This window comes from Acinonyx jubatus, chromosome A2 (assembly GCF_027475565.1).
Source record: "Acinonyx jubatus isolate Ajub_Pintada_27869175 chromosome A2, VMU_Ajub_asm_v1.0, whole genome shotgun sequence".
Taxonomy (NCBI): Eukaryota; Metazoa; Chordata; class Mammalia; order Carnivora; family Felidae; genus Acinonyx; species Acinonyx jubatus.
The window spans coordinates 27,027,261-27,154,598 of NC_069383.1; the positions used below are offsets into that span (position 1 = coordinate 27,027,261).

Consider the following 127,338-nt stretch of genomic DNA (forward strand, 5'->3'; position numbering starts at 1 on the left):
TCTGTCTCTTTCTATCTCTCAAGAGTAAATAAACTTAAAAAAAAAAAAATTAACTAATACTATTTTTGAAAGGGTTCTTAAAATTAAAGTAATTGGTAAAATAGATTTCTGAGCATAAACACACAAAAAAGAATTTTGCAATACTGCCAAAGGTTTTATGAGTAATAAAAATGAATAATAATTCATCTATCATGTAATAAAACTGCAATGTTACTATAGAATAATACATTGGCATAGAACAGGAATTTAGCTTGATTTTAAAGTGATGAGTCTGGAGTGAGATTTTCTGGTTTGAGATCTTGGCTCTAATATTTACTATCCAAGACTTTTTTTGGGTAAATTATATAACCACTTTGCACCTCAATTTAGTCATCTGTAAATGGAATGATAACGGTACTACCTCATTGAGCTGTGATAAAGGTTAACTGGGCTCATATTTCTATTTGGAACAGTGCCTGGCATATATAAATATTATATATGAGTTCAAGATGTGCTTGATCTAATAATTTATTATTATATTATGCGTTGAATAACATACATTTCCAAGTCTGTGTTTTCTATCATCTTTCTGGATATTGGATTATTCTAGAGAATAACTAATCCTAGTCAATCTCTTATTTAGAAAAAAAATAAAAGATAAACTTATCAAATCTGTTACTAACCCAGAACTGAAATCACAGCTCACACTTTGGAGAACACACTGACATTCAGAAAGAACTGCTAGGAAAAAAACGAGCTGATTATAACCAGCTAAAATTGAATCAAAAAAAAAAATGTGGTTCTGTGTTCAGGTTTTTAAAAGAAAATGCCAAGTCTAGAATGGAAGAATTTTGTTTACCAAGAAAGAGAACTTGACAGCACTATTTGTCACCATACATAGTTCATTCTAAATTCACCTGGTAATTGATGTGACCATCTGTGTTAGTTAACTGGCTGTATCCAAAGGAAAAACAAACTTCTTATATATTTATGATAGGAGGTAGTCTTGCAACTTGGAGGGAGGCAGCCACCTAAGTGAAGCTACAGAAATGGGGAGAAATAAGGGTGCTATATCCCTTGATAATTATATTTCAGACATGGCTCTCAGGTGCTTGAGAGAGACAAGTTGTGCCATAAAGCTGATAGGGGGTCTATTTTTCATCTAAAAGATGCATAAACATTTCAAAGAGACAGAGAAAGGACTTACAAGTTTTCTCAGTAAGTTCTCTAAGAAAAGGGTGAGGCAGTCTCTTATTTTCAACATGGAGAATTAAATCTGTTATTTTTAATTTATATTTGCCCTTGCAGTAGAAGAGAGAAATTGGAAATGAAAAGGAAAAGCAAAGACAGAGTCCCTGCCATATATTATCAGACTTAAGATGCAGAAAATACAATTGGCTAAAGAGAGAAATCAAGAGTATTTATTTTTAACTGCTTATAAATGAGTGATATCAAGGCAGATGGCTTTCATTAAGAAAGGAAATGTGTACCATAATGTAATTTAACATTATTTGAAATATATACCATTTATATCTAAGGTAAGTTCAGCCCAATAAAATTATGCTTACAAATGTGGTGGTGGGGGGGGGGGGGGGTGGGGACGGGGAGAAAACTTTCTTTATTTGTGTCCAGGCTCCATTATTTATTTTCCCAGGAAGGTAACTGACATGCTAAAAAGAATTGCATTGGGAAGATTTGTACGTATTACCACAAACCCACATCTGAAACACATTTTCAGAAATGTACTCTGGGAAAAGAAGAATGCATAGAAATAGAAGAGAGTAAGTAGGAGAAACACTTCTTTTACCTTCCTGTGTTGAAGGTTCACAAGGCATATTTCCATATTAAAAGCTTCTACGAAGCTTTTAAGAAGTCCTTTTAAATTTTGTAGAAATAAGATAGGCTTATTTTTTTCAGAGCTAGCTATACTAAGGGAGTCAGCCACTATCATTTGTCTGCTGCCTTTACAGATAAACAAGAATCTAGAATAATACAAAATATTTAGTCACACTTCCTCTACTTGAGGATTTTCGAGAATTGTTTTACTTTGCTCTCACGCTGAAAAATGCTGTAGAGAAGGTTGAAACCAATCTTATGAGTGCCTCAAGGTGAGTTGATCTTTTATTTTACTTAGTTTTGGTTTCTTGTGTGCCATAGAAATCTTTCTTTAGTTTTAAGTCCAGGAAATTTATGTGAAAATGTCACAGTGTTAATAAGTCTGAGTCAATTTTAATTAGTCCACCTTCAATTTATTGAGTCAAGTGTCTTTTTAATTTCAGGAATTTTTTCTTGATTTATATTTTCAAGTCTACTTTCTGTCCTAATTGTTTTCTTTTTTATGTGGACCCTGGGTGTGTGTATAATGGATCTATTTTGGTCAAGTTTTCACATCTTTTTCTTCCTGATTATTTAAATGCTTTTTTTTTTCTATTACATAATTTAAGGTACTAAAATTTGTCCTTCATTTAGGTAGATATTTATTTTCAATGGTGTGGATGCTTCAACTGTTGCATCACTTATATCATTTTATCTTTGTTCCCACTTTTTTTGTTGTATTATTATTTCTTCTCTGAGTTCCTGTATTTTCTGTCTTGACATCTTCATGCATGGGGAACTCTTTTTTTTTTTTAACAAAGCTATTTGATTCCATAGGAAAATACTTCACCAAGGTTTTTATTTACTGTGTTAAAATATTTTGTTGGCCATCTTTGTTTATGGCTTTTCATGGTTTTTTTCTTAATGACTTTTTGCCTTGTATGTTCCTTTTATAATGCTGCACACCTGTGAACGTGAGACATTCTTTCTGGCCCCAGTTATTTACAGAATTTGAAGTGGGAAGAGACCATATGAGTACTTTGGACTAACATGAAGAAGAGCGTGGTAAACAGCTTTGTTGCAAAAATGGAACATACGTAGGTTTTTTTCCCTTCGGCTCTAACTCCCTTGCCGCTCCATGAGAACAAAGGATTGGGAAAGCTTCTTCAGCCCACACATTTGAGCCTGATTTCTAACACGAGAGTTAATTTCCCACTGGCTGGCACCAACCACTTTGGAAACCTGCTGCTCTAACAGGTTTGCTCGAGATCTGAAGTGGTCTGTGATCTCTCAGCCTTCTATCTCAAAATGGTCCCTTGTTCAATGCACATCGTATCCTTTATTAAAATTTTTTAAAGTTTGGGATTATCTGTGCTAAATGTCATCTAACATAAAATCTCTACTTCCTATTTGTCATTTTCTTTGTTAGAAGTTGGCAGAGATTTTGTTTCTCCTCCAGCTTAAAAGTGAAATGTCTTCATTGTGTATTTTTTAAGAGTAGTTCTTTTATTCTCTTTTCCATTTTATTTATAATGGCTCATTAATTCAGTTTCTTTCACTCTAGAGCCCATTTAAGCAATTTATATTTCCCCCCAAATTTATCCATTTAAGTTAGCCTTTAAATTTTATTGGTGTAAATATTAACACCAATTAATGTTGTTTCTTTGAGCTTTTAATTTTTAATTTTTATTATTTTTTTTAAACGTTTATTTATTTTCGAGAGAGACAGAGAGAGCACGAGTGGGGGAGTCCAGGCTCCGAGCTGTCAGCACAGAGCCCCATGCAGGGCTCAAACTCACAAACCACAAGATCATTACTTGAGCCAAAGCTGGACACTTAACCGACTCATCCACTCAGGTGCCCCTGAACTTTTTTCTCAATACACGCATTATAGCATAAATTTCACTCTAACACCTGCTTTGGCTGCATTCCATAGGTTTTGGAATATTGTGACTTTTTCTTTTGTTTTGAGACGTACCTTTTTTTTTTGAGACATATTTTGATTTGCCATTTGATTTCTTATTTGGTCCATTGCTTGTGTAGCAACGTGTTGTTTAATATTTACATATTAGATATTTCATATTTATAAGTAATTTTTACACCAAGTGTTTTATACTCATTTAATATTCTACATCTATAATAGGTCCCTTTTTTTCTGATATTTTTATAACATCTAGACTTACTTTGAAGATGTTAATTACATTCCTTTTAAAGTCTACTGTTTGTTCTCTAAAATCTTGAGATTAATTTCTTGTCAAATTGGGTTTGGTGACTTATGTTAAAACATGTTTTCCTCAAAATGTTGGTGTTTTTTTTTTTCACTGGCTCCTCATATTTTTGTTTGATGATTTGTTTTTGCCTGGCTGTGGATGTACATTCTGACATAAGAGCTGGCCTCAGGAGATTGTGGGAGCAAAGTGCTGGTAGACTACGCCAGAAATCTCTGTCTGATTATGTCTGGCTTCAATGATGCAGGCGCTCACCCTTGACACTTTGCTCCAAGGGCAAATGTAGCTGATGCCCAGGGAAGGAGAAGACTCTGTCCAGCTATTCCACATTCATTCACCCAAATAATCCTTCTCTGGGGGCCTCCACAACTGTTTGAATGTGTTGCTCTGGGCTTGAAGCAAACTTTGGTACCATTTCACATCTGCTGCTCAATCCCCTTCTGTAAGCCTTTTGGGCTGTGGTTTACATGAGCCTCTTTTCTCTGTTTTCTCTATTTAATGGATTCCTCAAATGACAAGACTAATTGATAAAAGATATTCTAGTTTTCCATCACCATTTTAGATTTATTATTTAGTAATATCTTTGGGCACTTAAAGGTGATTTGGGGGCATCTGGGTGGCTCAGTAGGTTAAGCATCCTACTCTTGGTTTTGATTCAGGTCATGATCTCACAGTTTTGTGAGTTCAAGGCCCACATCTAGCTCTGTACTGGCATCACAGAGCCTGCTTGGGATTGTCTGTCTCTCCTCTCTCTGCCTCTACCCCACTCATACTATCTCTGTTTCTCTCAAAATAAATAAATAAACTTAAAAAAAATTAAGGTGATTTGGTTTGGAGAGAGTTCTTAGGTTTTGTCAGCCATCTTCATCCAATGTCCTTGTTCAGCACTTGTGTGACTACTGATTTGAACCTGTTTTATTTTTCTGTGGCCTGGATTAAACGTTTCTAAGAAGGTAATGTAGTGTCTGTATAGATTTATCTTTTCTAGGAATCTGGAGGTTTGTTTTAGTGGCATTTTTTTGTAAGGGAATTTGTCACTGGCAGAATGTTTTTCCATGTCTGTTTAAGGACAAGGCAGCTTATAAAGGCCATAATGGTAGAAGACTGACCTGATTTTACCTTATGTATAATTCATGGTGCAAAGATCTGAAAAATGTTGTTAGATATTTTATTATCTAACAGTCCTAATTGAAAGGGCCTTTTGTAAATTTTTAAAAAATTATTTATTTTTTAAAACTTAATTTTTTTTTAATTTTTAAAGTTTATTTATTTATTTTTGAGGTTGGGGGGGGAGCTCAAGCAGGAGAGAGACAGAGAGTGAGAGGGAGACACAGCATCGAAAGTAGGCTCCAGGCTCTGAGCTATCAGCACAGAACCCGACACGGGGCTTGAACCCACAAACAGCAAGATCATGACCTGAGCTGAAGTCATATGCTTAACCGACTGAGCCACCCAGGGACCCTGAAAGGAACCTTTTTAAACTTTTGATTTAGGTTACTTGGGGGCTTTTACATATTTAGTGGTGCCCATGTTTTTCATCTCTGTAGTAGTCATCACCACAGAATGCAAATATTAGGATGCAGACATAGTACAGAAGATGCTATGAAAAATGTGGCTGTTTGCACTCCAACTTAAATGGCTGTTGTTTTTGTTTGTGTTGAGAAGGAAAAACTTCCTTCTACCATTGAAGATTCTTTTGTGTAATCTAAGAATCAAATTGACAAGAGACAGATTAACAGGAGAAAATAAAATTTAATTGTACATATACAGGGAATCCACATAAACATGAGAGACTCTAAAGACAGCAAGGCAAAGTGAAGTGTGTGTATATATATATATATATATATATATATATATATATTTTTTTTTTTTTTTTTTTTTTTTCCCTAAACTAAGGACAAGGGGGTAAGGAGTCCGGGACTTCAAAGGGAAGGAAAGCAATTCACAGGAAAATAAACAAGAATGATCAAATGTTTGCGGATTTGGTAATCAAATTGTTGCTGGGCCATTCTGAAACAAATGACATACAGAGAAATTTTAATAGATTTTGCTGAATGCCTTTCTATCATACTCAGCTCATATTATACTGTAGTTATTTATGGTAATAGCTCACTTTCTGGAATATGTCCTCTATCTGAATTCTTTTAGACAGTTGGGGAGAAGGTGAAAAGTTCATCCTGAGCCTTCTGTTTCTTAAAAATAATCAGCCTAAAATAATCCACACACCAAAGAGACATATTTTGGGGTGGCAAATTTTGCTCCCACACATTTTCTTGCATTAAAAAATGGGGGATATGCCAAAGATGACTTGGAAAATCATATTAAATCTTGGAGCTATCTGAATATAATCAAACTATGCAATTATAATTAGAATATACTTAAACCATCAATCTACAAATGTGACTCTAGCTGTACTGTGTATTTTACTATTTGGTTCTGAAGAAAGCTAGACAATTGTAAAGTTTATATAGGCTTATAGAAATTATCCCATGTAAAATTTCTGGGAAGTCTTAGAATTTTAATATTTCATCCTTACATTAAATTTTAAACAGGCTTTCCAGGATTTATAATTGTACTAAAATACTATGATAAATAATTGTATTTACTAAAGAGTCCTATGAAACTGGAATTAGATTAACAACTCATCACAAATCCCAGTTATGTCCTGAAAAGTGTCTTTGTTCCTGTTTTCTCCCAGATTGCTTATTTACCCTCAAAAACAACCAGTTTGAATTAGGTTTGCTTTGCCTTGAGGTACTCACTGTCTGGACTTGTTCTTTTTTATTCAGTAATCCCTAAAGGGTAAATACTTTACCTCCTAATTCATATCCTGAAATAGTTTTAAAGTAGTCTTCAAAAAGTGGAAGAAAGATTCCTCGAAAGACATGCCATATATTCTCCCTGTGTCTTTCCACACCTTCTTGCCATTCTGTTTTGACCTGCTGCCCGGTTCCTGAGAAGGCTGACAGGTACAGACCACATTACGGCTATCCCATATCCTCTGGCTTCTGGATGGCTTCAGCCAATGGTAGCCCTGGTCGTAGATCTTAGGGACTATGGATCTGTGGGGTGGCCTGAAGTCAGCTGCCTTACTACATTGAAGTCCTATCTGTGCTCTAGGCAGCCTCCATTTAGCAGAGAGATTGAGGGGGTTATTTGAATACAAAGGTGAAGAGGTGGTGGGAGGCTAGATTCTTTCTTCTGGGTTGATAAATTAAAAAAAAATATATTGCATAGAGGAGTGTCATTTTCTAATTATATTATAATTTATTTATTTAATGTTTATTTATCTTGAGAGAGAGAGAGAGAGAGAGAGCGCACGCACAAGTGGGGTAGGGGCAGGGAGAGAGAGGCCCTTCACTGTCAGCGCAGAGTGCAATAAGGGCTGGATCCCACCAACTATGAGATCATGACCTGAGCCAAAATCAAGAGTCTGATGCTAAACTGACTGAGCCACCCAGGTACCCCTAATTACTTTTTAAAAGACTCACTCTGGGTCTTATGTAGAGCATCAAATGTAAGAGAATAAGAATAGAAGTTTGGAAAGCATCCTGGATCCAGGATGGATATGTTCTGAAGATAGAGACAACTGGACTTGCTTACAGATTGCTTATGGGCTTTTATAAGAATTAAGTGTATCTTCAAGGCGGCTTGGACTAAAGTGATTAGTTGCATGAAGGTGGTGTAGTTTGTTGAGTTAGGGAAGCACAGTATTAAAGAGGAGCAATTTATTTATTTATAAAATAAAATCGAGTGTTCTTTTTTAGGCTTGGTATGGTTTGAAAGTTGGAAATATCTTCTAGACATCTGAGTGGAGATCTCTAGTATGCAGCTGAAAATATAAGTCTGGAATTCATAGCAAATATGAATTTTGGAAATATGTCTAGCATAGAGGACATATATTGGGAAGTCATGAGCATGTAACTGCTTTGAGAGTGGAAAGGGAGGGATTCCAGAATAGAATGTCAAGGTGTTGTAGGATGGTGGATGGACAAGAAGTTAAAATCAGAATTCTTAGAGGCTATTTTTTTTATTCTCTCATTTAGTATTGGATTTTGCTAAGGGAAGATTTCTAGTGATGTTAGATGTCTCGTATCTACGAATTCAGGTGCTCACCTGATTTGACAGCCAACAACAAAAACCTGAAAACTCAAAATGATTTAAACAGTAAGGAAATTTCCTAGCTCATAGACCTAGGAATTCAGAGAAATGTCAGGTTTCAGAGTTAGTTGATTCAAAGGCTTAATACTATCATCAAGTTCGCATAATTAAAAAACAAAATCCAACATTCTGCAGAGTCACCATAGACTGGCTTCATCTTAAATTTGGTTCCCTTTTAGTCATGGAATGGGTGTTAGGGGTCACTGGTCTATGGGTTTCCTCACTTAGTACCAGGAAGAAGGGAGGTTGATATGTCATGTTATCTCTACAGAGAGACCAAAAAAAAGCCTCAGCCAGTAGTCTCCAGCAAGTATCTCTTCATCTCTTCTTGGATTGCATTGGGTCACATGCTCCTTCCTGAATCTGTAACTGTAGCAAAGAAGATAGGATTTTTTAAATGGAGGAACAGGTAATTTAATATAAAGAAAATCATGCAGAAATGGGAGGTGGGGAAGAGGCACTTCTAATATAAGGGAAAATTAGGGAGGAGGTTGATCAAGCTTAGTATCATTAGCACTTGGAAGTATAAAAAGAATAGAATTAGCAGATTACTTGGAGTACATAAAAAACTTAATGGTCAGATATAAATGACGAAACAAAAAAGAATATATTTCGTTTTTATCTTTTTTTTAAAACTCTAATACACTTACGAGACTGTTAAACAAACATGCCTGTAGACCTTGGACCTGTTTACACCATCTTAATATGAAAATAAGTAGGAATGGCAGAGTATTTGTTTTTATCCATCTGTTCTATTTCTTTGGCTGTGCCAGACTCTGACACTGCACTCTGGGTTGAATGTATCCTAATTAAACAGAAGTTTTTCAAATGTGATTATATAGTAATCATTTCTATTCTGCTCTAATTATAGGAAAGATGTCTTGAACTAATTTTTTACTATTGAGAACTAGATAAAAGTAGGGCCAACACAAATGATATTTTATCCTCTAATTAATACAGTAGCTACAACTTTATCATCCTAACAACATATAATCTTTGATGGGCAAGTTGTGGGAAGAAAAGACACCCTGTCACTTAGCCATAAAAAAGTCTCACTGTTATTGTACACAAGTGAAAAATGAATAAAATACCCTCAATGCTCATCAAGGGAACTCTGTGATGTTAACTTTTCCATTTCCTGAAAAAAGGTGTGAATATAATGAATAAATGCAGATTCTATTTAAACTAATAGAAGATCTGACAGAGTTACAAAATGTCTTTCTGTGTTAAAAATGCATTTTGAACCTAAAGCAAATGGTTCTCAATTATTCCAAATAACTGTGATGAGTTTAAAAAATATGCAACTTCCTAATCAATTTTCCATTACTTACAACCTTTCGTTATAAAGGGTTTTAAAAGTGCCTATTTTGGGTCACCCAAAAAAGAAGGGAAAAAAGAGAAAAATATCAGGCTAACAAATAGCTACCTCCTATGGTGCTCTTCAACTTCTAGACCATTGACTTTCCAAAACAAACATCAATGCAATTATTTATCCTAAGATTGCCTAGAAATGCCAAAGATTGCCTCACATTCTAAATGTGAGTGTTATTGTATGATTTTTCAGGACACACCCTCATGGTATAAAATATAGGGCATGTAGAAAAGAGGTACTCCAGACGCTAGACATAAACCTTTACTTTTACAGTGTTAAGAAGTTGAAAGATCCTCTAATCTATCCTACATGTCTGTTAATTTCCAGCAGGTCTTTTCCTCTTACTTTTCTTCATCTGCCTTTTGTGTATGCTGCCTCAATTATAACTGGATCAATTGGAACATAAACCAAGTTCTTCACTTCCTTACTATGAGCTGAATAACTTCAGTAAAGATTATTTTTTCTTTTCAGAATGGGTGAATGGAGGACAAGACAAGCATCAGAGGGTATACACCTTCTAGTTTTCTTATGGTTCCTCCTCAATTTCTCTCTTCCCCACCTCCACAGAGAAACCTGAAGAATCAACCATATTCTTAGGCAACATGGTTCTTCTCACACAGACACCTGTGAGTCTCATTTTTTTCTATAAGCCAGCTTGTCAGAGAATCTTTTTCTGAATTAATACTCATGTTAATGTTTGTGAATGCAGGTTTTTTTTCATCTCAACATGTATCATTGGTGTAACTCAACAGAAGGCTATCTTTGTTGAATCAGCCTACCTCAAACTTCTTATGCACTGTGAGCCACTAAGTGCCACATGGCATGGTCCAAAACAGGAGAATGACCCCTTCCTCTTCATGTGAAAATTTTGGCCCTTCTTGCTCGGTCTGGGCCTTGATTTACACACTCGGATTCCATATTATGCTACCTTGGTGTTTAGTCATTTATTTTCTGTTTTCACTGATTCACTTTTCCCTTAGTATATGGCTTGTCCCTTAGCATTACCTCTCAGACAGGGCTTTTTGCCAAATTTGATTTGAAGGTAAATGGAAGTTGTGCATGTAAAATTTCAAAACTTTGGCGCCAAAATACATAAGTTTTGGGGTGATCTCTTCAACAGACACTGATGTTTTTCTCAGTTTATGATACTCAATATGATTTTAAAAAATCTTTATCTTCTTAATACACCCTGATTACAGACTTCATTTAATTATAAATTAAACTTATAACTTACACCTAAATTTGCTATAAATTTGTTTGAATTATCTTGTTTCAAACATAGAACAATATAAAAAGCTGATACTTCAAATAGGATTTTATACATTGATCTAAATGTTCAATAGGATTGGACAAAAACACCATTAGGTCACCAGGAAATGAACTCCAACTGATGTAGACTAGCTAGGAAATCTTCTTGGAAATCTCAGAAAACAGTAGCAAATGATATTGTCATGTTGTAGGGATGCAACATGACAACAATGGCTTGCAGAGAGATAGTAAATCACAATGGGAATAGGTTAATGATGCAGCAATTATTGCAAAGAAAATAAATATAAAGTGTTGGGTGATTAGAACATGTAATTCCAAGTCTCAGGTTACAAAGTAAATAGTAAAGAGCATTTTGAAAATGCTAAAGAGGGAAGAAGTATATCAGGGAGACACTTAGCATGTCTGACTCCAAACCGCTTCTATTTCTTTTGCTGCTGTGACCTATGGCTTAGAAACTTCTGCTTAACTCTGCACATAGGCATGTTACAGCTAAGATCTGTAAAAACTGCTTTTTACCCAAAATCTACCTCATCCAAGGAGATAAGGAAATACATACAGAAGTGATTATGCTATGTTTAAGATTTACAGAAATGGCATGACCAGATTTCTGTATGCAAAGATCAACTGACCAAGGACAAAGAAGTTACACAACCTTTACTTGGATGTCTACAGATGTCAGTCACCTTTTGACTTGAACTTCCTCCTACTTTCCTCTTTTGCTAACATCAAAGATGCTGGAATTTCATGCCAGGGGAGATTATAGTTTGGGACTATACTCCACCATCTCCTCAGTTTGCTGGCTTTCCAAATAAAGTTGCTTTCCTTACCCCAACATCTTGCCTCTTGACTTATTGGCTTATTGTGTGGTGAAAGAAGGAGCTTGGACTCAGTTACAGAAGTACCAGATATTTTCAGATTAATTCCTTTCATCTCTGCTCAATTACTTATAAACAGCACCATATCTTTATATTTATGCTTTTATTAATAAAAATACCCACCCACTTTTAATGCTTATTATTTATTCGTGAGAATCTCATTTTAACTTTTTAAAAATTAAACATTTCACATTGTAGTTTGAAAACTTGACGTGACCGCAGCCATTTTGAAATAGAGCTTGCGTGGCCACAGCAGAGAAAGTGCTTATGCTGTCTTTGTTTGAACTGGGCCATAACTTTTGCACTGAACAAAACAGAAATTGTTCTAAGCAATTGCTTGAGAACAGACATCCTGATTACCAACTGATTGTTTGAACTTTCTGAAGATACAATTAGTAGCCAATGTAAAACCTAGAATTACTTGTTAATACCCACTGATAACTTTTTTTCCCTCTTCAACTCATGTAATTGGCTCCCTTTCTTTCCCTCATAAAAACTCTTATCCACAAAACTAAAAGTCAACTGACAGAATGGGAGAAGATATTTGCAAATGACATATGGGATAAAGGGTTAGTATAAAAAATCTATAAAGAACTTATCAAACTCAACACCCAAAAAACAAATAATGCAGTGAGGAAATAGGCAAAAGACAAGAACAGATATTTTGCCAAAGAAGACATCCAGATGATTAACAGGCACATGAAAAGCTGCTCAACATCACTCATCATCAGGGACATACAAATCAAAACCACAATGAGATACCACCTCACACGTGGCAGAATGGCTAACATGAACAACTCAGGCAACAACAGATGTTGGTGAGGATACGGAGAGAGGGGAACCATTCTGCACTGTTGGTGGGGATACAAACTGGTGCAGCCACTCTGGAAAACAGTATGGAGGTTTTCAAAAAATTAAAAATAGAACTACCCTATGACTCAGCAATTACACTTCTAAGTATTTATCCAAAGAATACAGGAGTGCTGATTCGAAGGGGCACATGAACCCCAATGTTTATAGCAGCACTATTGACAATAGCCAAAGTATGGAAAGAGCCCAAATGTCCATCAACTGATGAATGGATAAAGAAGATGTGGTGTGTATGTATGTATATATATATATATATATATATATATATATACACATATGTATGCATATATATGTATATACATACATACACACACACACACACACATATATATATATATATATACACACACACACACAAGGGAATATTACTCAGAATAAAATTCCACATATGAGTAAAATCACATGATATTTGTCTCTCTGACTGACCTATTTTGCTTAGCATAATGGATTGCTTTAACATTTGATCTCAGTGCCTTATCTAGTTGGTCCACTCTTGTGTTTCTCTCATTATCTTAAGTTGTATTGTATATCCATATTTAATGTTCAATTTTCTTCACTTGTAGAACAAACTAATTGCTAATGTGAGGGAAAGCCGTATAGGCTCTGGAGTCATATGTACCCCGGCTCTACCACTAACTGGGAGACAGTAAAGAAGAAACAAGACTGGAAGTTACTTGGATGTGTATGAAGTGTTTAGGTCCTAGAGAAAGAGAGAGCAATCACAACCAAAAAACCAGTTATAGATATCGTCATCAGGGCAGAATATGAACATTTATAGGCTAACTGGAGGAAGAGAGAAAAACTTTAAAAGATTCAGTTGATATAGGATGAGGTAAACTAAACATGTCAACAAAATGAAAATGTTTAGAAAGATAAGAAAGACTAAAGCATGTAAAGAGTGCCCTTTGGCTTAGCAACAAGAGGTCTTCAGTGAACTTGGCAAAGGCAGATTCAGTGTAATGGGTGTGGAGGTAGGGCCAAGATGGAGAGGAGGAAGCCAGAGGTGAGGAAAGAGAACACTTTTTTCTGAGCATTTGTTCATTCAACAAATATTCAGCCCCTACAGTGTGCGAAATACTGAATAGGCTCTAAGCATATAATAGTAAACAATTCTCCCTGCCGGTAAAAAGCTTAGGCCGTGGAAGAGTATGTTTAAATGCCAATGGGAAAGAATAAGACGTTGAAAATATGTTGAGAGAAGATACATAACTGATGGTAGGAGGTGAAACAAAAGCGGCCAGAATCCAGAGCCAAGGTGGAGGCCTTCACTTAGGGAGAAAAAACAGTATTTCTAAGCTGGGTAAGGCTAGGGTACGAACAAGGAGAGGATCTAAGCCTCACTTAGTCTAGTTTTCTACAAATGGACAGCTCAGCTTGCGAGTTCAGACTCCTATCACCGCGGGTTTATGCATGATATGTGAATACATGGGGGTGAGGGGAAGGTGCGCTAAAGGAATGCTTCCTCCAAGAAAATAGTTACTTTAAGCAGCTATTTCCTCCTGCAAATAAGTATCTGCAGCAGATATTTTAGTCCAAATTAGCCTTGGAAATATTTATGTAATTATTACATCAGGTCTTTGCACTGAGGTGGTTTCACTTTCATCAAATGATCGGGAAATACAAATCAGAAATTCGCAAAGAAATCACATTTAATAATACGTCTTAGTAATTATACTCCCAAACCATAGCCCTATAGATCAATGAAGAAGTTAATCCGATCTATCTAAAAATAGCATTACTCACTGATGGAATTATTTCTTTGCAAAACCTGCCTTTGGTTAATTGCTTCTGAGGTAGAAAACCTGCAGTTAAAGGAAGTGCCCTGCCCACAGGAGCTTCTAATTTCAAATCCCGCCCGGGTTTGGGGAAGACTTTTTATTGGTTGCGGGATTTATGAATCGCGCTGCGGACCGCCCCCGCTTCCCTGGCCGGCGCCTACAGCCCGACCCCAGGCGGAGCTAAAAGGGAACCGGACAATTCCGAAAAGATACTGTGCCAGCCCCCCACGCCACCCCGGGCGCGGCGCCGTCTACTTATCCCGTGAAACTTCCAGGACACTTTATGCCTGGGAACCATCATGCAGTTTGTCCTCCGCGGGCGTAGGAGCAGTAAGCGTGGCCCTGCAGACCGTGTACGCATGCGTGAGACCTGGGCCGTCGGCGTGCGTGTGGCGTCACGCGCGCGCCCTTCTAAACTTCCTTGTTTTTCTCTAGAGTGGGTGAGTGAAATTCTAAGTCGGTTTGCAGCTCGTTGTCTGAGTGCAGGGTGGTTCGGGTTGTGAACGGGTATCCCAAAGAGGCTGATTTAGTTTAGATCAAAAGGTGGTGTAGTTATTGCAGAAAGACCCTTCATACTTATCTATAGCGTGAGCCTGCTGTGGTTAGTAGCTTGCTTGGCATTTTGTGAGCAGCTGACTTGAGTTCATCCAAGTCCCCGCCCTCACGGAACTCAACTGGCTTGGGGAAGGTTGGCGCGCACACATTAAAATTAATATTGACACTGGTGGATGTCCCAGTCAAGAGGTATGACAAGATTGAACCTAGGAAGCACGATTTAATATCAGTTCAGTACTTTCGATTATGTATAGGGGCTGGAGAGAGGAGGCAACCGGTATGTTTTGGAGTAATAAGCTTTTGGTGCCCAGTTTGCCTACACAATATTACCATGGCCAAGGGGATTAAAAAACAAAAATTCAATTCCCCTCCCTTTCCCAAAAGTTTGTACATTTTAAAGCACAATTTTGGTAAGAGACATTGTTAGTGTGGTTTTCGCAGATCCTAAAACTGGCTTTTAGAGGTAAGTCTTTAAATAGAAAACTAAATAGAAAAGGCTGGAGTCTCAGTGTCCTAGGGGAATGGGTGTATTGATCTTTGTAATAAAATTATAGACTAATCCACCCCACCGCCAACAGTGATTACTAACTTAGAGGAAAGGAAAAGCAAAACTAAGTCAAAGAAGCTTAAAGCAATTTTTGACTGCTTTTTGGGTAAAACGTTGGTCTTTGTTTTCAGCCGCAAGCTGTCAAATTCCCTAGTTGAATTTGCTCTGGACAGCATTTTGAAGCAGATCTGATATGCCCCTTGAATTAATAAAAGAAGTGAATGGAGTGCCCGAAGTTGAGCTGCTAAGTGAATTAAACAAAGTAGATTTCAGATCTCTACAGCCAGGTTGTGATTATAGCAAGAAATACATCCAGGTAAGAATTTTCATAACTCAGAATGCTTTTTGTCTTCAAAAAGGGAATGCTAATTTTTATGTTGAGCTTATAATAGTTGTTTTAGAAATGGTTTTGTGTGTGTCATAACGTGACTATTTTGATGCTGTTATTCTTACTTAGCAAACATTTATTGAATTGTTTTGTGATACACTGGAATAAATTTTGAGGGTACAGAGATGAGTGAATATGGTCCTTGAACTAAAGGGGACTGAATTTTTGTGGGTTTGGACAGGTAACCTAATCTCTAATTATAATAAGTTGGTATTAGAACTATGGTATGTGAACATTTAGGAGGGAACTTTTGGTTCTGACAAGTTAGGTCTGGAAACTAGAGCTGGAACTTAAAGGGTGACTCAGACTATACCTTTTATTTTGGGTGTAATAGTCCTAATGTGCATTTTGAAGAATTTAGATGTTACCCTAAAAACTATGGGAGACCCTTAATAGATTTTAAGCAGGACAGGGACATGATTCATGTTGAGTTTAATTTACTCTGCCTTCTGGGTGAAGAATATATCAGAGAGGGCAAGATTAGAGGAAGGATAATTAGTTAAGAGGTAGTTGCCATAATCTAGCTTAGAGTTGATGCTGGTCTGAAACAGGAACAGAGGAGATGATAGGAAGGAGACAGACAATATCATAATAAAATTATAATAACAAAAATTAACATTGAGCTCTTTCTAGGAGTTAGGTGGTATTTTAAGTGTTTTGCATATATCAATTCATTTAATCATCACAAAACCCTGTGAGTTAGGTCCTATTATTCTTCACCTGTAAGTGAGGATACTGCATTTCCAAAAGGTTAAGGTTAATGATTGGCCTGAGGTACAGCTCGTAAGTAGTAGAGTTGGAGTTACAATCTAGACCTTCTGCTTTGGAACTGACAGAATAAAGAGGTAGAATCAACAGATCTTGGAGAGCAATTAGATGAGAGAGGTCAAGAGTTCAGGAAATTTCCATGTATTTAAGCCCTGTCAGCCTTGGGAAGATAATAGGAGTCACACGTTTAGGAAGAAAGAGGAGTTAGTTCAGTTTTGGATGTCTTCATAGGTTTTTGGAGGTATCCAAGTGGTGATGTCCTATAGGCAAATGGATTTGGGATTCTGGAGCTTAAAGGGTTTCCTTCTCTGGGAGATTTGGTCCAAAGAATAGAATGAGGAGTGTTGAAGGATTTCAGTGAAAGAAGGTAGCATGAATAAGAGTCTGAGTTGATCCAGAGGTGTAGGAGAAAAACTAGGAAAGAATGGTGTCTTGGATATTTAGTAAGTTTCAAGGAATGAGTAATATTAGTAACTTTTACATAAATTGCCATATTGTAAGCACTCTTCTAAGTGCTTTACATGTATTCCCACTTTTAATCCTTGAAAGAATCCTATAAATAGATATTATTATTCCCATTTTATAGTTGGGAAAATGGATACAGTTTAAGTAATTCATTCAAGGTTAGATCCAAGGTTAGATAGTAAGTGGCTGAGTGTGATTTGAATTTTCATTGTCTTTGCTAGTAACCAAAACATTATATTGCTGCTAGATACTCAGTCTAGTCTGAAAAGAATGTTTGATTTAACAACCAGAAAGTATAGATCATTTGGAAAGACTAGTGTTGCTGGGTTGGCTTTTTAGTGGTTTGAGAATTGAATGTGGGGTGAGAAAGTGACAGCAGGAAATGTCTTTTGAGGAATATGTACTGGTATTTTGATATTTTAATTATGGTAAATCATAGTCCTGAAATGGGAGTGGAAGACTTTAATTTTAGCCAAGTCAGTCTTGCAGTTGGTTAACAGTGACTGGCTTTTGCGCCACCTAAAATCAACTTCATAACTAACTAATGCACTAAAGTGAAATAAATTCAATTTTTAAAAATTTATCCTCATTTCCTTTTCTCTTCTGTTCTCCCCTCGTCCCATCCCTCTTCCACCAACACATTTCCAAACTCAAACTCACAGGCCCTGGTCACAAACTTACTCCTATAATAGTTTAGTATTCTAAAAAGGAGTGGAGGTCCTGAAGATATGCTGACTGGATTTAAGCACAGATCCACCATTTACTAGCTATGTAATTGGAAGTGATTTTACCTGTTGATACCTTATTTTTTTCATTTGTAAACTAGGAATTATAATAGAACCTACTTCATAGAAATGCAATGAAGATTAAATGTAACTTGCTTACTTAGTAAATTCAAAGCATTTGGTAAATGCTGGTAAAGATAATGATATCATCAACAACATGCCTTCGGGCAAGGAATTTACCTGGTATCGGTTTTCAGTGAAAATGATGTACCATAATCCCATTGACCAGTGACAAAATTATTTTGCAGTTAGTAAAGTTGAAGCTTCAAAGACTCTACTTGAACAAGCCCTTCTAAGCCCATGTTAGGGGTCTTAGAAATGAATTTACATTTCACATATTTGTAAAATTTACACAAATGGGATGTTTTAACCTAGAGGGGTTAAGATTGGTGTCTCTTTCCATTTTGACTTCCCCTCCATCACATTTTCTGTCTTATCGAGTGGCCATTGGAGTGGCTGAGAACATTTTTGGAAGGTAGTTAAGGGGAAGTTGACTTATGGAATAATTTTAGTGAGATATATTTGTGTGGTTTGCAGTTACTTCTGCTTATAGGTAGCATATGCCAGCTCTTCTGGTGTAGGAATGTTTTCCAGGAACATTCCAACTCACTGGGTAGTGTAGGAGAAAAGTATGGGGACGAAGTTGTACCAGGGTATGGATATATACTGTCACACCTAGCATCGGGTGTGTGTAGTTGGTGGACAAAAATAAGTACTGAAACTATGGAATCTGAAGCTACTTTGAGGACAATTGTTACAAATCTTACAGCTTATATAGGAAAGAAACTCAATAGAATTTTTTTTCAAACTTGACAACAGTCCTAAAAATTTACACGAGGTTACTAATAATGAGTGGTGAAATTAAATACAATTGTTGTAAACTGTCAATAACAAAAATAAAATTTTAATCAACTATGCTATAGGAAAAACGGAATTTCTTTATATTTTATGTAGAAACCATACAGGGCTTAATCCCATGAACTGTGAGATCATGACCTGAACTGAAATCAAAAGTCAGATGCTCAACTGACTGAGCCACCCAGAGGCCCCCTATTTTTCAGTGTTAGCCCTTTATTACAATAATTCCTTTTAGACATAAGTGAACATGTTAGTATTCAGTAGGGTTAAACCAAGGAAACACCTTTTACTCATTTCTCATGATTATCACATTTTCATGACAATGCTCATTTTTAAACGTTAAGTCAAAGTATATAATCTCTTCTTTCATCTATCAGAATGAATCTCTTATTTTTCATATCTCAGTTTGAATCCTTAACCCTTTCTTAAATTTAAAAATACTTTATAAAAAAGTTTATTCTTGAGAGAGAGAGAGCGCACTCCTGCGAGCATGGGGGAGGGACAGAGAGAGAGGGAAAGAGAGACTACCAAGCAGGCTCTATGTCAGCACAGAGCCCGACACGGGACTCCATCCCATGACTGAGATTATGAGCTGAGCCAAAATCAAGAGTCCGATGTTAAACCGACTGAGCCACCCAGGCGTCTCACATAACCTTTTTTAGCCTGCAAATATCTCTTACTTATGTTTCGTGAATTTTATTAAATGCATTTTACCGCTAAATTCACTTTTCAGTATACAGTTCTGCAAGTTTTGACAGATGTATAAAAACATATAACCACAAACATAATTAAGCTGCATAACAGTCCATCACCCCCAAAATTTTATAGTCAGGTGCTACTCCCGATTCCAACCCCTGGCAACCACTTTTTACCAATTTTCTGACAGTATACTTTTACCTTTCAAGAATGCCATGTAGATGGAATCCTGCACTAAGTAGCCTTTTGAGGCTGGCTTCTTTCACTTAGCATGATGCATTCAAGATTCTTTCAGGTTGCTGTTTATTAGTACTTTTCCTTTTTATTGGTGACTAGAATTCCATCACAGTCAATTTCTTCGTTCCTCAGTGTAGCAGTATTTGGATTCTTTCCAGTTTTTTATAATGATGAATGAAGCAGCTATAAATGCTCATACAAATTTTTACATAAACGTAGGTATTCATTTCATTTGGGGTAAATGTCAAGTGGTCAAATAGTTCTTAAGCAACAGTGTATAATCCACCTTTCGAGTTGGTGTGCAGATTTGGTTGGTCAGGAGACAGGGAGCCAAATAGATCAGGTTCCTACTGTGCACAAAAGCATTTGTATCCCTTTTGAGAGGCACTGACCTTAGGAAAACCCCACTCTTATAATGATGGGATGATACACTTTTAATATCTAATACTAATTGACTTTTATCCTGGGAGCTAGCAGATTTCTGGAGTATAAGCCAGCTATTATTTTTACTCTCAGCAGTGACTGCATCAATTTTCTATCCCCACCTTCCTCATTCAAGACAGTACAGTGAGGATCAAAAGTCTTCCTGTGTGTACAAAGGGGATTTCTTGTGCTGTAGAAAAGGAACCTTGAAATTATGAATCTGGGAGTTTATATAGGATAGCTATCCAGCTTTACCTTCCCCTCCTGAGAGACAGAGAGAAACCTAATCTCCCTAATGTACATACATCGTTTGCAACGTAGAGAAATGTCTCTAGGTTTCAACCACCCCTTATTGAAATGAAATGTAAACAACTGGGGACATAAATCCCCCCTGCAAGTCTCTCATTATACAGTCATCCTTAAACTTCAAAGCTTAATCTTTAGTTCAGCCTCCATTTTTCTCTGCTCACTTCAGCTGAAGACAGGAACAAATTTTGTATTATCATTCTAATGGAATAACTCTTACTGTGAATAAAACTGCCTACTTTATATATAACTGAGGGCCACATAATCAACTGAGGGTGTTTTCTTAAACTTTTGAATATTTTTTATAACTATCCCCAGGAGCAAATCATACTGTTTGTTTTTAGTTAATTTCTGCTTTTCACACAGGAAGCACGATACTAAGGGCATACATGCTACCCTTGGAAACAAAGAGTTTACAGTTGTTAGGGGTCCTCAAGAAAGGATGTGGATCAATCAGGCAACATAAGTTAACAGGTCCTCTGTGTGGTCTGACAGCTGGGAAGCCCTAAGGCCCCCAGTTTATTCCTAGTACTTCAGTTTAGTCCTTGTGTTCAGAGAGACTGCTTGAGGGCAGTCACTTAAATCTGGCCCACTTGTCCAGTTCATTTGCCCTGTAAGTTGTGGAATCATTTGAAAGTATCTTCTATTGAAGGTACAGGAGCTGGGCCATGCCCCTCAGGTGCGGATGCAGTTAGTTTTCAGAGTTTCCTATAGTTTGTGAGAGCAGCTCCAGGACCTTTCCTTTGTGGTGAGGGGACGGCTTCTGGAATAGTTATGAAAGACAAAGATTAAAATTCCTTCTTTCCCCTTTACCTCCTGATGTTTAAGGAGTTCCTTTTCCAAGTTTGGGGGGGGGCTTCTCCCCAGGTGCTGGACATCTCTCCCTAGTTGCTTGAATTCTTTGCTCTCCATTATTATAGACCTGTGTATCCCATTCCAGAAAGCATAACATCACATTTTTATCAGTCATTCTGGACTCTCATTTAGAGCGTACATCCAGTGGGATCAGGTGCAAGAGTAACAAAAGCATCTGTTTTGAGTTCGGTTTGATTAATTTAACCTGATTGAGGTTCTCTTGATTGCTTTGTGTCTTGACAGTGTTCTTTCCTGTTTTTTTTGTTTTTGTTTTTTTTTTTTTTTTTTTTAATGTATGCCTCTGTAATTTGTTGTTGTAAACTCTGGCTCTTGTGAAGAGCAGTGGAAACCATATTCAGTAGTTTTTATTCCTGGAAAAGTGCAGGCCTTTCTGCTCAGCCTTTTGTGTGGTGTTGAGTTAATCCAGTTAGAAGTTGAGCGAAGTTTGGGATTTGTGGTTGTTCTGGTTACTTCGGTGCACTACAAGCTTTTAATTCCTTTAGAGTTACTTTGTATGTAGGATGGGGTCTGGTTGGCCAGAGGGGTTTTCTCATTGTCTAGTTTTAGGTCTTTTCTTTATGCTTAGTCTCAGCTAAAGTTTCTCTCCCAGCTCTTTGCTTCTGTCTCAAGAGTGGGTCATGTTGATTTTTACTGGACACTTGTTAGTCTTGCGATGAGTGGATGTTCTCTGTTCCGGTTTAGCCTCAGTCTTGTTGGGCAGTGCCACCTGAGGCTTGTGGGTGAGGTCTTCTTAGTGATTCTGGCCTGTGCTTAGTTGTAGGTCTGGCCCTCAACACCTGTACACCTTTTCCTGCTTATCGCTTGAAGGGGTAGAGAGTGGTTTTTTTTCCTACAGCAGGTTTTCACTGAGGCTCTAGTAAGATACCTAAGTTTGTTGCTCTTCTCCCAGTAGTTCAAGGACTTTGTTCTGAGAAAGATGGGGAACATCCAGGCAGGGTTTCCTACTGTAACTCCTACCATCCTTGTATCCCCACCCCCTCTTGGCCTCAACTTTGTCAGGTTTGTGGAGAACAGCTTATAAGCGGGTGAGTTCCCCTTGTGTTTGCAGCTCCCAGAAGCTTCATGTCCTGTCACTACCCACACTTGGCCTTTAGCAACGTATTAAAAATGTTAGACGGGGCACCTGGGTGGCTGACTTGGGCCCAGTCATAATCCCATCGTTTGTGAGTTTGAGCCCCCGTATTGGGCTCTCTGCTGTCAGCGCAGAGCCCACTTTGGATCTTCTCTCTCTCTCTCTCTCTCTCTCTTTCCCTCTTTCCCTCTCTCTCTGTCTGTCCCTTCCTCCTTCGCGCTCTCCCTAGTTCAAAAATTAATAAACGTTAAAAAAAAATATATTAGATGAATTTTCTGACACATGTCAGGCAGCTTTACCTCAGGTGAGCAAGTGGTTACCGCCCATCTCTCCCTGAAGATTTTCCCCTTACATTTCTGATAAGTTGGTTGCCTTGTGACCTCAACTCCCTGTGGCCCCTGTCTTATTGGAAGTTTTTCTCTTTTCCTAGATTTCTGATTAGTTGGTTGTCTTTTGACTTCAGTTCTCTGGTGGGTCAAGAAAGATGTTGAAATTTGTACATTGTCCACCTTTTTGTTGTTTTTTCCAGCTTTCTGCCTCCTAAGTGGAACTATTTACTTTTACTTTTGACCAAATCCCGCACAACTGATAGCCTTATTTTAATTTTTTTCGAATTCCTATCTTATAAGTAAAATTGGTCTACACACATAGTTTTTTGTTGTTGGTGGTTACATCAAAGTCTAGAATATTAGCATGGGAGATATGTTTTACGTGATCCATTTTAAAAGTCTTTTAAACTTTTATTTCTATATGGAAGTTTTCAAAGAAACCTATAATGTATTTATTGATAGAATCATTACATTTTAGAGCCAGAAGAAAATACAGAAACTACCAGGTTAAATACTTCATTTTGTCTGAGGAACTCTGATCAAGTAACTTTTTTAAGCAGATAGCTGGTTCATTACAGAAAACCGAGGACTAAACTTGATGTGTGCCTTCGTCCTTTGCGTCGTCCACACAGACCTTACTTACGAGATGACCATTCTGCACTTTTTAACCCTTCTTTATTTATTTAAAAAAATTTTTTTGATGTTTGTTTATTTATTTTGAGAGAGAGAGAGAAAGAGCACCAACAGGGGAGGGGCAGAGACAGACCTGTCTCTGTCGTGTAAGTACTTGTACATATATATATATATATATATACACACACACATATATATATGTGTATATATATATATATATATACACACACACACATATATATATATATATATATAAAAGGACATTATATAAAGTAGGACAAGTACAAAGAGAACTCAGAGAGACAGAGACTGTTGATCTCCTGAACTGTGAGATGATGACCTGAGCCGAGATCAAAAGTTGGACACTTAACTGAGCCACCCAGGTGCCCCTTCTTCAAATTAGTGTTTCTTTCTTTCCAGGAGCAAAATTTTTGTTTTTCTTTAGTAGAGTATAACTTTTTAGGTTAAAATGGAACTGAAGGTGAGCCTCTTCACTTTATCTGTAAAATGAGGTATTGGATAATATTTGACTAACAAGATTGTTTAACAGTTAAATTGTGAACCTAAATAATTAGGTCTTTGGACATTGCTCTAGTAAAATCACTTTCATGTCTTAAATATGGTGACATGAACACAGTACCTTGTTTTTTTGGTTTTTTTTCCCCCTTTTTTCCTTATTTCTTGCTGTTATAATAAGCTCTTTTGGCTCTTCTGTATAACTATTTTTTTCTCATTTTAGGGAAAACTCTCAATTATCTCTTCTTTAACTTCTGGTGGAAATAGAACAGCTGTTTTGAAGATTGCATTACAAGGTATGTAATATAATACGACCATTTCTGCTTAACCTTTTGCTTGTAATCTGCAAATGGATAACTTCATATATGTACATACTCACATAGGCACAGTAGTGTAAGAAACTTTAGGGTGAAATAATTTTTTTCCATTAAATTTTCCCCCACTATCTATCCTCTCTCCCCTCTCCCATTGCTTCTGTTTCATTTCAGATTTCTTTAATCTCATATCTAGACTGTTAAATAGCTAACTGATGCCTCTACCTTCTAGTTTCACTAGTGTGACCTAAACAGCCTAGCAAACTTAACTTTCTTAAAATACTACTTTCAGCATGTTATTTGTTACCTACATATAGTTAGGAGATTATTCCTTCTTCCTAGTAACCTTCAAATAATCCTAGTAAGCTAGGAAGAGCTACCATGGAGTATTTGAGGACCAAAATAGATCTCATCTAAAGCCTGAAATTGGTTTGAAGAAGGGTCTGCAGCAGCGAATGGGAAACAGACTTTGAACTACAACATTCTGTAACTACTGAAAACCAGTTACATATGAGATACTGTTTTAGATATGGGAGATACAGCAGTGAGTGACCAAAACAAAGCCCCTGCTTTCATGATGTTTACATTGTAGGGGAATAAATAATTACAAAAGTAGTTAGTATTAAGTAGAAATGTCTGAAGAAAAATAAAGCATGATCAAGTGGTAGGCCTGATGTATCATCCTTTTGATATATTGTTTGATTTACTAATATTTGGTTAAACAGTTTATGAAGGATGTTGTTCCAACTCTGTCTTTTCTGTGGTGATTTTGACTGTGGTATCAGAGTAATGCTGTCCTCCTGAAAGGAGTGTTAAGTGCCTCCTCTTATTTTCTGGATGAGTTTATCTGCTTTTATTTCTTCCTTAAGTATTTGTAGAATTCATCAGTGAAGCCAGCTGTGCCTGGAAATCTCTATGGGAAACTTTTAAACCCTACGTTCAATGTCTTCATTTTTTATGGGGCTTTTTGGGTTATCTTTTTTCCTTAAGTAATGTTGATAGTTTGTTTCTAAAGGAATTTTTCTGTTTCATCTTAGTTGTCAAGTATATTGGCATAAAGTTATTCCTAATATATTTTTGATATACTTTTAATGTTGGTATGATATACTTTTAATGTAGTGATGTTCTGTTTCATTGATTCTCTCTTTCTATCATTTTTTTTCCCCTGATCATTCTGGCTAGAGATTTGTTTTGTTGATCTTTAAAATCAACTTTTCATTGATTCTTCTGTTTTTCAGTTTTCTGTAACAGTTTATTCATTTTAATCTGTTAACTCCACTCGGTATACTATTAACCTCTTTTTTTTTTTAATGTTTTAAAATTTTTTAATTTTAAAAATCATTTTTTTATGTTTGTTTATTTTTGAGGCAGAGCGAGAGATAGAGTGCAAGCCAGGGAGGGGCAGACAGAGGGAGACACAGAATCTGAAGAGGACTCCAGGCTTCGAGCTGTCAGCACAGAGCTCGACGCAGGGCTCGAGCTCACAAACTGTGAGATCATGACCTGAGCTGAAGTCTGATGCCCAACCAACTGAGCCACTCAGGCACCCCAATTCTTTTTTTTTTTTTAATGTTTGTTTATTTTTGAGAGAGAGAGAAAGAGTGTGAGTGGAGGAGGGGCAGAGAAAGAGGGAGACACAGAATCCGAAGCAGGCTCCAGGCTCTGAGCTGTCAGCACAGAGCCCAGTGTGGGACTCAAACCCATGATCCGCAAGATCATGACCTGAGCCAAAGTTGGTCATTAACCGACTGAGCCACACAGGTGCCCCATATTAACTTCTAATGTTATATTTTTCTACTCTGAAAGCTCATTTTGAGATTTTTTTTGCATCTTCCATTTTCTCTTCATGTTCATGGCTGATAATTTTTTTTATTGGATGCTGGATGCTTAGAATTTTATATTGTTTAATGTTGGGTTTATTTGCTATCCTTTAAATACTATTTGTCTTGATTTTAGGATATATTTAATTTTCTTAGAATCAGTTTGATTAGCTTTGTTGGGGTGTGTATAGAACAGCCTTTATCTTCAGGCTAATTTGGCCTTATCACTAAGAAAATACCCTTCCGACAACTCTATTCTAGGCTTTGCATATGAGGATACCATTCTGTCTGGTTGGAACTAGAACAGCTCCTAGCTCTATGTGAGTGTCAGAACTGTTCTGCCTACCTCTTTCAAGTGGTTCTTCCGCTTCTTGACCTTCTTGCCTTCATGCCATTGGAGATCAATATTCCACGGAATATCTGTAGGCACCCATCTTCGTATCACTAGGGCACTCTCTGTCTGTGCTGCTGTCTTCCATTTGACACTCTTCTCTGCAAATTCTAGCCACCTTAGTATCCTTGTATCTGAGCTCTTCTGAATTCACTGAGGCTGCTGAGCTTTGTTTGAATTTGAGCTCCACTTTCTGCTGCCTGGAAACTCTCCAGGAATTAAGCTAGGGGTATTGCCTTATTTTCCTCCTCAAAGAGATTGCTCTCTGGGGTACTTGGGGCACTTGGGGCACATGTTCAGTCCCACTTGGGCTCAGGTCATGATCTCACAGTTCGTGGGTTCAAATCCCAAGTCAGGCTCTGTGCTGACAGCTGCTTCAGATTCTGTGTCTCCCTCTCTCTTTACCCCTCCCCCGCTCATGCTCTGTCTGTCTGTCTGTCTCTCTCTCTTTTAGAAATATTAAAAAAAGAAAGATCGCTTTCCTACACTTACTGTTGTCTGATACCTGAAAACTGTTGTTTCATATTTTTTTTTCTTAGTTTCCTAGTTGTTTTAAGATGAGAATAAATCCAGTCCTTATTAGTTCATGATGGCCAGAAACAGACCTCTGATAGGTCGTTTCAAATATTAACCAAGTGTGCTATATTTTGATTAGAAGCCACTATGTGTTTGAGAAACATTAGTGTTTCAATTTATGTATATACTTGCTTTGAGGAGTTGAAGAGGTAAGTGAAGGGAGGTAATGTGCAGCCATGTGTTAGTTATTTGACTGCTCAGTGCCACCAGATCTGACAGAGTAGCAGACTCAACAGTTCTGACTCACACAGAGGACTGTCAGTTTGGCAAAGGTCTTTCATGCACTGCATAGATTCAAAAATTCTGAAATGATGGCAGTTTCTTGGAGTAGTTGAGTACTTGAAAGCTGATATGAATGAGACTTTCCTCAGATGGTATAACTGAGTCTTAGCATTTGGCCCTACTGCACTGGTTACAGGAGGTGACCTCTGGAGAATGTGGATTGTGCAGATTCTTTTCCAAAGCCTAGAAGATCCAAATGAGGTTACTTGTAGAATATTCATTCCTTATTTCCCAAGTAAATTTCATTTTCAGAGTCACAGATAGTTTGGTCTTTACACACACTCTATTCTTTTCTATTTGTGAGTGTGGGAGGAGAAAATCACTTCTCTAGAATAAAACTTAATGTACTGACACTGTGGATTACTAGAAGTTCAGTAAAAGTGAACTACTTTGGGGATGATATGTTATACAGTATAAAAATTGAGTAATTGTTGTATTTCATTTCCTTTTATTACAAACATGGAATATAAATAGAAAGTTATTGTGTGCTGTTAATGTGATATTTATAGAAATTTATAAAATATATTCTAGTTGAAACTTGTTAAAATTTTGATTTTGGTACCTAATAGCATTCTGTGCATTATTTTTGCAATACTTAAGGTTAACCTAAAAGTGAATGATAAAATTTTTAATTCTTCATAATTGCATTTTGAATTAACTATTGTTTTTAGAATATAGCTGTCATCAATTTTCTTGTGTGTGTAAAACTGCTGTATCTAATTAAGTGTTTTTTTTTTTTTTTTTTGTATGTGTGTTTCTCTTTATAGAACAAGAAAACTCAGATTCAGACATCAACACCATCAATGTATTATTTTTTGGAAAATTAGCAAAGGACTGTGCAAAAGTTTTCTATGAAGGGGTAAACCATTTTCATATTACTTTATTGTTCTAGAAGTAGATTGAAAATTATTGATACTATATTCATCCTATAGATCTTTTTTTTAATAGATTCATTATATATTTGTAGTTATGTAAAAAAATGATATTAAGCAACATCTTTAAAATTGCAACATTCTTAAGAGATTGTAAAATTTATCATTGACATAAAAAGTGACAAATTTTCCTCTCACTTCATCTTAATGTTTAATATTCAATATAGTCAGTATTCAATGTATATGTACATAATTCAAAATAATTCTTAATAACTAAAAAATAATATAAGCTATAACACTCTGTATTTTTGAGTTATTTTCTAATAATTGTTTCAAAATACGTGCCTCCTAAATCCAACAAGATACTACCAACGGCATATTAAAAGGAATTGACAATATGACCAAGTGGGATTTATCCTAAGAGTGCAATTTGATTCATCATACAGCAATCAATCCTTATAATACATCACATTAATAGAACAAAGGGAAAAAACAAATAGTTGTCTTAATTGATACATAAAAGGCATTTGGTAAAATCCTAAACCCTTTTATTATCAAAACACTCAGGAAACACCACAGCATAGAAGGGAAATCCTCAACACAATACAGGGTAATTATGACAAACCCACAGCTAACATCAAACTCTGTGGTAAAGGAATCAAAGCTTCCCCCTAAGATTAGGAACAAAACAAGGTTGCTCATTTTACCACTGCTCTTCCATGTTCTACTGAAAGTTCTACCCCAAAACAAAAGGACAACTATTGTGTGTTTCCATTCATATGAATATGTGGAATAGGCAAATTCAGAGTCAGAAAGTAGATTAACAGTTATCAGGGTCTGGGGATGGGAGGAGGGGATGGGGAGTTATTGCTTAATGGTTAAAGAATTTCTGTTTGGGATGATGAAAAGGTTTTGGAAATAATGATGATGGTTGCATGCATCGTGATTGTAATTAATGCCACTGAGTTACACACTTAAAAATAGTTAAAATGGCAGAGCTCCTGAGTGGCTCAGTTGGTTAAGCGTCCGACTTTGACTCATGTCATGATTTCATGGCTTGTAGGTTCAAGCCCCACATCGTGCTCTGTGCTGACAGCTCAGAGCCTGGAGACTCCTTTGGATTCTGTGTCTCCCTCTCTCTGCCCCTCTCCCGCTCTCTGTCTCTCTGTCAAAACTGAACAAATATTTTTTTAAAAAAGAGTGTTTTAGACTAGGAAATTGCAAGTACAAACACTCTGAAGTATGAGTGCATGTTCCAGATGCAGTAGGGGGTCACAGTGTCTAAATCCTAGCAGGTGTGACTGGGGCAAAACACTTAATTCCATTCAGCCTTTTTTATTTTAATCTTTAAAGATTAAAAAAATTCTTAAAAATTTTTTTATTAAAAAAAATCTCAAGTTAAACAATAAAAATTAATTTAAAAAAATCTTTAAACAAATCGTAAGATAGGGATAATAATACCTACCTTTCTGGATTGTTGTTTGGATTAGAGATAATGTGCCTACTGCTGGGAATAGGTGGGAACTCAGTACTGGCAGCTGTTGTTACGACTCTTTTTATCTTCTCTTACTGAAATTAGGTGCAGCCCCAATGAGGAAGAGCAGGGTGGAGAAAGGGCAACTGAGTCTGAGCCCCAGAGTGTGGCTTCCAGTTAATTACTGGATTTTGAGTAACCATTGATAATCTCCAGATATACATTTAATCAAATATGAAATGAGAATGTTGGATTAGCTGTGAATTCTGAATCAGTCCGACATACAGTAGTTTCAGAAACTGGTGATGTATAAATAGTTCTGTGGACTTGAGAAATGGTGCTATTTTGTAAAATCTGTCTTTGGAGTCTAGAATAAAGATCTATGTCAAGGAAACTGTAAGAAAATCTGCCTTTTTTTTGTTTTTTTTCTACAAGCATTTTGAGAATAGATTGCCAAACTCAAGTTTTGTCTTTTTTGCTAAAGCTTCTGTGAAGAGGTGGTAAATCAGTTAATTTCTTCGTAATTTATAATGTGAAAGAAGGGAAGGAGAATCAGCATAGTGGTTTTTCCCTCCTGTGAAAAGTTGTTATTACATCACTGGTATATTTTAAAATCTTACTTTTAGAATTTAAGGAAATAAGGTATTTGCTGTGTAATTTATGTACTGAAACTCCTAGTACATTTTATCAGACTTTCTCTCAGAATGATAGCTAGAGTAATTTGGGGTACAGTTTTAAAAATTTGAGATGTATAGTTCTAATCTAGTTGATGTGGTACAGCAGAGTTCCAGAAGCAAATGTACTTAAAAGTGAAGTGTTACCTGACCGTCTGCTTCAGGCCACTTAGGTAGGGTAGTAAGCAGTTGCCCTATATGGCTGTTTTGATAGAGCACTTTTGTGGGTGCCTCCAGTAAAGGCATGTTCTTCTTCTTCTTGCCCTTGAAGAGATGACTTTATTTCGGCTTAGGTAAAATAATTAATATTCAGGATGGCAGTTCTAAAAAATTCAGTGCTTAAGATCTGAAATCATGCCATTTTTTAAGGGAGATATTCTTCAGAAATGATGAGGTGAAGGAGAAAGGAGAATATGGATGAAAGTGAGAATATTAAGTAGGTGTTTAACAAGGGAAGTTTCACTTATTTGGGGGGAAAAAAACCCTTACATATCCTTTTTCCTCTGAACTAGAAAATGGTATGTTACAGTACTTTGTTAGATAGGGAAAAATGAAACAATACCAGTTTGGTGACTAATTTGCATGTGAAACTAGCTTTAACAGATAATTTCTCTGGCTCTTCATCCTTGCAAAAACAAAACAAAACCAAACAAATGCTGTTAATGCTTCCTCATTTTTTATGCTACTAGGTATGCATAGGCAAGTTTTGCTCTAATACATTGAATTAATAATATTTAGTGTTCGTGGATTACAGGGGATATGAAATACATATGAAATGTAGTTTTATGCTCTTAATTCAGATGAACTCTTTCCATCTGCAAAGAGGTATACTTTTAACAGAGAGATTTTGGAGATTTCACACACCAGGGCCAGGAAATTATAGTCAGCTTCCTTTCAACTTGCTCAGATCATTAAAGTTGCCTTTGCTTTCTTCTCTCCGGATATTTTTTAATAAGTAAGACATTAAATTATCTGCTTTAAATTCCAGCTGCAGAGAAAAGACAATTTTAATGCATGATCAGGAGGGAGGCTCTATTATCTTTTTTAAAGAGTCAACTAGCTATTAAATTAAAGCCTACTTAATTTTTGTGAAAGGACCATTAGTTTGTAGATGAAGATGAGTATTCTAGGATGCAGAGATTTCCAGTGAGCCCCCAGCAGTGTATAGATCATCAGAAGATGCTTTTGAATCAACTAAATGTGTATGTAAATGTACATGTGCCCCCCCCCCTCCCCAGAAGGCCATTTATAACTCATTCTGAGAGATCCATGAACCCACAGCCATTAAGAACTGCTTTTTAAGGGCAGAATTTCATATGATTCTATTATGGTATATAGTTGTGTTAATACTGAATTCTAATAGTAGTCAGTTATGTGACCACATTATACAGAAATGATAATGATTTGATATTAGAAATGAGTATCTTGTAAAAATCCTGTATTATTTTTAGAAGAATTTGTGAAAGTTAAGTGCTAATATGAATACAGTGTTTTACATTCTTAAATTCTTGGGGCGCCTGGGTGGCTCAGTCGGTTGAGCGTCCAACTTCGGCTCAGGTCATGATCTCGTGGTCCGTGAGTTCGAGCCCTGCGTCCGGCTCTGTGCTGACAGCTCAGAGCCTGGAGCCTGCTTCAGATTCTGTGTCTCCCTCTCTCTGACCCTCCCCCATTCATACTCTGTCTCTCTCTGTCTCAAAAATAAATAAACATTTAAAAAAAATTCTTAGAAACATTTTTAAAAAACAATACAAAAGTGTATCTTTGAGGGAAATGTTCTAGGTAGAGTTTGTATGAGAAAAGTGTGTGTTATATTTTTTATGTATACATGTAAAAAATTATTATACTTAAGTGTATGGATCTCTATCTTATACTTCCTCTTTACTCCAAGGGTGTTTCTGTGACTGTGTGCACATGCATGTGTGTGTTTATGTTTTTGTAAAGGGGTGGTTTAGAACTTTTAAAGAGGTTTTCTGGCTAGCATAGTTGGTTGCCTTGAAGTACAATGATATAAAGAAATTGTAAATATTGATTTCTAGTGATTTAAGGAAAATGAACTTCGGTGTCATCTGTTTTTTATTTTACATAGTTCAATAGCCAATGATAATGGCTATACTTAGGAGACTGTTAGCTAGATTTTGCTTAAGTACGTAATAGAAAACATTTTTTCTTTTTCAGACATTTGTGATAGCCAGCTTCTACAGTTTAACTAGTGTTTTTTTTTTTTCCTAATCCTTTTATTTAGGATATTAAATTTGTATGGAATTTTATGGATTACAAAGTGCTTCTATATATGTTTATCATTTGAACTTTTAATAACCCTCTGTGGTAAGGGTCATCATAGTTTTAAGAAGGTAACCACTGTGAAGCTAAGATTTGTTACAGGACTTGTAGTAGTAAGTGGAGACATGACTCTATCTCCACGACTGTATTCTTTTCTTGCCTCAGGAAGATCATGTGGACTTGGGTTAAATCTTGTAAATATTTGGTTTAGAAGATTGTATTTTTCTTGTCTGGTCATGGTTTTATTTATTTATTTACTTATTTTAACGTTTATTTATTTTTGAGACAGAGAGAGACAGAGCATGAACAGGGGAGGGGCAGAGAGAGAGGGAGACACAGAATCTGAAACGGGCTCCAGGCTCTGAGCTGTCAGCACAGAGCCCGATGCGGGGCTCGAACTCACGGACCGTGAGATCATGACCTGAGCCGAAGTCGGACGCTTAACCGACTGCCACCCAGGTGCCCCATGGTCATGGGTTTAAAAAACATTCAAGTGCTATGGAAGGGTATAACCAGGAAAGCCAAAGCTGCCCCTTTCCCAGTGCCTAGTCCCTTTGTTAGATAAAACCACCACTGTGCTGCTTCTCCTTTCATCTTTCCAGCTGTCCTGTATGTGTATAGTTATGTGTATACTTCTGTATGTGTGTATCTTTGTGTGCACACAGATGAGCTCATATATGCACATTTTTCGTCAAATGACAATATTATTCATGTTTTGTGAGTTGCTTTATTTTACAACATATCTTAGACATCTTTAGAGAAGAAGCGTTTTAAAAATAAATACATGGTATTAAATATTAGAGGTCTAGATTTTATATTTTATTTTATTCTATTTTCTATTCTATTCTATTCTATTATTTTATTTTATTTTCATTTAACTTTGAGAGAGAGTGAGAGCATGAGCAGGAGAGCGGCAGAGAGAGAGAGAGAGAGAGAGAGGGAGAAGAGAATCCCAAGCAGGCTCTATGCTGTCACCACGGAGCCCGACACTGCCCAATCCCACCAACCGTAAGATCATGCATGACCTAAGCTGAAATCAAGAGTTGGTCGCTCAACCGATTGAGCCACCCAGATGCCTGGATCTGTTTATATTTTAAAGACATTTTCATCTTTCTTCTTTAAGTTTTTTAAATTAAATTCCTATTTGGAAACAAAAGAGTTCTAATATAATGGATTAGCAGAACATGGGCAGTGCATCTACAAAACATGCACAATGTATGAGATATTAGTATTTTACCTAACAGGCATATGAAAGGTGTTTTCTGCAGTTGAAATATATTTTAAACAGGTATTCATTAAAATAGAATAGAACTACACTAGCTAATTAGTACTTGTCAGATAACAGAGGATGTTAATGATAAGTCAGAGTTTCTCCTTTTTAAAGTACAATGGTGAGAAGTCTGAGGTCACAGTTTACTTTAAAATCTTTCTGGGTTTAAATTCATGAATGCTGATCATTTGGGAGGTCTAATTAGGCTATTTATTTTAGAGTTTGTAGTATTAAGGTTAAAAATTGTTGAAAATCAAAAGTAAAACTTTTTGCATAAAATAATGGATTTTCTAATTCAATTCTTAAGCCTTTCTCATTTGTCATTTGCTTATTCCCTTAAGGTTAGCTCCATATTTGATTACAACAAAAATCCTAAAACATTAAAATGAATTTTAACAAAACTATAATCCTTGCTTTGCTAAACTAATGATACATTTTGTAGGAATGCACATACAGTAACTGAAGCTCTCTCCATTTGAGGCATTTTTTTTGAGTTTAAGCTTTCCTTTAAAGTGAGATTTAACATTTAATAGATGCATATAAAATATGAGGAAAGACTTTCAAAGTATTTTGAAAGTTAAAAAAAATTTTGTCACAAAACCATCAGAATTATAGATGTTTATCAGTACATTGTTTATCCATCCCTGTGAGATTTAGTTCTGAAAGATGTAGAATAGTGAGGAGATCGGGATTCTTGTCTTAATCTACAACTCATTAGCTGGATGTGACCTTAGACTTATCCTCTCTGGTCCTTATTTTCTTATCTGAAAAATGAACATGTTTGAGTATATGATCTCTAAAGTCCTGTTTTCAGTTGTGAGATGCTAAGATTCTATGCAGTAAGTTTTGTAGTACTTGCACAGTTTATTTAATGAGGGTTTTATATATATATCTCCCTCCCCCACCACGTATTTGATTATTCATTTAGTTGTCCAAACACTTGAGTGTTTTTGGTCTTCTGTACCGGATGTCAGAAACATCTTAACTGAATAAGAGGGTTATGGACCTTGCATCGTGGGAAAGTGCTCAGTGGAGTAGAGGGACTTAAACAACTGTTATGTGATTATTTTATCCAGATATGATACATAACTAAGAAGATTGAGTAGTAGAATGAGAAAAGTAACAGAAAGAAGGAAGGTGGGTACCAAGAGAGTGGGTTAGTCAGAAAGAACAGCCTATACAAAGGCCCTGAGTGAGGATCTTGGAATATTCAAGTATCATGAGAAGGCAGAATTCCAGAGTGGGTCACAACAATATATGGCTGGTGAGATGGTGGGCATCCGATCATATAGTGGTTTCTAAACCATTTAAAGATTTTGGGTTTTATGCCAATCTGACATATATTACTTCCAATTAAGTTCTTGGCATTATGTGACCAAATAGATGTTAATGCTCATGAAATATGTGTTTTATATTAGAAAAACATTTTCTGTCAGTCACTACCCTACCAATGATGTCAGATTCCTGGCTTCTCCCTGTACTTTTTCCTTCTTTAATGGTGTTTTGAGGTATGATAACAAGATTTGCAAGGTCACTATAGTAAAAATTACTTAATGCCTATTAAATAAGTGTTTTTCTTTTTGGACTATCAATTTTTTCATATTTTCTCTGTCCATTTTCTACTCAGTAAGTATAACAGCTTGAGAATTTTGGATATACCATCTATTAAAACTTAACAAATTAATTCACTAGTCTTGTAGTTTACATTTTTGTTAGTCACATATTAATTTCTTATTCCACCACTGATTATAAGATATTGGCATATAAAAATCACATTTGTTAATATGCAAATAAGTTGCCTGATTTTTTTTTTCTTTTTAGGTTTACTGTTGATTATTAAAAAACACTTCTTGATGTTAAAAAACTCCTGTGCTGATTTCATTGATTTTTCTGTGAAAACTGGTTTGCAGTAGATGTATTCTTATTGGCTAAACCCAAAAGGAAATTGTTTAATAACAAAGGCTCACTCCTTTTAAGGCACTGTGAGAGAGTAGGTCACACACAAAAGGGAAATGACCCACTTGTTGATATCTGAGTATCCTGAGTAGGTTAAAAGATTTCAGGTATACCAAATGTGTTTTTATTTTTAGCGTGTTCATGCACAGATACTGATAAAGCCTTACCACTTTAAGTCATACGGTATTCTTCTCAGGCTGGCTGCCTCCTAATACTTTTTTCGGCAGATGGAGATAAATACCTGCTTTGTATATCAGTATACACTCTTAGCACTGAACTGTGTAATTCCTATTCTTGTTTGAATGGCTTCAGTATGCTCTTTTCAGAAGCTTAGAAATTAGAACAATGCATATTAAATCTCATTTTCAGCTCAATCTAATGAATGTTTATACAAACTAATACTGCCTATTATATGTTTATCTTTCTTATCCTCTGTGCATTTGAATTAATTTAAAAGCTATTATGATTTGTAATTCATGGGAACTGGATTCTAAGAACTGTTCATTTTTTCCCCTCTTTTCTTTAGATTTGTACTTTAATTTTACCAGTATTAATTAATTTATTTAACATACACTCTTTTGAGCACTCGCTATGAACAGAAGCCCCTTCAGTCGCTTGTATGGGATATGTAGGTAGATAAGACATTCTTAGTCCCAGGGATCTTACAGACTTCTAAGAGCATTACAAACATTAAGAAATCTTTGTAAATAACACACAAGTGAAAAAAAATTAAAATGCTGCATAAGTTGAGTTCAGAAGAAGGGTGAATTTTTTTTTCTCAGACAATCTAGGATAGACCACATAAGAAAAGAAGCATTTACAGTCCAGGCTTTAAAAGATAGATAGGATCAGCCATATGCAAAAGAGAACAATGCTATTTACTATTAGTGGGGGCTCAGGATAAGCAAAGAATGTATGTGAAAAAGCAGTAGGCATATAAGAGAATCTGATTTGTGTAGTATTGTATAGACGTATCTGGAAATAAAACAGGCCATGTTGGTGGGGATGAGATCTCTGAGGGCCTTTAGCAGTTTGTGTGTGTGTATATACATATAGTCAAATATAAGTTCATCTTTATAAATATAGTAAATAAACACATTGTTTTTCTTTCCTTAAAGAATTTTGGTTGTTATTCTATGTTGATTTTGTCCTAGAAGAAAAGTTTTCTTATAACCTTTTACTGAATTGTATTGCTAATGTTAAAGTAGAATTACTTTTGAAAAATTTTTTCTTACTAATGCTAATGTCCTGCTTTTAATGATGTATTCTATTTAAAATGTTTTCGTTATTAAATATTCATTGTTCTTAAGTTTATACATAAAAATAGAAAAATATTCATCCGTAGCACTAACACTTGTATTTAGTAGATTTCTTTTCATATATTATTTAAGATATTTTCAAGTAAAATAGCAAAGGACATGAGATAGGTTAGTTTTTGTGCTTTCAAGAGAATTTAGAACTGATAAATCAATGATTCCCTACTTCTGTGTATCTTCCTGTGTTAGTTTGATTAAACAACTTTAAATCTTAGACTAAAGTCGTAAGTTTTCATTTAAATCAGAATATATTGGTCTGAAGTTGAAAGCATTGCATATTTTTCAGTTTATAAAAGTAATTTATTCCAGAAGCAATCTTACTGCTTATTTTATTTCCCATTAAAACTGCCTAAAAACATGGTAAAAACATAAAGAATATTCAGTGAGGATAATTTTCTCCCATTTAACTATGAAGAGTTGTGTTTATTTAGCATTATCAACACAGACAATTATGTTTGCAGTCTCATGTAAAGAATGGAAAAAATGCAGAAATTTTCAGACTTAAAATATCTGAATAGAGCTAGAGATCTTAGAAAGGCAGTGTAAGGTCTATACTTTGATTCAATTTGTTCATGGAGGGCCTACTTTGGGCCAAGCTCTATAAATACAGAGCAGAATAACACATGACCCCTGTCTTCAAGGTGTTCACAGTCTTGTTTAATAGGTCTAAGTAGAGAATCCTTGGATTGACACGGGACCCTTTCTTGTATGTACAAAGCAAAAGTCAGTAATGCAGAAGGCTTCCATTTGGTGGAAATTAAGATTATTGAAGGAAGCTGCCTGAAGCCCAGGAGTTTTTATGTATCTTCAGATTTTGGTGTTAAAATTAGAAGAGTAGAATAATATATATAATGCATAAATATAAAACATGTTGAATGTATATGTTCCAGTATTTAGAAAATAAGGCGGTTTAACTAAAGAATGAGAGAGGCAGGAATAAATGGGAATTGGCTTCTTATTACCATTATAAACCTAAGTAGAAAGAAAATATTTTTTTCATATTAGTATATAAATGGAAATTTCTTATTTATTTTCATATTCTGGATTTATATGTACATACGTTAGCTTTGTGACAGTGTGGAGTTTTTACACTAATGAAATGTCTTTCTCAATGTAGTCTCTCAACTCTGATATTTAGTTTCATTTAAATTTCATTCTTATTACTCTTGGTTCATCTCTTGTCTCTTCATTATTTGTGCAAACTTATACAAATTGAGGTAAGCATTGATTTTTGAACTCTCACTAAATAGCAATTTTCAAGTGATTTAGTTGGTGTTTTCCTGGTCCATGAATTAGGACATTGCACTAGTCTATGGCTACATTTTTGATGCCCTTTCAGAGGAAATGATAGTCTCAATCTTATATTCAGAAAACATTAAACATGTGTAGGCTAACCTATAAAAAGTTTTCCATTTTATAGAAATCATTCCTGTTTTTAAATAATAATAAAAATAAAAATTTATATGACATTCAGAATTACAGATACTTTGATGATTTAAAACCATTTTTTTTCTATGTAGGACACCATTGCAGTGGCTGGATTTTCTGTCTTGTCAGCGTCTTCATCTACAGGCAGAGACGGTAAACATTGCTTATTTTTGAAAGCATTTGAGGACTTCAGATCAACTGTTTATGTAAGTGTGTAATTTTTAGTCTAATCATATCATGAGTTCAGGTGATAGAATAGGAGTAGTATTTCTATAAATCTGTAGATAAACAATTTAGTCTGAATTTTGTTAATTAAATATTTTAAGTTTAAAAAATAGAAATTCTTTTATTGGCTTTATGTTTAGAATCACTCCAGGTAGAAAAGAAAGATCCTTTAAAGTTAATTATTTATTAATGGAATTTTTAAAACTTCATAGGTACTCTAGACCTGATATTATTCTTTGCAGTTATACCATCAGACTCTTGATGGTGTACTTGATTTTGCTTTAAATTTATCAAGTGCTCCTTTTTAGGTAAAACTGATTTCCATTTATCTTACTCTTTATGAAGATGCCCATTCTCTCCCTCCTGCTTCACCCCTCCCCCCACAGCCTCTATTGTGTGTGCACACACACAGAGACTACCTGTTTGGTCAAGGCTGTCAGAGAAGTAGAGTTGGGCCAAGCCATGTGCCTGCAGGCCACTGTCTGCCTGTTTTCTCTGGTGTCCGGAAAGGCCTTGTATAGGCTAGGGGTGGTCCTGTGATATTTCAAATTGATAAATTAGACTTAAGCTAAGCTTAGACAACTTTACATGTGTCAGTCTTAATTTGTAAGACATAATTTTATGCTATTCTAGTGAATTTGAATATTATACAGTTAAGTGTGTAGCTTTATTGCAATTAAAGGTCTGCAATCACATTGGAGGTTATTTGTATACAAGTAAATCCTCTTTCTGTTTTCAGGTTTATGTTAAATCCGTAAGAGATTTTTCTACAGAATCAATGTCTTTGGTAAGATGACATGCAGTTTAATATAGAGTATGCACACATCTCCCACTCACACACACATAAAAATGCACACATGTATATGCATACATATATGTATTTTTTTGATCCATTTTATAGTCTGATTTTAAAATACTATCAATACAGTGGGAAAACATAATCTCTACATTTTTGATATCTAATAATGTTAAATTTGAGTTATGTATTTACCTGGTAATTAATACCTGGTTGTTCTATTGTCTGGAATATCTACTGATATTTTGTATAAGCGACATATACAAGAAAATTAAAATGGAAAAGAAGTTTTATTGTGTGAAGATAATGGGATAAATACTCCCCCCCCCTCCCACACCCTGAGAGAGATTGAGAGAGAGAGAGAGAATTTATCTTAGCACAGAGCCCAATGTGGGGCTTGATCCCATGACCTGAGCAAACTGAGTTGGACGCTCAACTTATTGGGCCACCCAGGTGCCCCCATCCATCCATCCATTTATTTATTTATTTATTTATTTATTGTATATTTTTTATTAGATTAGTACTACTTTCAAACCTCAGGCAAATTCTTTTGTTTCATCATCAGCTATATTTATAAGCAGATTATCAGGTGCCAAGTTGCGATTTGACAAATAATTTAATTTAAATTTTTTTTATTTAAAAAGTTTTTTCTTTAACGTTTATTTATTTTTGAGAGAGAGAGGTAGAGCACAAGCAGGGGAGGGGCAGAGAGAGGAGGAGACACAGAATCCAAAGCAGGCTCCAGGCTCTGAGCTTTCAGCACAGAGCCTGACACGGAGCTCAGACCCACAAACCATGAGATCCTGACCTAAGCTGAAGTCAGACACTTAACTGACTGAGCCACCCAGGGGCCCCTAATTTTAAGGATTTTATTATACTTGTGATACATTTTTTATTTTTATTTTTTTAGTATTTTATAAAATGTTGTTATAGCTGTAGGAAAGTTCCCATTTTTATATGTAAGGTACATGTAGCTGAGTGAGACTGGATAAAAGGTAATATATTGATGAAGTTTAATGTAAAGTTTACCTTCTACCTGTGTTCTTAAACCTTTTGTTTCTAATGGACAGAGTTCAGGGACTTTGTTTTAGTTAACAATGATTATGGGGTATAGATTTTATATTCTGAATAATACTATATGGTAGAATAATTTAAATTTGTTATTTAGGGAAACGGTAACCAATTAAAGGGTCGATATACTTTTTTAAAAGCATGAATTAGCCCCAGGTATTAGTATTTGTGAAAATTGTTTTAGATTGCTTAGCTTCAAATATTTGATACATCCATGAGCCTGTATATAAGGAAGAAGTAAACAAAAGAGCCTCTGAAATTGGCAAAAATGCTTTTTCAGAGAGCCCAGGTATTCTGAACTCTTCGAATATAACTTAGATGCTGTACACAATATACTGGCTTCTTTACATGGAAAGTCAAATTATAATCAAGAAGTTGTTTGTTGTCCATGAATTAACAAGCACATTACAGGGATGGCCGGAATGGTTGATGTCATTGAGCTGTGCTGGCCTACCCCATTCATCTATACGTTAGGGAGATAACTTTTGAAGATAATATCTTGGGTCTAGTTATTTTGTCAGCTGAGCACATATCTTCTCTTTTCTGTCCCGTATGCTGATCGTTATTTTTCTTTCATCATTGATGGGCTACACCTTTTTCTCTATCAAGGTTTGATGAGATTTCTAAGCGCTGCCTTTTCTTGTGTTGAACTGAGATATCAGTTTCCTTGAAAAAGTCAATTAACTTGTTTTGATTTGATTTTTAAAAGTTTAACTCAGTAGTGTGGTAGATAACCTTATTTCCAGTTGTGGATAGGATGGATGGGTGATGGGACTAGATGTCTGACTGCTTTTAAGGATTATTTTACTAATACGCAGACATGTCCTTATAAATCAGTTTCCCTTTTCTTTCTAAACTTCTGTGCAATTATTAAAGAAAATTTTTGTTTCTATTATTACCATTAAAAAATTTTTTTATTTATTTTGAGAGAGACAGAGACAGTGTGAGTGGAGGAGGGGCAGAGAGATAGGGAGAGAAGGAATCCCTGGCAGGCTCCATGCTGCCGGCACAGAGCCGGATGGGCTTGAACTCACAAAACGGTGAGATCATGACCTGAGCCCAAACCGAGGGTCGTAGGCTTAACTGACTGAGCCACCCAGGTGCCCCTCTGTTATTACCATTTTTAATGTCTTTATACCATTTATAATGAAAACCTGGCTTTATTTAGGCCTAAGTAAAATCTTTATAGTGTATAGGAAAAGGAAAAAGAAATATATATCACAAGTTTTGTTATTACTTAAGATTAAAATCCAGAACCCAAATCTCTTAAACTGCATTTCTTAGAATTGTATACAAATTGCATTATTTATAATCAAAGTTCTTTCTAAGAAAAACTGGGTGGTTTATATAGTAACCTTTATAAACTGTGTATATCCTTTTTTTCAGGCTATAGCCTCTTTTTAGACACTTAAAAGGAAAAAAAATGCAATTAGATGGATTTGTTAATTTAAAATTTTAATCAAAACATCATTCTAAACACTCTATATATTTACTGTCTTCTCTTTCTTAGGTTCCAACAACACATTATATATATACACCCCTGAATCAACTTAAGGGTGGTACAATCGTCAATGTCTATGGTGTTGTCAAGTTCTTTAAGCCTCCATATCTAAGCAAAGGAACTGGTAGGTATTAAAATTAGCGAAGATTTTAATGGACTGGAACTACTTTATTGGTTTCAGAAACATAGCTCCTTCAGTACCCTAAGTCTTAGAAGCTCAGTTCTGATTTATAATTGCCACACAACATGGATGCATATGTTTTGGCTTGGCTGTTTTATAAAATAAGTATGGTCTTAAGATTCCGAAGACTAAGTTAAGAAAAGGATGCTAAGGGGCGTCTGACTGGCTCAGTTAGAAGAGCATGTGGCTCTTGATCTTGGGGTTGTGAGTTTGAGCCCCACGTGGGGTATGGAAGATTACTTAAATAAATAAAACTTAAAAAAAAAAAAAAGATGCTAACCTGCAACATGACAGCATATGAAAGTATAAAATAGGCTAGGAAAGGTAACTATATAAACAAATGTAGAATATTTTAATATGTACCCCTGGTATATAAATCACTTCTAATTCTGGTTATAGAATTTAAAAAAGACAAAAGTATAAAAAAATAACTGCCTGTAAACACTTTAATGAATACACAATATAAAAAGATACAAATTACAGCATAAAGTGTATGTGAGAAGGAGTAGAAGTATAGTTTTTGTATGTGGTATTATCAGCTTAAGATAGGTTGTTGTAACTGTAAGATGTCTTATGTAAACTCCATGGTCATCACAAAGAAAATACCTGCAAAAGGAAATGAGAAAGGAATCAGAGTATATCACTACACACAAAAAAATCAATGAAATACAAAGGAGGACAAAAGTGCTACAAGACAGAGAACAGTTACCAAAATGGCAGTAATAAGACCTTTCCGATCAATAATTACTTTAAATGTAAAAAAAAAAATTAAACACCCCAAAGACATAGTACTTTGGTGGTTTTTGAAGATAATTAAGGTTAAAAAAAAAAAGATAATTGAGGAATAAGCTAATTAATTCTGTATAGTAATACAAACTTTTAAACAGAATTACATAGAAAAGAATAAAAAAACATGGATTTCAGTTTTCTGAGAGTTAATATGGTGAACACACCATTACACCTTTACCTTGGTTTAATTCAATTTGACTAAATTTAACAGTCATTAATCCATTTAATCTGAAACAACATTTGTAAAAGGCATCATTATTTATGTATCATTCAGAAAGCTCTGCTAGTTGAGTTATGCTTCACTGTCCACTGTAAGATGTAGTCGTATTTTAGAGATGTTAGAAATGCAAAATGGTGTTGTTGATGAAATCCTGTCTTTATCTGCTGCATGCCCGCCCCTGTGGCTCATGCTTAGAGACACAAAGATGTTCTCGTTGAGTTCATATTTACAAACTATTTTATTAAATACACATATGTACATTTTATTATTGTGGAGTGAACTTGAAGTGTACTCTTTCGTGGGGAGATGGGAGAAACATCTTATTTTCATGTGGTCAGAGTATTTTGTTAATGTAGACTGTGAAGACTTTGTGTGGAAACGACTGCGTGAAGACTGTTAAATCTAGAGAAGTTTGAAATCAGTGGTACGTAAGTCTGAAGAGGGATGTTTTATTGGAAACTGATGATGGGGCACCTGGGTGGCTCAGTCGGTTAAGCGTCCGACTTCACCTCAGGCCGTGATCTCATGGTTCATGGGTTCGAGCCCCACATCAGGCTCTGTGCTGACAGCTCAGGGCCTGGAGCCTGCTTTGGATTCTGTGTCTCTCTGCCCCTCCCCTGCTCGTGTTCGTTCTTTCTCTCTCTCTCTCTCTCTCAAAAATAAATAAACATTAAAAAAAAAAAGAAAACTGATGATTTCTGTTTTAGCAGAAAGGGAAATATTAAACATTAAGGTTGGAGCGAGAAGTTATTAAGTATTTATTTCTTAAATATTTTCATTTGACTTTACTTTCTCCCAAAGTCTGTGTTCCCGCGCCATCATACTGTTCAACATAGACTTGCATACTTCCACCTTGGTGATTTTTTTCTCATCTTCGGGTTTTGTTCCCCCCTGAATCTTAATATATGCCCATTCTGGGAATTCGCTTATAAAGGTGCGATGACTATGATCCTCTTCCAATTGCGGGTGTTTTCTGGTGGCCTCTAATTAGCCTGCTGAATTCAGGAATAAGCTATATTACTGCAAATAAAGGTCCACCTGACTTGATAGAAGGTATAATTTTAAAACTTTTTGCACTTGATAATGTTGCTAATTCTTGTCACTGAAAGTTTTTGCTAATCAGCAAATATATTCTAAAATAGCAAATGATAATGTAGAACAAAATGATAGCTGTTTTTATAACATTGATGACTATTAATTTTAAGTTATTAGACAGCATAATCATGTTTTTTTCTGACAGTGTTGTTAAGTCATATGTATATAATGAAAGCCTTGGGGAGCTATATTTATTATATATTCATATGTATTTTATATCTCTATCAGATATGTTTAGTTGGATCCAGTCCCTAAATAAAAAAGTCATGAGTAGTAATAAACCATTTGTTATTACAATGATAATATGTTTCTCTGTTTCTTCTGAGATACTAAATTAAAATGAATTCATCAATTTTATCACAACATATTGAAACTAAAGTATATTTTAAAGTATATTGATAATGTCTTTACTACTAGCAAGATGGTAAAGTTTTAAATGACCTATCTTATATAACTTTAGTTACACTTTTTATTTCTGTTGATAGAACTCATCCTTCAACATACTGCAAGAAAGGGAGTCAGACGAAATAGCACTTTTTGTGTTGAGGAAAAGATCAACTTCATTAGTATTACCACTGAGATGTCCCTGAACAATCCACAGCTGCACCTTTTTTATATTATGTAGAGCAACTTTATTTTGCAAATATGGGGCTGCAATCTTAAATACTACATCCAGATGTACATAACTAGTTCTGTGGAGGAAAATTACCTTTATGTAACTCAAATTTAGGTAAATGGAAAGAAGTTTATTCTGTTATATATCGTTTGCTAGAGTTTTCATTAAAATTTCTTTTAAAAATGTTAAATTTAGTGCCATACAGGCCATTTGATGCACTCTAGCGTTTGTACTTCTTGACTTAAAACTTCCTCTCCATAGTAATAATGATTACATACGACCTGTAGCACGCAGCTGTCTTCTTTTTGGTAGCAAACACTTCATTTCCCAAGCTTTATATTCAGTCTTGAACAAGTTGTAGCTTTTTATTCTTGCTGAAGTCTGTCAGTCCTGTTGCTAAAAGGACAATAGATACTTACATTCTTCTTCAATTATGATCACATTCATCATGAAAACTGAGAATTTCTGAAAGATTATGGAAACAATATCTATATTAAAAGATCTTTGTATCATCGGAATTGATTTTACTAATGACTCATCAGAGGTATGTAATATGTCCTCGTTTGTGTAGGCAGACAAGGTCATTGCTGCCTTCTTAGGAATTTGAAATTTTATAGCAGTTATCTTTGAAAGCCTCACATTTCCTTTTGCTTTAGAGAGCTGGCTAGACAGGTATGTACGTTTTTTTGCCTTAAACAGATAACATTGATTATATTTTTTTAGGTAACACTGATGAAGAAGTTTAATTTTAGCTTTGTCTCAGATTTTAAGAAATAGCGTACAGCTGTTTTTAAACGTGAGACACATTTACTCTGTTCTCATTGTCTGTTCTTGCTAAATATTATAAATGTATGCAGGCCATAAAACACTTGGAGGCTTAATAGTATGGGACTCATGCTTGCTTGTTATTGATAACATAATGTCTGCTTGCTCTGTGAGCAAATGGGAGAAGTAAAGGGAACCCTGTTTGTGCTTACTTTTCTAGTATTTGAGTCCAGAGGAAGGGAGAGGATAACCAAAATACTTATATCATGTTTTTGCTGTCCACCTCTCCTTTTTTGTCTTTTTCTTTTTCAAATTTTGGGACCCTGCAGCTCTCCGCCTTTTTGTGCCACATAATGTGGCACATTGCCTGTGGCTCCCTAGCCTATTACTTCAAGAATGCTTTATGTCCCTAACTTACTTGTTTTTCATACCCTGCCTCCCATCAAAATCCTCCATTTTTGGAAAGCAGTTTGATTAACCTCAATGTTACAGTGTTTCCAGAAGCAGACCTTTCATTTGCTGTTCATTATCTTATGAAAGGATACCTGTTTTAGCCAATAACTGAGTATAGAATCCGATTTCTTAGAGGAGTATCCAAAACATTGCACTTCTGAGAGCCCCTAATCTATTTTGCTTCTTTTAGTTCTTGTGATAGAGTGCTAGGACATAGGGCCCTGGGAGTTTCTCTTTTCCTGTAAAACATCCCAGCTAATGCTAGAATGCTAGTCGTGGCTGGGTAAAAATATTTTCACTTATAGGAATGAATGACTCGCCACGTATACAGTTATATCAAGTAGCATTATCGTTTGAATGTTTTTGTTTCGTGGGAGTGATAATTGTTGCAGTTAAATGATTACGTAGTTAGTGTCTTTTAATTTTTTTAAAGCGTTAAACTCCTTCATATTTTACATTAAAATGGTTAAAAAATAATTTAATTATTGAATAATAACTCATTGGTGTTACATAATATCCAGAACACTGCTGATTCATCAAAGAGAGATTAAAGCATGTAGTACAATTTAAAATTACATGTATGTTGAATTATATTTTTTATTTTATTTTTTTACTGTTTTTAATGTTTGTTTATTTTGAGAGAGAGAGAGAGAGGGCACGTGCAAGCAGGGGAGGGGGAGAGAGTGAGGGAGAAAGAGAATCTCAAGCAGGCTCTGCGCGGGGCTCAAACTCATGAACTGTGAGATCATGATCTGAGCCGAAATCAAGAGTTGGATGCTCAACTGATTGAGCCACCCAGGCACCCCTCCCCTTTTGTTTTTAAATTTATAATGCATCTTTGGGAGTTTTAACCCTTTTGCTGTCCTGCACCCTTGTGCAAACGAAGACCGCTATAGAGCTTGTCCTACAAAAATGCACATGCATGCCTAAAGACTTAAACATGCCATGTGGAAGTTCACGCCCCCGTTCTTTGAACCCCAGATTGCAAGCTCCTTATCTGTGTTACGTTCATATGTTATTTGAATATTCAGCTGATATCAAGACCACAGCGTACGTTTTTGGTTTAATGTATGGCTTTTAAAATAAATAGCTTTTTGGTTCACTCATCTGTTCCCTTATTCAGTAAACTTTAAGTACTTTCTATATGCTGTGTATCATATTAGACATGGAAAATTCAAACATATGTAAGTCATTGATTCTACCCTTGAGGAATGTTTAAGACAGATAATAATTACAGTACAATGATTATAATTATTTATGATTTCACTTTGTTTTTAGTCTTTCCTTAATTTATGAAATTCCACTTTTATTCATCTACTTTATTGTTGGAGGTGTAAGATAGAATCTTCATTGTAAAACACACCATGCTTTTGAGTTTATATGTTAAAGTTGAATAATGGATTTACCTATTATAAAGGCTGGAGGTTGTGGATTGGGCAGGCGTGGGGTTTTACATTTCCTAAGAACTAAAAAATAACATCAAGTTGAGTGAGGTAAGACTCTTCTCAAGTGTTTGGCTATCCTACTTTCGGGATCAGGAAGGCATCTAGGGCATGGTTAGTCATCACTTAACCTCTTTAACAATTTGGAAAGTTGAGCTACACCTCTCTTCAAAACTATTTCCAGCTGTTTTGTCCATGCCAGTAAGAAGTAGGTTTCCACTCAGACAGTGAAGGTGGAGAAAGAGGTCACTGAACCTTTGTATTGCCTGCTTGCTTATATTCAGGAATGACTATGATGAAGCTTGAGGCCTCTATCTAGCTTTCTATATATATCCTAGAACTGACTCTATCTTTTATGACCTTTTCCTCAAACAAATTATTAGCCTGCTTATTTAGAGAATTATCCTTATGTTTCATTAGTTTATGATTTGAATTGCTTTAATTGATCATAAAAATCAGTACTGTTTCTTCATTCTTTCTTAAAACTTAAGTTACATTCTTTTATTCATTCAACTAAAAAATTTCTTTGCCAGCCCTGTGTAGCCTTGTACTGGAGTTGGTTGTTGTCCATAGTGGTAAAATGATAGAGTCTCAGAGAGTTTTTCCTGAGGGAGATGAGGAAGACCTGAATTGAATCAATTCGCTAAGGCACAGTTGTATGCTGTAACTAAAGAAACAAACAAAATGCTTTGGGAGCAAGAATGGAGAGATTAATGCCAACAGGGGAAAGGCTACTAAGAGATACGGCATTTAAGCTGAACTTTTGAGGATAAATTGGATTTTGATGGATGAGGAAGAAGAGGCCAGCATTGCAGGTGTTGGAATAGCAATAAAAGTTGTCAGACTTTTATAATGAAAATGTGAACTTTCAATTTCAAAATCTAACTGCTGAAGAAGTTAAATAAATAATAATTTTAAGAGCTGGAACATCTGCAGTATGTTGATGCATAATTTTATGCTCTTGTAGCAGTCTTTTTCAGGGATCATTATTAAAGACTTATAATACTTCTGTTTTATACACTTTGTTTATATTCTAGATCAAAATTTAAAAAGTATTTTTTTGTATTTAACTTTCTGTATGTGGTAAAACTGATTGTTTTATGTATGTAATGAGCAACTTTATTTTTATGATAAAACTATAATACAGTTGGCAGTAGGTTTTTGAAAGATTATGTATTCAGAATTATTACAAATAAAATGTTTTAAGTGGCCATCAGTGGAATGCTTTGCTACATTACTTATCAGGTCAAGTGGATTCTAGTAATATTTAAGTCACAGATATTACTTTCAAGTTATAAATTGCTTTGATTTCTATCTGCATTTTCAAGATCTTTTTCAGTGTACTACTTTTCTTCCACTTTACCCTCATTGATTAACATAATCAAAATATATTTTCGTTTTCAGTTTGGTTGTCTTTTGTCAGCAATTTCTGGAAGCTTCTCATATATTAGTGGTATTAATCTCTTTTTTGTCCTAAGTGTTAGATGCTTTTTCCAGCTTTTTAGTTCTGGTGCTGATAGTTTTCAAAACACAAATGTTTTAACATACTTCTGGAGTCATGATTTTGTTTGGAAAGGCTTATTCATTGTAAGATTCGAAAAATATTAGTCTGTATTTTCTTAAAATTCTTTAGTTTTTTTTATTAAAGTTTACTTAGAGAGAGCATGTGCACAAGCAGGAGAGGGAGGGAGGGAGGGAGAGAGAGAGAGAGAGAGAGAGAGAGAGAGAGAGAGAGAGAGAGAATGAATCCCAGGCAGGCTCTGCGCTGAGAGCATGGAGCCCAACATGGGGCTTGATTCCCTGAACAGTGACCTGAGCTAAAATCAAGATTCGTGGACGCTCAACCGACTGAGCCACCCAGCCCCTTAAAATTCTTTAATATTTTTAAAAACAGATATATTGCATATATTACCCGGAATTTTGTTTTGTATGTGGTGTGTAATGGTCTGACTTTTTCCTGGTAACTTTCATGTTGTTTCAAAATCATGTATTAAATAATGTGATGTGTGAGTCACATATAATATGTGTACTTGTATATAGAGGTCTGAGGAGCAACGCCTAACAGAACTCCAGGTAAATTTTCTTCTCCCAATATGTGACTCTGTGATGGTTCTCCTTAATTAAGAGGAGGCCTGTTCGGCTGTCCAATTTTTAATCATTAGGCAGAGTATTTGCTACAATCTCCACGTGAACTTTTTGGAGATGTTTGGGTTGGTAAGATTCTTTATCTCCATTCTAAGTTTTCATATAATAATACAGTCTTCTTGTTAATCTTAGTTTTTGGTTTCTTCATTTATCATTTTAGTATTTTTTAAGACTTGCAGGAGTATGTTGCTTACCTCTACAATATTCATACTAATATGCTTTCTTTCTCTGTACTACCTTTCTGGACACTTCATATACATAGACTCATATAACATGTGGTCTTTGCTTCTGGCTTCTTTCACTTAACATAATGATTTTGAGGTTCATTCATGCTGTAGCATGTATCAAAATGTGTAGTCAGTCGTAGCATGTATTTTTATTGCTGAATATTAATACACTTTGATAGTTATTTTAAAAATTATTGTTGTGCCTTTCTTATTTTAAATACAAATGCTGTGAAGATAGAGGCCATTGCTAGTCTTAGTATAAATCCTTACACCTAGGTATACCATTTACTGTGGTTTCTCAATATGTGGGGTAAAATGTAAAACTCCTCCAGATGTAATTCCAGAATGACACTTAGGAACTCACAGACTATCAGCTTACATACCTACCTACCTAATTCGTATTTAATCTGTATGTGTACTCATACAAGCATGTGTATCTCTAACATAATGTTTATGCTTTCTCTCCTGTCTTTCCTTATCTTTACCAATATGATTAAAACATGAGGGAAAATTAATGTAACTTCACACCAGCATAATTAAGGGAGTGCTATTATATTTTGTATAGTAAAACAGATAAACTTGTAAAACAAGTAAGATTGTAGCATATAATATTGTGTTGATTTAGCGATTTGCCTTTTATAATTTTTAGTTGGGTTTTCAGTAATAAACTTTTATAGAAATAGAAACTTACTGAAATATTGGTTTATAAATAGTACTGTAATTGGTAAAAGGAGATGAAATAACTTTCATGGAGGAATTTTTTTTGTGGATTGTGTAATTTATGCATGTATGCTTCTTTGATTAGATAAACTACCAGCTTCCTCTTATTATAAAACTTCAAGGCAGTTTACACTTAATCATATTGATGAAATTAGGTGAGTTACTCAAGATTGCAGAATATAGGACCTAGTTTATCATTTGTTATCTTCTCCAGATTTATATCAGGTTACGTGAAGTTAGAGTTAAAGTAAATACTTAGTCAACAGTTTACATATGAAGTCTTGCTAAAGCATTAAAGTCAAGACTTTCTCAAAAGTTTAAATATATATTTTATTATTTTAAAACATTTTAAGGAATTTGTATTTATTTTTATATTAGCACCTAAATGTACTATGTAGGTAAGGTAAGAATACTGATTTATTAAAGTTCTTTCTACTCTTCCTATCTTTCCTGCTGGTGTTAGCTATCAAGAAAACAATTATCTTTTGGCTTTGTAGCTTTATTATTAAAATATGAAGTTGTAAGTTGTAATTTCACAAGTTATTTTTCCTTCATTTGAGAATGAGCCAAAAATGAGGCATGGGGAAAATAAGTACTTTTATTATACAATCATTTTTGATGGATTATTTGGTAAGACACTTTGAAGCAGGAAAATAAAACATTTAGCAGTTTGCCTCGTTAGTATTTGTTAAAATGGGTAGCTTGGTTTCTAGTCATGTCATAAATCAAGTGCTATTTGAAAGAACCTTTTGAAAGCTATTTAATATTTCATTTAGATTGTTGTTTTTATTGCAATTGAGAGAAAATTATTGGACAGATTTTTTTAAAAATGTCTTTTGTTTTCTTGAATGTGAATTTTTGTTTTCTTTCTTTGTTAATAACATTTTATTAAAGGGGTGTGCTTGGGTGGCTCGGTTGGTTAAGTGTCCAGATCTGGATTTCAGCTCAGGTCATTGTCTCAAGGTCCTGGGATTGAGCCCCGCATTGTGGTCCGTGTAGGGTGTGGAGCCTGTTTAAGATTTTCTCTCCCTCTCCCCTTGCCCCTCCCCTGCACGTGCATGGGTGTGTATGCTCTCTCTCAAAAAGTAAGAAAAAATAAAATATGAACACATGGTGGGTCTGTTTGGCTTAAACTTGCTAAAAGTCACAGATGATACTTTAAAAAGAAAATATATAAGCCAAGAGAAAGAGTAAGGGGGACACCTGGGTGGCTCAGTCGATTAAGTGTCCGACTTTTGATCTCACCATTCGTGAGCTTCTTTGAGATTGAGCCCCGCATCCGGCTCAGCACTGGCAACACGGAGCCTGCTTGGGATTCTCTCCATGTCTCTCTCTCTCTTTCTCTCTCTCTCTCTCTCTCTCTCTCTCTCTCTCTCTCTCTCTCAAAATAAACAAACTTGAAAAAGAGAAGAGTAAGGAACAGGCACTTAGCATATGATAGCTCAGATATGTGGTGCACAGTGTGCTCCGTTTGAGGAGATGCCACTTTCATCCACATGGAACCACTTACATGAAAACATGCGGGTGTGGAGATTTCAGGCCCCCCAGTCAAGTCCTGATGCAGCTGGGGAGCACTCTTCTGCATAAATCTGTACCAGCATGTGGCCCCATTTCATTTATGGACTCAGAACTCTGAGCAACACCTACACACCTGGCAGACACACACCTGTTGCGATGCTCTTTGGGCATCCCCTGAGGTTTTCTCTCTCTCGGCCTCCATTCCCACTCCAGCTCTAAACCTGACACCCTAACCTCCCTCACTCTGAACCTGATTTCTAGGGAGCCTGGGAGGAAAGGCCTGGAGAAGGAATGTGTACATTGCAAGTGGCATATCTGTTCCTCTTCGGGTTTATGTGAAAAGACTGGAATGCAGATGCACGTGTAGGTGCAGTGAAGACTGCTTCTCTCATGGGCTCAGTAAAATTCCTCTGGAAAGCTCTTCAGGTTGTGTAGTATTTCTTTTTGAGAAAGGGGGAGGCTTTTTTCTAATTTGCAGGAAGGCACTGCAAAAGCTAGACCCTATAGACGATGCGCCTATGCAGTGTTTCTCAGGACTCAGAGTGGAGTCCTTTGTAGCCCACCAAGTCATTTTTTAGAAAGCTGACATTTTCTTAGGAAAAGTAAAACAATGAGACAGGTTCCAATATTTTGAGGTTTAGATTAAGGCTTTTTGAAATTAATATTTTGTTTTTTTCATTTATCCCTCAATATTGTGTATGTGCTGCAAGGCTGGTACTATGTCAGTTCATCTTAGCTAACGTTTAAATTCAGCTATTATTACTTACGCCTGCTAAATGTGCAGTTTTGTTTTTGCTTTGTAGCCCCAGTTTACATGTGGCTCGTTTTGAAGCATTAAAGCAAGAAGAATGTTGTAGGATTACTACAACTTACAATCACATTATGAATATAAGTAGTAAATAGTTCTCCAATACAAATATGATGTGTGAGATTGCTCATTCTATTAATAGATTCATGATTCTATTACATATGAATCTGCCATGTGTGATTTTGCAGAAGCTGTCAAGAAAAAATGGGAAAAAAAAAAAAAAGTCAAGTTTGATGGTGCATACCTGAGTCGGATTTTGATGGACTTGTAATTTCTTTGCCCTATGTTTTGTCTGTCATGGAATTTTATGAAATTTAAAACCTTCAGAGCATTTGTGTTTTATTCTAAGTACATTCATTGTTACCAGTGAGATCTAAAGTGCTCCTGTCTTTGCGTTTAGCTTTTGATTCATCTAATCATGGTGAAGGGACTGGCTCTGTCAATTTCCTTCCCGGTGACTATTGGCAAAAATTTCTCAGTAAGTGGGGGAGGGTCAGAGAGAGAGGGAGACACTGAGTCTGAAATAGGCTCCAGGCTCTGAGCTGTCAGCACAGAGCCCCATGTGGGGCTCAAACTCACAGTGAGATCAGACCTGAAAAGAGGTCGGACACTTAACTGTTCAGTTCTTAATTCTTTTTTAAATTTTTTTTTTTTAACATTTATTTATTTTTGAGACAGAGAGAGACAGAGCATGAACTGGGGAGCGTCAGAGAGAGGGAGACACAGAATCTGAAACAGGCTCCAGGCTCTGAGCTGTCAGCACAGAGCCCGACGCAGGGCTCGAACCCACGGACCGTGAGATCATGACCTGAGCCGAAGTCGGCCGCTTAACCGACTGAGCCACCCAGGTGCCCCTCAGTTCTTAATTCTTAACAGCATTTATATAAAGAAGAAGAAACTCCAGATGGTGTCTCTGAACTTTGTCTCCTTGAAAAGTGTTACAATACTTGAGCAGTGCAATGCATTGGGGATGCTTCATTTCACTCTTGTGTCTGTCTTCTAAGCAGGGCCCTCATTTTTCCATTTAAAAAATCAATTTAATATTTTATAGCATAGGTAGGAATAATGAACTAATTACTAGAGTAATGAAATAGCAAAATATTTCAACATATAGAAATATAGCTAAGGTCTCCTAATACATCTTAGATTTATAAAAGGGTACAATAGGGCCATATGATAATTGCAAACAAGAATGTTTATATTCTATTAAAAATAAGTAAAATTGGTCTTTGATTTTTTTTGTAAGACTGCTAAGAAAAAAAAAAAAAACAAACGGTGAAACAACACTCCTCATGAGTAGAGGTACTAAGAAAGGAAATTCTGAATATAAGTTTGGGCCCAGTGGATCCTGCTGGTGTATCAAGAAATGAAGACGTAATAATTTTTGCTCTTTGAAGATGCTTATCAAGGTTTTGATTTTATTTATTTTTAAAATGTTTATTTTGAGAGAGAGAGAGAGTATGAACAGTGGAGGGGCAGAGAGAGAGAGAGAGGGCGGAGAGAGAGTCCCAAGCAGCCTCTGAGCTGTGAGGCCCAGAGCCCAGAGCCCAAGGCCAGGCTGCATCTCAGGAACTGTGAGGCCATAATCTGAGCCAAAATCAAGAGTGGGACACTTAACAACCAGCCAGCACTCCTGATTTTAAGTTTTCTTTTTTTTTAATGTTCTCTGAATTATTTCCCCCTCTTCACAGAATCAGGTTTCTTTTTCTCCCTCCTTCCTTAACTCTCTCTTCCTCCTCTCCTCCTTTTCCCCTCCCATTTCTATTCCCTGCCCCTCCCTTCTTTCTCTCCCTCTGCCTCCCTTGGCCCATTAGTCTGTCTTCCCTCCTTCCTGCCTGCCTTCCTACCTTCCTTCTTTCCTTCCTTCCTTCCTTCCTTCCCTCCTTTTTATTTTTGCCAGATATTTATTTTACCATAATTGTTTCCTGGCTTTACATTTTAAAATGTAGGTATGGCTTGTTTTAGGTTATAAACATTCATCTTGTTTGCTTTGTGTATAAGTACTTTGTTTTTCCATACAGTTTTGATTACTACAGCTTTGTAGTCTATCTTGAAATCTGAGATTATGATGCAGTCTTAGATTGTTCTTTTTCAAGATTGCTTTTCCAGTTGATCTCCTCCTTGAATGGGAAATCTGATAGAGACGAATAGTACTTGCATAGGGCATGTTGATTGACAGTGTCATTCTAGGGTGGGTGAAAAGAGGGCTGCCCATCAGGCTGTAGGCCCCCTAAAGTGATAACATGGAAGGATTTATTCTGGGTGATAACACCCAGGTTGGAAGACTTAGCACCCTCTGGTTAATCAGTGAAAAATGTCCTTGGAAAGCAGCCTGTGTTCCTGGAAGTGCTAGGTTTAAATACAGTGCCTCCCTACCTGAAATCATTTTCCTGGGCTATAGAGGTCAGGACAAGTGGTTACTGAAACAGTTCTGTATGTAAACTTTTAATTAACCTTGATTTGGCTCTACTTTTCACTCCCACCCTTAATCCCGGTGGCTTCTATCTTTATTCCAGCCACTTTATACTGTCTTCTGGATTTCAGCCTCCCTGTTTATTTTATCCCTAACCATTTGTTTTCCCATCTTCCTGTAACATGTTGCTACCTTCTCCCCTGCTCTGTCACTCCTTCTCTCTTCTCTTCCTTCACGTTCTGGGTTTATTCTTTTCTATCCCAGTACTGTAATTACTAGGGTACTGGGAAGGGCTAAAGTCAACACATTTCCTCAGTGTGCAACTTTCTGAAACATGCATATCTCAGAGTAGCATCTGTTACAGTTTTTACTACCACCAGTATTTGAAGTTTTCATTTTCATAGCAACCCAAGTATTATTAGTGGTTTCTTTGGTTTTTTTTTTTTTTGCCAGTTTCTTGTTCTAACGTGTAATCTTCTGTAAGGAACTGGCAAATCCTCATTTTTTTCTTTTGAGTTTGTTTTTGTTACTATAATTTTCTAGGAGTTGTTTGTTCACTTGAATTACATAGTCACTGTGAAATTCTGGGTTTTATAATCAGTTTTCATAGGATTTCCATGGAGAATATTGATTTTCCATCACATTTACTTCAAATACCTTCTAGTCTTTTGTTTTCACCCTAACTTTTATTATTTTATAAGTTATGTTATTTGAATGTTTCATGATTTCTAAACTTTGAAATAATATAAAAGTCATACCCCTCCAGAGAATTTATATTAATTAGGATTTTTATTTTTGTTTTACTAAATTTTCTAAAATTTTTGTGGAATACTGTTGCAAAATAATTTGGCAGTGCATTTTGAGAGCCAAGAAAATGTCCCTATGTTTTGATCCTGTTCTCAGAAGGCTTAATTAAAAGGAGGGATAAAAATTTGTTTGGTGTTTTGAATTCACCCATATTCTTATTTTGTCAAATTCTTTGAAATACCAAAAGGTAAAATATTTTTATGTTTTCCAGATTATTGCTCAGTTGTAACAATTGTGGACCAGACAAATGTAAAGTTAACTTGCCTGCTCTTCAGTGGAAGTTACGAAGCCCTACCAATAATTTATAAAAATGGAGATATTGTTCGCTTTCACAGGCTGAAGGTAAAATTCATACTGTCCAAACTCATATGTATTTGAAGAGGGCTCTGTATTTTTCATTAGTACTAGTTAGCACTAATTATGTGGTTGCTGTGGTGGAACATGGCATCAGCCATTTCAAGAGGTAAGAAGAAATGTAAATAATACTAGACTTCAAATAATGAATATTAAGAAATCTCATTTGGACAAACTGTGTGCCTTCCTTCCACAGAAATGTGTTAGTTGCCATGATTAAGACTAGTTGCATTTCCTCTTCTCAGTTCTAAAGATAGATTGATGGTTTAAAGGTTTTCCAGGTAGAGTTGGGTTTAAAAAAAAAAAGCCCTAGGCCGCTGGGGTTTTGTTTTGTTTTACTTTTTTATTAAAAACTTACACAAAGATTGGGAGATTGTGTTAATTCAAGTACAGTGAAAGCATTGAGATGTGAGTATAAAATTAAAGTAAGTTGATCTTTATGAAAAATGTATTAAAACATGAACATATTTCAGTTCTTACAAAATTATGCTAAGCAGTTAAACAAGTAAAGGTAAAAAAACCCCACCTTTATTGTGAAAGTACAGCTATTAAATACTATCTGATTTTTTAAAAAATTCAGTACTGTAATATTTTCAGTCCGTAGGTTTTAAGTAGTTTTGTCCTTTCATCTTTTCCTCTTGTTACATGAAGATTTCCATGCAACTCTTTCATTATCTTGATTGTCTTTTTTCTTCTCATGCTTCAGTTATTCTGTGTCCCTCATGGTCAGTGAGATGCTCATGAAGTGAGCACAATATTCTGGGTGTGTTCTATTCTTAGTTTCAGTAAGAATTAGCTATCTTGATCTCTTAAGGCCCTTTTCCTGAGAATAGAAGAGTAGTAGAGAATATTTTTGTAATGTTAAAAGAGAAGTAGAAATATTATCATCGTAGTGTTACCATTTCTCACATACTGTTGTTTCCTATAGTATTTGTATTCCGAGAGTGCACTCTTCCCTCCTAATGTTTTTAGTTATTATTCTTGCTGTTGTTTAACTGAAGTAGACTGTACATCTCTCAGTTCACAATATAAGTATAGTCTGTAACTAGCACTCGGAAACTTCCTTCATACCCCATCCAGGAATAAATACTCTCATAACTTCAAACAACATACATTAGTTTCATCTCTGTTTGCTCTTTATATAAAGAGAATAGACTTTAGGTTTTGTTTTGTTTTTAATGTCTGGCTTATGCCTGTGTGATTCAACCATGTTACTGCATATAATTTTACTTTGTTCACTTTCATCGGTAAGTGGTATTCCGTCGTGTGAATGCATCAGAATGTAGATGGAAAACATTGACTTACAGATGTTAGAAACTTGGTGCACTCCATGCTGGCACCTCAGAGAAAAAGCACATCTAAACAAGTCACTGTGAAATCATTGAAAAAGATTTAAAAAATCTTGAAATGAGCTGGCAGAGAAATAACACATTCCACATAAGAAACAATACCAGCCATCTTTGATTTCTTATCTGAAATGATGGCGCCCGAAGAACAAAGCAATGATAAAAGTGGTGTTAGAAAATGTGTTCCCCTGGAATTTTGTATCCAAAGAAAATATTTTTCAAAAATGTGAGAATCCCCAGCCAGTGTATCTTCAGTACAAGTAAACGCTAAAGGATGGTTATTCAGGACAGAAAAGCATGCTACCAGCCAGAAACTTTTGATGGTTAGGAAATGACCAAAACTAAAAAAAGAAAATGGTGAAAGATAATGTTTTGTATTTCTTCCCAAAATTTCACTAAAAGATAAATGGCTATTTAAAAAATAATAATAATATTGGAAGATGGAGTTTATAAAATAGTAGAAAAATACGAATGATAGCACAAAGGATACTTAAAAGTAATTATACCACTGAAAAGTTATTATCTTCAGATAATACTTTCAATAATACTTTCAGTAGAAAGTGTAAAACAGGATATGGGCAAGTGGAAATGTGACCTGGAAACTAGTCATTATGAAGTAGAACAATACTGATTCCAAATAGACTTTGCGGTAAAGATTCATTCATAACTCAGAGGAAGTAAACAGAACACTAATAAGGTCAAAATAAGATGGGAAAAGAACAGTAGAAGAACAAAATTTTTAAAGAGCAAAAAGGGGGGGATACAAAAGGAAAACAAGACAGTAGACTTAAATATAACCGTATCAGTAATTTTATGTAAATGGACTAAACATTCCTTTTGCAAGGAAAAAAAAAAATAGACCAAATAAAAAAGCAAGAACAAACACCACTCCCTACACAAAATGAAGACACAGGCAAGTTGCAAAACTGTAGAAAAGATAAACCAAGCAAACAGTAAGCAAAAGGAAAATGAAATCACTATATTAATATCAGAATATTACAGATTAAAAGGGGGGGGCATTTCATAAAGACAAAACGATTGCTTCATGAAGAAGATGTAAGCATCATAAATGCATATGCATGTAATAGCAGAGCCTCAGAACGTGAAAGCCAAAGTCTTTGTCACTGTCTTGCCTCTCAGTCAGACTGATGAAACCTTAGCCTCTTGCGTTTTGTTCACTTTGAAGTCCTGTATTTTAAGTGTTCTAGTTTTCCTCGTAACATTCATAAGTAATTGTCACTACCCTTTTTCCTTTTGTAAATTATACCTTAATAAGAAAAGTAACAATTGTGAAAGTGCAAGCTTGATAGGATCAAGGAGTTGACCACCTAGACCTTTAAAAAATAGAAATAAATGTTACACAGTGGATCTTGATATAGCCTGGTTGATTTTATAATTTCATATGCTAACTAAATGAAATATATTAATTGCTTATATTCTTTATTAACTGTGCTGGCAAGATTTTATAATCCCTCAAGTATCTTACTTTTCGGGTTCTGCATCAGTAAGCTATTCTGTTTTCTACTTTGCCCGACTTTCTTAGATCCAAGTATATAAAAAGGAGACTCAGGGTATCACCAGCTCTGGCTTTGCCTCTTTGACATTTGAGGGAACTTTGGGAGCTCCTATCATACCTCGTACTTCAAGCAAGTATTTTAACTTCACCGCAGAGGACCACAGAATGGTAGAAGCTTTACGTGTTTGGGCATCTACTCATATTTCACCTTCTTCAACATTAGTAAAATTGTGTGATGTTCAACCCCTGCAGTATTTTGACCTGACTTGTCAGCTCTTGGGCAAAGCCGAAGTGGATGGAGCATCATTTCTTCTAAAGGTAGGTATTTTAAATACTTGAAATTATAAGTTAGCACCACCTACATATTTATAAAGAGCTTATAGCTCAGCATTCTGAAGGAATAAGTATGCCCACTATTGTATTATATTAAGAACTTTAAATCTAACTTACCATTTTTGATGAGCATAGATATTCATGCAGCTCTACTCTTGAACTTCTCTTTTTTTATGCATCCAGAGAAAAATAGTATTGTCAATAGTTTAAATATAGTTGATGGTTTATTTATATATTTCTTATTTTAATATTAATAAAATATGGAGTTGTTTTCTACTGTTATATTTCAGTTACAATTTTACGTATGCATATTTCTGCTTCCCTGTCAAGGTAGCCTTGCTTCTCATTTATTTTCTTGGCTCATTGATGTTGGCTTCTCTTCCCATGTCATTTCACTGCGTGCCTCATGGGTAGATCACAGATGGTTTTGAGGTGTTTATTTTTGTTCTTGTTATGTTTTGTTTTTAAATCAGAAGGATTTTTAAAAGTAAAGTAAGACCTATCTAATCTTTCTTTACACCTGCCCCAATTTACTCATGAATAGCTTCTGAAAAAGACAGTTGTCCAATATTAACCTCACCTACCCACCCTAGTCAGAATGCATTTAAACAAACACTGCTTCAGCTCCGCGCCTATGGTTATTTCTTTAGCTTCTGACTCTGAAACAACAGGACAAGAAACTGTACCGTGGCACTTGGACAAGTATTGGGTTTTAGCATTATTATCATTTATACCTTGCCCTTATTGAGGAGTTGGTGAAGATAAAAGTTATTGAATGAAATATGAAGTTTTTAAAGTTGAAAATAGCACACATATATACATGTGAAATACTTTGAGAAAAGTAATTACATGCTGTAAAAAAGGTAGGTAAGTCAAGTATGACATCTGAAGTTAAAGCAAAGTAAAATCATCCAAAGTTAGAAGAAATCATAGGTCAGCCAGTCATACTGATCACACTTTGGATGCCCAAAGTGACATCCTTAACAGTTGAACATTTGACAGGCACTGAATACTTCCAATGGCATATAATATGCTGTGCAGAATATACTCCATCTTTTCACTGCTGTGTAGAAAATTCTTAAATTCTGAGATAAAATCTGCCACCTTTTAGCTGACATGGCAGAATGTACGTTCATTCTAAAGCAACAAAACATATGCCTGCATTCCATTTTTATAGATAGCCTTTTCAGATAAGTGAAAACAGCTTTTATGTAGATGTTATTTTAAAACACAGCATTCGGAAGTGAATGTACGACTTTCTTGAAGACACTTTAAATCTCAGAAGTCTGTGTATATTCTTTGACTCAACAATTTTATTTTTGTAAATTTATTTTTGTAAATTTTCTAAATTTACTTCGTAAATGTGGAAAAATGAATTTAAGAGTATTCTTATATTGCACTAACAAAAATTAGAAAACTCATACTAACAATAGAGAATTAATTGTGTGAAGTGTTTCCGTATTATGGAATACTCTGTTACAATAAAATGACATTGTAGATGTATAGCTACTAAGATAGATATTTATAATATTCTATTTAGAGATTAATGCAGTTTTATGTACTAAAATGTATTATATGCATGGTAAAAATATATTAGGAAGAATATATAGCAATATTTTACTCATTACCTCTGGAAAATTGAATTTTGAGTGATTTGTTTTTCTGAGATTGATTTTCCTATCACACAGCAGAAATAACTTTTTAAATTATGTTTTAAGCACAAAAGGAGCCAGACATTATTCCAAGTGAGTTGTGGAAAGCATGGAATGCAACAACATAATTATTTCCAGTGTTTGGGCATCTGGTCTCATATCCAGCCTGAACATGGATATGATACCAATATTGATTCCTTTATTAGTAACTATGATACTAGTTCATTTTAATCATACCAGTAGACATGTTACACCAATAATGTATTCAAACAGTAATACACTGCAATCCATGGTTTATTTTAGAAATCAGAAATTTAAGGAATTAATTTTAGGATAACTTAAGGAAAATTACATTCCTCTTGGTGAATGTTCAATACATTTGTGAAAATGTATAACAAATTATGTCAAATGTTTAGAATTAGAAGTATGCCTCCTTAACTTGATAAAAAACTTCTCTTGTAATCAAACAAAATGTTTAGTGTTCAAATTTTGGAGTCAGTAATGCCAGGAACAAGACAAAAATACCCACTATTTTCTGTTACCTAATGTTTTTCAGGAAATCTTAAGAAATTCACTAAGAGAAAAAATGAGAGCTATAACTCTTTAAAATTTTTTTTTATGTTTATTTATTTTTGACAGAGAGAGAGAGAGAGAGACACAGAGCATGAGCGGGGGAGGGGCAGAGAGAGAGGGAGACACAGAATCTGAAACAGGCTCCAGGTTCTGAGCTGTCAGCACAGAGCCCGACGCGGGGCTCGAACTCACGGACCGTGAGATCATGACCTGAGCCGAAGTCGGACGCTCAACCTACTGAGCCACCCAGGCGCCCCAGAGCTATAACTCTTTTAAAAGAAAGAAAAAGAGAAGGTCATTAGTCACAAGATGTAAAACCCAAACAATGAACTGAAAGGCTATTTGGATTAATAAAATTATTCAGTGAGATAACTGGTTTAAATATTAGTAAAATGTAGCTTTGGTACCTATCAGTAATAAATAGAACATATACGTGAACAAAAGTTCTTTCAAAGTCACAACAGCTGTGAAACAAGCCAATTCATGGAAGAAATCCCTGATATTCTGTGAAGAAAACTACAAAACTTCATTGAGCATATTCAAATATTTTTTTATTCTTTCTTAAAGAATAAAATGCTATTTTAATTAAAACCAAATTTTCTAAATTGACTAATTCTAAAATTTATTAGAAACATTAAATGGTCAAGAATAAAACAAGAAAAACTCAGATATCTGATATTAAAGCATATTATGAAATTATAGTAATTGATATTATTGTGAGACTAGTTAATCAAAAGATTAGGAACCTCTTACACTGTACATACAAGACATACATGATAATAACATAACATTTCAAATTGATGAAGACAGATTGCTAAATGGTGATTGTTATCTATTTAGAAAAGAATCAGATCTGTACATAAGATACAAATTCCTAACAGATTAAGTTTTGATACAAAATTACAAAAGTTCCGGAAAACATTAAAAAAAAAAAGACTTCTAGGTGATTAGAACTGAAGCATAAAAACAATGTAGCTACACTCTACTCTCTCAGCCCCTCCCCCAAAAGGCTGGGAGATTCATCTGTAAAGCTATTTTAAAGTCACAAAAACAGTATGAAAGAACACATTCCAGGTGGAGAAAAAAGTTCATGACATACACTGTATCTGCTCCCAGAGTGTGTATCCTGGTTCTTTGAATAATTTAGGGAACGGTGAGTGACCCAAACTCAGTGATTGTTTATTGGAAACTTGGAATAGTCACCAACGTTATTCAGTACTTCCTCTGTAAGCTCACGCTGGCAGACAGCTGAAATGAGTGTATTCTGTTCAGAGAGCCTGTTTCTCTTGTCCAGCCAAATTTCTCACATGCAAGGGCATTCTTATCTCGTGCCAGATGTCTTTTGTCATACCCTTTTATAACAGAGCACAGCCATCTCTTCAAAGCCTAGCACAGCACAGGCTAGCTCACACCCTAAGGATAGGGTAGCACATACTCCTCCTGTGCCCATGTTCCCATCCTCGTCTTAATGTAGCATACGTAGCAATCCAAGATGTCTTTTCCTTTTCCAGCACCCGCGATTTTCATTCGTGTTCATAACCTCTAACTTGAACAGAACGTTCCTATCTGTACTTTTAAAAGCCTCTTCCAAATGAAAACAAAGTGAAAAAATAAGCAAAGGTTAGAATACCTTCCTGAAAGTTAGGGATTTATACTTAAGAAAATGAGCAGATGTAGTCATAAAGGTGTATTTTAAATTATTTAAAATAGCAAATCACCAGTACAGGGATCAGTTTAATAAATTTTTGTATATCCACAGCATAAAATGAAAGAAGCAATTGATGATCATATTTTAGAAAAATATTTATATTAGCTGATAAATTGCTCAACAGTAAACTAAGAAATGCAAAGCAGAATATAATGCCAGTTAAAAGCAGAAAAAGACACATATTATAAATACACAGAAGAAAAAAAGATAAAGAAATTCAACAATGTGTTAGCACTTTTTTCCAGGTAGTGTGAATTTTTTTCTTTATAGTTTCTACATGACCTATATCTATGTAGTCCTTTTACAACCAGAATATACACCATTTTTAAAGTTTAGCAGATATTTGGGGGAATACATTTAATACTTGTAAGTTATATTACCGGAAAATAATGTTCTTTTTAAAGTCTCCACTGTTGCTCAGAAAGATCATTAAAGTTTGCTTTACCCTGTTATGGCAGGTATGGGATGGCACCAGGACCCCATTCCCATCTTGGAGAGTCTTGATACAAGACCTTGCACTTGAAGGAGATTTAAGTCACATCCATCAGCTACAGAATCTAACAATAGACATTTTAGTCTATGATAATCATGTTCAAGTGGCAAAATTTCTGAAGGTGATGTTGAGTAGCAAATGTTTTCTCTTTTGTGTTTTTATAAATGTGGGGGTAAATCACATTTATAGATGATATTTGAGGTCTAGAAATTAACTCCAAATTTATTTTTCTTTAATTTTTATTTGTAAAATGTATTTAAAATAAATTATTAGAAAAAGGAAAATATTAGAAGATTTCATTAAATTATAATGGCTTGAATAACTTTTAAAAATTAAAGAACATTTCCTGGATATTTTAAGACTGTATACAACTTTACCATAAAAGTAGTAAGGAAAAATGTTCTGGTATATGGTTGTATAAAATATTTGTAAAGTTAAACATTTAAGCTTTATAAATTGCGTTTTGAAAATTTAGCCTACAACTTTCTACTCATTAGTTTAAGAAATTGTTGATCCACCTCTAATATATGTCATAAATTGTGTGTGTTTATACTGTATAGTTTCTTAGAATTTGCTCACTGCTTTTGAGTTACTGGTTTTTTTTAGGTAAAAGCTCACTGTTGAGATGTGGCACTTGATTATTAATATTTTAGGAAATATTTTTCTTCATTATATTGTGTCTTTTATTTGGAAGTATCTTTTCTAGCAACATATGGCATCATTATAACAACAGTGATAATAGCAACATTTGTTAAACACTTCAGATGTATTTAGCACTATCCTGTGTAGTCAGTATTGCCACCATTCCCGTTTTACATATGAGAAAACTGAGGAGTCAGCTGTTAAGCCCAAGATTTCACGGCTACTTGTATGTATATCTATAGTGTTTGGTTTCCAGAGCCAGTCCTTTTAAGCAGTATAAAGAAATGATTTTCTTTATTGCAAATAGCTTCGATCCTACCTTTAGGGAGTTATACAGCCTGCTTATAGAAAGTTATATGGCCTACTTATAGGAAGAAAACAGTAAAAGTGAATTGCAGCTGTTTTTGATCTGAATTTTATGCCCAGTCTCCCTTTGTAAATAAATGTTCTTGGAGAAGGAAATAGTTCCTCTAACACTGCGTTACAAATAAGCCCCCCCAACTTATCGATAAATGAGGCTAAAGTCTGGGTCCAGGAGGGGTGATAACTGAACTGGCTTGTCCTTTATATGTGTGTGTGTGTGTGTGTGTGTGTGTGTGTGTACGTGTACACGTTTTCATACCTAACAGATCAGAGAAAATTGACTGTTGAAAATATATTTTTGATGCTTCTCCCTGATTTTGTCTACACTGATTATTTCAAAAATACACATAATGATAGAGTCAATTCAAAGTCTTATTTTTTTTTTAATTTTTTTTTTTTTTTTTTTTTTTTTTAGCGTTTATTGATTTTTGAGACAGAGAGAGACAGAGCATGAACAGGGGAGGGTCAGAGAGAGAGAGGGAGACACAGAATCTGAAACAGGCTCCAGGCTCTGAGCAGTCAGCACAGAGCCCGATGTGGGGCTCGAACCCACGAATCTTGAGATCATGACCTGAGCCGAAGTCAGACGCCCAACCGACTGAGCCACCCAGGCGCCCCTCAAAGTCTTTTTAAAAGACAGATAGAGTTCTTTTTTGAATGAAAAAGATTTACATTTTTTTTTTTAGATTCCGCTTTCACAATTTAATTCCCTCTCTTTCCTTATGCTGCATTTATAAGTTTTCCTATTCCTTCTCACCTGTCCAAGACTTGAATAACACCTAGCACAGTGCTTTTCTTACAGTAAAGATGAAGTAAATAGTATCTGCTGGTGAGTGAATAAATCAATGAGAGCTGTGAATTTTTTTCAGGTCCCTTTTTGTTTACCTTATCTTACCCACTAGAGGGTGCTCTGAGCGCACATTGCTAAGAAAATATAGGGCACTTAATCTTTTTCTAAAGATATATTACATTATTTATCTGCACTGTAATAGAAAAATGGAAGGGATTTTCTCTGTATAAGTAAGGCGACTGTAAGCTTTTAGTTAATGTATATTGTCATCACATTTTATTTATACTAAGGAAACCTGTATACCATTTCATATTAACTTAAGAAATTCCCAGTCAGATGACATTAATACAAATGAATTCTTACCAATGCTTGAAGACAACTGTTTGAAATTGCATTTTTATACTGAAATACATGGAACACATGTATTTTTGTTGCATAGGAACAGGAAAAAAATATGTTTTTAATAAAGAGAAGACAGTGAAGGCAATCTAAGTATAATATAATTGGCTTTTATATGCAGTACATTTTACAGTTGAAATCGCCCTTAACATTCTTCCTAAATTTTGCTTTTTGAGTGTTACACATTCACACATTCACAAACCCACCTATATGTGGGCACACACACATGTGCACAAGCACACACACATCGCAAACTTTTTGTCTAGAAATTAAAGCAGTGTATTTCTAATCCCCAGTCTTATCCTGACACAATTTAAACATAATTATAAAAAATATATAATCATAATTATGTTTTGGCCTTCAGTGACCCAAGAGCTATATAGTTTGGTTATTTTCAGACATATACAGGTAATTAAAACTATTAAAGGGAACTTCTCAATAGTTTATAGGGAAGATTTAAATTATTTCTAAAGGGATAGTGATTTCTTAATAGCTACATTTGCTTTGCTTTTTTATTTTGCTAGCGGGGAGGGACAGAGGGATAGGAGAAAGTCTTCAGCAGACCCCTTGCTCAGCATGGAGCCCAACACAGGGTTTGATCTCACGACCAACCATGAATGAGATCATGACCTGAGCTGAAATCAGGAGTTGTAGGCTTAACTGACTGAGCCACCCAGGCACCCCTGCTTTACTTCCTTTTTGATATTCACTGAAAGGGATATTTATCACAATTTGTGAAAGTATATTTTTATAATTTTTGGTTATGACTCCCTCACTTGTAATTTTAGAATCTTATCACATTACTGACAAGACTAAGCAATGTGTGTCTATTATAGTAGAGCATCTGGCACATTTCATGGTATATTTAGCCAGCTTAAAAAAAATACAATGCTGCCTCCAGAAGGAATTTGTGGAAATAACAATTTGTCATCTTGATAGCCTATTTATATAAATAAATTCTTTCATGGTCTTTAAATATTGTTTTGTTATGAAATATAGTAGTGGAAAAGATAGTGTAATAAATACCCATGTGCCTACCATTCAAAGTTAATATTTTTAAATGTTTTGCCACACTAATTTCAGGTGCTTTTAATTTTTAGGACATAAATCTCTACATGTTGAGTCTTCTTTGTACCTCTGCTCATTCTCATGTTTTGCTCCTTAGTATCTTTCTGTTTATCCTAACATGTAGGTATATACACCCAGGTTTATTATGCTTTTATTTTAATAATGTACTTTTCTCTGAAAAATGCATAAGGTATATATATATTATTCTGTAATTTACTTTTTTCTTTTATATTTTTAAGATATATCCATGTTCATACAAGTGTCTGTGTTAATACCAGAGTCTTAATTATTACAGCTTTATTTTTAAATGATTCTACAGATCAAGCAAACCTTCCCCGCCCCCACCCCCCACTCCCGCAGTTTAGTCTTCAAACCTGACTTGCTGTTCACGTCTGTATGCATTTTCAGATCAGTTTTTCAAATTTCATGTAAGACACTGGAGATTTTGATTGAAATTATACTGATTTTAAAAATTAATTTGGGGGGGAAATTACTATCTTTATAGTGTTAAAGCTTGTTATTTATGAATATGATATCTTTCTCCATGTTTAGGCCTTTAAAAGCATTTTTTTAAAATTTACATGGAGCATTTTATTTAGAGGGAGGTGGTTTTTAATATGTTTTTTTGTTTGTTTGTTTGTTTGTTTTGTTTTTTCCTTACGTGACCTCTTCCTCCAACATGGGGCTAGAACTCAGGACTCCAAGATTAAGAGTTACGTGCTCTACTGACTGGGCCAGCCAGGTCCCTGCATGTTTTAGGCCTTCCCTAAGTGCTTTTTTTATATGTGTACTAGTGTATTACCTACTTTGAAAAGGAATCACAGAATAATAAACATCCAGAAAAAGTGAGATAAAAGTAAATAGAAATGGACTGTTTTGTTTTGTTTTTTTCTTCTTCTAGTATTTCACTTTAGAGACCATGAGGAAAACTAGTTTTGTCTTCTTTTCCTTTGGAGTTTTCTTTCTCTGACTCTTTTTACCCTGCTCCTCTGCCATGTTGTAGATGTATGTCAGTGGAAGAAGTCAGAGAAAAAAGACCTAAATGTCCTATCTCCTTTTCATAAAAACATGACTGGGTTGGAAAAAGGTTATGTAGCTTCTTCCTTTGAGTAGGTGTCAATTTCTTTTATAAACATTCTGCATCTGTCATTTTAAGTCTTCTCCCTTAAACAAATACTCTATAAAGACAGTTTTAAGACTAAATAAAACATCTAAAATTGTAGAACATTTAGTTAAAAATTATAATTGGTTTAGTTTTGTATTTGAACTCACAATGTATTTCACATTATGGTGACAGAGTTCTTATTACAAAAGTTTTCTTTCCATAAAACTTGTGGAATAGGGGGATAGTTTTGCTATTTCCATAGAACTTGTGGAATAGGGGGATATTTTTGCTATTATAGTGCATTAAAAAATATTTTCTAGTATTCTCATAATGAGAGTATTTTAGCAACCGTATTTAATGAAATCTTACCTTCAAGTAGCTAAAGCAAGTTAAGAAACCTTAAACAGGCTTCCAAATCAAATAGAGGGCTTGGGTTTGATTTAGGTTATAGGTTTCTTAACTAGTGTATTTTATCACTGCTAAGATTCAGTTTTATTTCACACTTCAGTATCTTTGAAATGTCTTTCATTGGAAAAAACATATGGATAGATAGATACGTAATATGCATATGTACATATAGTTATATACTACATATACACATCTACATAAATACATGGGTCTACGTATATGTATGTATATACATATATACGTGCCTAAATATACACGAACACGTATATGTATATACACATGTGCGTGCACACATAAAAACACATTTTGGTTTTGATACAGTGTCCTTGAGACTGATATTCAGTACACATCAGTATCGCATACCAGTATCCTGATAGGTCAGCACTTTTGACTGTTGGTCTGTGCCCCACATTTGTTGTTAAGTATTTTATGTATCGGAAATTGTTTGATTTTTCTCATTTTTTAAATCCTAAATAATCTATTTTTAGGTTGGAAGCTTTCTTAGAATTTATAGCCTCCATACCAAACTTCAATCAGTGAATTTGGAGAACCAAGCAACATTGTTAGCTCTAGAGTTTCATCTCCATGGGGGTACCAGTTATGGCCGGGGAATCAGAGTCTTGCCAGAAAGTAACTCTGATGTGGATCAACTGAAAAAGTAAGCAAATGATACACCTATTAGAAGTTGTAAATAAGGTATTAATTAAGCTGATTTCCAAGATACTATTGTTCTGTGCTGGGGTGGGTGGATTTGATAAGTTCTTTGTAATCAATCCTCATAGGCTACTGTGCCATTATCCATTTGTCTAAATAGGTGAACCAAATGAAACCAAACTCAAGTGATTGCAGGTTCGAATAGCTAAACAGTAGCAGAGCTAGGGGTGTAATGTCAGGTTTCCAGCAGTTCTTGTGCACTTATGTGTACTCTGTGTGCTTATTCTCTTCTTCCACCATGGGTCACATTCCCCACGTAACACCAGCAAACAGTTGAAACTGGAGCTGAGCTCAAGTTTGGAAAACTTGATACATATCTAGAATTCCCAACGTACTTAATCCTGCCATGAAAAAATAATTATCTTTCTAAAGTGCCTAGGACCGATCAAATAGGTAACAGAAATGTTTTAGAGTGTATTTTAAAAACTTTGAAATGTGCCCAAAAAGTGAATAATGCCTTAGGTCCTGCTACATATTCAGTTCCCTTCTTTGTGAAGTGTTTCTGGTGCTCATTGTGTACAGAAACTTTATGACCAGGATTCTAGAGGAATAAAAAATGAATCTTCTGCATGTCTTCAAAGAGCTCTAGAAAATGACCTGTTCAGTAAGTTCAAATGAAATAATATTTTTATGTTTTAATATATTGAAATAGTGTGACTTTTAAAGCCAATTAAATTAGCTACTTTAATAATCTTCTATCAGTTGTACTTCTTTATTTCTCATATTTCCATATATAGAGCATAGTATTTTACTTTTTGAATCTGGAGTAAGATTGTTCTGACAGAATGCCATCCAATAAATCCCTGGTTTACTTTTGTTTGCTGTATTTCATCATCCTACTGTTTCACTCATCTTTGTAGCATCAGGTTTTTTAAATTGGGGGATCTCAGAACTCCCAGATGCTCTGAAGAAAGCTGTAGACTTTCTCCTGAAGAAGCTGTACTACACACATACGTAATTTTTATACAATTTCAGTGATTTCTTATATTCTAAGGATAGAACGGAACTGATCAGATTGACTTTGTTTTATACAACTTGATTTGAAATTATATTCTTTCCATTATAGGGTTTTAGAATCTGCAGATTTGACAGCCGGTCAGTGTTTTGATGGTATATGTCAGTCAGAACATGAGGACAGCTTTCGGTCTCTTTCAAGTAAGGACAGTTTTTAATGTTAACAGTTTAGTCTGTGCTAAGTAAAATGGCTTTATCAATCAATATTCTCTTTTTTTGAATATCTTCCCATCTCTGCCTCTTTCTCTTTTTTGTTAAATCCATATTCATTGTAAAGGAATAGGCTAAATCTTTATCTGTGTCCTATGCAAAGTAAACATTATTCTTCCCTTATTGTGTAATTGCATTTTCAAATTGGGATGGTAAGGATTACTTGATTTGTGATATATGTAGTATTTATATGTATATATTTATATGTGTATGTAATTATTTGATTTTTTTTGTACCTTTTTTTTTTTTAATTTTTTTTTTCAACGTTTTTTATTTATTTTTGGGACAGAGAGAGACAGAGCATGAACGGGGGAGGGGCAGAGAGAGAGGGAGACACAGAATCGGAAACAGGCTCCAGGCTCCGAGCCATCAGCCCAGAGCCTGACGCGGGGCTCGAACTCACGGACTGCGAGATCGTGACCTGGCTGAAGTCGGACGCTTAACCGACTGTGCCACCCAGGCGCCCCGTACCTTTTTTTTTAAGTTGAGAGAGAGAGAGAGAGTGCAAGCAGGGGAGGGTAGGGAGAGAGAGAGAGAGAGAGAGAGAGAGAGAGAGAGAAATTTTCATCAGGCTCCATGCTCAGCACAGAGGTTGGTGCAGGGCTCGATCCCACAACTCTGGGATCATGACCTGACCTGAAATCAAGAATTGACATTCAACTGACTGAGCCACCCACGTGCCCCTGATTTTTTGGACATATTTTAAATTTATTTCTTTATTCTCTCTGCCTTAAAACTCTCCACATTTCCTAGCACCTAGCCAGATCTGTGATTAAACTACAATTAGGAGGGCAATTTACTTCAACTGACAGTCATTTGGAGACAGCATAATTTGTAATTACACTTTTTGAAATTTCTTTTCTCCTTTTTCAGAGATTTTTAAATTATTTTTAAACTATAAAGTTAATAATACATGTCATGATACCAAGTGACACAGTTTCCTCATGCCTTTATGCCCACTACTGAGGTAATGTTAACAGTTAGTGTGGTTTCTTCAGCACTTTCATGTTTATGGAAATATATATGCCTGTACATTAACAGATACGACTTTCCCCTCTGTTTAAAATATTTTAAAAAATGGGACATACTACATAGTTGCTTTGTCAGTGTATCATAGATCTCTTCCTGGGCTAATCCATCTTAAACTCATTTTATTTTATTTTATTTTATTTTATTTTATTTTATTTTATTTTATTTTATTTTATTTTATTTTATTATTTTATTTTATTTTATTTAAAAAAAATTTTTTTTAACATTTACTTATTTTTGAGAGACAGAGCATGAACGGGGGAGGGTCAGAGAGAGGGAGACACAGAGTCTGAAACAGGCTCCAGGCTCCGAGCTGTCAGCACAGAGCCCGACGCGGGGCTCGAACTCATGGACCGCGGGATCGCGACTTGAGCCAAAGTCGGCCGCTCAACCAACTGAGCCACCCAGGCACCCCAAATCTTAAACTCATTTTAATAGTTGCATAATGTTTTGTAATGTGAGGCTAACATTATAAATGTAGCTATTTTCCATTTGATAGACCTTCAGGTTTCCAGTTTTTTGCTCTTACAAATAATGCTTTAATAGCTGTCCTTGAACAATTATAAATTCCTGCTTTTCTTTCTCTAAAATAAACTCCTAAAAGAGGAGTTGACAGATCAAAGGATAAGCACATCTTTTATTTTAATAGATGCTGTCAGATTATATGACAAAATGCCATAGAATTCATATGCAAATAGCAGTGTAGCAAATATAAGGTGATATCTTACTTAGTTTCCTTGAGTACTTGGGAAATAGAAAATATTATATATTTTATCAGCCCTTTTTACTTCCTCTTCTTTGAATTGTCTGCTCTTACCTTTTACCTGATTTTCCATTGGGTTTTTAAAATTATTTTAATCAGTTTGAGGGAGACCATATATATATTTTACACATAGTTTCTCTGATTTTCTTCTTATTCGACTGCTTTTAAGGTTTTTACAATTGTTTTCACTTCATGCAGAATGGCTAATACTAGGTGATCAGATTCATTGAAATTCTACTTAGCCAGCTTATGATGTCCAGTCAGGTTCTCTTGTCATGAATTCTTATGCCATTTATTAGTGATGTTGAGGAAGAAGGACTATTAATGCACGTTTGTGTATGATGCCACATAAAAAAAAATTATAAAAACATACTATAAAATTGTTTCTAAGTTTATTTATTTTGAGAGAGAGTATGGGGGGAGGGACAGAGGGAGAGGGAGAGGGAGAGAGAGAGTATCCTAAGTAGGCTCCACACTGTCAGTACAGAACTCAATATCAGGCTTGATCTCATGAACTGTGAGATCATGACCAAGAGTCAGATGCTTAACCACTGAGCCACCCAGGTGCCGCCCAAACATACTATGATATGCAATAGAATGTAAGCCAAAGTAATTCCAAAATATGGATACTTTTTAGTCTCAAATTCATTTTAGAAAGCACTATTAAAACTTACTGCTATGTTCACTTCCTTTGCTTTCTTGTTTTTTTAATTTTTTTTTTCATGTTTATTTATTTTTAAGAGAGAGACAGAGTCAAGCAGGGGAGGGACAGAGAGAGATGGAGACACAGAATTGAAAGCAGGCTCCAGGCTCTGAGCTGTCAGCACAGAGCCTGATGTGGGGCTTGAACCCTTGAACTGTGAGATCATGACCTGAGCCAAAGTCAGACACTTAACCGATTGAGCCACCCAGGCACCCCTCCTTTGCTTTCTTGTTAAAGTAAAATCCTATTTTATGGTGTTCATCAAGCCATCATCTTATTAAATTTAATAACTTTATTGTCTTATCCACTTCTCCATTTATTTCTTTCACAATGTGTTTTTCCAAAATAATAAAAATTTTCAAACATGCAGAAAAATTGGAACAGTTGTACAGTGAACACTCATATACCTGCTCTCTGGATTCTCTTTGTTCTGTCATATATTTCTCTCTCACTCTCTCCTAATCAACCCATCTTATAATTTGATCCATGTCAAAGTAAGTTGCAGAAAGAAATACACCTCCTCAAAACTTCAGAATAACATCATTAACTAGAATTCAGTATTTGTTGATGAACCTTTTTGATTTTTGATGTAAAGTTAAACGCAGTGGACAACTCAAGTGTACCATTCCACAAGTTCTGGCTAATACATAAACCTGTGTAACTTAAATCCCTTTAAAAATGTAAAATATCACTCTTCTTGCAGGAAGTTCCCTCATGTTCCTTCCCATTCAGTCCATCCCCAGAAGTTCTGATTTTTTTTCCACCATAGATTGTCTATAACTTCAAATAAATGGAATAATATATTCTCTCTTATGTACTGTTTTTGAAATTCATCTGTATTGCCTGTATCGCTAATTCCCTTGCAATACCCAGTAGTACCCTATGAGGTAGACATTGTTTTTAATATGAATTTCCAGTCTTTGCACCATTAGTTTTTTTGTGTTTTTTTGTTTTGTTTTGTTTTTTTCTATGAGATGGGTTGGGTGTCTTTGTCAAAAATCAAGTGAGTGTAAATGTGGATTTATTTCTGGGTTTTCCAGTCAGAAATACTTCATAGTATGGTATGAAGTAAACTTTTTTCTCCTAAAACTAATTTCCAGTTTTTGTAGCACCAGCGTTGTGCTTTCCCTTTGGGTTGTTTCCTGCTTTATCAGAAATCAAAGTGACCATGTAAGTGCAGGTTTATTTCTAGGCTTTCTATGTAATTCTCTTGATATGCTTGTCAGTTTTTATGCCAGTATCATATTGCCTTGATTACTGTAGCTTTATAATAAGTCTTTAAGTCAGGTAGCATAAGTCTGCCAGTTTTATTCTTTTTCAGAATTATATTTTATATTCTGGATTCTTTGCATTTCCACTTAAGTGATAGAGTCTCTTCTCTTTTACTGTAATAAAGCCTCTGCGATTTTGATTAGGATTATATTGACTCTGCAGATCAGTTTGGAGAGAATTGATGTCTTAACAAACAGTTGTGAGCCTTCTAGTCCATGAACATGGCATGTTTTACTATTGTTTAGATTTTCTTCAGTTCTTATCAACAATGTTATATAGTTTTAAGTTCCATATGGAATTTTTCATGGATCTTAAAACTGTATAATTCTTCCTTTTTCTTTCCTCTAGGCTCTGGATCAGTATCACTATATGAGGTAGAAAGATGTCAGCAACTATCAGCTACAAGTAAGACTATGTTTCATTTTTGAAATAAGGGTGTAATAGTGTGCATAATAAAGTCTGTCCTTACATTTATCAACTAATTTGTTCCTATATATTATTGAGAGCAGATATCCATGAGGGCAAAAATATACACATATTTATCTTTCATTTCCATGCCTCATCCTAACTGGCATAAAATGGAACTCAGAAAGATACATGTTTTTACATTGAACATATATTTTAAGTCCTACAGGTATGAGGTTTGTAAAACATATTCTACTATTTAACAGTGCAGTGGGGCTTATTTCATTTTGAGAATGTGATAAAATATATGACATAATTTTTATCTATTCACGCTATGAATTTAGCGATGTGCCCATAAAGGCAGTATACCCCAAAACTTTAATGTTAGCAATGATAGTAAATCTGTCAGATGCCCTCTTTCTGTTAGTTCAGCTAAGATGAAAAAAATTAAGAAAAAAAATTTTTCAGCACGAGTCTATTAAATGAAGCTCTATAATATACTATTATAATAATATGAGTTTCTCATTGGAGAAAGAACATATAACTGTGAAATGAGGGAAAGCCAGAAGAAAGAAACTTGTGGTGTTGTATTGGAATAGGAAGGGTCAGTATGGACTCATGATTTTATAAATAAATGTAGAAATAGATGTAGATGTCTGTGTGTGTGTGTGTGCATATATATACATGTATGTATATATGTATACATTTATACATGTGCAGGTGCGTGTGTGGAAGTATAAGTATGAACACATTTGCATGTATATCCTATCTCTGTCCAGTTAAAGGGCTTCAAAGTAATGGCAACCCAATAGCAATGGATGCACCTCATGCACAGATCTTGGTTTATAAATGATATTCCCCCTTAAAAAGAATCAGGGCTGCTTGGAGAGATAGCAGGCTCCAGGATTGGGACAGGAGAATTACAAGATGAATCCAGAACATCTTGTTGTGCCAGAAGGTAAAGAAGTTCTCAGTTAATTATGGAGCATGTCAAATCTGATACAATTTGAGCATCAAAATAAAAAATACTAGTGATGGAGTAAAACCGAACAGTAGTAGGGATCCATTAGTCCGTGTGGATAGTAAATAAAAGAACAAATGAATGAATGAATAAATATGTGCGTTTGAGTGGAGAGCTCCTAGTTACAATAGAATGACAGCTAACAAATGTAAAAGGAATGATGAAGTTAGGAAAAAAAAATCATTTTGCAACCATGATAGTAATAACTGACTTAGTTGTAAATCACTAGTGGGTTCTAAACTAGCAGGATCCTAAATGTTTACTGAGGAGTGAGATACTTCTATTTCCCCAAGTACTTTCTTATTAGTTATAAAGGGGGAAATAATAAATTTATAGTGGAGAAGAAACCTGTTGAACACCACTATAACCAAGTGAGCAAAGTTAACATCCCCAGGAATGAAAACGCTGGTGACTTGTATGCCTCTTGTTCCGATGCAGAGAGGGACGCCTGTATCACTTGCAGTATACTAGACTGCCAAAAGGGCATAATCTGTATCTGACCATGAGCAGAACCAGACACACCCAAGTCAGTGGCCTCTGCTCAAATATATCAGTGTCATAAAAGACCAAGAAAAGCTGAGGGACCGTTCTACATTAAAGGAGTCCAAAGAGAAAGGAAAAATAAATGCAATGCATGGTTCAGGACTGGATTCTGGACCCAAAAATAAAGATCTAAGGAAGAACATTATAGGGACAGTTGGAAAAATTTGAATAATGTCTGTTGATTCAGTGATAGTGTTACATATTCTGAAGTTGAAAATTGCACTGTAATATGCCAATCTTCAGAATCTTCTGAAATACACACTGAAGTATTTAGGGATAAAAGAGCATGATATCTGGAAATTATTCATAAATGATTCATGTATACATATGAATATGTAAGGAGATATATATGGAGAGGGAGCTACCAGATGGAGATGATAACAAATGTGGCAAAATATTAACAAGGTTGGCAATAGAACTTAAATAATTCAGTTTTATTGTATCTGGTTCAGGGGAATTCGTATTATGAATACTCTTATTATTCTTGTAGGTTATTCTGACTTAATCTAAAAATTATTTTTAGTTCTTACAGATCATCACTATTTGGAGAAAACCCCACTATGTGCTATTTTGAAACAAAAAGCTCCTCAACAGTATCGTATTCGAGCAAAATTAAGGTCATATAAGCCCAGAAGTCTCCTTCAGTCTGTTAAACTTCATTGTCCTAAATGTCATGCACTGTAAGTATTTTCTGTAATAAAATGGAAGTTTTTATTTCATAATTTTGTGAATATACATTTTCATATATACCAATCAGTTTAAGTCCTGGCAGTGTGTAAATTGTGACTTTGTATATTATATTTTGAAACAGTGGTTAACATTTTTAAGAGAAAATACTAAATTCTTAGTAAATCCTTCTGATATTTCTTAGTAGTAATAAATAAAAGTGGGTGCTGTTTTCAGATCTAAATTCAGTTTAGTAGCTTTAATACATGCATGAATACATACATTTATATATTTATATAAAATAAATTTATATTAGAATGATTATGTACTTACTAACTCAAGACATTCTGAATTTATTTTTAATCTCTTTTTTCTTTTTTATGCAATTTGACTGTCTTCCCTTTAAATATATAATGTGTAAATATAGTACATTTCCTTTATATTTTTGTGTGTGCATGTGTGTATATATATTATAAAATTATATAATTACATAGTCCATTATATTTGTGTATATAAATATAATTTGTGTATGTACATTAATATATGTATATTTTGCCCTCCACAATCTAAGTATAATACTATTTGTAGACAGTTTTGATCATCAAACTTTAAATAAAATGGGGACCATCTTCTACCCATTTGAGCTTAAAATGATGGTCGGAATTAAAATATAAATACAGATTTTATATAGTTGTTGAAGAATTATTAAATTACAGTTTGTTAAATTCTGTAAAGTCATATAGCTTTGCCAAACAAAACTACCGTCTATGAGCATTTTTTTAGACAAATAAGAGAATCATGTCGAAAAGGTGAAGTGGTGTTACCTGAAGTTACACAGCTGGTTGGAGACAGAACCAAGGCAAGGACATAGACATTTTGGTTCCAGATCATGCCATTTCCATTGTATACATACTTTACCACGTGACTTTTTAAAATTATTAGTCTAGGTTAAAAGGAATTGAAAGGAGTATTGGTTTGTAAAGTGGGTGCCCTGTGAAAGAGATTACTTAGGTGGTAAGTGAATATTTAACAGGAAGCTGTATCTTTTTCTCCCCTGGAGAAGTTTAACATTCCTTACAGAGGAGAATGAATTGGTGTTAGAAATAGTTATAGGATCCTTGGTATCACAAAACCAGATAAGGAAATTGCTAGCAGTTAATATAGTTATGATATGGATCTACTTAGTTGTGAAGTATCATCAAATCTTTTTCTGTGAATAAGAGTCATTTAATCTGCAAAGTGAATTATCTCCACATTTTAAAATAAGTAGCTGGTGCATCAGCATGTAAACAAATTTGTCTTAATTGGATAATTGTTAAATTTGAATTTCCAAGCTTATACCAATTGTTTTGTATTATTCATTGTCAATGATTTTAGGCAAGAAGTTCCACATGAGGGTGATTTGGATATAATTTTACAAGAGGGTGCAACTAAAATCCCAGATACTAAACTACAAAATACATCGTTATATGATTCTAAAATGTGGACCACTAAAGATCAAGGAGAACGAAAAGTAGCTGTTCATTTTGTGAAAAATAATGGTATTCTCCCACTTTCAAGTGACTGTCTGATTTTGATAGAAGGTAAGGTATTTCAGTTACTGTTTTATTAGAATACAGCTTTTGCTTGTGTCTTTCTGTGATTAATGATTGTTAAATATATTTTAGGGGCAACCTAGGACATACAAAGTCAAAATATTATTAACTTAAATTACATAAAATAGAATATATTATATATAACAAATAGATTTAAATATATATATATATATATACACACATATAAACTAATCTGAATTACATTTGGAAATCATATATTGAACTCAAGTGTTTGCATTTGTCTATCTTGTTGAATTCGGATAGAATCTTAATCAGATTCAAGCTCATTGTCGAGCAGTGTTTCATCAAGAGGCTGCTTGTTATGTACAGTTGTTGTTACCTTGGCCTCTGGATGTCACTGTTGTTCCATAAAAAAAAAAAAAAAAAAAATGAAAGTCATCTATTGATATTTAGGTCAAGGAAGGGACCCTGGAAACAAGTAAAGATAACTTGACAGGTTTTAAAAGGAAGAAACTGCATCATATATATTTTTGCATTTCCTTTCCACTTTTCACTAATTTTAATATCTATCTAATATATATATATATACACACACACATATAAACTTATTTTTCCCCATGCCAAATTTAAAGTTTCATAATTTTCCTTGAGACTTTTCTTCCTCAGTAATATTCTATAATAGAAGGAAAACATCATCTTTAATTTGCAGAGAAATCTTTAGTTTTATTTTATAAATGAATTAATCTTTATTATAGTGGATTATGATCATTTTTGTTAGTGACATTTTTCTATTTATAAAAGTAATATGTACCTGTTTTAGAAAATACATATATGTAAATACATATGAATATGACCATTTGTATCCTTTCATGAACATCTCTTATTTTAATACACTTACAGCATACCAGAAATGATTTTAATTTCTATGTAGTAATTAACCATGACAATATTCCTATTCATTTGGTCCTATTGTAAGCTCTTTTTTATACACGAGAAAACTGAATCATAGAGAAGTTGTGGCTCTTCCCCACTACAGGTAGTAAGTGGAACTGAATTGTTTCTGGTTTTTTGACATATTAACTCCGTGATGAAGTTTCTTCTCCCTGAATGAAATGTAATTGGGGGGTGGGAGGGGGCACAAAGAATTAAGTAAATGTTGCCCAGTTACTTTCCAGTAAAGCTGTCGTAGTATTCATATGCTTTAGTAGCATATGAGATTATCTGTTCCCCCATCTTCATCATCATATACTAGCACTTTAAAAAATGTGTCCACTTTGATGAGTGAAATGTGGTATCATCTTAGTCCATTAGCAATACTGGAATCTCTACCAGTAAGTAGATATAAAAACGAAGCACACAGACACATGCACACACACAAAAATGGAGTAAGACTATTCGTATGCCCTAAAAATAAAATAAAGCTTTGAAACTATCAGTTTCTGTAAGTATTGTCCTTGTAGGGCCAACTAGGAGGATATCCAGTACACTTTAGTGTTCTCCTGTGAACTGCCTCCCAGAGAATTCTGTGTTAAAGCCAAGTTGACCTTGAGGGTCCAAAAGAAGCTTGAATGAAGAAGTACCTTTAGCTCCTGATCCTGTCACTCATCCCACAAACTTTCAGTCTCACCTCCTGCCATTCCTCAATTTCCATTACACCCTCCAGCCATATTGAACCGGAGGCAATTCCTAAACCCAGGGTATTTCTCTGTACCTCTTTGCCATTCCGTTGCTATTCTCCTGAGAATTTCTGCTCTAATGTTCATAAGTAACTTAATAATTCCCTTTACTCAACAATTCATGTGAAGTATTTAATGAACACCTACACCTACCAAGCACTCTTGACTCTCAAGGCAGATTTGAGTGGTTTTTATTGCATAGTGTATGAACTTTCAGTAGATCACTTTTCTTTCTGTATTGTATTTGTATTATATCTGTTTATAGACTTGTTTGCTTACTAGACTGTAACTAGGGTCCATGTTCATTTTAATCTTTGTATCTTTAGCTCCTAGGGTAGGACACTAGGCATGCATCTGGCTCTCAGTAAATATTTATTGAACAAATAAATATATCCAGAGTAATAACACTGACTTACAGAGCTTTTTAACGAAACTCAAATGTGAAAATATATCTGAAAGCACTTTAAAATATAAAAGGGTTTCATCAAAATGCAAGTTATTTTTATTTTATCATATTTCTGAGTATTATAACCCTATCCAGGGGCAAGGACCTAACTGCAGTGCGACACGGCAGAACTGTGGCTTCCAGCTTCGCAAAGCTGTGGAAAGAGGAATGGGAGCTGGGCAACTTAGAACACCACAAAACTTGTTGTTACCAAGATTTACTGCTTTTTCTGAATAAACACTCCTTGGATTGTTGCAAGGCTTTGGTTAATTTCTAGAGTTCCAAAAAAAAGTCAAATTTGACAGTTTTTGCCAGTGTTCTTTTTCCTTGTATGGAGCAGTGTATTTTTGGACATCCTTATTCTGCTGTGCTGGGAGTACTTTCCCCTCACAATTGAATTTAATGTTACAAGTATTAGGAAATACACAAAAGTATTCTTATAAATCATATTTTCTTTCCCTAGGAAGGAGGAATGCTCAATCTAGGTGAAAAATACACCAGGAAAGGAACCAGTAGGTTTGAGTTATTCTAGATAATCCTGCCTTCTAGTAGTATTGCACCCCTGGGCTTACTCTTTCTTCTTAGCTAGTGATGGCTTTCATGGCCACTGTGTCATACAATTAGAAATGTAATGATTTTTTTAGGAAAAATGAACAAACACTATACATGAATTGTAATTACACAAACTTTTCGCAGCTATATATAAATTTAATATTGACCTGGAAGCTTAAAAGACTTATTTCAAACTTAAGACTTAATTTACCTAGACATTATTAGTATATAGCAAATTTAATAATGAGAATCCTGTTATATTTTGGCTCTCAATTTTATTTTCTTTTGAATACTTAAACCAAAGTGTTATAGCATAAAAGAGCAGTTTGTATAAATTTAGGAAGATGGTTAAAGTTTCACAAGTCTTCTATTTTGCTCAAGTCTCAGCATTTCTGTGTAGTGGTTTCTTTAATCAGTGCAGGATACTAAGTTTACAAATTATTATTTTTTATAATAAATGTATTAATCATCTAAATTCTTCATTGTATTTTTTTTCAGTCCTTTTAGTCTTTTACTATACCTCATGTGTTCCTTAAATACACACTCAATTTTGCCTTCATTATATTTGTACTACTTGAAGGATTTATTTATTCTGTGTTCATAGGAGGAACACTCGGTGAAATCTACAAACTCGCAAATAAGTTTCATAGTGTAATTCCTGTGAGATCTGGCTATGAAGACCTGGAAGTCCTTGATCTTTCAGTACCATTCCTTATACAAGGAAAAGTACATCACTATGGGTATGCTTTCAGATCTGGGAATTTTGAGAATTAATAACTGCTTAGGAGTAATTATTATTTTATCCTACTAGTTGCTATATATTCAGTGGATACTTATTGAATACCAATTTATATGTACAAGATTCTAGATTTTTCTGGTATATACTTTATTCTTCTCATAGCATATATGTCGAATACCAACAATGTGCTAAGTATAAGGCTAGCCCAGAGGTTAATATTCATTTGCTTTCTTTCACAAAGATTTAGATACTAATACAGAGAAAGGTTTAGAGCTGTATCCTAGTAAAAGTTAAGTGATTGAATTCCAAAATTTCTGTGCCATGAAGTTACAGATTAGTTGCCACTGAGGAACTGGAAGATATCAGGATATATTGGGAGCTAGAAGTAGACATGCATTTCAAGAAATTTACAGTCTCTCTCTTTACCTTTTTAACTTTATGGTTTCTTTTGTTTTACGAATTTGTAAAATATTAATACAGTCAAATTATTAAAATGCTTATAAAACCTTAAAGGTTTTACTTTAGGTTTTAGTTATTTTGTTCAGATTTCTGGACCTGACTCTTTGTAAACAGAATTTTAAACTAATGCTTTAGTTTATTTAACAGTTATACATCTTTTATGTTTTTTTTAATTTCTTGAATCTATTTTATTAATGAATTTTTTAGAGTTTCATTTCTTATGTAAATTTACATTTATTGACATAAAATTGTTCATAGTACTTTTGATGATTTTTAAATTTCTACTTTGTTCCTGAATCCACTTAATATTATTTGCACCTTTTTTCCTTGACTTTTTTTTGCCAAAATAACTAGCTTTTGTTTTGTTGATACTCTCTGTTGTTTTATTGTTCTTATCTTTAGTTTCTGCATTTACTTTTTCTAGATTTCTTCATTTTTTTGTTTTTTTGTTTTAAGTTTATTTATTTATTTTGAGAGAGAGAGAGAGCAAGCAAGTATGCATGAGCAAGGGAGGGGCAGAGTTAGAGGGAGAGAAAGAATCTCAAGCAGTCTCCCCATTGTCAGCACAGAGCCTGACAGAGGGCTCAAACCCACAAACCATGAGATCTTTACCTGAGCTAAAATCAAGAGTCGGACGCTCAGTGGACTGAGCCACCCAGGTGCCCCTAGGTTCCCTTGGTTTTTCTTTTTCAAATGTTTTTAGAATGCATACCTCACTTAATTCATTAATTTTAGTATATTTTTTAATATTTATATTTAAGTCCATAATTTTTCCCCTGAGAAAATAGCCATAGCTTTAACCCAGGATTTGATATGTAGTAGTTTTTTGGTTTTTGGTTTTCTTTTGTCACTTCTAAATGTTTTCTAATTTCTCATTGTGACATCTTCTTAGGCCCATAAATTACTTAGCTGTGTGTTTTAAAAATTTCACGCACACAATTTAGGTGCTACATCTGTTTGTATTTTAGTTAGATTACTTTTTTAACCAAATCGCTTGATACACTTCATAATGATCTTTGAGATTCATATACCTTTGCTGTATCCTAGAATATGTTCAGATTTTGTATATATTGCCTATATTTTAAAAAGAACGTGTATTCTTTAATAGTTGTGTTTAGTCTTTAAAAGTGTTTACTTGTGTTCATTACACAAGCTTGTTAATCATATTCAAAACTTCTTTTTCCTTTGTAACTTTGTTTAATCACTTCTTAGAGACTGTGCTTAATGTCCTTTGTGGTTGTAGGTTTGTGATCTTTAATTCGGTCAGTGTTTGCTTTCTACATTTTGAGGTTCTTTTGCTGGTTTGCTTTCATGTTTCTTTGTGTTCTATTTTAGGAAGTCTCATAAATAAATAGGACTAGATTTTAGTTGTTTTTTAGTAGATAAGTTTAAAATATGTTCATTACTGATATATTTAGGTTTTATTTCTATATCTTATTTTGTTTTCCACTTACATTATTACTTCTTCCGTCTCCCTCCCCTTTTTTGGTTATTATTTAGCTTATTTTTTTTCCTCTAATCTTCTATTGGATTCATTTATAAAAATGTTCTTAATTTTCCCTCTTTTGTCTTTTATTGCTTTGGAAGTAATAAATCTCTACTTAATTTTTACTTGTTACCCTTAAATTTTAATTTATATACTTAATTTTTAGTTTACATACTTGTTTTATCGATGTCTAAAGTTAATATCCTAGTCTTTAAGGAAGTAATATTTCTTTATTCTATTGCCTTTTTTCCCCCATAATTTTATTTAAATTCTAGTTAATTAACATGTAGTATAATATGGGTTTCAGGAGTAGAATTTAGTGGTTCATCATTTGCATATAGCATCCAGCGCTCATCATAGTAAGTACCTTGCTTAATACCCTTCACCCATTTAGCCCATTGCCCATCCACGTCTCCTCATCAACCCTCAGATTGTTCTCTGTCATTAAGAGTCTTTTATGGTTTGCTTCCCTGTCTTTTTTTTCCCATCCCATATGTTCATCTGTTTTGTTTCCTAAATTCCACACATCAGTGAGATCATATGGTATTTGTCTTTTCTCTGACTTATTCACTTAACATTACTTCTGTAGCTCCATCCATGTCATTGCAGATGGAAAGATTTCATTCTTTTTTATGGCTGAGTGTAATATTTCACTGTGTAATATATACCACATCTTCTTTATCCATTCATCAGTTAATGGATGTTTGGGCTCTTTTCGTGGTTTCACTGTTGATAATGCTGCTATAAACATTGGGGTACATGTGCCCCTTCAAATTGGTATTTTTGTATCCTTTGGGTAAATACCTACTAGTTTAATTGCTGGTCTTGGGTACTTGTATTTTTAACTTTTTGAGGAACCTCCATACTATTTTCCAGAGTGGCTCCACCAGTTTCCATTCCCTCCAACAGTACAAGAGGGTTTTCCTTCTCTGCATCCTCGCCAACACCTGATGTTTCCTGTGTTGTTAATTTTAGCCATTCTGACAGGTGTGAAATGGTATCTCATCATGGTTTTGATTTGTATTTCCCTGATGATGAGTGATTTTGAGCATCTTTCCATGGATCCTGTTAGCCAACTGGATGCCTTCTTTGGAAAAGTGTCTATTCATGTCTTCTGCCCATTTCTTCACTGGATTATTTGTTTTTTAGGGTGTTGAATTTGTTAAGTTCTTTATAGATTTTGGACACTAACCCTTTATCAGATGTCTTCTGATATTCAATATCAGAAGACTCAAATATCTTCTCCTATTCCATAGGCTACCTTTTAGTTTTGTTGATTGTTTCCTGTACAAGCTTTTTATCTTGATGAAGTCCCAGTAGTTCATTTTTGCTTTTGTTTCCCTTGCCTCTGATGATGTGTCTAGTAAGAAGTTGCTACGGCCAAGGCTAAAGAGGTTGCTGCCTGTGTTCTTCTCTAGGATTTTGATGGTTTCCTGTCTCACATTTAGGTCTTTCATCCATTTTTTAATTTATTTTTGGGTATAGTGTAAGAAAGTGGTCCAGTTTCATTCTTCTGCATGTTGCTATCCAGTTTTCCCAACACTGTTTTTAAAGAGACTGTCTTTTCTCCATGCTTTTTTCTCTTAAAGAATAAATTTCTATGTATTTGAAGGCTAGAAGGGGAAAATATTTAATATAGGTACCCTCTACTTTTCCGCAGATTACAAATGAAAAGGAGTCTACGTAAATCTTTTGAACATTGATTTCTTTTTATATTTTTACTCAAGTATATTTTCTTAGTAGCATCTCCTAATCTTATGATAATATATAACAAAAAATAATTACTTATATTTAAAGTATGTTTGTATGTAAACAAAGCAAAATACCTATACTAAATCATGTGCATTCTTAGTATATTGTGTAGTTTCAGATTGACTTATATTATGAAGGATAAGTATAGTATTGGCATTATAAACTGTGAACTTCTAAATACATGCTTACTGAATATATTATCCAAAGTCTTGCTACTACTGACTTCTTTAATGAGAATAATTTTCTGGTATTGGTTATATTTATTTAATACCTTAGCTGCTATCAAAGAGCCATAAAATGAAAGAGTCCTTAGAGATAATCTCTTTTTTTTTCATTTTACCAAATTAAGAAATCAGCCAAATTAATTAACAATCTAGATCTGGACCCTCTCTCTCATTCTCAACTTAGTGTTGTTTATTCTGAACCATACTATCTTTGTGATTGTTTCAAATGTAAAAATCTTGTTTTTTTATAATTCTGTTTGTAATATGTGTGTTATAATGTGGAAGGTGCAACACTACTTAATAATTAACTTTTTAAACTGTGCGTTTTGAACAGCAAAGATAAGTTATAATTAAATGAGTTATAATAATAAATTATTTTTAAATCTGTATGGTTTTTTTTCTGTCATTAATTTCAGATGTAAACAGTGTTCTACTTTGAGACCAATACAAAATCTAAATTCTCTGGTTGATAAAACACCTTGGATTCCTTCTTCTGTGGCAGAAGGTTAGCTAAATTTCTGTGTTCTACAACTGCAACTGTCTTTGTGTAAGGTGATCTCACTGATTATATTTCAGTGTTTGTGGATATAGTAAAACCAGACAAAGACTGAGCTAATGTTAAACTTTACTTAAGCAAAACTGTTCACGGTCATTATAATAAGAGCATAACATAGTTTAAACGTATTTGAAAACTTGCTTTCAGGCATCTGCCAGTATCTTTAATCATTGCTCACATTTTAATGTTCAGTAATTTGTTTTAGTGTTAATCATTAATCACAAATACAGATTCTGAAAAATTCCTCCAGTTCATAGTATCTTAGGATTCAAAACAATTTTAGAGACAGCTGTTACACTCTCCACCCAATACACATCTTTAGTTGGAAAGATAAGAAGCTTTTTATATCCTGTTCTTAACTGTGATCATCCAGCCTTGGTTTAAAACTCTTTCAGTGATAGGGGACTCATTACACTGCAAAGCAACATATCCCCTTAATTTTTAAGTAGTTCTTAGCAGTGAAGCAAAATCTACCTACTTAAATTTTAACATGGCCCACGTTCTATCTACTAGAGTTAGAGTATAGGTCTTGTAGAAAGAAGATCAACAGCTTCATGCATTTGAAGATATCTGTCATGCCTTCATTGAGTCTTTATTTCTCCAAGTAGGCACCCTCACTTCATTTGGTATTCACCACATTCCTTACTATTCTGTTTCTCTTCCTTAGTAAACATTTCACTTTACCAATGCTCTTCTCAAAGTTTGCCCTTAAAAGCTGCAAATAGGGCTACAAATATTGGCCAGTTCAGAATATAAAGAAAACCTTTATTTCTCTAAAATTGGACACTTTGCTTCTACTAGCCTGAAAATTTTATTGTATGTATATTTATTTGTATACTTGGTTTTGTTTTCTTTCTTTTGTAATCCAGCTCTGTGGTACTTCTGTTTCCTGTTTTGTTTGTGGTCCAGTCATGTGAGCCCCTTGCTATCCCATTTGGTCTCCTCATCCCATTCTAAAATGCAATTCTTCGTTTGTGTGGTCCCTCAGAGTAGGTTCTTCTTGGTTTTAGCTCAGTTTTAACCTGTCGAGACCTTTAGAATCCTAAAAATCAGTTCCTCTGTATTAACCACTTTTTGTCATGTCTATGTGTTCTAATTCATTTCTCTGTATGCTGATTTACTCTTCTATTTGCCCCTTAGTTAATCCTTTTAAATATGGATTCCACAAATGAAAGACAGTATTTCATTTTTTAAACATATAAATGTCTCCTATTTCCAAACACAAAGTAACATTTTAACCCATGGATTTTTGTATAATTTAGTATCTCTTCAATTTCTTTTTCCTCATCTTACCAAATTATTAAATCCCGTATTCTGACATTTTTGGCCATTCAACCAGATGAGATCTCTTAACATACGTGATCCTTGTGTTTATAATATAAAGGGGAGAAACATTTTACAAAATCATAAATATTGAGCCACATGCTATTCTTTTTAGAACATTCTGGTATTTAATTTTGTCTTTCATGTGGCTAACGTGATGAACTGTAGTTCATGAATTTGTTTTTGTGTTTTCTATCAAGTTATCAACTCATTGTAAAGATACCTTATATTAATATTTAATCAAAAAGGTAGAATTGCTCATGAGTCATTGTCACTACATAGGTATGGTTTAATATTCCAGAGTGAACCTGCTAAATGAGCTTAATATATTGTTACTAGAGAACAAAAGGCATATATATTTTTTAATCTCAAATTATATTAGTAAACAAAATTAACATCATAAAACAATTTTTATCTTACTTTGATCATAAAGAATAGAAGATTCATATGGTTTGATCTTTTCTTCCTTCACTAGTGCTGGGTATTGTACCCCTTCAACATGTGTTTGTAATGACATTTATTCTTGATGATGGAACAGGGGTACTGGAAGCTTATCTCATGGATTCTGTAAGTAACGGAGTGTAGATATTTCTAACAATATGTTTTTTATTTTAATATGTTTATTCATACCAACTTTATTACTGAGAGGATTTAAGGCAACTTAGAAGAACAAATAATGCAAGCACATAAATCTTGAATTGTCTGTATATTTATCCTGTTCCAATCTGACTCTATAAATTTAATATCCAAATAATGAAAAATCAAAGAATAGGAATTTGAGGAGAGAGTCTTCAGAAGTTTTACTCCAGGAGCCAAAGGCAGAGGTATGGCTGCACCTTCTGGACATTGTCTAAGCAGCATTTTACCAGGTTTTTGGAGTCTCCACATTTCCGTAGTAGAGGGAATGAAATTACTTTGGAGGAGAGATGGTTATAGCATACGAAGCTAGAGAGCTATCCACAAACCTCTCTCATTTCTAACAACAGTTCTAAGTTTGGGAGTTCTCAGGACCACCTTAGTTTTGATAATCCCCTAGAAAGACTCATGGAACTTACTGAAAGTTATTCTGCTATTATTGTTTGTTACACCTAAAGATACAAATTAAAATCATCAAAGGGAAGAGGTACATAGGGCAGAGTCCAAGAAGTTCCAGACGTGGGGCTTCCAGTTGCCCTTTGCTGTGGAGTAGCAGCCAGCGTTACCAGCCTAGCAGTGATGTGAAACGGGACACAAGCGGTACTGCCATCCAGGGAAGCCTCACCAAGTCTTGGTGGCTAGAGTTTTTATTGGGGCTCCATCATGTAGTCATGGTAGAGACATGTAGACAGCCCATAGGCTCATCTGGTTTCAGTCCTTCCAGAGATCGAGCTAATACCACATGCCCCAAACTTTGTGCCCTAAATCACGCTGATAGACTTAGCTAGTAGGACAAAGACATTCCTAACAGTTCTGATATTCCAAGGGCTTAGAGGTGATTTCCAGGAGCCAAGGGCAAAGACCAGATTTCTTTTCACAGTAAGGTCAAATTGGTTTACTACACACGTTGGGAAACAATCTGGGGTAGGTTTGAGAGAATATTTTCTCTTGCCAAAACAGTTCATTGGTCCATTTATTGAATAAATATTTAATGAGCACCTGCTATGTGCCAGATACTGTTGTATGTGATGGGGATTTAGCAGCGAACAAAAGCAAACAAGATCCCTTTCTTCTTTTAAGAAAGTATAACTTATAATCTGATCGAGGAGAGAAAAATTAAATATACACTATACGTTATACTCTTTTAAATTTAACACTAGATTTTTTTCCTGTACACAAAGAATGATAAGCCTCACTCTTTTCTAATTACTATTCTTACTTCCATTTATATATATATATATACATATATACATACACATATATATGTATAAATATATTTATATATGTATAAATATATATTTATATATGTGTGTATATATGTATGTACATGTGTATATATATATATATGTATATATATATATATATATAAATATATAAATGCTGTTTTTAGATTAAAGTAGTAAACCAGATTTTAGAGTTTAGACTAGAACTCTAGTTTATGAAGTCTACAATCTTCACAGAGTGAAATAGTCTAGATTATTTTAATTAGATGATATTGAAATGCTTTTATATTAATTATGGCTTTTAAAAAAGATTAATATAGTTTCCTGTTTTCTCCTATAATTTTTTTTTTAAGGACAAATTCTTCCAGATCCCAGCATCAGAAATCCTCATCAATGATGACCTGCAGCAAAGTATGGAAATGATCATGGGCATGTTTTGTCCTTCAGGAACAAAAATTGGTAGGCACGAATATTTTAACAATCTCATTCATTGTTTTTCTTGAAATAATACCTACCTAGCACATATCGAATCTGTAGACATAGAGGTTTGAAAAACTTTAAAATCTGAATACTGTTACAAAGTAGTAAGTAAATTATTGTCTGATTTGTCTTTTCATGAAGACATTGGCAGGGAGAAGATAGGTAAGAATCATAATTCCTGAAATGAAAAGATTTAGAAAATATTGTTGAAATATAACAAAAGGAGGCAGTTTTGCTTGATCACAAGCACATTTAATATGATGTTTATGTATACAAGCATTTTCATTGAAATTATACCAACAAAGATGAAATTTTGAGAAGAAACATTTTTCTGTAACAGACTACATACAGCCAATGTAATTCATTCATGAATTTTCTTTCTCTCTCTCTCTTTTTCAAATGTTTATTTACTGAGGGAGAGAGAGAACATGAGTGGAGGAGAGGCAGAGAGAGGAGAGAAAGAATCCCAAGCAGGCTCCAAGCTGTCAGTACAGAGGCTGACGTGGGGCTTGATCCCACAAACCGTGAGATCATGACCTGAGCCAAAATCAAGAGTCAGACCTCAACTTACTGAGTCACCCAGGTGCCCCTCATTCATAAATGTTCTATTAATATTAACTAGTTTCAGATTTTATGCGTTTTTATTTTACTAATTATTTTTATCAACTTTAGTTGTTCTCTGGATAACATTTGATTAATCAACCAGATCTTCAGGTCAAATTGTATTGATTCCATCTACTGCCACTGAGTTTTCCTTTTGTGGTCATTATTTCTGTTTACATTGAAGTTTGCAAATCCCTCTCATAGTTAGTTTGACACTATTAACAATTTTTCATCAGTAACAAATTTTACCAGCTGCAGATTTAGCTGTCAGTTTACCTTTTAGAGGTTATTATTATTATTTTTTTTAAGTTTATTTTGAGAGAAAGAAAGAGCATAAGCAGGGAAGAGGCAGAGAGAGAGGGAGAGAGAATCCCAAGCAGGGTCTGCACTGTTGGCACAGAGCCCGATGCGGGGCTCCAACTCACAAACCGCAAGATCATGACCTGAGCCAAAAACCAAAAGTCGAACACTTAACCCAGTGAGCCACCCAGGTGCCCCTTATAGGTTATTTTTAATCAGACTTTATTTTCCCCTGGTCAGTCTTTGCATTTTATAACAGTTCCAGAAAGATAGCTTTTATACATCTTAACAAGGTTTAATTTACACACTTTTTATTTGGTGTCAGTTTTAATTTTTAGTTTCAATTCTTTTGGATAGATTTCTGGAAATAAAACTGCCATATCAAAAAAGATGGGTTTGGTAGGCTTTTGATACATGCTGCCAGATTGCTTTTCAAGAATATTTTTACCTATTTATAGTTCTTCCAGCAGTAGAGGAGAGTGCCTATCTTGCTCGACTCTTGCCAAGATTGACTATATTAAGTATCTTTCAAAGTTGAACTTGAAGAAGCGCTAAGAAACTTTTCTAGAAGTTTTAAATAGATTTATTGTGGTCATAATCAGAGCTTGGGAATAGCATCTGCATTGTCTGGACTAAGTGCTTGGAACTTGATGGGGAGTTTCAGCTAGACAGGTGTTAAGGGCCTGAGCTGATGGGAACTTGGGGTTCACTTTCTTTGCAGTCAACCAAGAAAAAAAGAAAAAAAAAAAAACAAATACCTGGGGAGGTCAGTAAGCAATCAGCAGAAATAAAGAATAAAGAAATAAAGAATGGGAATGAGATGGCTGCTACCTTTGCGATCAGACGTTTGGGAAACTCCACATTTAATTATTGTGTCCTGTGGGGGAAAAGATTAGTTAGGATTGTTACACAATAATAACATGAACCCAGTGTGTATTTGGAAGGGTAGATAATAATATATTTGGTGAGTGTATTTTATTTACTTCTCCAGCTAAATTAAATATGTTAATTTTTCTAGCTAATCATTATGCTCAGCTACCTATTTTAGAGATATTTGTTTAGTTTTAATGCATAAATAACATTTTTTCTCATCTGTAGATGCATACCCATGGTTGGAGTGCCTCATCAAGTCGTATAATGTCACAAGCGGAACAGAGCAGCAGATTTGCTATCAGATTTTTGACACCACAGTTGCGGAAGATCTAATCTAATATTGTCATTTAGCTTAGCACATGTAAAATACTATAATTTTAGAAAACATCATTTTCTGTGAGATTATTATAAAGATTTAGCTGTATAGTTTATTTTCCACTTTAACCACAATTTAAAATTCTTCTGGCAAATAGACATTGTGTTATCAAATGCCTACTTGTGGGTAAGTTAAAAATGGTCCCGTTGCTCAAAATTTCCAGTATGATGGCTGCTAGGGATATAAAGGAAGAAGTGAAAGAAATAAGGACTGTGTTTTCATTTACCCCTTGCAGCCCTTTCAGAGAAGCTGTTTTGTTATCCTGCTCTAAGTTTGTTTTTTCCATATGTCAGCCACTGATTTCTCTGCCAGCCATCATCCTAGGCCTTCCTTCTTTCCTGCCCTGATTTTTGTATCAGCAGTGTTAATGATTTTAGCACAGGTATGGGGTTAGAAAATGTCCTTACATTAAATTACTCAACTTTTACTGAGTGCGAGGGGTGTAGCAGCTGAGTCGTTTTGTTTTGTTTTGTACAAAGGGATCTGCTTACACAAGCACTCTTGTTGAGAAGTGCTCTTCTGAGTGAGCTACAGCATACTTAAAGGAATGATTTACTTTAAGTGTACGTGGCAGAATTGCTTTCTTTCGGTACTATTGACCAATTTAGGATAAATCCATTTCTTAAGACCTGAATTATGTTCTTTTGATTGCTCGTTTCTCTACATGAAGTTATTGCATTCCACCTCGATCTAATAAAGCAGTCAGATTTATAATGGTAGTGACTTATGTTACCATTTTTTAATAGTCTTATGTAATGTGTACTTATATTTCAGGTTGAACACAAAATGAGGTATTAACTCAGTATCATAGTCCACTTTTTACCTGACAGTGTTTGTGAAGTTTAAAATCATGAATATTCAGTTTTATACAAATACTTCCATATATTTGTATGTATGTATAGATTTATGTATATTATTTGGTAAAGACTAAGACATACAGATCTGCCTAGTTCAGTATCAGTGAAGAATAAATTAACGCACATATTTCAGCTGTTTTCTTTGTTTGCCCTGTGTTGAGTTGAGACATGATTGGAGGCAAAGAAAGCAGGAATGTCACTATAATAGATATTTAGGACCGTCTATACACTAGGTACTGTACAAAGCATTCAACATGTATTTGAGTTTCATAAAAACCCATTTTCCTCATAAAACTGATTTCCTGATAAAACTTGATTGACAAGCTGACTTCACTAAGTTCACGCAATATGCTAGTCAGTACTCTCATTCAGGTAATCTGTGTTCAGAGGCTGCTCTGCTAACCACTCTAGGATTCTGGGGCAAAAGCTAGCATGGGTTTTCTACAACTGCGTCCTCTCTTAAATATTTGAAATGACGTTGGAAGCAGATTATGAGGGGAGTCAGTGTTACATTTTCTTACCCTATCAAAAAGCTTTTAACATTTTATTGGCAAAAAGGGTCAAATACCTGATTTCCTGTGTTTATAATAATTCTAAATTATTTTTTTTAATGTTTATTTATTATGAGAGAGAGAGAGAGAGCAAGCAGGGGAGGGGCAGAGAGAGAAGGAGTCAGAGAATCCCAAACAGGCTCCACACTGACAGTGCCTCATGCCCAGCCCAGAGCCCAACGTGGAGCTTGAACTTACAGGCTGTGAGGTCATGACCTGAGCTGAAATCAAGAGTTGGATGCTTAATCGACTGAGCCACCCAAGTGCCCCAATAACTCCAAGTTCTAGTTCCTGAGTAAATTAGCCCATCCCCCGACCTAACTACCCATCTCCCATCACTGAATTATCAGCTTTTTGGAGATGGTGAAAGAAGCTGATGCTGCTTTTTGGGGGGATGTAATCACTTGGTTCAAAAACATCTTCAGGGAAAAGTTTTAAGAACCGTATAGATGAATAGATCTCAGTACCAATGGTATACTGAGGATACAAAGGTGAGAGAGCCATTTTCTCTACAGGAAGTGCCCAGAAGAGGAGAGGTCAGAAGGTAGGGCAGGTCACAGTGCTGGCTCCAAGTTATCAAAGTCAGATGCCTCATATGAGTCTTTACAGTGATAGGTCACTTCTCTCTTTTCTTTTTTTAAATAGCCCCCCACGTTGTCATCATTTGTTTTCTTTTTTAAGTTTTTAGCTTTGAACAAACAAGAAGAGTTCTGTCAACACCTAGTGTTTGTCCAGCTGTGATGTATGCGCTATACCTGAATCAGGAATCCAGAATGCTAGGAGAATTCTATTTCTGGAGCAACAAGTAGGCAGTAGTTCATTGTGCCCTGACTTGAGCCATGTCCTCTTTATTGTCCATGTGAATCCTGGTACCTTTCCGGTCAGACTCAAAATTACATAAATTTAAGAAAATAGTTTGTGTACAGCCTCTTTGCTCAATTTCCAGTCCCTGCAGCATCCATTAGATACTACCAGACTGTCTCTTACAGCCCCTCACTCTTTCGTGGGAAGAAGAGAAGGCGTAGCCTAGACAGTCTGAGGCAGTCGATTATACAGTAATGAGAAGTGCACTGTTCACACGCCCTTTCCTCTGTCCCTACCCTCCATTTTACTGCTTTCTTTAGGGGAACTCTACAGGCCAAGATGCAATGCATCATTCCCCCTCTTTTTTTTTTTTTTTAAACCCCTGGTCATGTTGCACTTCGGGAGTTGTTTCTGAATGAATATAGAAAGACTGGTGTTGAAATAGGAGCTGAAGACCCTCTGCCTCCCTGAGAAAGCCGTCTCCACGCACTAGGGCACCATCTATGTCCCGTGCTGCCACTTTTTGCAGGTCATAGGGATGGACCAGAATCCTTCACTGGCTGTGCTGTTTGGTTTCCAAAGTTAAAGCATGAGTTTGTCACGACTTGTGACTCTCATTCCAGCCACTTCTCTTCTACACTTTCTGGAAGCTTTCCTTGGGATCTGGTGAAATAGCTAGATTCTTATTGTTTTCACTGTTTTAAATTTTGCCCACGTGTTTCATCAAGTTTTGTTTTTATCCAGAATTTTGTAAAATGAAAACAGTATGCATTTGTAAATATTGAAGCAACATAGTATATGAAGTTGGACTAATTCTGACTCTTAACTAGTACCCCAAAGCAAACTACTTTTAACTATGTGGTGTATGCTTTTCCAGACTGTTTTCCCTAAGAATGTGTAAATATGTGTATATATACGTTTTAAAAATAACATCATGTTATAAATATATTTCTGCAACTTGCTTTTGTCACTTTTATAGAGTTTGTTTTTTTATGTCAATACACATAGGAGAAACTTGTTTTTAATTATTCAGCATAAGTAACTTTTTAGTGGGAATTCTCTGATTATTTGACCTATTTTTGTTGTGGTTTTGGGTCTGTTTATGTGTTTCTATTATTGTGACAGTTTTGGAATTTTATATTTTTATTGTTACCTATTTTGTTGACTTTGTTGCCTTATACTTATTCATGATAATATTTTGTTATTATTTTAGTCTGTGTTTTTGTTTTTTGGGTTTTTTTGGTGTTATTTTCCTTTTAAATAAATCTGAAGCCCCTGGGACCTGGTTTCACTGTATCCACTGGCAGTTCTTAGGTGATCAGAATTTTGAAGTCCTACCCAACTTCTAGTACAGATTAGGACTCTGCCATGACAGAATTGTCTTGAAATATGCTTTAAAAGACTCATTGTAATATATATACATACATACATATATATACACACACACACGTTTATGTATATATAATATATATGTTTGTTTATGTATGTGTATATACACATCTATGTTAATGTAAGAAAGGAGAATGCCTCCTGTAATGCTTTTCATTATGAGAAAGGTGCTATGATGGCTATGATGAGTCACCCTAAAGTTGTAAAGCATCATTTTAGAGGAAATAAAGATCTCTCTTCCTGTGCTTGCCCTTCAGGATCTCTGGATGGTGTCAAAGCCTTCTACCCACTTCAGGAAAAAGAACTAGTCAGCTAGTAAAATCTGGGCCTAGTGATATTCCTTCTCTTCCCTCTGATACTTGGAAATAGTATCAGAACTCCCTAAACAGGAAGTCACCAGTGTGTTCAGGTATGTGAGATCGTATCTTGCCTTGGCAGCCAGGAAGTGAATTAGTAGCACCATGTATTATTTTTCTCTGCAGAAAGTGATTTAAGCTGTTACGAAATTTGAGATCCTGTAAGGTTTCGAAGTGATGGTCATCTTACATGGAGATAAATGTCCTTCCATTTAGGACTGCTTTTGATGGGTTGAGAAGTGTTAGGTATCAATTACAGTGATAAGGATAATGCATTAATGTATATGGGAGCTCTCCCTCAGATGCTCCAACCAATGAAACGTGGATAGTTCAGAGACTCCTCTGCTATTTTTGGACTGTAGCAACATCTTAATGTCTATTTTTTCCCCTTGAAATCTAGGCCATAAAGGCACATTGTTACAGTGTGTGCATATGTGTGTGTGAGCACACGTGCTGCTTTTATTCTCTACTTTGAATTCACTTTGCAGGGTACTACGTTAGAATTTTCCTAACAACCTAGTCCACAACTACCAAAGAAAGACATTTTCAGCTTGAGTGAAAAGTTTCTTTTATTTCATCTGTTCACAACATTCTGAAGATTTGGAGCGTGTATTTGTTAAATACCTTATTATCTGTTAATATATTCCATCAAACATTGTTAACAGTTTCTAAACAAGTACCCTTTTATATACAACCTTAAATCTATGGTATATACTTTTTTTTTTTTTTCTATATCTTCAGAATGATTGTTCCCTTCTTTGAAATATGAATTCCCAGGGGCGCCTGGAGATGCTCACTCAGTTAGGCTTCCAACTCTTGATCTCAGCTCAGGTCTTGATTTCAGGGTCATGGGTTCAGGTCCCACATTGGGCTCTGGGCTGGGAAGGAGGCCTACTTAAAAAAAAAAAAAAGACATAGGAACTCCCAGATAAAAGCCAATTTGTTTTTACATATGACTCTCTTCCTCAGCAGATTTTTTGTCCTCCATTAGAGGGCAAAGTCCTTTTAGAATGTAAAACTTGTATCAAGTTTAGCTACCTCTTAAATGACTTTCTGTTGCAGGCTTCCATAACAGTAAATAGAAAAGACAACACATTTGAAAATCAAAAGTATTCATTTGTGAGTCACATGAAAACATAGCTTGCAGTGGATAGGCATGGTGGTGGCTTTTATTTGGTTGGTTAAGAATCCTATGTGTTCATTCCCATCAGATGAGGTTCAGGAGCAATAAACTTAATACTTAAATTTTGGAATCATTAGCAAGTATTTCTGCACAATGATCAAAGCTTGAATGGAGATTAAGCAAAAGAATACAGAGTACAAAATAGGTATGTATTTAAAAGTCAGCTGATACATTTATATTCATTTATTATTCATATGGTGTCTGTCTCCATAAAGGATTTCATGTGGTTTACAATAAAAGACAGACATGAGACACAATCTTTAGAAATAGGGCAAGAGGACAAGAGCTAAATAGAGGAGTAGCTATTAACTCATTATCCCTAACATATGGGATAGTTATAAAACCCAAGCTATGGGTTTTGAACAAAACTCATACATGAAAATGCAACAGATTTCCTGGCTCTTATTCACAAAGTTATTATCTTATTAGGAGATATAAGCCTTTTATTTATCTCAATATTAAGAGTAACAAGGTGGATTTTTATACTAGGCACACTAAACAACAACGTCTTCTTGTAGTGACGGTTATTTTAAAATGCAGAAATTTGTTCCAAAATGGTAGGATGGAAACTCTGCAGGTGGAAGAAATAGAGCAAGGGAATTTTCCACTGGCTGTCCACTTTTTGGCTCTTCCTTGAGGCACTTTCTTGTTTTGTTTTTATTACTAATGATGAATGTAAAATGTTTCCAGTATCTCCACATGCTCAAGAATTATTAGAACAGTTAATTACTACAGGACAGACTTATATTTTTCTGGTATTAAATCAGTTCTCTTCTGATATAAAATATCATTGAGAAAATTAGCTTTTCTTACCTTTTCCTATTGTTGTTACAGGTAATGAAAGAATTGTCTTGTTTTTAGTGTTTAATGTCCGGAAGAATACGGGTTTTAATGAATCACAGTCGTTTGGAAGATGTGTATTCCCATATTTCACCCTCAGTGCTTCATGGGAAGTGTTGCTTAAGTCCTAAGTAAAACAAGCTTCACACTGGTGTCCAACTAACTGGGAATTTGCTGGGAGGGTATTTTACCTATGCCAAATTTCCTAATCTCTAAATTCCCAAACGTTAGATCTAGTCATCCTTGATCCCTCTCTTTCATTCATGGCCCACATCCAGTCCATTTGAAAAATCATCAGGATGCACTCTTTAAAATATATCCAGATTTTGACTACTTACCACTTCCTCTACTACCATGCTCGCCATGCTTCCATCTTCCCTTGCCTGGACTACAGCCTTAGTTTCCCAGTTGGTCTTCCTGCTCCTACAGCTTCCCCACAAACTATATCCTCTATACGTAGCTAGGCTGACCCATTAAAATGTAAGGCAGATAATGTCATTTTCCAGTGTTTTCTAATGTCATGCAGAGTTGAGATTACCGTGGCCTTCACCACCATGTGATCCATTTCCTTTCTACCTCCCTGACGTATTATGACCTTTCTCCTCTCACTCTGTCCAAACACTGGTCTCCTTGTTTTTTCAACATACCAGTAAACTTCCCCTTCACAGGCTTTGTACTTTCTGTTGTCACTTTAGTCTGGACATTGTTGATGTATTCCAGGTTCAATGATTCACTCTCTCACATCCTTTGTACCAATGTGACCTAATTCAGAAAGTCTACCCCTGACCATGTAAAAGACCATTCGATTCCATCATGCCCCCCTCCAACTGACTTTTCTCCATTGTACTTGCATAACATACATTTGTTCACTTGTACTCTGTTTCCCTTCCCTAGCAGCATATGAGCTCCTTGGGGAAGGTGTTCGATTTGTTCCCTGATGTTTACCCAGTGCCTAGAAGTTCCTTTTTTATAACAGATGCTCAAGAAATATTTCTAGAATGAATTAAGTGATCATCTCATATTTGAGAGCCCAACTCAAAATCTGAGACTACTAGAATGTATTAGCACGTAAGGTGATTTTAGAGCAGTGGTTCCCAGGGACTCAGAAATTTGTGCTTAAACATAAAACCAAGATAATTTTGATATAGATCGAACGAAGATTTTATGAGGCTGCGGCTTAATAATTTGCATTTTTAACAGTCTCCACAGGTGATTCCTTTGCAGGTATAAGATTTAGTACCATTATTATAGAAATTAGAGTATGGGATCTATATCTGCTTGCTTCAGACATTGTATTACCTGCCTGATGCTTAAAGCCTTTGAGCTGAAGTACCTTGATATGGAATCTGGACCAGTCAGTGCTTCTTGACCTTGGCTTCATATTATAATCATCTGGGGAAAGAGCTCTCAAAGCATCAGATCCTGGGATGTCCCCCTCAGCTGTTGTTTAAGACTGCATGGATTCAATCTCCGGCTGCACTTCTCACTGGCTTTTTGACCTTAGGCAGGTTGGTTACCTTCTCTTGGAAACTGTGAGTAGTAAGAGTGCTCCCTTTCAGAAGATCATGGAGGGGCCCCCGGTAAATGAAATCAAATTATATGTGTAAAACACTTAGAATCTGGCACGTAGGAAACCCTCATAAAGGATTAGATAGTATTACTAAGTTTTGGTGACAAAAACTGATCATCTTTATTGCTATTCTCTTACAAAGAATATTTGAGATTTATTCTATTCTACTTTGCTGATTCCTTAACTTCCAAGCAAACCCAGCTGCAGTGGTGACAAAGGGAAACAGCTACATCCTCGGGTCATTTCAGGCCCAATCTAGTGAAGCTGCTACCTATATGGGAACGGAATGGAGTGAATGGCAGTGGACCAACTGACCAAAGAATCCTCTCCTGAGATGGTCATTTTGGATAGCTTTATTTTTTCAAATCCCATTTTCTCAAATATCTCATTCTTACTGGGAGAAGTAAGAGAAATAAAATAAATTCAAGAGAAATATCCATCATTATGTACCAGTAGGGCTGATACTTATTTTAAAATAGGGGCTAGCTTGACTGAGTAACAAGGGGAGGAATCTGAAAATAGCACAGTGTGCAAGCGCTAAAAAAGAATGAAAATATTCTTGTTCCGTTGAAAAAACACAGCTCTGAAACAATGGTAGAGATGGAAGAAAATGTCATGGGGAAATTTCACGGGGAAATTATTGGGCAGTATAGTCTGTTTATAAAAGTCTCTTCGGTTTCTTTGAGTCAGTTAAAACTAAAATACAAGTAAACCTATGGATTTCCCAGTGTTTTTGTCACTCAGAAGTGGTTATATTTAGTGCCATTGACTAGCTATTAGTTGTTTTTCGGAAAGTCACCAGGAAAGTTTTTAGTTAATATTTGGTAAGATCTAATTTCGAATGGGCTTCTATGACTCCATGTACCTGTCTTTTCTTGCAACAGAAAGTTAAACAAAGAATAATGATGTAGTACACTACAAGTGTTGAGTCCCTATGGTTTTAGTTAAATCTAAATGCAAATCAAAATGCATTTTTTATGCCAGGATATTTGGTGAGCTACTTTAATGCTTATTTTATGGTTCCACAGACCATAACTGACACCTATTTGAAAGCACTCAATTTCCAGTATTGAATGTGCAAAATTGCTTTCTACTCTAAGATCACAAAAAGGGCATGTGACGCATACCATAATTTATCTGCCTCAGAAAATAAGATTTGGTGCTTATAAAGAGGACACATGTTAGGTACTTAAAATTTACTGAAACCTGGCTTGCATGTATTCCTTAGGCTTGATGATACAACATTTGGTTATCCTAAGGTAGTAAGAAAGACAAATCTTTCAGACAAGACTACACCCGCAGGATCATGGCAGAGGAGGTCAAACCACATGGCATTATCCAGTTTCTTCCCTTTAATTATAAAGGAAGCCAACTCTGCAGACATTCAGAACCTGATATGTACCTCTGGGTCTGATTTAATACAACTAGTGCTAATCACTGAATTCATCTAATCCTAAGCAAAAGTAAGGGATCAGCACAGATTTCTCATGGGTGATTGTATAATTTTTAAAGCTTTTTGTAATGTTGAAAATAGTTTAAGACCCTTACGTTCTACCTATTACTTTTCTAATGCCCTCCAATAGTTCACAAATTCAGACTGTAAACCAGTCAACCAGATGATGCTTAAAATCATTTCTTTCCTCTTCCAAAGTGAGAATTTCTCTTTGGCATCTGAAAGATCTTTCTTGGAAAACTTTAAGTCATCCACAGTCATTTCAGTATTTTAAGGAAGAGGCAAATCAATTACTTAGCTCCTCCTTCATCTGAATGGAGTTGTTTCTATTGTTTTTGTTTTGTTTTTACTCTTGATTTTAATCTGTAGTGGGTGGGTCAAACACTAGTGTTCTGGCAAACCAAAATGTAATCATTAATATTGTTTAAGTTCCCTGGCAGTTCATTTAGGAAGTAGGTGATATTTTAAATGGAAAATTACAGACTTAAAGAAATAATAGTGTACATTCGAATGACCCTTTACAATTTACAGTGCACTTACACAGAGTCCAGATTGGTGGTATTGATCTGCTCCAGATTCTCCTGTGTACCTCCTCCAACCTTGAGCAATGATTAATTTGATTTTCTTCGTTTGTAGAAAGAATTTGCAATACAATTCTAGGTATGTGGAATGTGGTTTGAGTTAAGTGGATAAAGAGATGAATATGATATTACAATGTTTATTTAGAGTCTACCTCTTCTAGTTTAGGAGATTATGAGGAAACCTTCAAAAGGTCCTTCCTCCAATGAAAATAATAAAAACTATTGTGCTCATGTGTTCCCATCTTTGTATTAGAAATTTTTTCTGAAGATATATTAAAAAAGAAAAAAATAGCCTCTAATGGTGTTAGGAGTTGAACTTTTTCTGTAAGGTTATTTAGTGGCACATAGTTAAAACTTTAAAAAAATTGTCCTCTATATGCCAGTTTTTCCTCTTTTATGATCTGCAAAAAATTGAGAATGACTGTAATGCCCAAAAAATGATGTTTAAAAAAAAATGGAAACAACTATAATGTCCCCAGAATGCTGATTAGAGAAATTACCGATCACCTTAAAATAAAAAAAAAAAGTATAATGCAAACTTCAAAGATCATGTTTTAGAATACTTAGAAAATTCTTCTATTTATTGTTGCATGAAAAAAGTATCTCAACAGTTTGACCCCAGTTCAGTCTGTGTGTCTATGTATTTATTTATTCAATGATCAAATTTCACTGAGCATTTACCTTGTTCAGAGCTCTGTGATGAGAACTGGGATAGCAGCAGTAGATAAGACCGTCCCTTCCCTCGAAATCATACGCATGCCAAATAGTACAGGCAGAACCAGTCAGAGTGCTAACGGTTTGGGATTTTGGTGTCTGTTTCCTTTTTTAAACCTGACTTGACTTCTCCGAATCCTAGCAGGATCATGTATCAACTCATATTCAGACTACAGCATAAACATGTTTTTGTAACTTTATTCACTTCATGCATATTCAAGGAAGACCCTAGCAGAATAAAAGTTATTTTCTTAAGCAGCTGAAGAAAAGCAATCTCAGTGTAGCATAGCATTTATGATAGTCTCCACCACATGTTGCTACTCTCTAAGATAAAGAGCGAAACTAATGCAAAGAGCACTCTGGTGTCTGGTATTTGCATTTTTCGACTAAGAGAGGCATTATTTTAAAACCTAGTCAGATGTTTCTAGGGAGAATTGATAGAAAAATAGAAGAACTCTAGAATAGTACTAATGCTTTGGCTAGCCAGAATTTGTGTAAAATCGCTAATTTAGTATCTGTCCAAAAAGTCAAATACTGTGCATGGTCTGTCACTTTTAATTATGCTAAAAATCCCAAATAGTTTAAGTATCAATTCATAATTTTCCTTAGAAAAACTCTGGATTCCACTGGGCTTCTCAATGTATTGCATAATTCAAGGAAACAATTGCTGGTTTTAAGTTAACATTATGTAAAATAAGTCACATATTTTTCATAAGCTTAACATTAAGCAGAATTTATTATTTCTTATGTCCTTAGTGATGAGAAGGTTAATTTTGTTAGGACTTTATGGATGAAAAGAAGTTCAAGTTAATATTAAAAGATTTGACAGGAATTTTTGCTGCCTTTTTAGTTGTGAACTCAATGATTAAATTTTGCTCCCACCTTAAAAAAATCATCAAAATCACGCTACAGAGATAATCAAAATCAACACTTACATTTGTGACTTTAGATCTTAGAAGTCTTCACTTACTGCTTAAATGACAGTAGGCCATTTAAGCCTTCCTCACAAAATTATGATAATTGATATATGTCATTGCCTTCACGTTAGCAGTTTTGGATTTGATAGGCAGAAAACAATCCATTTGATAGATCTTTTCTGCAATACTCAAATTTTTGTTTCACTGATTCTGATCAGATGTATGTGGTTTGTATACTTTGGATTTGTTTATTCCTCCATATGAAATCTATTTGAAATTGCTTTCCAAAAGGAAAAGAGGATGGATTTGGGGCTTGTGAATGCTAAACAGAAACTTATTACACATGTAACAGAGATGTGCTTTTGACTTCAAGCTTTAAAATACTGACTTTGTATCAGTATACATCTCAGGGTACATCAGATGCATAACATTTGAGTCATGAGTATGATGGAGAATGTCAGAATACTAATCAGTTTTGCTGTATAGCCACTATCCATATATCTCTTTAGAGAGCAACTCTTTTGATCCCAAATAAATCTGAGTAAAAGTATCCTAAGTTCAATGAGATTAGTCTGGCATTAAACCCAAACCAAATTGTCCTTGCTCTTGCCCTGCCTTACCCTGATAAAGCAAATAGTCTAAAACAAGAGCAACAAAAAGAAAGAAAATTATCAATTGGAAAGTCATTATTCATCTAAAATTTGAAAACCAGGCATGAATTCAGATAAGTTTAGGAACGTTTGATTCCATAGTTTTAGTCTCAAAAGTGAATTTTACTGAGTAGTTTATGTGGTCTCTTTTGTCCTTTCATTTAACTCATATGCATGAATATCTGCTGTGTCAGAATAATAATTCATCATCCACTATGATTATGAAGAACAAATTGAGCAACTCTCTTTGAGATTCCAAAGAAGAATGGAAATCTCTACTAGGCCCAGAATGTTCTTATAACTGAGAAAAGTCAGCTGGACTGAAATGTCTTATTGGTTCTGGCATTAACTTAGTGTGCGATCTACCATAAATGACTCTGCTTCCTTGGACTGCATTTTTTTTTCCAGGTTCAGATATTTGTCATCTTTTGAAGCACTATTAACTACCTGTCTTTTGTAGTGAACTTTTGTAAGAATTAAAGAAGATGCTCCTGTGAAGCTTTTCAGGGTATTTATTTGTCGTAAAATCAGTGCAAACCACTTTCATTAAGGTCAGCAGAAAACTCTTCTTAAGATTTTAGAAACCTTCATATTCAGATCTCACATGCAAATATATTTGGCCTTTAAATTTCCTCCACAAATTAAAATAACAAAGATTATTTGCAACTTTGTCCTAAATGCCAGATTTTGGGCTTCTGTAGTAGTAGGACAAAATAGCAAAATAAATACTTTATGGATGTGTACCTTCATGTAAGAAAAAATGTGTTGTGGTTGATTTTATTTCAAATAGGCAGAGGCAGAGATAGTCTAATTTAGTTTGATGGTTGTCATCCTTTTTTAAAGTCCAGACGTATAACTTTGTGTAAATGTAAGGTGTACGATGTATATTGATGCACCTGCATATTACAAAATAATTACTTCCATAGCATTTAGTTAACACCTTCATCACATCAAATAAGTCCTCTTCATATGTTTCGCACCACACATCACAATTGATGAGACCTCTCTCCATGCTCTTAATGTATTTACTTGAAACTCGGGTTCTCTCTAGTATGTCATTCTCTTCTTTCATGACCTTTTCTTAGAAATGAGAGATTATTTGATTAAAATGAATCAGATTAGGATTTCCAGGGAAGATGGTGGAGTAGAAAGATCCCAAGCTCATCCCGTGGATGCAACTAAAAACACCCATATTCGTGTAAATAACTCAGAAGATGACCAGAAGACTGGCAGAACAAACCCCCCACAGCTAAATGTAGAGAAGAGGCCACGTCAAAGTGGGTGGGAAGGGCAGAGATGCGGTCGGGAGCCAAACGGACCTGTCAATGAGAGAGAGGGATGCCGCGTGTGCATACAGCGGGGAGGATAAGATCCTCAAACCAGGCACCACAGGCACAGGGAAGACGAACCTCCATGGCATTTGGCTTTGAAAAGCAGAAGGGCCTAACAATCCATGGAGCTTAACATGTGAACTTTAAAAATGAATAGGCTCTGCCCTAGGGGAGCAGTGAGGAAACTGAGTCCCTGCCCATAAAGAGAGAGCACAACAGCCCCTCAGAGATACAGCATAGAAGCAGTAGTTTGAAAAACGCCTGGGCTATACTGGAGGGACATTTGTTTCCTAATCTCGGAGCATGTGCTGGAGGAGCAGGGAACTTTGGAAGACTTCGGGAACAAAGAAGTTGGTGGGCGCTATCCCCCCCCCCCCCCCAGCCTGAACACACAGACGCCTGCAGGAAGCAGCTCAGTGCCACCACACCACCTAGCCTGCTAACAGTGTGCCCATCCCCATTCTGTGCTGTGGACGTGCTGCCTCCAAGCCAGCACCTGGTGGGAGCTCTCCCCTCACACAGCAAACCAGCAAGGACCTTGTGGCACCATGAGCCCCACCCCCATGGTCTCCTGGGCACTCACCTCTCCAACCCTGGAGTTTTCTAAAGCAGCTCCAAGTCCCCTCCACAACAGACCCGTGCAGACTTTAACACCGTGTACCCTCATGTTCTCCAGTAGTCCTGCTCCCTCCAATACGCCATTGGGTGGAGGCCATCCAAAGTGGTGTCACAAGTCTGGCAGCATGCAAGCAGCCCTGACGGGGGCCAGCACAGCTTCAAAGTGACTCCTGCCCTGTGGAAAGGGGAAGACAACCACACATACCAATCCGACTGAGGCCTCATTGGCGGGCTGGAGCCAGACATCTGGTCTGACTGCAGGCCCCTCACACCAAAGAAGATTTCTCAAGGGGACAACACAGGAAAAGTGCCCTGAAGGACCCCGAAGTCCAGTGCAACTGCATCTCTGGCAAATGCCTGGTGTGACTAAACTCAAGCCCAAGGTGGCCCCAGACGGGCCCATTAACACAGGGACAGAAATGCCCCCAACAGGCAAAGAAAGCCATTGCAAATGACAGTACCGAAGGCAAATGCGTCTCAGCCACAATAGCAGGGTACACACAACATACATAGGAGACACCCTTGAAGTGCCAAGTTCTAATTAATAGGAGACCTTGCTCTTCAGGACACTACAGGCCTCTTCTTCATAAGGCTGCTAGTTTCAAGATCAGGAAACCTAGCCGACTTTGCTAACAGAAACACAGAGAGTTAGACAAAATGAGACAATGGAATATGTCTCAAATGAAAGAACAGGACAAAATCACAGCAAACATCTAAATGAAACAGATGACTAATATGCCTGGTAAAGAATTTAAAGCAATGGTCATGAAGATATGCACTGGGCTCGACAGAAGAGTAGAGGACTTCAGTGAGACCCTCAACAAAACAGGAAGCAAAAAAGAACCAGAGATGAAAAAATAAGTGAAATTAAAAATAGACTACATGGAGGAAATAGACTGGAGGAAGCAGAAGGATCAATGAGCGACCTGGAGGACAGAGCAATGGAGAGCAATCCGGCTGAACAGGAGAGAGACAAATAATAGTAATAAATGAAAATAGACTTAGGGAACCTGGTGACACCATCAAGCATAATATTCCCATTATAGGGTTCTCAGAAACAAACTTCATAGATACAAAAAAGAGGTTGGTGTTTGCCAGAGGCTGGGGTGGGGAGGAGGTATGGGGGTGGAGGAGCAGTGAAGGTGAAAGCCACTGCTAAATGTTTTGGGTTTTTTTCACTGTTGCCTTTATGGGGAGAATTGGTTGATGGACCCAATACCCATCTACTAGCCCCTTCTCTCCACTACATTGTAGCTAGTGATGACCATGTGATACATTTCTGAGTCAGAGATATAAGTTTACTATTTTAGGGGTTTGCTTTCCTGATAAGAGAGAAGCTGAGCTGGCACCCCACTCTAATTTTATGCCTTTCGCTCCTTCCTGCTTTTTCCTGTTTTCTAATGGAGAGGTGATACCCAAAGATACAGCATCACTCTAGAATCATGAGGCAATAACTGAGTACAGAGACCTCCACACTGAAGATTGTAGAGTACAATATCAAAAAAAAGCCTGTGTCCCCGATAGCATCTTTGGGAAGCTGAACTAATATCCCACCTCTGGACTTACTGTTCTGTATGAAAAATGGATTCCCATTTACTTGAACTTTTATTTTTGTTTTTGTTTTTGCTATTTGCAGCTGCGTTCATTCCTAATCAATTTACAATTTTAAATCTTTCAGTTATCTGCCATTGAGTACCTGTGTGCCAGGCACTGTGCTAAGTGTTTTATATATATCAATTAATTTCAGCCACATGACAGCCATGAGGAAAGTGACACTTCGCTACAGATAACATGCCGGCATATGGGCGGATGGATCCCTGTGTGACTGGAATGGATTTATCAAATGAAGGAACCAGAGCACCAAAGTGTTAAGCGACTTTGCGTAGCTAGTAAGTGGCAGTACTAGAATTCAAACAATGTCAGTCATATTACCAAATTTCATGACTTTATAATTTCCTTGACTTAAACTCATTTTTGCTTAAATTTGATTTATGGCAATGCTGAGGTTCTTTTCAAATGCATTTGTCTTTATCATGAATGTTGCCCACTTTTCTATCAGGGCATTCCTATTATTAGAAATGGGTCTGAACCTCTTCCATTCTTTCCTATTTGTCATTTGTCATTTTCGGTTTGCTCAGGGGTTTTATTTGTCATGCAAAATAATTTTATTGTGAAATTAAATTCATTAATAATCTCTTTTATACTTTCTGGTTATTATATGTAGAAATTTCTTAGACCTCTAAGAAAACCATATTTATAATTTTATTCAAATACTTTTATAGTCTAATTCTTTGATTTTATATCTTTGACCTACCAAGATGTTATTTTGGTGTAAGACATGGGGTAAAATTGCAATTTTCCCAGCTTTCTAGAATGCCACATCTATCATGTGTAAAAACTGAACAAAAACAAAGAAAAAAATCCTGCATATTTTGTCTATAACTGAAGTTTCTGTTCCTTTCTATCAATCTCTTATGATAAAGGATATCTCCTTCGTAACTGGGGTCAACATCATAAGTATCATAACTAATAGAGAATTATGTGAAACCTTTTTGTTTTATTTTTTAAAAATACGAGAATGTGAAACAATTCGATACCTTCTTAAGATTCTGGAGATTATGGCCGATGTATGAAGTTATGAAGCAGACCCAGTAGTATAAACACAGAGAAGGAAAACAAAATATAAATATATGCAAAACATTCTATGATATTAGAAAATCCAAGCATTAACTGGAAATTTATTAGAACTAATCAAAACAACTGAGTAAATTGGCAGAACAAAATTTACCCTCAAATCATTAGTTTTCTTAAATATCGTTGAGGCTAGATAATGTTTCAAGATTATGCTTTATGTTTCTTCTTTATCTACCCCCTGACGATCCACAATTTAAGTAAATCTGAGTTCTGCATTTCATTTCCTCAGGGGAGCGTTGACTGAGCAGGAAGCAAAGACTTTTTTGTCCAAAGACTTTTGCATAATACTTAGGAGAACTTGGAGGGTTTATGGGGAGGGTAAAGGGGATGTAAAGCCAGAGTGCCTTGAGGTGTATATTATCAAGATATTGGAGGCCTATCCATAGAAAGTTATAATCCATCTCCTTTCTCCTTTTTTATGCATTCTGCATTGCAGGTTAGGATTGTGGTCTTTTTATTATTATTATTTTAGAGAGAGAGCACGGATGTGCAAGGGGAGGGAGGGGGCAGAGGGAGAGAGAGAGAGAGAGAGAGAGAGAGAGAGAGAGAGAGAGAGAGAGAGAATATCTTAAGCAAGCTCTATGTTCAGCGTGGAGCCTGACAAGGGCCCCGAAACCACGACTCTGGGATCAGGACCTGAGCCAAAATCAAGAGTTGAACTCTTAACCGACTGAGCCATCCAGGCGGCCCCAGGGCACCTGGGTAGCTCAGTCGGTTGAGTCTCCAACTTTTGATTTTGGCTCAGGTCATGATCTCAGAGTTGTGGGATCCAGCCCTGTGTGAGGCTCTGTGCAGAGACTGGAGTCTGCATAAGATTCTCTCTCTCTCCCTCTGCTCCTCTCCCCCTCCCCCTCCACTCTCTTGCTAAAATTAAAAGCATACACACACACATACATACATACATACATACATATGACACCTACTCCTGAGGGTGGAGGGAAGCAGGACTTCATGATGCTGTCTTGAGGTTGATGCGTGCCATGAGGGCCAGGGTGCTCTGAGTTCTTTGCCTCCTTTTAAATTTCTGCCCTTTTCATGCACTGGTTTTAAAGACCTAAGAGAGGTTCTTAAAATAAGGCTGTGTGATTTTTCTATGCAATACATTCTGATCTGTTTCTAAAACAGTTCTTTTTTTTTTTAATTTTTTTTTAATGTTTATTTATTTTTGAGAGAGAGACAGAGACAGAGCGTGAGCAGGGGAGGGGCAGAGAGAGAGGGAGACACAGAATCCGAAGCGGGCTCCAGGCTCTGAGCTGTCAGCACGGAGCCTGACACAGGGCTTGAACTCACAGACTGTGAGATCATGACCTGAGCCGAAGTCGGAGCTCAACCGACTGAGCCACCCAGGCACCCCTGTTTCTAAAACAGTTCTTAATGTGACTACTTAAACATTTAAGTCTTGTGGGACCACCAAAAAATCCCCAAATAAATGGGAATAGATTTTTTTAATGTGTTAGACGATCTACAAATTTATTTTTATTATTACAAATTTAAAAATAAAAACTTGTGCTTCCTGTAGTTAAAGTTCAGTTAATGGCACATGTTTGCTAAAAATATGGATAAGAAAGAATTAGGTCTTCTTGTCTTCATCTCTCATCAGTAAGCCTGAGTGGGTCTATGAGACTATCCATTTTTTCCCTTCCCATTTATAACCTCAAGTTTGGGATTTTGGTTAACTTGAAAGTTATTAAAAGCTCTTACATAGTTTTACTGCAATTCTGGACTGCCTGCAATGTTTCAGTTAGCAATTTTAGGCAAACAGAATATGTATCTACCAGGCCATGTGAATTCATTTATTGAATCATGTGTAGTAATACATCTTTTAACATCTACTATGTAGCAGGCATTGTGTGATTGACTTTACAAAGGAAATGTTAAGAATATACAATCTCATAATCCACTTAGGCAAACAACATAGCTTTTTAGGAAAAGATGGCCATAATAATGGTTCTGGGCTCCTCCAAACTGGGGCTTATGCAATTGTTTAAGGTGTAGCTATCCTTTCACTGATTCATATGGTTACCCCGGAAGATTCTTTGCATTTAATTATCTGTAAACCAATCTGTAAACCATGTAAACATGTAAGAACTATATTCGAACTTAAGAATCAGACAAACCTCAAGAAACCCGTCCTGTTTATTGCAATTTTAATCTCTTAATGATTAGGACAATTCACTTGACCATGAATCTAAAATGTATGTTTGAGCTCTTTGATTCCATAGATCATCTTCCTGTTTTTGATTTAGATGTATTTCATCTACTACATACAATACTGGTGATCTTATAGTTTCTTTCTTATATATATCTGGTTAAAGAATTTAGTGTTAGCAGAGCATGATGACTTTAAGCAACATTTTAGTCAGAACGTTTTAAAAATGTTATCACCGCTTTTTAGTGTGTGTGTCTATATGGGTTTTTACTGATCTAATTTAAAAATAAAAATTTTTAAGAAAAAAAAAAAGACAGTGTTATTGTACTCCACTAGCAGAGTGCTATTGTTTAGGGACCAAGTGAGAAAAAGAAACCATTCTCAGTATTTAAAATAAAGAATTTAGTGTAGGAAATGGATGGAATGGGTGATGGAAATTGCTGAGAAGCTATCCAGAGCCACAGAGGCTATCCAAACATTGGCAAAATCAAAGCTCCCACCATTTGCAGACTGAAGGACAAAGGAGCAAGAGGTATGATGGTAGCCCGTGGCCATGGGTTACTGCATGAAGAGTGAAGCTAGAGGGCGTCTCTGACAGGAGCTGGAATCTTGAAAGTGAGGGTAGCTACTGCAAAGGCAGAAAAAGCAGTTCCTTGGCTTTTCCCTTCCTCCTGCCCTTGAATCTGCAGATGGTCCTGGAGCCTGGGAAAAGCAGATCGCAGAGGTCAGCCTCCCTGGATACAAAGCAGAACTGGGTACAAGAACAGACATGACCGGAGCAGGCACAGAGGGCATGCAATTCAAGTGGTTTCCAAAAGTGGGGGTGGATTCGCACTGGACAGCGCATGCTATTTCTCCTGTGAGTCCCTTACCCTCACTGTTCTCATCCTGTGGGACAGCAAAAGGGAGGCGTGCAGCAATGATGTCAGAGCCCCTTGGAGCTTAAATCAATGACACTTGTCTCACTGATAATACTGCGTCCTGTCAAACAAACCAAGCCACATAGAAAGTGACTTATTTTCCATAGCTTCTTTTTGGAAAAAAAAAATGTACATTGCCTCTTCACCACGTACCTTAGCAACAGCCACAGAGAATACTTTCGGACTATGGTAGTACAAAAGAATTCCCTAATTAAGAAATGTATTTATTCAAAAAAAAAGTGTTTATTTATTCTCTTAGTTCTTTAATTTATAGTTTTATTTATGTGTGACACATGGAACAATTGAACTAAAATGAAAATACAGAAAACAGTTAAATGATGCTGAGTTTGGAACTTGAAAGTTGGATATCAATCAAAGGGAAAAAAAGCCAGTAAACTACATTAGTTGCACTGCTATGCAAAAATAATTAAATCAATCTCAAGGAAACCATGCTATGACATGTACAAAAACTACATTAATAGCAATGGCGTAGGATAGTCTGCTGTTCAGGAAAAGTTTCAGTATAGACATCAATTACACGCAAGATGTTTCATGACTTGACAGCAAATATTTTCTGCCTGTTTTCCTGCTACTTTCTCATATATATCCCCTACATCATTTTGCAGTACCATAGGTTTTGGATCAAGCAGCATTCTTTAATATAGAGGTAATGCCTTTAAGTTTCTAAAGAATGTTCAAGTATTTTAGAAGGGAAAAGGAACATTTTTCAATACAAGATGACATGGTGCATAAGTGTGTATTAGAATATGTTAACCAACTGATCGAGAAATTTTTATAGGGAGCCAACATATCCAACGCCTTTGTGGAAGGCACTGGACAATATAAGTAGGTGTAAGACTATAAATGTTTATTGGGGAAGCTTACAGCCTATTTGTGGAACAAGGTATGGGACTGACAAGTAGTGCAAAGAAAGTACTGTAGGAATTCCTGTGTTAGATAAAACCAGATCTGATCATACTTCTTAGGCTTAGAAACTGTTAGTCAATAGAATTTGAGTTCAGCCTCCTTAAAAAGACATACAAGGGACTTCATCACTGGTTACAAATATTTTCTCCATCTTTGCCAGTTACCTTTACCGCCTCACATTTACCCTTCTCTGCACTAGGTTTCTCATTGTATCTAAATGCAGCAAGCGGAGCACACTTTCTGTGCGCGTTAGCATGATGTGCCTGCCCTCTGCAGGTCGTGTCCACTCCTGTCATCTTTTTTTTTTTAAAACAAAAAAATTTTTTTAATGTTTATTTATTTTTGAGAGAGAGAGAGAGACAAAGCATGAGCAGGGATGGAGTGGGGGGGGGGGGGCGGGAACAGAGAGTGGGAGATAGAATCTGGAGCAGGCTCCAGGCTCTCAGCCCTAAGCTGGTCTCAGACCCGTGAACCACATGATCACATCCTGAGCCAAAGTCAGATGCTTAACCGACTGAGCCACCCAGGCACCCCTTCTCCTGTTGTCTTTTGGCGTATGATCACTCATCTTTCAAAGGTTCTTTCAAATGTCATCTCCTTTCTGTCATTTTCCATGACCAAATCTCCATGAAGGAGATAGCTTTAATAGGCCTGTCTTCTGTAATACTTAGTTCGTGCTACTTAGTATACTGAATTGTGGTGATTGATGATGAGTCTGTATCTCCCACTAGATTCTTTTAAGGATGGAACCTACCTGGATGGTCCCTCCCTATGTTTTAATCCCTGGTCATTATCACAGTGGTAGTGCATAATAAATGCTTATTTCATATTTGCCTAGCTGAATGGAATTGTGAGACAGAACACTGTGGACAGAGGAGTACGAGGGCAATCCTCAGAGTGATAATCCTAGAGGAAGGGAAAGAACTGACTCCCCAGAGTGATGGAGTGAAGGCAGACATGGAGCACATGTGAGCCAGTGAGAATCATGGGGAGTAAGGACTTTAGAATATTAGATAATTAAGAGGTGAATTGAACTGGGGATCTTTACGTTGTCTCCTTGCAAATATAGAGTAACAAGATAATGTTATGGTTAGTTTTATAGTATTTCAAATAATCAGCATGATACAGTTTGTAGTTGTTATAAATACTTGTAATAAGGTGTTTTTAAGTTGTAACATTAGATTACAAAATGGCTTTTAACCATTTTGATTTAAATGTTACCCTGTGCCTTTCTTATTATATGCATTTTTTTATTTTATTGTAAGGGTTTTGATGATTTCTTTTTTCAGTAATGTGCATAAACATTTGAAGGGAGAAGAGAATAGGTATACCTCTTTATTCTGTTTTAATTTTTTTATGGAACTTATCACTAGACGACATTACTTTCTATTTTTATATATATTTTTCTGCCTCCCTACTTCACTAGAATTTCAGCTGTCAGAAATGGGGGAATTCATCTATTTTGTTCACTGTTGCATTGTCAGGAAGAGTCAGGAAGAGTCATCAGCATTTAAGATGTGCTCAGCAAATAAATGTTTATTTAATGAATGAAGCAAAGAGAAGTTTTATTTAAAAACCAACCAGCCAACTGACCAAACAGATATTCTGGTTCTGATAATGGTGGAGTAGGTTGTATTTGATTGACGTTCCCCACACCCCACCTAATGTAACAATTATAAAATCTTTTTTTTACAGCTTTTTGAGATATAATTGACATACAATATTGTATGAGTTTAAGGTGTACAACACAATGATTTGACATATATGTATAGATAGATATAGGTAGATATAGATATAGTGAAATTATATTAACATCCATCACCTCACATAGTTACAAATTACAAAATCTTAGAGAAAAATAATGAAGCCACTAGAGAATGAGCAAAAGTAGAATTTGACCTTTGATGTAAGGGTACTGCACTTGTCCTTCTTTCCCACTACTTGGCATAGTACTGGGCAGCAGGAACTCAGCAGACAGCTGAGTGTCCAGGGACAGGATTTAGGGCTGCCTAAGTGTCTGAGAATTTCTCCACAGGAAGGAAAGGGTTACAAAGGAGGGAACACCACATTATAAAGATAAACTTTGCTTGGAACTGTGCAAGTGTGAGGGGAGAATCCAAGATCAGTGGAAAGCAGAAGTTGAAAAGGCTCAGTAGAGGTAGAGATGTTAGCTGCTGCCCACCACAAGGAAGACAAACATTTGGAACGAGTCATGTGGCAAATTAAAGGGCTTCAAAATACCTTGTGTTTTTTTTTATTTAATTTTTAAATTTTTTTAATGTTTATTTATTTTTGAGAGAGAGAGAGAGAGAGAGAGACAGTGCAAGTAGGGGAGGGGCAGAGAGAGAGAGGGAGAAACAGAATCCAAAGCAGGCTCCAGGCTCTGAGCTGTCAGCACAGAGCCCGACGCGGGGCTCCAGCTGACAGACTGTGAGATCATGACCTAAGCTGAAGTCAGATGCTTAATCAACTGAGCCACCCAGGTGCCCCACCTTAGGGTTCTTACTGACACATCATACTTTCAGACTAAAAACTGTATTGTGGGATTAGCCCTATGGGATTTTCCCTGATATATAACAAATCTAAAATTATGCATGCTTTAACAATATATAAAAGCAAACATTCACAAGTTCAAGGTGAGCAACCAATAATGTAACTGCTAGAGGAAAAAAGTAGCACTCAGAGAACAACACAGAATCCAGTTTCTCACCAGTGTACCATCCATCATGTTCAGAGTATTACGAGCATCACTAAATATGCGAAATAAAATTATGACACTAGATCAAGAGGAAAGCAATAGAAATAGACCAACTGACCCAGAGATGGATAAGATGCTGGAATCATTTTAATAATTTTAATTTATTTAAATTAATTTAAAAGCACCTTTGAAGTTGCTTTTATAAATATGTTCAAGGGCTGAAAGAAAAGATGGTCATATTGCGTGAACATGTGGAGAATCTCCCCAGAGAAATGCTGACCATAAAACAGAATGTAATGTAAACTTTAGAGCTGAAAATGAAAATATCTGAAATAAAAATATCACATGATGGATTTAACAGTACATTAAAGATGGTGGAAGATCAATTAAAAATTATCCAGTTTAAAGAACGAAGAGAAAACAAGATTAAAGACAAGGAACAGACATTAAGAGATATGTGGGATAATATCAAGTTGTCTAATGTATGCATATGTGAAGTCCCAGCTGACAAGAGAGAAAATGGGAGAGAATGAATTCAAAACATAATACCTGAGGTATGAAAACATACCTCAGATTTCAAAATCTTAGTAGAATTAATACAAAGAAAACCATTAAGTGTACACATCATAAACTAATGATAACAAAAAATAAAGAGAAAATCTTGAAAGTTGTCAGAAGTATGTGTGTGTGTTAGAATATTAGTATATACAGGGAAACAATGATTCAAAGATGAATTGAGATGATTGAAATCTCAACAGAAGACAATGGAACAAAATGTTTAAAGTGCCAAAAGGGGATCCTCTCAACTCAGAATTCTTTCTTCAGAAGAAATCTCTCTAAAAAATAAAGGCAAAGATTTTTCAAATAGATAAAAGCTGATAATTTCCTACCAGAAGACATATGCTACAAGAAATGCTACGGGCTTTTCTTCAGGTTGAAGAAAAATAATGACTGGCAAACTCAGATCTCCAGGAAGGAATGCAGGAAGAAAGATGATTATGTACATACATGTGAAACAGTTATCTTTTTCTTCCCCCCCTTAACTTTGTATTAAAAGACCACTGCCTTTTAATGCAAATATGATAAGCTTGTATATTATTTAATTAATGGAAATATTATGAGCTTGTGGTTTACAATGTATGTGGGTTTGAAATATATGTCAACAATGACAGAAAATGGGGGTCAATGGGATCATGCTCTATTTAGGCTCTCATATTTTAAGTCAAGTGGAAAAATATTAACTCTAGAGTGATAAAGATGTGCATGGTAATTATACATAAACTACTTAAATCAACACAGAGGTGGGGCTAAAAGCCCAAAAGATTTAAAATAGAATGATAAATAATAGTTAACCCAAAGGAGGGCAAGAAAGAGATCTGTGCATTTCACTGGATGTAAAATTTAACTTTAATAAGGCGTAAGAAAAATACAAAACAAAATGAACAAAAATAGATCTTGTGGATCAGAATTAGGGAGTGGGGTTCAGGAATTTGTATAACACCCACTCCCCCCGAATATGATGGTCACTTGGTTTGAAACTACTGATGTAGATTGACTTCACCAACCTTCCTGTGCTTATGAAAGAACAAGGCCTCTCTCGGGCCATTCTCTCCACACAGACACATCACTCCGTTGGAAGATGGAGCGTCAGGAACCTCAGACTTTGTCAGCTGGAAGAAGCTGGATGTGGCCTGATGGTCTGCAAGAACTATGTTATCAAAATGACAGCAGTTACCACAGCCTTGGAGAGCTTAACAGCTTGCTATTTTCTCTTTTATTCTTCCGTACCGCTTGCTAACTTTTATCTTCCCTCAATTTGTCTGCCTTTTATAGGCATTTGATGGGGAGAGAATTATCATAATCTGACACTTCCATTTTTACAGGAAAAGGAGACTTGTAAGGGAATATCGGTGCTCTCTGTCAACTCACACATTTACGGCCCGAGCAGGTTTGGCATTGAGGTTTTAAGGAGACAAGTCTGTGGCACTTACTATACTTATATAAAACCAAAGCTGTGTGAAAGATGGAGAATCTGTCAGAAATGCTGGAGAGTCCGACGAGACGTGTGCAGTACATTATCAAGCAGGTCATGAGAGATTTGATATAAGCCTCTTTCTCATGCCCTAGATGTCACCTTCTATCATGCTGATGCAAACATGTAAAAGAAATCTCTTCAGGAAATATGCTGATTTGAACTCATGAGAATGATTTATAGTGGTAATATGCATGAGCTGAGCATGGAGATTACATGTGCAAACCTCAATGTGGATTTTTTTTTTAAGTGTAGAATTCTTGGAATATAAATGCTTATTTAATGTAATATAAAGTAAAGGCAATTTTAATCATTTTGGCTATACTGATTTTTTTTTTTTCAGTAGCCTTCAAGGATGGCAGATAAGGTTCCATATTTCCCGGTACATAATCTCATAGGAACCTTCTAGTTTCTTAATTTAATACCCTGATTTATGGTTATGTCTACTTAATGTCTCTATTTCTGACTCTCTGAGTTGTCTTTTTTTTTTTTCCACTCACTTAATATTTATTCAGTAGCTAGTATATTCCAGACTGTGCCAGGCCACGGGGATACTATCCCAATCCTTATCTCTCTAATCTAATGAGAGGTGCCACAATTAGAGTTACGAGATATTGTGTTAAGCGCTATGATAAGGAAGTACAAGCACATAGGAAAGGGCATGTAATTCAGACTCGGGAGATCAGGGAACGCTTCCTGAGAGATGGGAGATCTCTGAGAGATCTCTAAGATGAGACTTAAAGAATGATTAGCATTTGGGAAGTAATGGAAGAAGAAGATAACGCACAGAAGAATGTTCCAAGAAGAGATTTTAGCATATGCAAAAGCCTATAGGTGGGAGAAGGCATGGGAAATTCAGTAAACCCAAAATAACTCAGTCTACCTGAAATATGGAGCGAGGCAGAAGCATCTACAAGTTGTTGCAGTGTTTTAAAAAGGGGAATGACATGGTCAGATTTGTGTTGTAGAAAGATCACTCTGGCTGCAGTGTAGAGAATGGGCTGGGAGGCGGGGTACGTTTGGAAGGACTAGGGTCAGGAAGACTTATGTGGATATTGTTAGTTAATCTGTGTGCAAGGTAATGGTGACTTGAAATGGGATGGTGACTGTGGGATAGAGAGAGGAGTGTAGATTTCTGAAATATTGAAGTGGTAAAATTGCAAGACTTGCTATATTAAAAAAAAAGGGTCATTGGAATCTAAACTGTTATAAAAAACGTGAATATCAAAAAGGAATTCATAGAAGTGGTTTCAAGAGCACTGACGTCACTGTGAAGTAAAACTTCATGTTTAATGAAAGTCACAGATTGAGAAAGCGGAAAGAAACTTTGTGCACAGAGTGGGACTTTCCAGTCAAGATCCCGGAGGTGGAGGAATGTCACGTGATGATAAAGCCCAGGATGTGCGATGGGGGGAGCTTGTGACTGAAGTTAAGTGAAGGTGAAGGTCATGGGGGACAGAGAGCCAAGGAGGCAGTAGGTGTAGCAGTGAGGAGATCTTCACGTTTCTTTTGAATTTTATTTTAGTTTTTAAAAAATTTTTAATGTTTATTTATTTTTGACACAGAGAGAGACAGAGCATGAGCAGGGGAGGGGCAGAGAGAGAGAGAGACACAGAATCCGAAGCGGGCTCCAGGCTCTGACCTGTCAGCACAGAGCCCGACGTGGGGCTCGAACCCACAGACTGCGAGATCATGACCTGAGCCAAAGTTGGATGCTCAACCGACTGAGCCACCCAGGCACCCCATATTTCTTTTGAATTTTAAAACGAAAATTGAGGTTGACATAAAAACCATGAGTCAGACACTAAAGGCTTCGGTGAATGCGAGGGAGTTACCCGGAAGTCAGTAGATGACAGAAGTAAGGAGTAGAGGTTAGTATAGACTGAATGACATTATAGTAAGCAAGCCTGTCTATATAACTCAGAAGAAACAGAAAAAAATTTCCTTCAGTGACATTCTTCTCTAGCTTGCCAAGTCTCCCAGATGGAAGCTGATGAGTGCAGTGTTGCTTTTATAGCCTAGTTACATCTTTGACATCACTACCTCATTTAGCCTCTGCTGATTCACCGTTATAGGATCCCCTTGAATCCTAGTCCTCCAAGAGTCCTACTTTAGTGGTTTCCCTTATTCTAACATGTACAGATCCTTGGAAGTGTGTGTGTGTGTGTGTGTGTGTGTGTGTGTGTGTGTGTGTGTGTGTTGGGGGGGGGGGCTTGGGGGCAAGGATAATGGTCATTCTGCCTGTGCAGTTTTTGTGCTCCAATTTTAGCTCGTAGAAATGATGATTCTTTGGGAAGATAAAATGAATCCATGACAAGAGGTCAGCTGAGTATACAGATGTAGTCAGGAGTATATAGATGATTGCATATGCACAATGTAGTCAGGGTGGGCATAGACAAGCACTAAAGATTGAAAACATGAGAAGTCAGAGAATCACGAAGAGCAGCACTGAGAGGAGAGATGTTTAGTCTCTACCCTGTTTTAGATAGACCACTGTGCTTGAGGTTCTGGGTTCTGAGGACTTCTCTGGAGCCAGAACGAAATCATAGGTTTGCAGGAGTTCATCTTTCTGTTAACAGGGGCATGGGAGAAACAAAAGTGAGATGGAGGGGCAAATCGTATTTATAGAAACAATTATGAAGGCCTTTCATGCCCAAAGTAAATGCTATAAAATAGGGGAGGCCTTTTACATGTCTCCAAACAATGAGATCATTGAAAGCAAAAATTGTGGCTTACTATCTTTACTTTGCCTTTAAGGGTCCCTGCAACTTTATTATAAGATTTGAAGTATGAATTTACAATTTTCTGCTGGGGATTCATTGAACAATTCATTTGCTGTATAATTATATTATTTAGTTTCTTTAATATTTGCTTTCTCAATTTCTTAAAGTTCTCTTTCTTTAATTAAAATCAGGAGTGCTTTAAATGAAAATTTCCACTCAGACTTTCTTCAGACCACAAAAGTGATAATTTGGACTAGAAGCTCAGGTGAAAGCTTGCTAATGGTTATAAATTGTCAGAGGAGACATTACCTTCTTTGTTGTACTCTTCTAAAGAGAGGATTTAGTCCTTATTCATCTTTACTTTGAGAGTTTGGTATACTGGGGTACATGCTGTGTTTAGGCTGTAGCTTTCACCTCCTGTCTCCTTCCACCCAGTCCTGCGATGGGGTTGTTAGAAACCACTGATAATAAAGCTAATTTTGTCACTTACCTCCCGTGTTCTCACTTTCACTTCAGATTTTGACTCTAGTCCTCAATTTTGTGCCACATTGGGTAGGCACTGAAAAAGACTTTTTGATGTTATATCTAGCATTTTTGTTGTCTCAGTAGGAGGACCATTCAAGGTATAGAACTCGAAAGCCTTTGAGTTCACTGTCAAGCAGGAGGAAGCCAAATACTGAAAGAGACAGGATGCGAGAAGTTCCTCAGAGTGGATAGTAAAAGTTCCTGGGAGTAATGGCAGCTAGAGTCGTGCAGAATAAAGCGGGAATCTAGTCTGATGAGCACAGAGGTAGGCTCAAGAGCTGAAACAGGGGTGGTAAAGGGAAGTCTGGCTTGTGTTAAGGAAACGGGCTATGTGCCATCCAGGAAGAGCGCAGTTATATCAAAATGGAAAAAAACATTGCTTCCCGTCAGCAGTTTAGCAGGGTGTCTGCTCTAGAACATATAAATCGAATGCATATTATATGGTCAAATAAAGTATCCCTCTTTTATTGAAAATCAGGGGGGAAATGCCAAGCGTAATGAATATGAAAGCAAATGATAAATCTTGCCTCTGAATTCAATGTTTATTCCTTTTTATTCCTTGGAAAGAAAATAGAACTATAAAAGCAAAAGAAACTAGAGTGGACATTAAACTTGTCACAGGAGGTAAAGGTAAAATGATAGCATTACTTCATCTTGGGGGAGAAGGAAGAGGATGAAGTGGGTGGTGGAGGTCAAGAAGGAGAAAATTGGGAATGGGGACAATAAGGCTTGAGGACAGAAGTGGAAGGAAACATCATGAGCAGGAAGAAAGCAAGAGGATAAATGCAGATAATGTAAAAGGGAAGGAAGACTAGGAGCAAAATGCAATGAATGTGCTTGAAAAACTGAGAGACTGAAAGAATTAAAAAACAAAGAAACAGACCCAAGAAGTAGATAAAGATGAGGAATAGAAAATTTAAAAAGGAAAAGAGTTCAAAGGAGAGAAGAGATGAAAATCCTGAGAAAGGTAAGGAAGTGCAATCAGTCAGTGTTTGTCCATGCCTCTTGGATTAGTTGTGGGAATGTTTAGGCATGGCTCCAAAAAACATGGTCTCCAGTCTTTGGAGGAACTTACAGATTGTCCATTTACAGGGAGCTTAAATGTTTCTTCCTTAGTAATACAGAACAAAACGAATAGGAAAAGAGGTGTAAACAGCCCATGGGCAGTGCAACAAACCATAAATAATACTTGCTCAGAATTCTTTAGTTTTTATAGGATTTGACTTCCTTTATAACTCTTTAAAATGGGTTTTTAAAAATTATTTAAATAACATGTAATTTGAGTAAATATCTAAAGGAAAAAGTACTTTTCCTGTTCTTCTGTAAACTCTGCCAACAGGTGTTGTAGGACCCACTGAGTTTAGATTCCTATACAGACAGGCTCTGTCAGAGTTCAGTGGAATTTGTGACACACAATTACAAAGCAGACAAAAACATTAGATCTATTTATTTGTAGACAGATAAAACATTTACAATCTGATTCTTGCTTTGCTATACAGTGTACTTAAAAGTACTTTGAGATATACACTAGATTTGCAAATATGGAAAGGAAAGAAAAGAGGAAAGAAAAGGAAGGAGGGAAAGACAAAGAAAGAAAGAAAGAAAGAAAGAAAGTGAAAGAAAGAAAGAAAAAGAAAAAGAGAGAAAGAAAGAAAAAGAAAGAAAAGGGAAGGGAGAAAACACCTCACAATTGCTTCGAGGATTTCCCACATACATTTGTTAGCTTTGAAAGACTTAATTTTTTTTTTAAGTTTTATTTATTTATTTTGAGAGACAGAGCAAGTAGGGGAGGGGCAGAGAGAAGGAGAGAGAGAGAATCCCAAGCAGGCTCCGCATTGTCAGCATGAAGCCCGATGTGGGGCTCGATCCCATGAACTGTGAGATCATGATCTGAGCCAAAACCAAGAGTCAGATGCTTAACTGAGCCACCCAAGCGCCCCTGAAAGACTTAAGTTTTATTAAAAATGTATGAAGACAGTCTCAAGAGTGTCTTAGATTTAAGATGGCAACATTACCATGTATCTAAATCTCTCTATGTAGATTGCCATTGAATTGAACAGTGTATTATTTAGCCAAAAAAAAAAAAAACAACCCAATAATAATAATTAAAAACGTAAAGAAACCCTTCACTAGAGCAGTTAAATATAGAATAGTGATGGCCACACTCCAGAGACAGATTTTTCTCCATGTAGAGCAAGGAGGAGAATGAAGGGCAAATGGAAACTGCCACCTCATAGCCAAGTGTCCCTGGGAATACGTGGAGAACATGTCAAAGAAAGTCTGGATGTTCACCAACTGGGGAGCCTGTGACAGAGTCACAAAGAGTGTGCTCCATCCTCCAGACTTAATGTGTCCTGGTGTACTGTGCACACAAAAATGGTGGCCTACCATAGTTGATTTCTGGTTGCCAATCAAAACAAATAGTATCTTCAAAGGAGAAGAGTGCCCCTCTTTATTGCCTTCAGTCTGTTGTATCTCTTAGCTAGCTGGTCAAGTAAATGTACAGCCTAAATTAATCCCTTTTCTCTTCCTCTGCACCCAGAAGATTCAGGCAGGGATCTGTACCAAGGTCCGATGGACCTCATTTCAACTACAGACCTTCCTTTAAGAGGTAGAGTAAATGGAAACAAAATAGGTCATTATTAGACTCACAAAAACACATTCCAGTTCACAAGAAAAGTACAAACATTTTCTTTGTAAAATGAATGCAGCAGGAAATTTTAGAAAAATTTCCCCATTTCTTTCAATAAGTGTGTGTAATTGCTAAAACTAGAAGTCATATGCAGAATGTTTCCAATGTAGCAAGGAAGCAATAGCCGTTTGAATAGACGATTCAAAATCGTCTCAGACATCTCCATTTATCAACTCCCTCCCTCCTTAGACTTAAACATGTGGCAGCATTTGGGATCAAAGGATGTGGGTTCAAGTCTTGACTTTTTAAATTCTATCAGCTGACTGTTCTCCGAAATGTTGTTTGGTACCTTCACCTGTAAAAATAAGGAAAAAATATTCTTCGATATTTTACACTTGGTGCAGTTAATACGAAAATTAAATGGAGTGAAACATATAAAAAATGCCTGTCCTGTGGAGGATTCTAAACACAGCTTCTCTTTCTTTGTCTCACCTTTTCCATTCTCCTTTCCTTGTTTCCATCACCCCTTTCCAATTAGTGGTTCATGCTTCTCCTCCACTTCATAATGAGATTTCTATAACAGACATTTTACATTTGTCAGCTTTTACTTTTTTACGCCCGTCCCACTCTCTTCCTTTGTGTCTTATTATCTCATGGAAGCCCTAACATTTGTTAAGTTATCTCTACCCAGATCCATTTCTCTTCTTTCTAGTTATCCTCTTTTGACTTCTTGTTGTCTCTCATACCAAAAGCGAGTATTTCTCCTTCTTGCAGTCTTTCCTAGGCATCGTAGGTGCTGTTGTGGATCCTCAACTCCAGTTCCACACTGAATTCATTGACCAGTACCGTACCCAGGAAATGGCAAAGGATTGTGGGAGAAAGCAGTTATTAGTCAATGGTTTAGTCTGAAATCTACAGTGTAGTGGTTAAGTACAGGAAGTCTGGAATCAGACCTTGATTGAAAACACAGTTTCACTACTTCCTGGCAGTGTGAGCTTGGTCAAGATATTTGACTCCCTCGGCCTCAGTTTGCTTAGATTTCCTGGAATTCCTGAGGTTTAAAGGGGGTAATAAATGTAATTAGCACAATGGCCGGTACATAATAGTAGCACATAAGGGTACATAATAAATGGCCGGTAACATTTGTGGAACACTCCGTAAGTGTTAATTCATACTAATTTGAGGATCTTCCAAAAGAGTGATGAGAATTAAGTAAAGCACAGATGAGTGACATTATAGAAAATTACTTTAATTACTTTTGTGTTTATCTTCTAATCTCATACTTTTTCATAACAACTCCTTCCTAACAGAAGTTGAACTTTCATGATTAATATTCAGAAACTGTAATACATTTTCAAATATTTATGAACAGAGAAAAAGAATTTGATCTCAGAATGGTTACTTAAATACACTCATTTTAATTCTGAAGGCATGTCTGAAAACTCTATTTACTGGAAAGAATATTATAATAACACATTGTGATGGAGGTGCCAGGTAAGGTTCTGAGTACAAGAGCGTTTTCCTCTGGCATTTTGAGTATTTATATTTTATATTTCATCTGTTACTAACAAGTGAAAAACTACCTGGTATTAATTAAAACTCTCTTGACCTTCAGTATGTCTACAGGTAAGACAGATCTTTCTGTGGTTTGTGTCATTTTCATTACAGGGCTAAAGCATTAAACTTTAATATCTGGTATTCATACATCTGTCAAAATTCATTTTAACTCATGCATAAACATGTCATTTGCATGTTGATTAACTGCCACAATTTCCTCCGTAACAATCTCAGATTGGAAGTGCACATAAATCACAACGGAGCAGATTCCTATTAATTCCAAAACTTCATATGAAATAATTGTTGTTTTTCTGGAGAAAATCTGTAGTCAATGTGCAAATTATACATTTTGTTTATACATGTGATCTATAGTTGATGTTGTAATTAGACATTTGTTTATACATGAAACTTGGATTTCCAAATGAAAGACTATAAATATAAAAAAGATTTAGCCAAGCCAAAGTGCAAACTTTGTGTGATCAAATTAACTAGTTTGGCTGCAGGAGGCAGTTGACGAAGCCACCCTGGCGATTGCCCGCAGCGGCATTACCTTCTAGAGGCAGGCGAGGGAGCTCTTCCCCACAGTATCCTGGTCTAGTGGTCCCGGAGAGAACCGGGCGTGAGAAGCCAGCCCAGTCAGAGGAAACACCCCACAAGTTTGAGCAGCATCATGGCAGTGCTGTGTTTGGAGACCTTGAGAAACATAATTAGGTCCATCACAAAAACGGGAGGCCATTTTTGGATTCTATTGAGGTTTTCAGAGATTCCAGATGGTTTAGGAGGAATAGGGAAGTTACGGTGTCTACTCAGAGCTAAAAATGGAGGGCTTTGAACTCAGGAGGTTCATTCAAGTTCATTCCCAGCCTACAATCTGAAGTGTGCTGGAGTCAAGCTATACTATGTGGGTGGGGGCTTTGTGATACAGACAGTGGATTTTGACTTTGGATTCTGGATCGCTTTTTTCACATATCCTTTAAGCGTTCTGAAATACAAAGAAGTTTGTGATCTTTGGAGGGCTGAAATTTTGAACTGCCTGTGCACTCTTTAAAGAATGGTTTTAGCTATATATTTTGGGAGCTCAACAAACTCCTCCTGCATTCTTTTTATTCTGCTTTAATTTGCACTGTGCTTCTCACGAGCCTCATTGCTTTACTTAAAGCATCAGGATAGCATGGAAATGCTTATTTTTGTTAACAATGAGAGGGAGTATTGCATAGTCCCCATCCTTAAGACTGAGTATCTGCTGATAACATCTAGGCCTACTTTTAAAGGAGGGTTGATATTAAATTGTGATGGCGTGAATTAAAAAGCTCACATTAAATTTGTTCTCAGAAATAAATGGAAACATCATCTGTAAGCTTAAGTTATCATGTTGAAATGATGACATCCTTCAATAGGTTTCTAACATTCAGAAAATAGTCAAGGGGGTTATGTATGTTTTCAAGGAAAAGTTAGGAAAATGGCACCCAAATGGCATTTTATGGGCAAATTGACATCTAGCTGTTCTTCAATGAAAATCTTTGGCCAGGGAGGCAGTTTGGGCCGTAGCAGAAGCAGCAGGAGAGTGAAGACACCTGCTCCTGGGTCTACCAGTAATTAGCTGTATCAATGCGATGTGTATTTTCTGCTCTGAGTCTCAGGCTACAGAGATGTCAACTGTGCAGAATGGGGTATAGTCAGTTAAGGAGTTAAAATTATTCACCCTTATACGGTATTAGGAAAAAACGGAAGTATATATCATATATGTGTATATATCTATACAGCTATAAAGAAATAAGACCTATATGTTAGATACAGGTAGATACTAATACACACAAACATGGCCTGATAAGGCAATATGGAAATAAGAATATGAAATATGAAAATAAGAATATGGAAATAAGTAAAATGTACAAAAGCTGGAGACAAATAGTTTGTGGGTAATAATTCTCTTCTGTTGTTTTCATGGCACAGTTGCTTCCAAGTTTCTTGAGTTAAAAGGAAACAAAATGTAAAATATTTCTATCCTATAGAAATAAGTTTTGTTTCACTTCCAAGTTTAATGGACTACTTTGACTTAATTACTTAAGTCA

General features: G+C 35.6%; 1 protein-coding gene across 4 annotated transcripts; it reads left to right on the forward strand.

The window, feature by feature from the left end:
- Positions 1-14,647: 14,647 nt before the first annotated feature.
- Positions 14,648-93,229, forward strand: POT1 (protection of telomeres 1). Of its 4 annotated transcripts, none has more exons than XM_015067295.3 (20): positions 14,648-14,787; positions 15,581-15,765; positions 24,025-24,097; positions 27,952-28,043; positions 38,547-38,660; positions 39,419-39,466; positions 42,057-42,171; positions 56,458-56,588; positions 59,490-59,780; positions 64,187-64,342; positions 69,485-69,654; positions 70,777-70,865; positions 75,050-75,106; positions 77,194-77,350; positions 78,714-78,919; positions 82,170-82,305; positions 86,642-86,730; positions 88,580-88,671; positions 90,317-90,422; positions 92,445-93,229. In XM_015067295.3, the coding sequence occupies exons 2-20, from the start codon at positions 15,643-15,645 to the stop codon at positions 92,555-92,557; spliced, it is 2,358 nt and encodes a 785-aa protein (XP_014922781.1). In that variant the 5' UTR covers positions 14,648-14,787; positions 15,581-15,642; the 3' UTR covers positions 92,558-93,229. The 4 variants fall into 4 exon arrangements, with proteins under 4 accessions (XP_014922781.1, XP_014922782.1, XP_014922783.1 ...); XM_015067296.3 differs by lacking the exon at positions 14,648-14,787 and adding an exon at positions 14,794-15,091 and having other exon boundaries at positions 92,445-93,062; XM_015067297.3 differs by lacking the exon at positions 14,648-14,787 and adding an exon at positions 14,794-15,035 and having other exon boundaries at positions 92,445-93,062.
- Positions 93,230-127,338: the final 34,109 nt, after the last annotated feature.

Bases quoted from the DNA above. Each gene is read 5' to 3' on its own strand.
- POT1 (XM_015067295.3), top strand. From the start codon at position 15,643: ATGCCCCTTGAATTAATAAAAGAAGTGAATGGAGTGCCCGAAGTTGAG. The intron at 42,172-56,457 runs GTAGGTATTAAA...TATGTTTTCCAG, and splicing joins ATATCTAAGCAAAGGAACTG to ATTATTGCTCAGTTGTAACA. The intron at 70,866-75,049 runs GTAAGGACAGTT...TCTTTCCTCTAG, and splicing joins CAGCTTTCGGTCTCTTTCAA to GCTCTGGATCAGTATCACTA.